The 128,594-nt window shown below is 41.0% G+C and overlaps 2 protein-coding genes across 2 annotated transcripts; both read left to right on the plus strand.

The window, feature by feature from the left end:
• The first annotated feature begins 25,575 nt into the window (after window positions 1-25,575).
• On the plus strand, window positions 25,576-64,570 carry TOPAZ1 (testis and ovary specific TOPAZ 1). The gene is made up of 20 exons (XM_063408518.1): window positions 25,576-26,728; window positions 28,132-30,640; window positions 32,988-33,049; window positions 35,343-35,473; window positions 37,471-37,526; window positions 40,690-40,796; window positions 43,008-43,093; window positions 43,814-43,951; window positions 48,347-48,410; window positions 49,544-49,695; window positions 49,905-49,997; window positions 50,281-50,396; window positions 51,290-51,356; window positions 52,332-52,506; window positions 54,017-54,117; window positions 56,833-56,998; window positions 57,831-57,995; window positions 59,005-59,208; window positions 60,269-60,452; window positions 61,102-64,570. Exons 1-20 carry the CDS (start codon window positions 25,576-25,578, stop codon window positions 61,310-61,312), a joined length of 5,940 nt encoding a protein of 1,979 aa, XP_063264588.1. The 3' UTR covers window positions 61,313-64,570.
• A 2,072-nt stretch (window positions 64,571-66,642) lies between these two features.
• TCAIM (T cell activation inhibitor, mitochondrial) lies at window positions 66,643-86,879 on the plus strand. The gene is made up of 11 exons (XM_063408532.1): window positions 66,643-66,766; window positions 68,730-68,805; window positions 72,047-72,182; window positions 72,690-72,843; window positions 73,733-73,979; window positions 75,560-75,682; window positions 78,286-78,383; window positions 80,015-80,106; window positions 82,133-82,365; window positions 82,889-83,020; window positions 86,327-86,879. The coding sequence occupies exons 2-11, from the start codon at window positions 68,777-68,779 to the stop codon at window positions 86,550-86,552; spliced, it is 1,470 nt and encodes a 489-aa protein (XP_063264602.1). The 5' UTR covers window positions 66,643-66,766; window positions 68,730-68,776; the 3' UTR covers window positions 86,553-86,879.
• Window positions 86,880-128,594: the final 41,715 nt, after the last annotated feature.

Below are 128,594 nucleotides of genomic sequence, written 5' to 3' on the forward strand. Positions count from 1 at the left end.
GAGAGAGACTCCTCTCTCCCTTGCTGAATTGAAGATTAGTTTGGTTTTGAGTAGTGATTATTTGATCTAAAACCCAAAGGTTGGTCTGTGAAGAGTAATGGGTGAAGAAGTAGAAACTGAGAGAAGAAATGTTCTAAGAAGTTTTTATTTCTGTCTCTGTGTGTGTTTAAGAGTATCTCTGTCCCTGTTCTTATGTAATTAATAAAGTTTTGGTGGGTTTTTTTGTTTTCAAAGTTTAAGCCTGCTCTGCTCTGTTCCTGATCACATCCCACAGGAGTTGTTAGAGAAAAAACATATATTCATGAGTGCACTAACATCTAGCCAGTGCTAACCCATGACAGGCTGGTAACCACTCTCAAACTCTCTCCTCTCCTGTCAGATTTAAGAAGTGTCTTGTCAAATTAACATTTGTGTATTTGATCCCTAACGGAGAAAATATGGGGATAGGAAGGAAAAGACATCTCTTAAGTCAGTTTTGATCGACTCCCATGAAGTGCTTGTCAGTGTGTGCTGGTGTAAGTCACAGCAGCACCAGTCCAGGGTGCAAACCAGCTGTGTCCAGGGTCTTCATGGGGCTCTGCCTCTAAACCTGCAAAGCTGTGTTTGGAAGCTCTGTTTTGCAAGACAATTGAGCCTAGATCATAGGACAAGTTGAGCTTGATAAGCCCAATATGCTTGAGCAGGGAAGCTGGACTTGGTGACCTCCAGTGGTTCCTTCAAACCTTACCCATTCTGTGACACTATGATATAAGAATGGTTTGGTGCAAATTATGCACTGTATTCTCCCTGTTTAAACTGGATTTTATCACAATCCCTATTACATAGCTGTCTCCAGCCTAACCAGTGGCCTTTGCTCCCAGGCTGGAGATGTGGTGAAGCAAACTCTGTGCCAGCACAATTTCTAAACTCCTCCTAAGCCTTTCTCTTTGCTCCAGCCACCCAGGAAGCTCCCAGGAGGCAATGTGATCACCTCATTTCTTCAGCAAATTAATAAAAATAGTTATACAGAATATAGCCACATCCCATTGCTGTGAGAGTACAGAGGATCTCCATGGAGAGGACCACTGGAGCTTGGATATATGGGATTGGGTCCATTCACATGTGTGCCATGAAAAGATCAGCTGCATGAACCGTTCTCATCCTTGGTTACATCTACCAGCCCTGTGGATTATGGACTTCACCCAGGGAACCAGAGACCTATCACAAGGTCACAATTTGGAACACTCTCACCAGATGTGCTTGCACAGTCCTCCCCCAAAGTAGTCATGGGGTCCCTAAGATTTTGCAGGGATAGACATAACTTGCTGATACTTAGTTCTGTCATATTTTAATCCCAGTTGGCAACCAAGCACCACCCACCCCCTCACTCCTGTCCTCAGTCCCAGTGGAATGGGGAGAATTGGAAAAAAGTAAAAACTCATGGGTTGAGATAGTAATAATTGAAATGAATAAGAATTGAAACAAAGTAAAATATAATAATAATAGCAGTAATAATAATGGTGCTGGTGCTGCTGATGTTGTTGTTTATTATTATTATTGTTACTATTTAATGAAAGCAGAAAAACAACCACAAGAAAAATCCCAAGTAAAACAAGTCATGCTTGATACACTACAGTTGTTCACCACCCACTGACTGATGTCCAGCCCCTCACTGAGCAGAGATTAGTACCTCTTGGCCAGCTCCCCCCAGTTTATATACTGGGCATGATGTTTTGTGGTATGGAATATCCCTTTGGCCACCTCTGAGCAACAGTCCAGGCTATGCTCTTTCCCAGCTTCTTGTGCACCTCCTCACTGGCAGAGAATGGAAAACTGAAAAGTTCTTGACTTAGTGCATGCACTGCTCAACAACAACCAAAACATCAGCGTGTTATCAACTTTATTCTCATACTGAGTTCAAAACACAGCACTGTACCAGCTGTCAAGCTGGAGATCTTTAAAGTATGTGTCTCTTTACAACAGGTCATAAGTTCAATGGGGAACACAAATCTAAGACTTCTTCAGCTTTGGGACAGACATTTCCTAAAGGCTTAACTGGATGCCTGTACCCCCTGGGTACCCAGCACTCTCCATATTAATATTTGCAAATGATGCCTTGAGGTATTTCAGGTCTTTTAGGGCAGAGGGATTTCTCTGAAAGGCAAACCAAGTAGGCTGTGACACAAACCAAGCAGGCTGTGACACAGTGCTCTGCCTCCTCCCTCAGTAGCTCTCTGTAGAACCTGGATATTGCACTGACAGGCAGCTGGTGAACTGCAGGCTGAAAGAACAGCCAGTTTTAAGTTGCTGATTCTTGTATGCAAAAAGTGGGCACATGGAAACACCTAAGATCTAATACAAGGTTAAAAACAGGTCCTGACCTTGTGCTGGCACACAGCAGAAGCAGATAATTCATGGGTTATTGTCAAGAGGCTTTGCTCCAGTGACACACTTAGAGAGCAGCTGTGAGCAGGTGAATCCTCCTGAGTGCAACACAGCATCAGGGCTGTTCAGGTTTACACTGGACCAGTAGAAACTGCTCAATTTCTGTTACTCTGCCCAACCCACAAACCTAAAATAGACTCTGCAAAAAGCCACAGCCTCGTGACCCCCTCTTGTGCAGACTGAATTAAAGATATAATTGAAGGTGCCCTATTGGCAAAGCTAAATGTCTATACATACTGCGTTTGGACAATGCAAAGAACTCATAAAAGGCACTGAATGGCTTTAAAACTATAGATACATGCCACCTGAAGAAGGAGGCATTCAGCCAGAGCCTGTTCATTCCCCATGACCCAAAAACCAGATGCAGGCTACTGACTGAGCAAACCAAACAGGAGAAGTAGGCAACAAAGAGAATCTGGAGTGACTGAAGATCAGAATGGGTAGAGAGGTCATAAAACAAATAAGGAGATAAGGACCAGACGTGAAACAGAGACGTCACGCAGAGCATCAAAATGAGCAATTGCCAGCGGGCAGCGCATCCATCACAAAGACATCGTACATCGCAGGGATCTCACAGGTGACATGGGAAGCAGAAGAAAGCCCTGCACTGCTACAGCACCTGCTCCAGGCAAGGGGTTGTCACTCCTCCAGCAGAAAACAGGACTATAGGTGAGGAAAACAGGGCCACAGGTGAGTATGAGCAGTCTCAGAGTGTTTCTGAGAGTTCATTTAATGCTGCTCACAGCATCACTGCAGCAAGAATGCAGAATTTCAAGTGTCAAGTAAGTAAATTTGTATTAAAGTAACTGCAATTATACACAGCCTGCACTCACTCCCACGGGAGGCTGTGGCAGGTTTGTGATGGACTTCACTGAGAGCAGAATTAGGATGATAATCAATACAAGCACAGCCATCATTTTGCATTTTCTTGTAGCTGCCAAAGCCTACCACAGTAAAAGCAAAGGGTTTTTTAGATTACAGAGCAAAGGCCTGCAGAGATTTCAGCTAGTCTCTGAATAATGGCATGTGATCAAGTCCTTTTGTGAACAAAAAAAAAAAGAGAATTTCCCAATACGTGAATGTAATTCCAATGCTGTGATAAGTTATTTGTTTCACCGCTAGTTAGATCACTGCACAGTGCTCAGTGGCACAGAAGGTTTTGGTCAATCAATGCATTTTTCATTTCTCACCTCTCATCTAAATACTGGTTTGTGCCTCAACTGTGTTAGCGGCAAATGTATCTCTGGTCTAACAAAAGAAAAACTAATTTTAGTGCTGTGAATAACCCACTGTGCTCAAAAATTAACCACTTCCTTCAATTACACAAAAAAACAGGTACCTGGAAAAGTAATTCAATTTATTACGATTTTGATTGCTTTTTGAGATAAAAAAAAAAAAAAAGGTAATAACAGAGAGAACTCATCCAAATGGCAGGGGACCAAAGGGAATTAATGGGAGGCAACCAGGGCTGCAGGTGGATACCAAAGGTTGCTCCTCTGGTGCATCTGAAGTTGGCTCAGAAGAGAAAGGCTTTCTGAGCACCACAGAAAAGCTGAGGCTGTGAGACTGAAGGTGTGATTACACCGGTGAGCGGCCAGTGCAAAATACAACCACACCCTCCCGGATAACTGCAGTGCATCCCATACTTCTGAAGATCATGCAGAAAATCCCCATCTGACTGCTGTGCCTGACTAACCTGAAGAAATAACAGGTTCTCTAAACAGAATTTATTTTCTAAGAATTTATTACCTTGACCTGCTTCAGGATGAGCCCATGTCTGCCAGGGGGAGCAATACACAGGGCATGCTTTGAATTTCAGGTACTCCAGGAGGAGCTAAAAGACCTGAAGGAGCTTGATATGGAGAAGAGGCTCTATCCAGCAGCACAGCATGCAGAGACCTGGCCCCAGGCAGGGCTGAACTCCCTTTTGCACAGTGGTGGAGTTAGAAAAATATTCACATGCAAAAAGTGTCTCTTGTAGTGCCTGTTGCAGAGATTGGCCAGGAGCAGGTGAAGACAGGGAGAGGACAGTGGCAAAGGAAATCTTTCCCTTAACCTGCCATTTGTAAACTGTTAAAAAAGAAGAGAAGGAAGGTATTGGTGATGACAGGGGACTTTAGGCTGCAGAGTTATATTTTTTACCTCTGCTGTATGTTGAAGATCAAGGGAGCTGCAAATCTGCTCCCTGCTGCCTGTTGGGGGAACATGGGTGAGAAATCAGGGAGTGGACCTTCATGGTGGCTGTTTGTGATGACAGAGGGTGGAAGACAGAAAAGGGTATCCAGCTCCCTAGTTTCTTACTGGTCCCAAGGCAATCACCTTGCCCTGTAACAAGCAAAATCCTTTCAACAAGGGCTCTCAGGATTTCTACAGTTTTCACAGTCTTTGGGTTCCCTCTATAGTCTTGGGGAGATAGTCTCCTCTTTCCTAAACTAACCTCTTCACTGCAAAGCTTCCTTCTCCATGAACTCTAGAGCAAACCAATCTTTTTTCCCCTGCATCCCTAGTTAGAGGGGCTCCTTGGTTACGGGGGGCAGAATGGGATTTGTCCTCCTTTGCTCCTGCACCTTTAGAATTCGTCCCAGGATAACAGAGATGAGCAAAAAGAGCTGTTCATGCTCACTTATTGTCTGACCTTGTGAGGATGCAACACTGAGATTAAGGGCTGAGACACTTCCAAATTGTCCTGGATGTTGCTCTTCTACCAAAAAAAAAGCCAGTGCCTGGAAAGGTGCACTTTTCTCCCCTTCCCATCTGTTTTCCTCCTGCACACAGTCAGGAGGAAGGATATGGCTGAAAAATGGTTGCACAGTTCTCTTGGTAGGAAGTCGTGCTAATATGCAAATTAATGGTTGGAATTAAAAGCGTTTCAACTCCCAGCACTTTGCTCTCTTTTGACAATATGATGTCCTGTTGAATCTACGCTGCAAATCTATTTGCTCTTCACATGGGAGGTGTGATGGGCAGATTTGGTTCTTGCCTTGTGCCCTCAGACAGAGCACAGAGATAAGGGGGGTGATAGCTGATCTCTGCCTCCCACTGGTTGCCCTGGGGTCAGCCAGATTAATGCTTGCATTTTGTTTGATACATTCACCACGCTATAAGGGTAACCCAAGACAACACGGGTGACATTTATTGCGAGCTGGCCCCTCTTTCATTAAGAATTGGCCTAAATCCACACACATTTAATGGTAATTGCTAAGCAGGCAGCACAGAGCAAATACCTTTTATTTCAAATCCAAGACAAGTCAGTGCTGGCTGATAGTTTGTTGGCGCTTTCCTACATTAATTAAGTACCTCTCATCTAATATTACATGCGGTCTTTCTGAAAACCTCTAGTGAAAAGTCTATTTGTTAAAAGTGCCAGTTGAAGTCAAAACAACATCCAATATTGCAAATTAGGATTCCAGAGTCCAGGATGAGATCTATTAGTCTTGTTTAACTAATTAAAAACATGGAGGGACCAAATTTGTTTTGTCATTTTTCCGTCCGTAGGAGTCCTTACAGTAGCTAAGAAAAGAAAACAAAATTCCCTTCATTTATCTTAAGATATCGGCTGGCTTACCCATCTGTGAGCAAAGAATGTTTTTGCTTAGCTTGCTTTACTAAATGAATCTTGGTTCACTTGCTTGCAGCTGAAGACAAATTAGGCTGATTATACACGAAAGGGCATACAGTACATCTAGGAATTAAACTGCGACTGGGTATTTAGGATGAATGAAATGAATAGGCAGCAACAGCTTTGCGTGGCTCTGAACAATCAGCAGTCCCCTTCTCTTGCAATCTTTTTAAAGCACTTTCAAAATAATCCTCGGTGTTATTCTTGTGTGTAAGTCGCTGGTTTGCAAGTATGGATTCTTAAAAAAAAAAAAAATTAAAAAAAAATCCCCATGCAAACTTTCCCCCCTTTGGAAGGGGAAGCATTGCCGAGCTCAGCAGCTTGCTTCGATGCTGCCTTTCCCACTCAGCGGAGGAATTCCTGACATGCCACGCTGCCACGGCTGCTCTGTGCACAGATCGTAGACAGGCAAGCTACAGCATGGCCCCCTCCAGCAGTTTTATTTCCCACATCTCTGACTCCCCGGGCCACTGCAGAATGTGCGCTGTGTCTGCTGCGAGTGCTTGACAGGTGGTATTTCACATTCACCGCTCTCGCTGGTATCGGGAGTGGGCTGAAATACCGAGTTCTTCACGTGTCGGTGGTTTTCAGTAATTAGCATATTTCAGCCCAAATCACAAACATCCTCCCTTGAAAAGAATGATAATTGGTGACAAAATCCATGGCATGCAGTTACATCAAATGCAAATTTGGGCTAGTAAGATGGATGCTGGGCTGCACTAGGAGAATTAAATGCACCACTGTTAGCAAAAGTAATTTTTGCTAACGTTTTGGGCATAACGATTTTTGAGAAGACATTTCTAATTCTAGTGTTTATGTGATACAAGTGGGGATTTAAAATACACAGATGAAAAGTCTTATTGGACTGTTCTTGTGGCATACCACTGACCATCCCCTGTATGACTGCTTCTCAGTATGACCATGAAAGATCAATAAATCTCAAACAAACTGGAGATTTAGATGTCCAGTTCCTCTTTTAAACACACATCCATTATGCATTAATTCCAGTTTGGGGCTGTCTCCCCTCACTGTGCATGTAAAAAGGAGGTTGGAGAGTGTCACTGGTTTTGTGAGCCAGCACGGGCTTAGGTTCAGGTTAGCTCCTCTGCAGTGCTGGTTTTACAGCTCTGTGACCCAGAGCAAGGGTTCAGGAACATGTTTGATCCTGTGATTTGTGTCAACAGGGGAAAGAAAAGCAATCCCCCTAACAAGAAGACATACATTTCTTGAATAGTGGGTGTTGCTCATCTACTGAAATCAGATGAAAACTGAAAGGCAAATATTTGTACCAGATAGGACAAAACTGTCTTTTGAAAGTAGCAGATAGCTCCTGGGAAAAGCAGTAGAGGCTTGAACTGTACAGAACCCCGGCAAGGAAATTCCTTCAAACAAAAAACACTCCTAAGGTGTTTGGAGCTTGCTGACCAGAAGTTTTTCTTAAACCTTGAGGAACCCCTTGGGTGCACATGGGTGATTGAAAGACAGAAATACTGCACTTGTTTTACCCACTACGACACAGGGAGCCGAAGCCAAAGTAAATAGTGAACTCAGGTCCTGGGAGTGTCGCTCACAATTACAGCCAAAGCCAGCTTTTCTTCCCATCTCCTGTTTCCAAAGTGTGACTGTTCTTTCTATTTGTACTTACTTTCCTGAGGCTTGGCCATCCTCTCTCCCTGACCATCCCTGCCTGTTCTGCCATGGCATCTTCCCTCCCAAGCATGCCAGCACTCAGTCACAATGGGTGTGATACCTAAAGCCTCCAACACCTGCTACGTTTCCTACACTCCGTTTTAGCAGCATGGGCAGTCATGGTAGGCTGACTCTCTGTCTCATCTCAGCTCTGGAGATGCAAGAGAGCACTTTCCAGACCACAGGCACAAAAAAATGTCCAAAATTACAGCAGCATCTGCAGACCCAGCCACTCCCTGTCAATGAAAATGTGATTCTCATCTCAGTAAGAAATCAGAACAAAAGTTTTCTTTCAAAGACTTTCTGACTACAAAAACATGGGAAGCAAATATAACAAGTCAAATCCCCAGGGTGAGATAGCATTGTCAACACAAGGCAGGATATGGCATTTGGTGTGAACTAGATGCTATTTTATTAAAAGCTGATAGGTGCTCATGAATATAAGTTAGCAGTTTACTTTTATATAACATGGGGTTTTTTTCCCTCTGAAATGACAGGTTCCTATTTTAGTATATAAACTTGGTTTTGATGTATTGATGTAATATAGAACTTATCAATTGTGGAGAAAACAAGACAAACCATCGTAATATTGGGGGGGTTGTAACACAATTATTGAGCTTTCATGATATAAGCATCATAGCAAAATGATTAACTACATAGAGGAATGCACATCCAGGTTGCTTTTGAAAAATCACATTCCAAACAGACACACACATACACACACACATATATTTCTATAACAGCCATATAAATAGGTATTCAGTCATATCCTAACTTACAAAACATACACACTGGCAATAAGTGTGATAAACCCCTGTCTAACACTGAACAGCTTTGTCTCTTCCTTCGCTACAATTCTCTACCATGCTGAAAACAATTTTGCATGTACTGCTGAATCCAGGCTCTGAAATCTGAAGACTGTTAGATCACCGTGCTGTGCAATCGCTGAATGCCAGATTAAAGTGTACAGAGGCACCATATTACTCCATTGTCAGCAAAGCACAAATACATCTTCTTTCAGATGTTATTTATACAGTTTTAAGAAGCTGAGTTTCTTTCCAGAAAAGAATGTTTGAGAATTTCCATCTCTATAACATAGTAATGTTATGGGTATCTAAAGAAAAAAAAAAAAACAAAACCAAACATAAATGTGGCAATTCATTTTATACATATTTTGTATATAATTATTACCTTTTTAAATTTTAGGATGAAGTTACACCCATTAGATATGTGAACAATTTGTAAAATAATAGTGCTTTCTTGGTGTCATGAAAGACAAAATTTCATTTAAATATTACGTTACTGCTGAAATACATTTAATGTAACAACAAAAAGGAAAATAGCAATGTCAATAACTGGCTTGCTTTAACAGCCATCAGTAAGTGATCCTCACAATGACTTCATGTGGCACTGAAAGCTGCAGTATCCCCAGAAGTCTACATGCAGGGAAATCTTAAAAGGCAGTCACACAGGGAGAGAGAATCTAGGATCAGAACAGAAGTAATCACAGAAGCTCCATTTCTCTTCCAGCCCTAGAGACATGCCAGTCCTCTCATCTTCAGCATCAATGCCATGTCAGTGAGAGCCTGGCAGCCCGGGGAGCTGATGCTCCTGGGGGTCGGCACGTATCAGAAAATTCCTCGTCTTTTCCGCTGGCTGGGCTGCAGTGGCTGTGCTGGCAGTAGGAGCAGCTCAGGGAAGGGAGGAGGGAGATGTGCTGCAGGGGCCTGGGGAGGCAGGAAGCAGCTGGGAATAACCCAAGCCACACTGGCCTTCTGCCTCATAGATGTTTGCAGGAGTTACTGTGGGGAAATCCTATATACGGACAAAACAGGGGGTAGCTATTTTCAGTGACAGCAAAACCAGGCTGCATGGCATACATGTGAAATGAAACCTGCCTACTCACGATGGAACTGCAGTCTCAGTTCAGCTGCATCATTTTCCATTGCTGTAGTATAAAGAATAGCATTTAAACCTGACACCATACAGGGCTTCCCCAGACACATGACTAAACAATTACCCAGGTAAGACATTTAATGAGCACTTTGAAGGCTATATCCATCTAGAAAAGACCCCTATGCACATATATAAGCTTCGGCCAGAATTTTAAGGGATTCTTAAAAGGCTGGTTGTTAATAATCTAAGATTTCTCATATAGGGTCTTCTCCGCTGGAAAACACAGATGCATTTATAAATCAAATATTTTTTTAAAGGTTGAAAATTGTGGAGCTGGCATCACTGAGATGTGCAGATGATCAGCAGGGCAGATCATTGTTATCAGCCAGAAGCGCTGGCTGCATCCACTGCATTCACCACCCTTTCACCACCCTGACCAGTGGGTAACTGGAAAGTTTCCCTGGGAAAACAGCTCATGAGGACACCGGCAGGTTTCTCATGCAATGAGCAGAAGAACAAAGACAGAATTTGGGCTTATTTTGACTAACATTTACCTGCATGTTATGGATTCAGGCATGAAGGGATGCCAAAACCCTCCCAAGCCCAGAGTTTGTGTGTCCCTAAAACCGAGCCCACAACCTTGCTGACGTTTGAGCCACAACTGACAGGCTGTAAAAGCCCACTGCAAGGAACAGCAAGCCCTCCTGAAAACTTTTCCCAGGATAAAACTGTTTTCTACTTTTCTGAAGTGATTTTTGGGTTTGCTCATGCTGCTTGGTATTTCCCAGCTCTGTGTGAAATGAGACATAAACCCTGGGTCTCTTCTGCAGGAATGTGAAAGCACGAACTGCTTACAACACTCATGACCAAATTTGCAGACTCATTCTTTCCCCAAACCATTAAAAATACTGGGTTGATAATTCCAATCTAACTGGAAACCTTCATCCAGGATTTCCTGGGAATGGTCAAGCAGTTTAGGATGTCCAATCCTCTTTTCTAGGAGGTTCAAAAGCTAGGAAAAATAAATAAGTCAAATAAGGATTTTAAAGGAATAACTAACGTGGTAGAAAACATGAGCCCAAAATGTCGGCTGTATCCACTATCCTCTAATATTTTCCCTTTCACACTATCAAAAGATCAAGTTCTTAAGCCTGCTGAACTCGGACGGCTAGGAAAACCAAAGCTCTAACAGAAGCTGCTAATGAGAGGCATTTCCTAAAGCTGCTTTAGCAGGTGTTTCCTGCTGAAATGGGGAGGGTCACGAATGGAAATCTCATTTGGAAAGTTTCTAACCCCGAGGATAATATTCCGTGGTGCTGCACTCTCACTGCCATCTGCACTAGAAAGTGGTTCAGACTGAACTAGATAGCACTTGATCCTACTGAGTGAGCCCAATTGTTTGCATTCTTGCACAAATGTGTGAATGGCAGCCTTCCGGCGAAGCAAATGCTGGGTCTGCTCCCTTCAAAGGCTTTGCCAGTGATCCTTGCCCTGCTGGCTTCATCCTTAATTGGCCTACACGGTGGGGAGCAATTAAAAATAAATGGTAGCTTGCTGTGCTGCTGTAAGGGGAAGTTTGGCGACTCCAGGCATGAGCGCAGCTACCTTAGTGCGTGGCGTATGCCATTCACGGGGAACGGCACAAGGGAAGGGGAGGGACCTGACTATTCCGAGTAAGTGCCAAGGAAAAAAAATTACACTGTAGTCTGCAATAAATCAGCATTAGCTTTACAATTAAAGGTTTGATTGTCTGGGGCCAAAGTATGCTTTCCCTTGTGTGTCTGTGGAATGTGGGAATGGCATTTCCTAGTATGCCTGTCGTCCAGAAATGGGACTTTTCATACCATCTTCAAGAGACGATTTGGCCCCCTTCAATTCAATCTCACCAGAGAGGAAAGAATGGCTTTTATCTGCTTGGAAAAAAATGAGGTTTCTTCAAATGAAGTACCCAGTACCAGAAGCTGTAAAACTAGACTTCAATGAAAGACAACCAATCTCAAAAAGAACAGTGTCCCTCCCATAACTGTGTCATGAGGCTCTCTGAAATAGTAAGGGGGTAATTTTGAACCAGCAATTAACTTGCCACAATCTACAGATCAAGCAATGAAGTTTCTTAGATAATTTCCTACTACTTATTAATGAACGTCTGGTATAAGGATGACTTGAAGAATGTGATCATTTATGGAATTAAAACTTGAATTAAAAATACAGATTTTTGCTGCACAGCAACTCATATTTCCATGACATTTAGAAGTGAATTAAAGAAAAAAAAATAGCTGTGAGTTACTTAATTTACTTGATTTTCCTTTATTCCCTAAAGATATTTGACATTGAAGGTGGTCAGCTTCATCCAGGAACTAACCACGCAACTCATGTCAGGAACAGCCATTTTACAAACGTGACATGTATGCCATTTCATAATGATGGGGTTGCACATCATTTTTTACATCTTGCTGCTTTACTACAAAGCATGTCTGTGCTTCCTGTATCATAAATGTGTGGTACCTTCAAGGATGTCTCTTCATTTCATGGTGGAATAAAAAGGGATGAAGTCTGCTCTAGGAAAATCTCCAGGACATACTTTTCTTTTATCTCTCTTTGTTGATACTAAATAGAGGCTAACAAAAGGCTTTACTCAGCTGATACCCTGAAAAATTTGTGATGCAGTACATATGAGCTTTGCATCTCTGGAAAAAGCTACCACTCTTTTTAAGAAGATTCAGTGAGCATGGAATAGAGCTAGTGTAGGACACATGCTTCTTGTTGCACTCATTTTTATGCCCAGTGTTTAGAAAGAAAATCTGGCCCTACAGCTAAAAATTATTTCTCCCATAGCTAACGTGTGATGTCCCACTGTCTCCAACACACATGTTGGAGTGGGACAGAAAGGTTTAATGGCTATGGCAGGGGCACTAGGACTACATGGCCTTTAAGGTCCATTCCACGCCCTTAACATTCTAAGATTCTATGCACCAGTGCAGTTCAAACTCTGTGATTATACAGATCTCCCCCCTCCCAGAAAAATACCTAGAAGAAGCAGCACAGAAAGATTTTTTTTTCAGTGGATTTCATCCTCAAGGGGGAACAAGTTATATAAATTGGATTTCTGCATAGAGGTATCTTGTGTCTTGTGCTGCAGCGTAGCAAACCATCTGAACTGCACTGACAACATATGATTTACTCAACTGCTGAACTAGGACATTTATCTGCAAGCAGATACATTTGCTATATTGTTTGTAGGCACCTCCAAAATTTACCTTCCCCAAATCTCAAGAATTTCAACAGCAGTGGGATGTTGTGGGGGTGGCAGAGACACTTTTCATGTTCTCTCTGTAGACGGCTGGAGAAGATAACGTAATTTCTAATTCTTCAACAAAGAAATGTCACTCACTCCAAGGCACTTTCCTTTTAGTCCATTAATTCCTGATGCATTTCTTAAAAGAGAAAAAGTTCAAAATTAGGCAAATCTCTCTAAACCAGCTCTGCACAGAAATAGTGAGAGGCCAGTTGCTTAGTGATAATCACAAAGGCAAAGAAGAAAATACTGCAAGCCCTGCTATATCTATGTGGTCAATGTGATGAAAAGGCCATGGCCTTGCAAGGGAAAAAATACTGAATTGGTTTGTTTTGTTGCTTGTGAAGATTTCTTATATGCTCGTTCTACCTGATTACATTCAACATTGACAATCAGTTTTTTTGACTCCAGAATTGATAAAAAATTACTACTAAATAACGCTAGAGGTTCTAATATATTGTTACTATGACCTTTGTTGTAAGGTCTTTAAAAATCAAGCCATATTCCAAAGCACAGGGTAATTCACAGCATTTTGTGCATACTTTTTCTTCCTCTCACATACTTAAAACACAGCATTTAAGCACTATGAAACATATTTAGATGAGGCACAAAAGATGCCAATGATATGAAGGCTGCCCTAAAAAGTTAGTCTGTTCAGACTATTATGCAAAATCTGTGAGAAGACTTTAATATTAAAAAGCTACTTTTGCCAGGGCTGGTCTTATCAGCCATGAGGTCATTTTGAGGTCCCTTCCCCACTGCTCAGGACCTTTGACCCCCTATTAGTCACTACATGGGTCACAGGCAAATGCTCCTCCACATGGCAGGAAGATGTCCCCAGAATAATTTCTGACTGTTGCCAGTCTCTCTCTGTTCCAGAAGCACAAGCCAGAGCTTAGTGAAACTCACCTTTTTTAGTGTTAATTCCCGATTACAGTGCTTGTGGTTACAGTGGCAAAAATGTGATTTTTATAACGCAAACTATAAAAATTGAAGTTTTACTTACCTACCTGTTAAGTGCTTTTCACATCTACAAATCACTCCAAAGCAGAGAGAAGGAAGTGAGACAAAGATTTTTTTTCTTTACCAAAAGAATTTATAATTCTTTAGTCAAGAATGAAAGAGGAGCACTGCCCTAACCCATCTAAGACAACTGAAAAAATGAAGGTGCACATAATTTCTAGCCCTATACAACTAGGAAGTAAGTCGTATATTTATACAAATTATGCAGACCTTGAGGGAATACAATACAAAGCCAATAGAGCAAATGAACTAAAGAGTAACACAAACATAATGAAGCACCATAAGGGGAAATTCGGATTGCGCAGCACCTATGCACATGTGTAAACAGGCCACTTCCACACTGCACAGTGACGACTTCCAGCGTCCTCTAGATCCCTTTCCCTCAATAAACTTTGCATCTCACAAAGGGCTGGAGAAGGGATCGTACTGGAACGAGGAGCTGTCAGTCCTGGACACATCCCTTGCTCGTGGCCACCAGCGCAGCACCATCTGCTGGGAACACAGACACTTTGGACAAATCCTTCCAGCACCGGCGTTTGTCACCACTTGTCCTAAACAAAATGCACACAGAAAATCTCCACCTCCCTGCTTTTTTGCCCTTCTTTTTAGCAAATATGAAGTGATTAACTACCACAGGCTAATCAGACTATTACTTGAGCAACTGGCAGCTCAGAGGTCTTTGCAGAAAGCAATAGGATACTCAGAAAGCTGGCATTTTAAGGTCCTGTTCAAGAAGTCATTTCAATACAGTTACAGGTTAGTGATGCCAAAATGAAGCCAGGAACAGGAGGCAGCGCCCCGTGGACTGAGCAATTTTTTGGGGTGTTCAAACCTTGCAAGGAGACTGGTTTAAGGACATTCAAAATTGAGACAGAAAAGGCAAGGGCTAATTCAGCTAAAGGTGCTCCTAGCTGAGAGATCTAAGCTAGTGAGCGCACCACTTGTTGAGTTATTATGTCAGTGTTAAATCTGAGGAAGAATCAGTCACATTTCCACAGTCAAAACTAAGCTTTGTTATAAAGTAGGACATCGACGTCTTTATTAGCTATGAAAAACACCATGCATCCTCCCTACATCACCAACAAGAGTCAGGTGGAAAATTTTGGCAGGCTTTTATTTTTTCTCTCAGAAAACCATCCAAAAACTAATTCAAAAACTTTTACCCTGAAAGGATACTGCAGGACAGAATTTCTGCAATCTCAGAAGGGCTGGTTAAGAGTATAGGCAACACACTGAGACAACCACACTGCTGCTGTTGTGAGAAATACCTTGACTTGTCCTTCCTCAGGGATCTCCTCATCCCATCCTGTTGAGTGGCACAGGTACGGCCAGAAAGACATGAATGAAAAATGTCCAAACCTTTTGCTTACAGAAGGAAATACAGAGTGATACTCCTGGAGGTTTCTCGGTGGGGTGGGACATTTTTGGCAAAATCTTAATTCTTGGATCTCCTTCAAAAGCAAAACAAAACCTGTGAAAGCTAAGGATCCATTAGTATGATGTAGCTTAGAGTTAGATGAACTAAATTATATTATCTTAGGGTATAAACTTTACTTTGAGTAAAAGAGGAAAAACGTCCAGGAATTCCCCAGGTGGAATGGTAGGCATTATTCAGTATCAGCTAACCAGTTACACATGCTGTAAAGTGGCAAAATATATCAGAGATTTAAAGACCAGGGGCACTTAGGAGAGCCAATTCATGCAGTTTGTTTGAAAAACTCTTCCGCTTCTTTTGGTAACCCCGTGGCTGAGTTAGCACAGACAAGTCTGCTTGTGTGTTCAGACTTTCAGCGAGAATTTACTTTTTATTCACTGAGAATGTTGCCATGGATTAACAATCAAGAAAGGGTCATCCATCATGTTTTTCAAATAAATGCTCCCTGTTTATCAATGAATGAAAATATTACTAGGTTTTCACCACTACCTGGCCACAGCTTTGCAAATTCACTACACCACCGTGTCATTTGCTCCACAATTGAATTTGCAAGCAGGGCAGCCATTCATTCCTGAAAAATCCAATCTACTACCCACAGCTTATATTTCTCCTAAAACATTTTATGATTCTGGAAAACAATTTCTATCATGAGGACTTCATAAAATAGCAGGAACATTGAGTGTATAAATCTATATAAATACCTAACTGTAACAACATCTGGAATTTTAATTCAACATATTTAGTTTCCTTCTCATAAAAACGGTTTCATTTCATAAAGGTACATTTTAACATAGGAATTAATAGAGTTTGGATAATGTGAATTATCCAAATTCACAGTCCTGACAGTCCTGATTAATTCTGTTTTCCAACTATTTTTAGTAACAAAAAAATGAACAGGAGGGAGATTACTGTGACCAGCAGTGTTCTCTGAATCCAGCTGGAAACTGCTCGCAGCAGCTAACTTACAGTTTCAGTAGACAAATCCACAAGTCCCAAATATTTCTCAAGGGCTAAATCAATTAGTCAATATTTAAAGGCCATATATGATAAAATTCTTTGTCCAGTTGCTCCTGCAAATGTTACCACTGTTATCTCACATGTACAGGGCACAGCAGCAACTCCATCAGCTCTCAGTCAGACAAACAACAACACCCAAAATAATTGTCCCTGACCCAAAAGCCTACAGTTCAAATGGCAAGCCTCCCCAAAAGGATGACATGCAGCATCCCTTAGCTGGAAGGGGATAATAAAAATGCATAGGTTGTGAGTCCTAGTGAACACTATTGCAGTGTATATAATTCCTTTTCAGAATGGTACCTTTGCATCTCCATTTGACTAATGAGGCGTGCTGGTTTAGTTTGGTTTTTATAGCAGAAACAGACTATATACTATAGCCTTTTTATAGGCTATGTACTAATTCATATTATATGGCTTGAAGTCTTCATGCATGGTGGAGCAGCAAGTAGACAAGGGAAAAGGAATGGTAGTGTCTTCACAGAGCATGCCAGGATTTCTCTTTCCGTATTCTCCTGCTTCTCCTGTTTCTTTTTCTTTTCCCAAAATGCAGAGGCTTGTACATATGTGAAGCCTGGGTGTGGTGGCAGAGCACACACTCCAGCTCATGGGGCCAGCATGTGCTGGTCAAGCAGGTTTACCTGTCACCCTGAAAGTGAAAAACAGACACAAAACCCAAACTGAGCGTTCAAGCATGGAGAAGGTGAAGGCTATAGCATGGAGAGATTTGTTGTTTGAATACCAGTTCTCATTCACAAAGGAGTGTGCCTTTAGCATCTACTCACACATAAAAGGACAAGACCAAGAAAACCCATCACAGAGCTCTACACAACCCTACATGTGGCCTCTTGGCAGTGCAGTAGGTTCAGCTGCACCAACAAATTCCAAAGTGAATGTAAGGGCTCAGTGCAGCTCCTGAACTATTTACAGTAACTTTCCCACCTCACTCCACAGAAACCATTTATTTAGAGAAAGAGGAGGATGAGGGTATCAGCAAACAGGTCTCTGAAAAAGCAAACGCTGTTATAGTGCCTCACTTTTTTAATGAGGCAGCATTTTGTTAATTCAACTTTCTGTTTTAATAAACACAGCCTATAAAGTAAGGAAACATATTGTATTAACAGAAGCCTGTAACTACTCCAAATAAAAGATGTCAGTTAAAAACATCCAAACAGATTCCTGGTTGGAAATAACTCTTTGTCTTTGGCTATACATACTAATTTCATCAGCAGACAGGAAAAACAAGCTAACAGCCCCCAGGAAGATCACAATGCAGATTTATGTGACAAACCACACCTGAAGATGAAGTGTAAATGTTATGGGTGAGTGGGGAAAAGACAAGGTACTGAGTGTATCCCAGGAAGAGGTTTCAGTTCAGTATCCACCCAGCCCTGATCACCTGAATCCCTGCCAGCATCATTCTTAGCCCACATAAGGCAACTGACTGATTTCAGTTGTCTCTTTTCAGACTGTTGAGCATGCGAAATGAATACAAATACCTGGCTTTTTCACGCTTCAAAACAGAGCAGGAAACTCAAACATAAGCTGCAAAGATAAATAACTATTTGCATGTTTACAAAAGCAACTTACTCTAATGTAAATAAGTATATTGTTTACATTTATTTGAAATTTCACTACACAACATGAACTACTTTTATAAATTATTTTCCTTTAAATTCCCATGGACCAAGGAACAGTCCTGAAAAACATCTTCTTCCTTTCTGTACCCTGTGCTGTGTGAATACACAACCTCATTTTCTCCCTGATCATCACACCATGATTAATGCAAAGCACCCCAGTCTTCATCTTGAGCAACAGGCCAAATATGAATGTGAAACTACAGTTTTAATTATCATTATGAATTAAAGTCTTTAAACCATCCCGATGTACAGTGTCTGCTCAGAAAGTCTTCACATCTTCATGAAACTAGCACTTGAGGTGGCTCATTCAATTGTCCTCAGCTGACTGACCTGGGGACCAGGAATATAACTACTCAAGTAAGAATTCTACCAACTTAATAGTAAAAGTAATATTATGCAGAAAACTTACAGTGGAGTCATGACTCATAACGGGGTTTCAGAACTGTTGTGTTATATTATTAAAGAATGTTTTCTCTGTGCTGTGTCAAAGGAATTTCTCTACAAAGTGGCAAGGCTGAAGGGCAGTCCAGGAATTAATTCCTCCTATAAGAGTGAAACATCTAATTTCTTCAGTAATTACATATTTGTCTACACCAGCAAGCACGGAGATATTCTGATCAGCTCTCCACAGTAACAGAGCAGTTGCTTGTGGGGCAATGACTCCAGAAATCACACTTTCCACAGATACTGATACGCTCAGTCTGACCCATCGAATGACAGCCAAGCCAAAGAGTGGACAGTCTTGCAGTCAGCACAGCAGGGAACCTGGGCCATCACAAACACATCAACAACCCTCATGCTGATTAGAAAAATATTTATCTAGGTGAAGAGGTGAAAAAGAAATCGTCTGCCCTCAAATGCTGGCTGAGCAGTAGGACACACAGGCAAGGAATATTTAGATTTTAAATGAAACTGTCTTCTCATACACAGAATGCAAATAGCTGAGATACCACTCAGAGGTTATGACCCAGCCACTCAGCCCACCAAAGAATGAAGATATGCAAGTGATGTAAATATTAAGCAAATAATTTATGCTGGATGCAACTCCATGCTGAATGGGTGCCTTGGTTTGACTTAGCATCAACAAATTTTACCTCCAACCCTCACTACTGCACCTAGTATGCGCCTGGTTAACCTGAAGATCATTTTCTGTTGTTTTTAAATGGCATAATTAATAACTTGTGGAGAAGTAAGCAGATGAATGCAAATGTAAGTAAATCTCTGATCTACTCTGCTCTTTCCTACACAGCAAGTGGTTCCCATCTTGTATATGTGAACCAATAATGTCAGCTTTCATGCAACTCCTCCATAGATTACCCTGGATATGTCAGTGGGAAAATGTTCAGTGGCAAAGTCAGTATACACTCCAAAATAGTTGCATGCTGCTTTGGTTAGGGGAAGCTATATAATTAGTGCACTGCACAGCAGCATGGTTTCATCAACTGTAGAAGGTACTTCCAATGCTAGAGAGTAATACTGCCTCAAAAAATTATAAATATGTAAGTAGCTGACATTTCCTAGATCTGCAGCTCTAAAAACACAGAGTAACTGCAAATACAATCCTCAGGTTCAAAACTATATGTACAAACTATGTAAGCTACTGGGGGATATGGAGTGACCTGATGCTTATGGATGAATCACCCAAGAAGAAAAGACACAGCAGGTTGTTCTGAGGCTTCACACTCAGTACGTCAGCCACCTTGGCACTACTAAGCAGACAAAGATGTAAGGCCTTAATGGATGACCACGGCACAAGGAACTGAATGTAGGAGCCAGTCACTTTCAATGCCTAACAGCAAGATGAATTAGGTCTCAGACTGGGGTCCCAGTTTGCGATTGATCACTGTCACTATTCAAAGTTCAGGCTCTCTTTACTTTTCCTAGGAGCACTGCTAAAGACAATCCCCCACTGTTTTTTCAGTCAGTCTAAACCACAGGAAAGTTTTCTATTACTGTGGGCTTCACCACTCCTTTCTGGTTTTCAAGAGTGATTTTCTGAAGCCATTTGGGTTTGGGTTTTTAGGGGGGTTTTTTTGTGTGGGTTTTTTGTTGTTGTTGTTTGGTTTTTTGTTTGGTTTTTGGTTTTTTTTTTTTGGTCTGTGTTCTGTCTAGCACTGTTTTCCCTGATTATCTACTGGCTTACTGCATTCTATCTACACCTTACTGCACCCCTACCATTTCTAATCCTGTACTTTTTCTAGCTCTGTTCTAGCTTTAATTTTCTCTTTTCCTTTCTTTTTTAACTTTCTCATCTAGAAATCATATTTTATAATCTTTTTGTGGCAGCAAGATGGAGGTATTGTATTTGCTGGTGTGCAGATGCTTTTCTCCTAACTCCCATCTTTTTCATCCAGCCTCTAGAAGATGTTGATTCCAAAGGCAGACTTAGTGGTAGGTACATGGTATGTATTATCTGTGTGAAAGCAAAGGTATGTTTTATTTAGACCATTTTAAAATAAATTGAGACTGAATGTATAGTCGTCCTCTACTTGACTAGTTAATCCTCTATTGCTTGTGTATCTTTTAAATTTCTAATTCTAGCTAGCAGGCTAGCCAGTTTATTCTTAAACTTCAAAAGATACACGAATGAAAGGGAGTAAAACAGAATACAAACCTTACACAGGAGTTCCCTCGTGGAACCTTAAAACTGATTAGTGCCACTTTTTGTAAGGTTCAGATCAGATGTGATCATCTGGAAAGTCAGTCTTCCAGAATAAATGTCAAGCAGCATAATTACAAAAAAAGGGCAAATTATACAGATGACTTTCAATGCTTGCAAAACCCAGAGTGAGAGATCCTTATTCCTCCTATGACTATCCTTCGACAGAAACAGAATTGCCAGAGGGAAACACTGATTCCATACAATCAATAATTTTGATTTTCATGTTGTCACAATTCAGTAGCAAATTAGGAATCAGAGGATCTACCAAGAAATGCCAGATGGTTCATTACAAAATACAGCAGCTGTCCTTTTTCCTCCAATGACTCATTTAAAACTCATAGAAAATGAAGTTAGTTTAATCTGCCCTGTACAGCTCTATAATAAAAACAGAGATGAAGATAAAGGCTGAGATATCCAGCTACTCACTGGATTCACCTAGTCTGCTATGCAGTGTAATCACTCAGCAGTTTCACAAAACAGATCACGTATTTTCACCGAGGTATCTTTGCTCTCCCCACCCTACTGGCCCTTGTCTAACAGAGTTCACGGTGTCAGGGCAGACAAGGAAATAGCTGTCAGTGTGAACTGGGTCAACACCTACACAGGGGAGCTGCCAAGGACACGAGCTGACCATGAACACTGTACCTCAAGCCCAATACAAGGGCAGTTAGCAGCATTCTCATTAGATGCCATGTCAAAGGTGGCTCCTGACTCAAAAGCCTGGAAGAGAAAAGCAAAAGCAATTTTAGAGGGATATAACATGAAAGCACATGAATGGCTTGAGAGAAAAACTACCTTCTTACTTCAACAGATTAGCAATACACCGATTTCCAAAGCACCCATGTATTTGAACAGAAAGCAGGGGATAAAGAAGTTACTTAAAAAGCATATCAATATTTACTATGTTTGAGTTCTAACTTTGCAAAACCAATAGCTCAGAACTGTCAATAAATCCTTGGGGTTACAAAAGGATATCTTCTTAGACATACTGGACTGAAACTCTTTTCTGTTTCTTTTTAGTTGTATCACTTAAGGGCTTAGTTTGGTGTGTTTTACGAATGTAACACACTAGACATACTCTTCAGAGCTCAGTCTCAGTTATTACAGCACCACCAAACTCTTTTCACCATGGTGTGCTAGAGATAACAAATCCATCCCTCAGCCAAGCATGAAGATGCAAGCAGTGTAAAAAGAAGTGATCCAAGGGGACATTTTTCACATTGCTTCACTTAAAAAAGAGTTCATTTTCAAGTTAATTCTTTCCAGTTCCCTAGCTAAAAAAAAGACAGCTTAATTCCTGTTGCTAGGTGAGTATATTAGCAAAGTCTAAAATACAGCCCAATAAAAAATTTATATGATTTGCTCACCTATGTAGCTGGATTATGTGTTTATAAATTTTGATCTTTCAAAACCTTTTGGAAGATTGCTCAAATGTATCATTGTTAGATCTGCAGCTACAATTTCTCCTCAGCAGCAACGTAAATTACATCAGTTGAGGAGAGAAGTGCACACATTCCTCTAAGAAAAAAAAAAAAAAAGAAAGAATTTTATGGACTTTACATAAATGTAGTCCCACAAGTTCCTTTTTCCCCACTTGAAAATTTCCAGGCATTTCTAAATATACTGGTAATTCTTGGGGAAAAAATATTTGGGGCACCACAATTCCCTTTTTACTTCCTGACACCTGGTACCTCATCTTTCTATTACTGTCTTGAAGTGTCTACAATGAACAAGAATTCAGTGAAACAAAGTAATGGATCAGCAAAAGTTGAATTAGTTCTAAAATTTAGATATGGCATTGAGATAGATAACTATAAAACTCAAGAAGAACAAGCATTTATCTTTATTTCTAAACAAGATAAAATTTAAAAATAAAGTTTAAACATTTCCTTGCAGTATTACTAATTCAAATGTTGTTGGAATGTGAAAATAACTAATTTTTCATCCTTAAGCTGTTTATAAGATTTTTAAACATTTTTTCACTTTAATAACCTACAGTTGTAATAAACACTTGACATAGGATTTCTTTAAATATGCCTAAATATTAAAATTCTCTTATCTTTCAAGTATTTTTAAAAGATGGTTAAATTGATCCACTTTGCAAGACAATGTTTATACTACCTCTTCTTAGCAGTATTGTAAACTGAATGCAATCTGGTTTTTAACATAATCCACAGCTGCTTCAAAATGTCCTTTCTGAAGCTCTAGTGTTTTTTTCAAAGTACTTTAATGAAGAATGCCTTTAATTAGTATTCATTTCAAGTAGATTTGTATTCATTTTATAAAAATCTGGTCTGAGGAGAATTCTCATCATTGCAAATAACTGACTAAATACCAAAATCCTGAAAATTAGAGTTAGCAGTAAGATAATTCATATGCCGTTTTTCCAGATTTCCTTTACTCCTGCTTTTCAGCATATCTTCTTCATTGTGCTATAAAACTTAAAAGACTGTTACACACTGAAGAAGGTTTGAACTGAAAGGTTAAATGGTTAAATTTCACCAGAGCTGAATGTTTTATGTAATACCAGCCTTGCAGAACACTGACTGATAAATATTGTGAAGTTAACTCCCACTTATTGGGTCCTTTCTGTCCCAAGGACCAGAAGCACAATACTGAGCCATGGGAGAAACTGCCTATGAAATCTGCATTTTCTGCTTTGTTTAGCTTTAGTTAGCCATTTGCTGACTTTCTGTACTTAAGCATGTATGTGCAATCTAAAAAGACAACAAGCAAATGAAAGTTAACAGTTTCCCAGCCTCCCTGTTGTTCTTTCTTCATCTATGGAGAGATTTTAGCAAAAATCCAATATTCTCTGTCTTCATTTGGCTTGAAATGTATTCTCTCTACCTCTGGATGGAGAAACAGAGATAAAGTGAGTTACATGGGCTGAAGTCATATAGTGAGGCAATGCCAATTAGTAAAATACACCTCTCCAACTACTCTTTTACATTCACAGTACTACACTTCTAGCAAGTTGTGACATAAAGCACCTTATTTTTTTTTACATGGATCTCAAACCAGGATGTATGAAATGTGAACACCAGAAAGCAGAAAGCCATGGTGAAATGAATTTGAGTAAGGTATTTCATCCCTCAGAGACCACCTGAGGCAAACACAAAGATACTGCTTGTAGGACTGGTCATTTATCAGCCATGTGCAATTTTGCTGATGGCATTATTGGCATCAGAGTACCACCTTACTAAGTTTAATAATTCAGGATTTTCATAACACCTGCCACTTAGATTCAGTCTTTGTACAACATCTTTTTTAAAGCTAACTTCTACATGTTCACGTTATCACTCAGTGGATGGTCCTGAAGCTTTGGTGTTCTCCACCTGTGTTGAAACTATTATCCCATTCAAAGCTCAAACACTAACTTCTGTTGTTTTTCGACTACATAATCTATTTGAGTGATTTTTCTCCCCCTAACTCAAGTTCTGAGAACCTGTGTTATTTGAAATACAAAGTTGATGTCCTCGCCACAAGAGACATGGAGCTCTTAGATCAGGTCCAGTGGAGAGCTTTAAAGCTGATCACGGAACTGCAGCATCTCTCTCACAAGGAAAAGCTGAGGAAGCTGGGCCTGCTCAGCCTCCAGAAGAGATGACTGAGAGGGAACCTCATCAATGTCTGCCAGTATCTAAAGGGGGGTGCCAGTGGAGCCAGGCTCTCCTTGGTGGTGCCCAGCAATAGGGCAAGAAGCAACAGCCAGAAAGTGATGCACAGGAAGCTCCACTGCAATGCAAGGAAGAAATTCTTTACTGTGCAGATAACCACGCACTGGAACACATTGCCCAGATTGTGGAGTCTCCCTCACTGGAGATACTCTGGAACCGCCAGGACACAATCCTGTGCCATGTGCTCTGGGATGGCCCTGCTTGAGCAGGGAGGTTGAAGCAGGTGACCCCACTGTGGTCCCTTCCAACCTGACCCATTCTGGGATTTTTGTGAAACAACCACGTGGGCCCTCCGTGTTGGCAAGCTTCTGAAGCGCTGTGCTCGAAGGAGGGAATACTGCGTCACTGAGGGGGCCGGAACACCTGAGGAAATGGGCGAGCCTGGGTGTTTACCCACGCGACTCCGAGCCGGGGCCCAGCTGCGCGTTTGCTGACAGGCTCTGGCAGTTCCACACCGAAGCCCAGCACCTTGCGGGCCCCATGAGCCCGCGGCTGCGGCTGTGCCGGCGGCCAGGCCCGACAGCTCCGCACGCCTCTCGGGGCACCGTGGGGGCAGCACGACGGCTGCGCAGCGAAACCAAGGCACGCCCGCCTGGGCGGGGGCTGCCGGCACGGGGCCACGGCCGCCCGGAGGCGCCGCGCTCGCCCCGGCAGCGCTGGGCTGTAAGCGCGCAGGCGGCAGCGCCGAGCGCCGAGCGCAGCCAGGCGGGCGTTCCCGCCGCGCCGCGGAGCCGCCCTCACGCCGCCGCTCCACCATCGCCCGCCGGCGCGGCGGCTGCTCGGCTCTCCGGGCGGGCAGGTGGCGCTTGGACGAGGCGTCGAGGGACGGATCGGTAGACGAGGGCAGAGAGTAAAGGAGAGAGGGTGGGCAGGTGGCGCGGGAGGCTGCAGACAGCGGCCTTCTCGAGTCTGCAGGCGTGCGGGGCTGCTTCCTTCGCCCGTCCTGCTCTGTGAGAGGTTGCTCCGGGTGTGTGTGCGGGGGCGGGGGTGTCTGGAAGGGCCTGTCAGTGGCCTGGGCTTCCTTTCTGTCGGTCTGGGGTCCCCCGGGTGTCTCCTGAGGCGGCAGCCTGCGAGGGGTTGTCCCCTGCTCCCGGTCGGGCCTGCACCCATCGTGGCTGCTGGGCTAGCGAGGTTGTAGCAAAAGGTGTAGCAAAGGAGTGGGTTTTGTGGGCTCTACTGCAGTCTCTGCGCCACCGAGATGCCGCAGTTGAGGTCAGGGAAGGTGGTGAGAGCCAGCGAGGTGATGCAGGTTGACCCAGAGGTCAGCAGCCCCGGCTCTTCGGGGGCAGGGTATGAGCCAGGGGAAAATGTGGTAGTCAAGCGGAGTCCTCGCCTGACACCAAAGAGGAAGCTTGAGCAGCCCTTACCTTCCTTTCCACAACCTGCCAGGCTCTCTGGTGCTTCCCTTAAGTGTTTTGCTCTTCCTGTGCCCGTGCAGAAGGAGGAAGGTGAGAACAGACAGAAATTCCCAGGTAAAAAAAACAAGGGAATCCAACATAGGAAGTCTCCCATGAGAAGCAAGGATGTAGTTTCACCAGTTTCAGACGCAGGTGAGTGTGAAGATTGGCAAGCAGCAGCCACGGCTGCAGCAGTGTGCTGGGAAAAGACCCTAAGAGGGACAGGTCAAAGTCAACAGCTGTTTTTCTCAGGAACTACTTTGCAGAATAAGTTCTCAGCAGGGATTGGAAGGAATGAACATTGCTCAGAAGACCTGAACTTCTCAGGTTTCCACAAGGGTTCAAGGAGCTTAGGAAAAGAAGGCAAACATTCCTGTATGGAAATAAAATTACAAGTCCCATCCTTGAAGGATGAAATTAAGAGCACAGAGAGACATGGAATATCCTGTTTTCCAGAACCAGAAGGTCTTCAACCCGAAAAGGTCACATGGAGTACTGAAGTGAAATGCACTGATTCCATAATGATGCAGAATATGCAAATCCCAGATGTTAGGAAGAATTTGGGTGCTCAGGAAGCCATGCCTGAACCAAAACCTCAGGAAGAGGCTGATATACCAGAAAAGTTGAATGGGTGTCCATTAATTGGATCAAGAACACTAGGGACACAGGAAAGAGAAAGGAGGTGCTTTGGCAGGAAAGGCAGGGGATCAGTGGTGAAACCAAAAGCATATGGTCCCAGAGAGAGGGGTAGTTGTGTCTTGCTAGAACAGCATACACAGTGTCCAGAGTCCAGGAAAGGAGCTCTGAGTATGAGGAACAGAAATGCATTGCTGTCACAGCAGCTGCAGGATCTGAGTGGACAAGAGCAGCCAACAACCAGAAGGAAGACACAGAAGCGTTGCATGAAGGAAGAGCAGCAGCGCTTGAGCCCCCTGGACAGCCCAGGGGAAAGTGGTAAGCACTGGTACAGCTCCACTGTAGAAGCACAGGTACAGAATTTGGGCTCCCAAATTGGTCCTGCAGTAAGACCCCTTTAAAAACTGGCTGCTGGCTTAGTTTGAGAAAAGCTAGGATGTGCTTCCCAATACTGTAAACACCACCAGTCTTAGAAGGAGACAGGTTTCCAGAAAGAGGAAAGGCTTTTCTTGAAGGAGTAAAGCAGCTCATTTAACACCAAGAAGAGGAGACCAGTTAGCCTTTCAAGGGGGTAGAGAGAGGGAGGGAGGGGTATGGACAAACAGACAGGCCTGTGGTAGGAAGTGCTGGGAGTTTGTTTCCTTCAAAAGCATTTCCCATTTCTGCAGAGGTGGTCAGCCACAAGCAAGAAAGGGGGTGGTAGTTTCAGCAATGCCAGAATAAAAGACAGTCAATTCCTTATTCATCTGTCTGTTATCTCTTTCTGGTTATGTATGATGCTGTCTTGTTTCAATGTCTGCCTTTATAGGGTGCTGAGGTTTTCTCTCAGAACTTTTTAGTTACTATTTTCTGTAAAATCCCAAAAGATGTAGAAGCAATGATTGTGTTTTGATGTTTTAAGAGAATGTTGAATGAAACTGGAACAATTCTCAAAGAGGAGTCTTAAAAGTCTTTTTTTCATGATGATTGTCTAAAAACATTTTTTTTAACTTTTTAAGTGGATACATTCAAATGACAAATACTAACTGTAGATTATTAATATTTTATGTAAAAAAGTATTCTGAAAAACTGTGGTATTAACATTGTGTTTTACCTTGAAAATGAAGGTCTGAAAAACCCCAACATGATACTAGTATGCTCTTGAGTCCATTCTCTAGTCTAAATTTTCAGATGCACAGTTTTTTACATAATCTCTATCTGCTTTCCAATAAAAAGTAGTAGTCTCTAAAAATACAAGTCCTTCAGTTTTTCTGGATCCTCATGGTCAGTCTGATGCATTTGGCTGGACTGTGTCTCTGAAAGATATTCTTAGGAATAAGTGTTCCTACTACAGAGAATCTGCTGTACAAACGAAAGATTTTAAGGCTGAATGGACTGACAGTATCTGCATTTTCTTGCCAGATTTGCCCTAATTTGTTTTCCACCCGTGTGGAATACACAACAAATACACAACTTCCAGTGCCCTGATGACAGTGTAAGGTTCTGTTGCTCTTTGCATTTGTTTGTGAAGATAATACATTCTTTTTACTCCAAATGTTCCAATAGTGTTTATTAAAAAAAAAAAAAGATAAAACTTCACAGAAATATTTTAGCCTTATACCGTGTCATGTTCTCTAGCAGCCTTGAATGTTTGGGGGGTTTTGTTCTCTTTGTAAAATAGGGTAGTCTTTTTTTCTTAGAGTTTTCTTTAATGACACTTCTTTGTTTTTTTTAATCATCAGAGGAACAATTGAAAGCAATTGAGCAAGACTCTAGTACTTCACAGGGTGTGAAGAAGGTTAAGATGAAGCAAAACAGGGCAGAAGATTCCAAGGAAAAGGAATCTCTCTATTCTAGTTCTCCATTTTCTGCGTCAGGTGACACTGAAAGCAAGAGCTTTCTATGCCGTGCTGTAACAAAAGAGCCTGTTGTGCAGTGTAGGAAAAGGCAACACAGATGTGGTCAAATCAAGCACTTGCAAAGTTTAAATGTGACTGCAGCTGAAAAAGTGATGAACATGCCTGCAAAATGTGAACATCGCAGTGATGTCCTACACCAGTGTGGTGGCTTGCTCTGTGCAACCCAGAAGAATCCATTTGTGGTGTTAGAGGACTGTAGTTACATCAATACATTAGTGAAGCCTTCAGCTAGTGGAACTATCAACAGTTATAAATTAAATGGATTCTTCCATGTAGCCCATGGTACTGGAGACCTGAATGATAGAATTTGCAGCACTAGTAGAATGCAAAATGAGAGATCACTCATAAAAGGTGGTTTGTCATCTAATATAGAAAAGAATGAAAATGAAGAAGGTTATGTTTCATGCTGCCTTAGTGAAAGCAGTGAGTGTTTAAGGGGAAAAAAGTGGAATATTGGCAGAAAGCCTAGAAAAAATACGAAAATCGCAGAGAAATCTGCAGACGTGGCTAGTAAATGCAAGAAGTGTGAGTTACAAACAGAAGCAGCAGTTGCCATGTCAAGCTCATTTGCAGTTCCACGACTAAACCGTACTCTCTCAGCTTCATGTGATCGTACATCAGATTTTGATACAGAAAAATATACTCGTGAAGTACAAACTGTATCAGCCTGGAGAAAGAACAGTACCAAATTACTTGCATTTGAAACTGGCTTTAAGAAGACATCTGAGCTCTCTGTAATAGTAAAAGAAGAAAATTCAAGCAGTGTGGCACGTTATGCAGCTGCGTCAGATAGTCTGGGAGTGTTAGCTCAGATCCATGATGTTTCTGATCATCACAAAAGCAAGACAGGAGGAAATTTGAACAAAGTTAGTAAGAAATTGCAGCAGTTTACCTGTCAAAGAGCAATACCCATGACTGGTAAAAAAGTTTGGCCTGTTGAATCTTGTGCCAGGACTTCTGAATGGTTTCTTAAAAATCGTAAGTCCGTCTCAAAAGGAGAAAGACTTTTAAAGGCTGCTTTTGAGGATTCCTCTGATAAAAGCAGTGTTAAAGCTGTAGGACATAGTGCAGTGACTGAGAATGTGAGACAGCTGGATTTGTATACATCAGTGGCAGAAATTACAAAAGAAATTACACATAAAAAGATTGATTCAAATATTGACTGTCAGGCTTCCCTTGAAACAATGGAATCCTCTTCTGTGGATGTTTATGAGACTTTGACAATGAACAATGAAAATAGGGAATCTCCAGTTAATACAGCTAGAAGTGCCTTGGCTTTTAACAATGATGATGTGCAAGAAGTTAAAGCAACCTTGAATTTTACAGTGAAACAAAAAGATGAAAATGAAGGACATGAAAGACATGAAGGACATGAAAGAAACCTGTCTGTGACAGTCCAGAATGTTACAATAAAACAAAAGGATTACAGTGGAAGAGATGGGACAAATAGAAACCTGTCTGTAACAGTACAGAACGACATAATCAAACAAAAGAATAAAAATGAAGGAGAGGTAACAAACAGAAACCTGTCTGTGACAGTCCAGAATGGTACTTCTACAGGTAACACCAACAGTATAAACTTCAGCCCTAAAGTATTAGTAGTGAATCAGACATTTTCTGATTTAGACCTAATTAAACCATTAACCTCTGGAAACCTGACAATATCTGTCCATTCATTCGAAACCAAAACTTGCAGTCCACTGGAGCTTCTTGAAAGCACTAGTCCAGGAAGGCAGAGGACAGGTGAAGATACTTTCGTGGTAAAATCTGAGCAGTGTCCTCTTCCTGTCATGAGTGATGCTACATCTCCAACTTCCATACAGAAAAAAGCAGATGAGATCGACAGTAAGGACTTCCAGCAGAATGGCTCTGTAAACCTCTCCGACGAGATGTCTGTGCTCCCTGAAAGTTTTTCTGCATATCCACATCCACTTCTTGATGAACAGCCAAAGCCATCTCTGCCTGATTTCTGTGGTACTGAACGTGTGCTGAAATCTAGTTTTCCTGAGCATTCTTGGAATGCAGTCGACCACCTTGTTGGATTAGAAATAAATGGTGATAGAAAATCAAGAGGGATTTTTTCACAACAAAAAAGTCAAAATGTACCAGATATCCTTGAAGCTTACAACCAAGATGTTCTTGTCATTGATGTGATTCAAGATGATCCTGACCTTTTTGGAACTGGTAATGAAGAGGAGCTTGTACCTGCACACTGTGAGGATTGTCCAGTGAAAGCATCCTCTGCAAATTGCATTAAAGACACAAAGGAGTGTATTAAGCCTGAGTCTCCTGTTACCTCAGAAAAGACATATTCAGTAGAGAGTAGTTTTAGGTATGCATATAATTCTTTTTTTTATCACAATATTCCTAAGTACTTTTATCTCACGTCCAGATACTTTGTTTGTAGTGGTCAGGCTTCCTTAGAGAATTTCACTAATCTCTGTTGAAATTATTTATTTGATTTTGAGTGTTTTAAGTTTGAGCTATGACAGTATTCTGAATGCAGATAAATCAATTTTTTCTTCATAAGAACTGGGATAAACTCTTAATTGTAGGACAAGGTAGTCCTGAAGGGCTTATTTAAATGAAGTATGAGAATAGAAAAAAAGACAGTTAAAAATAATATTCTTAATCTGACCTGATTGGAGATACCAGATAGCCTTTGAAGGCAGTTTTCTTAAAAGAAAAAAAAAAGGTGGTATAATACTTAGAAATGTTTTTACTTTTTAGGTGTAGCTTATTCTTCTCTTGAATCTATGAGAGTAAATGGTTGTCTCTACAGTAGTATTCCATTCTGCCATTCTCCTTCCCTCTTTTTCTCCTATTCCCAGACGTGTGAATATTTTTCAGATGTATGATTTGGCTAAGGTGTAGAGGTTTGTGACCCTGCATCTTCATGCAGCAAGTTCCTGGTGTAAATCACTGTTTTACAGGGTTTTGAGATGATAGTAAAAGTGACAGGAGGAGGAAAAGAAATTTAAAGTAGAAACTAGCTTTTGTAAATGTGATCGTAGTTCTTCATGGAGTGGATGAACTCATCTATTGTTTAGTCTGTTTTCTCTCTTAAGCTTTGATACTTGTGGTCAGTAAAAAGGTTTTAAGATTGATTTTTGCATTTTACAAAAAAAAAAGGTTTCGATAGAAATAATGCAGGATTTTCCTCTGAAGATTAGTATTTTATTGGGATGGGTGTTTCAGTTTTCTTTGCATGATCTTTCTAGGTGGCTTTATATTTATGTATTTTAAGTAACTCTCCAGTTATTTTCAGGATTGTACTACCTTATAACTGCTTTCTTTTTTTTTTTTTTACTCACTGCTCTCGTTATCCTCTCCTTTTCATTAAACCCATGTGCAAAAGAGGAAAAAAACCTGCTTTGAGGTGCTGAACGCTTTTTTGAATGAGAATATAGAACTCCCAGATGTTAATAGTATAAAATTTCTGCCAAAACAAGCCTCTAGAGAACAGAGCAAGTCTGTAGTAGGAGCGTCCAAGTTTTTGAGAAGCAGCTAGGCTGCAGCATTTATTGGGAGTATTCATTTCTTTCTAACACCTGTTGAATTTGTTTGCCATTGGCCAAGGAAAATAAAAATGCGTGGTTCCTCTTTCTTAGAATTTCCCCTTGATTTGCTAAAGAAAAAGGCAAAATTCCTTGCTTTTTACCTTCCATAGTTTGATGCAAAGATTATTAGATGGGGATTAACCATAGTTGGTAGCAGTCAGGAACATATTCATGAACTGAACATGAGGATATTGAAATAAGGCAATAGACCTTGCCACAGTTTTATTGGGTAACTTACAATATCACCAGATAATACCAGATCATGGCCAGTTCATACAATTGGGTTTTTTTATTTTGTTGAGTTTTACCAAATACAACTGGGACTTAAACAGGTTATTTCTCTGGTGCTTGCATTTTACATAAAGAAGAGTGCTGGTCACTTCCAGGCACCAGGAGAAGATTCTGTCCTGAAGCCTGAATGGGGCAGTAAAACTAATTTTTCACATGTGCTTTTGTTTGCCATTTTCTGTTGCCTTGACTGGACAGCTTGCTGTCAGTACACTTGGTACTGACATTACACATTCACCAGGTACAGGCTTTTAAAATCTGTGATGATCATCATGATGTTTTATATATTCTGTATGTAACATTTAAATACATATTTGTCCCTCCTGAGCTTTTCTAATGAGAAATACCTATTTTTTCCCAACTTATCTTTGAAATAGGTGAAGTATCTTCCCATGAACAGTTGTTTTTGTTGCTCTCTTTGAGATTCACTGTTATGCGAATAATGTTGAATATAAAATTACTATAAATCACATTTTTTAGAAACTGATGAATTGGCTCATTAGTACAGTATTTTCTTGTTCTGCTATACAGGGAAAATTTCCCTTCCCAGTAGTTTAGGCAAAGATTAAATGAGATCATGAGCTTTAACTGAAAATTTTGGGTTTTGAAATGTATTGGTTTTACTTAACATGTTCAGGCGTATACCTGAAGGGATAAACATAAGAAAGGCAAAAGAGAAAGCTAAAAAGAGTCTTAAAACAGTGTGTTGGATGTAAGGATTCTGTCCATGGCTAAAAGTATTTCTGAGAACTTTTGATTTTATGTAACTGATAGATTATTGTTGCTTTTTTTCAAGATGGAAATCTTAAATACACTTTTTGTTCAAAACAGATGTATGCAAGACTCTGGAATGTCAAGCGACACTGAAAATTCTTGTAATTTGGTGTTAAAAGGTAAGGGTCTCTGGAAATTTTTGGTATATAATCAAAAGAAGAAAGAAACCAAAAAGATGTGAAACTTGTCTGGTTTTGAATGATGTTTTTACTGTAACAGAGCAGTTTGTTTCCTAATGCATACTTAGTCAACATCTTTCAAAATGGCACAAGCCTGAGCCATACAGGGACCATGTACGTCTCTGTAGTACGTGTCTCTTGGTAGTACTGGTGGGTTGGAGTAGGGTTTTTTGTTTGGTTTTGATTCTGGGGTTCTTTTACATTTCTCTGATAGTTTTAGGCAAAGAATTGTTAGTTGTTAACATCATAGTAAGATGCTGAGTCCTGTGATACTGCTTGGGAGTTTAGGTCAGAGTTAGAGGTGGTTTTTCTCTTGTCTTCATCAGCACAAAGAATTTGGTAAAAGGGTTTGTTTCCAGGTTGTCCTTTTTGTTTTTGTGGATGCTATGCCCATTCCACTGAGACGCAGCTTTGTTTTTAAAGGATGTCCTTTTTAATGAAATAAGGTTACTTCCAATTTAGTGGGGGTTTTCTTATTTAAAGCAGAACAGTCCTGCTAGGCAGCACATGAATGTGCTTTGTTTTGTTTTCTACATCTTTTACACCAGACCTACTGTGCAAGGTATACCTCATCTAGAAGTTTCTACTAGATGGGTTGGAGGCACAGGATTTTAACTTTGAGTAGAAGCCTGTTACTGACAGTGGTGCACACAGAGTGCTGAGAGCAGTTTTGAAGGTTCATGGTGTTTCCCTTCTGGTATCAGTTTGTCAGCTTGTTGTTAATCTGACATTTTGACGTTACGTGTTGATTTTGCTTCAGGCTTGAAAGGTGTGACAGTACCTCTTGTGCTGGTTTTCCACATTAATGTGTTATGTTCATGTGGAAAGAGTGGTTTCAGCAGATAGAGCCTCCTGGAAGGGAGTGACTAGAGACTATTAGGGGAAGAGAAGATTTCAGGCTTCAGGTATTAGAAGGCAAAATAAAAGGTAATTAGGTTTTATGAGCTCAGATACCACAAAATAGACACAAGTTCCTTGAGGAGGAGTCAAGAGGAAGTGCACAGTTAGGCTTCTGATCATGTAAATAAATTGGGGCCTGTGCCATGGAATCTGCAGTGTTGAGGTGATTAAAGCCAAAGCTGGCAACAAGTTTTGTACTGTTCAGTAACTTCTGCATTTTCTTAGTTGTTTTACTTCATGTTCTAGTGAAGTCTGAAGCTGAAAGTCTGGTTCTTTTTGTGGTGCTGAAGTCCTTCTCAGATCTGAGAAGCAGGATCCCATCATAATCTTAGATGAATATGCACACAGTAACTTAGGGGTCATACATGACTTTTAAAAAAGACTTGCACAGAACAAAAGAAAGGTGCCTGGTTTTGCTAATTACTGACTATTTATTGAGAAATACATGTTACTGTGTTGGTGTCCTGAGTTACTTAGTGAGGTCATGGCTCCTTGCCTTAGTGGCTTCACCATTTAAGAAAGGGAAAAAGTACTACAGTTAAAATATTCTGGGTAACATAATTCCTCTTCGCCTTTCAAGTGGAAATCTTGTGTATGCTGTCTTCAGCCAGATGTGTCTTGTACTTGGTGATCATAGAGATCAGTGACTATAGGGGAAAAGCCTTTCCAGTACTAATCTGATTCTCTTCCTGTGTCTGGACAACACAGTGCAGTTGAAAGTCATTCGTGTGATCCAGTATGAATTTCTTTTCTATACAGAACTCTTCCATTGTATACAAACAGCCATTTCAGAAAGTTGCAGCCATGGTGTGTTGTTCATTTCCCATGGCACCTGCAGAAGGTGCTGAAATTTCCTGACACTGAATTCCTACTGAGTTTACTATATTACAGGAATTTGGAGTTTCTATATTTACTTCAGGGTTGCATCATGTCAGTATGATTAACTTACGCCCTTTTCTAACAAAGACTCAGTCTTTTTGCTTAGCAAATTACCACACATATCTTTGGCTGTGTTTTAATAAAAAAGCTTAGCTGAATTTATTTGTAAAATACTAATTCAATATTCTGTAAGTAAACCTGTTGTATGTTCTACAGGGACCACTAAAGAACATACAGCTTGGATAGAATTTTAATTGCAGAGTCAGCCTAATATTTATTTAAAATGGTTGCTGCCTTAAGCGTGAAATATTTTTCCATAAAAATTTCACATTTAGGAAGTCCTAGGAGTTCTTAAATGTCATTAGTTCCAAGCCTTTGTAATATTTAGGAAATAAAAGATTTGTTGTCTTGTATCATGGCAAACACATAAAGCAGTGTGTTTATACATTTTCAGCTGAAGATGTGAAAACCCACAACTCCTCCAGAGGAAGCAGTCCTTCAGGAGATGTTAGTGAGGACTTTCTTAAAGATACACAACAGAGCAAACTAGATGAACTTTTGACGAGTTTGGACGTGGATGAAAAGGTACTGAGAAATTATGCTTTCTCTCCTTAAATAGTTCTAGAAATTACAATCCACATAATTGGATAATTTTAATTACTAATGCTGTTTTATCAACAAAATTTTAAATTTCCTGTAATAAAAAGAATATTAGCATTTCATAGATTACTGTGTATTGGCATTGTAATCTTTGCTTGACAGAACTTGATTTTTTTTAATTGTCACCAACAATTAAGCTTCAAATTCGAAGTGAAACAGGATATTGTTATATCAGTTGTTGCAGTAAAGCTGTATTCCCAATGGTATGAAAATTACTGTTCCAGTGTACACCTGTGAGTACTGCTTTGCATCTATGACATTTTTACATGACATACCTAATTTTAAATGTTACTGTTAAATGCCTGTCAGTATCAGAAGGGTGGGGTAGTGTTGGAAAGCTGGGGAGCTGCACAGCCATCATGCATCGAAGAAGAATCATTCTGGGCTTCATTACTTGGGCAAAAGGGCCTTTACAGATTTCTAACTGTTCAGAGGGAACCATTTTCATGCTCACTGACTTTATCTGACCTTTCTCTGTCTTCCCTCCTCTAGATAATAAGTCTAGGTCTTTTAAGATTTGATGAAGTTTTATATTATTTGCTTCTTTGATAATGAATTTACATTTTGTTCTTTTATAATGAATTTACATCTCTCTGCCACTCATACATAGTTGCTGATAATATTTACTGTTTTCCACTACTTCAGGACTGGCTAGTGGTTTTAACTGGATAAGTTAAACTCTAAAATTCACATGGTTAAAAGTTGGTAAGTAATTGAGAAGTTAATCAAACAGTAGAGAATCAGTTTCCCTTTCAAAATCGTTTAAAAGAAGGGAAACATTTCCTTCAGCAAATGGAATTGGGGCTGCTAACAGGCGATTCACAAAGCTTAACAGTACCATTTTGTTTCCTGGTCTTTTGGAGAGACAAAAAGGGTCTGTCAAATTGTAAGGTTTGCTGAAGCTGGGGTACTTGTTGCAGTATTACCAGGTCAGCCCCAGCTGAGTTGTTTCATAGCCTTGTGGCATTATAAAATCCGTGTCCTAGTGCTTGCTGTTCTGTGCTGTGTTGGACAGCAGAAAATATGTACAAATAATCTCACCCAACCCAAACTCAAACCACAAAATGCTTATTAAGCCCTACCTAAACCTGCTCTGTATGTGGATAGAAAATAGCAGTGCACACCTGCAGGGGGAGTGCAATGGCAGAACACTTACTGCAGGTACTCTGGCATTCAGGGAGATTTTCAGATTTAGCTTTTTTGATCATTTTTCCAATTAATAATCTGGTGAGAAAGGCAAAAACTAACCCTGGAGAAAATGCTAAAACTATTCAGGAACTGGTAAAATAAAGTTTGGAAATCTGATGAGAGCATATACATCTCTTAATTCTTTGGCTATAATAAATTTAGTGATGAATATGAAATCCTAAGTTACTTCATTAATAATGGACGAAAGAAAGCCAGGATTCTATTACATCATTCTGTATTAGTCTTTTCAGATTGTCTCCTCCAAATCTGTTTTGTGCTGTCTTTTTCCTCCATGTTGTTGGGGATTTTTTAACTATCCACAGTTGTGTAGAACTGAGCAAAAGGCTTCAATTCCTCCTTGGTGCAGTTTTAAATTTCATTAAACTTGATGGGATAACTTTTGTGGTGTTCCACACATCTCTCAGGCACAGTTAAAATTGGGCAGTGGGCCTAAAAATTGCTCAGATTGTCATGGGAGGAAAGAGAAGACAGTGACATTGTCTTTTTTTGCAACCACTATTTTAAAGAACGGTGTATAAAGGCAATATTTCCATTAACCAAGATATTGTAAGGGTAATCCTGCACGCCGAATTACAGTTTCTACAGTTAAGACTGTCTTATCACACCTTGCAATGATCACTTAAACAGGTTTAAGTCTGTAGAGTAAAGCAGAACAGGCTTAGTAGTGCTTTGCTGTACCTGAAAATAACTTTTAAATATCTTCACATTTCAAGCTTGCAGATGGAATGCCTGATGTTGAAGAAGAGAATAAGAATGAAGCTGAAAAAAGGTACATATAGTGTGTCCTTCACGTAACCTGTGGTATTCCCCAGTTATTGTACAAATTAAACGTGGTGATGTGACCTGAACACCACCAGTATTTAATTCAATTTTCCATGTTACCATAACTATGTGATGAAGAAAATAAATATGTGAAATAATATGACTTTACCAAGTACAGAACAAGTATAGTCATAGCCTGACAGGACAAAAGGGCTTATTTTGTCTTTTGACTGGTGGCAAAATATGTTAACTTCATGACAGCGTCAGACTTTTGCATCTCAATGTGACTGTAGCATAAAATGCATTTCTTGCCACAATAGCACTTAACAGAATTTAACAAAACCAAAAAATAGTAATAAATAAATCATGAAGCTTTCACTTTTCTTTTCTGCTTATGAAAGAATTGAAAGATCTCATTCAAATTCAGGCTGACAAATATTTGTACAGCAGTAGGAGAAGGTGCTTAAAAACATGTCACATGCAGTTAAGGACATGCTTTACTGTTCTTCCAGCTTCAAGCTGTGTTTGCAGTGTTTATTGTACACATTGTTTCTTAGTCTGATTTACAGAACCACAGATTCACCGAGTAAGCTGAAGGGAGGAGATCCATAAGGATCACCAAGTCTTACTCCTGGCCCACCACAGCACTATTCCCAAGAGTAACACCATGTGCCTGAGAGCACTGTCCAAATGCTTCTTGAACTCTGTCAGGCTTGGTGCTGTGACCACGTCCCTGGGGAGCCTGTTCCATTGCCCAACCACCCTCTGGATGAGGAACCTTTTTGTAATATTCAGCCTAAATTTCCCTGACACATCTTCAGGCCATTCCTTTGGGTCTTGTCACCAGAAAAAAAAGATCAATGTTTGCCCCTCCTCTTCCCCTCATGAGGAAATTGGCAGACTGCATTGAGGTGTCCCCGCAGTCTCGTCTTCAGGCTGAACAAACCAAGTGACCTGAGGCACTCCTCACCAGGCTTCCCCTCAAGGCCCTTCACCATTTTCATTCACCCTCCTCTGAACACTCTCTAATAGTTTAATGCCTTTCTTACTTTGTGGCACCCAAAACTGCACAAAATACTCAAGGGGAGGCCACATCAGTGCAGAGCAGTGCGGGACAATCCCATCCCTTGGCCAGTTGGTGATGCTGTCCCTGTTGCCCCCAGGACACAGGGCCCCAGTTGGCCCTCCTGGCTGCTGGGGCACTGCTGACTCACACTGAACTTGCCATGAACCAGGACCCCCAAGTCCCTTTCCACAGCGCTGCTCTCCAGCCTCTCATTCCCCAGTCCGTCTGTACTTCCAGTGTTGCCCCATCTCGGGTGCAGAATGTGTCCGTTTCCCTTGTTGAACTTCATCTGGTGGATGATTGTCCAAGCCTGAATTAGTGTCAGACTTGGAAATTTTCATTCAACAGTCCAGAAATAACAGAGAATTAGTTTTTGTAGGAAAGGTATAGTTAAGATGGAATTTTTAAGTAATTAAAAGAGAAATAACGTATTTTAGGGTGTTGTGGTTTAGGAGCAGAAATCACCAATTATCTACTGCAAACATTAACCCTGTCCTGGCTGGAACTAGGACACAGCAATTTTCAAAATAACCAAGAAACCTTAGCTGACACGAGGAGAGTACTGCTTTTTTTCCAGCACCGCTCACATTTCTGTGACACACTTGAATGTGCCAGAAGTCTGTTAGTGGAGAATACTGCATCTTTTTGTTAATCCACTAGAGAGCTCCAAGCTCTTCCTTCTGCTATAAAATACCCATTTAAATTTGCCTTAGCAACATAAATATTTCCTTATATTGTAGAGTAAGTAGATTGTGCTGAATAAAATATATTTGTGCAATGCAGTACTCCGTGTGGTTAGAGAAGAGGCCTTCATTTGGAATTGAACTATTTTCTCTAGTTCTACTGAAAAATGTTACCATTGCAAAGCTTTTTCTAGAAGAAAACATAGTTGCTGTTCTTATTGAGTAAATGCCACTTCTAGTGATGCTGTTAACTAAAAAAAAATGCTTGCATAGCTATATAGTTTACAGTTCCTGGCAAAATTGTGTGTAGTTCCACATCTAGATTAAAGAAATCTGAAGGGAAACTGCTATGAAAATCCTGTTGTGTCAGAACTGAGGCTGCCATCATGAGGAAGCATAAGAAGATTTCATGTGGTAATTTGAAATTTCTGAGTAACTAAAACTGCAGATATTTTTGTTCCCTCTGGAAACCAACCCAAATGCATTGATGAGAATAAAGATTGATCTTGAAAATTTTGAGTTTGTTACATGGAATTTCTTCCTCTCTACCATAGCATTTTTATTTCAAATTGTATTGAAAACATCCCGAAGTTTAGGAACTATTTGAATTCTCCTGGCTGTGAGAAGTATTAAATATCTTGAATCCCTTATAGGAGGTAGCAACTCTGTTTCTGTCTGCAGAGGAGCAAGCAGGTTAAAATGTCCTTTGCACTAAACCAGGATTCTTAACTGAAAGGGAGAACAAGATCTCATAAAAGAGAATATTTTTCCTGTGGCTTTGTTAACAAATATGGATGAGATTACCAAATATTTTGCTAGCAATATTTTTAGTTATTTTTGAAAAGACTGCATTTTAGTCATTTAATTCTCTGGAATATACATATTCAGAAATAAAAGCAGAACAGTCTTTAATTGGAGTTCCCTTTGAAATCACCTATATCTTCTGTCCAGTAGTCAGTTTTTAGGAAAGAAAATAGTTGACTCTTCAGATGAAATTTGAAAAGCCTTGAGGTTTACTCCTTTGGCAGATGCTACATAACAGACTAATGTAAAGTATGTGATTCTTCAGAGGTGACAGAAATCATCTCAGTCTTCTTGTCAGCATGGGAGGGGAAGTGGTTCACAGCTGCCTTTTCTACTTATTTATTGAATTTCATGTGGTTATGTGTTAGGGCAGAATAATCTCAGCTAAAATCATAATCAGATTGGACCAGACAAATGAGAGGAATGAAAGTAAAACTGTTGGGACTGCTGGCTGTTTAAATTTATGGCAAGTTTTGAAGTGTTGCGTAAAGTGTTGAAGAAATTCTCATCTTTTATACACTTAATCCTTCTTTTTAGGCATGCAGTACATGGAAGAAACCCCTGTTTAATTTGGTTGAACTAATTTTAACAAATTTTTGGGTTTTAATATTCAACAGTGACTGTAAATACAAAGTGAACAGTGAATTGCTATCAGGATCGCCACTGAATGACCGAAAAGTAAATATCTCCAGTGAAGCTACAGAGATGAAATCCTGGACAAATGGTATTGTATGCTGTGTTGGTGAACCTTTCAGAATTTCTTTTTTTCCTTTTTCTTTATTTGCCTGTGAAATCTTAAGGACTGTCTTCAGTTCCCAAAGATGTTGGCTTGAATTTTACTTTGCATATATAAAAGCAAAACTGCAGGCTCATGTATGGTGGGTTAGTGAGAGGTTTGGGGTTGGGTTTTTAGCAGAATTCTATTCAGTAGGGCCAAATAGAAGTAATTCTAGCTGATATTTATGCCTCTCAGATACTTTAATGGTAGAGCAGTGCTTGCATTCTTAGTAGTCTGACACATTGTGTTTGAGATGTGTTGTTAGCATGTAACTTGTTTTCCTTTATTTGTGGTCAGAGAATACGACTGCAGATTTGGTTGGTTGATTGTTCTTTGTAAAACTTGCTAGAGTGGTTTGCCCACCTTGCTGAAGGTCAGAACTTTGTAGTTTATGCCAATTCAAATGTTTTTGAGGCATTCACTAGACTGGATCAAATAATCATAGAGATTTAATAAGTAGCACTTTATGTTGACCCAGTATATTTCACACGTGGGACAGATACCTCCTCAGTGTCTGTGCCACCAGAGAGATCATAATGGAACTGCAGACACTGCACATAACCAATCTGAAGTTTAGCTTTGCATAAATGCATGGTTTATTTGGCATACAAGATAGAGGAAAATGGGAATCAGTTACTTGTGGATAGATACTGCATTCTGTTTCTTTGCAACAGGTGCTTTGGAAATCAATATTTTTAGAATTATTGATTAATATGGTTGTTTATAAACATGGATTTCTTGAATTAAGATCAGTGACAGGGGTTCTTGTTTAGTTTCAATTTATACTGTCAATCTCAGTCTGTAGAACAATTTTATCATCGTGTCATTTAACATTACTTTCAGGTAGTGCAAGAAACACATGATGTAAAAAGCAGTTTTGAATATGTCTTCAGACTCCAGTTCTTTGAAACTGTTCATGTCTTTGGCCTTCAAAGCATATACACCTTCTGAAGAGTTCTTCTACGTCTTCCTTCTTAAAGTCATTTGAGAGTTGCTAAAGCAAGAGTTTCTGTGCTAGGACAAGGCAAAAGCTTTTTACTCCCAGAACTGTGCAGGCAGGATTGGCTATTTCACTTTAGTGCCTGCTTCCCTACAAGTCTGACCTACAGTCAGTCAACGAGGGAGCGTATAAACTCCTGAAAGGACCTGGTGAAAAACTCTGTGCTTGGGGATGGCAAAAATCTGGAGGAAAGATCAAATTCCCAGTGGCATTTTTTTGTAGCTAGTGGTTGGCTGTTTTCTCAATCTTTTTCTCAGTCACTAAATGTATCCAATCCTGAATTTATCGAGTGGCCCACTGTGACTTCACAGGTTTTTGCAGTGTGACAATACATAAGATTAAGTACTCGTTGTTCTATGTAATGCTCTTCCTTCCTATCCTGTGATAGCCCTATCTGTTAGGAAGACATGGAGATTAAGAACCAGGCACCTAGTGCCATTCTCTAGCAGAACATTCCTTATTGGATGCTCTTTCATAACTGTAGTTTGCCAGAAGGGGCTAAGCACCCTGTCTTTTGAACAGTCGGTTCTTTGAAGGGGACAGATGGGAATCCTAGAATGCAGGGCATTCAAAAGCTCTCATTTGTCTTTAGATAGGTAGTTTAAAATTTGAACTTTTATCTTCCATTAACATTATTCGATTTTCAAAGAAAAAAACTGTCTTTCAATAATAATTAAAGTTCTAAAACCAAGTTTCATGGTTAAGAAACCAGTAACTTAAACTTGCTACTTGCACTGCTTAAAACATAAGAGTGTGAAAGTTTTTCTATCAGTTCTGAAAAAATAGCTTAAGTTTAGGGCTAGTGATGTTGGAATGCAAAGATTACTGGTAAAGTGGGTAGGTTTTGAAATTAAAACTTCTGGATATTTTTATTCCTTTTCTTATCTCTGTAAGTTAGAGCAGGAACCTTGGATAAAGTAGTAAAGTTTTTAATTTAAATGTGCTTACTCATGAAGTTTGCATAAAGTCTCTCTTCTAGGATAATTAAGAAAACTGTAATTTAAATTACTGGGTTTAGACTACATTAATCAAATTTTCATTAATCATTGCTGTGACTTGAAGGAACTACAAATATAAAGGAAAATAAGGTAAATGAGAGTGGTTTGAGTATGATTCATTTTTATTATGTGATTTGCTGCCCTCATCCTAATTTTTAGGTTACAAATCTTCAGGAAGAAGTACTTCACTGCAATTGAAGAATTGTCGAGATTTTGAGCCATGGAAGATGGACAAAAATGCAATTGTGAGTTGTTAAATCTTTGATTTCTGATCCTTTGGCACTAAATTTCTGACGGATATTTAGGCAGTTCCCCATGTATCAAGTCAGAAACTGTGAATCTGTACATGTTTATGTTTTTACACCTTTAAAGATGTTATCACTGAGTAAGTATAATTTCTGAGAACAAAATCAGTGATGAGGGGACTGCTATTCACAGTGAAGTTTTCTTCATTTCTGTTTTCAGCTTAAGCAAAATCAAATAACGATTTTTGCTTTATTAGTGTTGGTAGAACTGAAAAGCAGACAAGGTTTCACATGTTTAGGGCAGCCTCCTTTATCCATGATGTAGGGCACTGAAAAAGAGTCAAGGACATTGATGCCCCGGAATTCTCAGATGGTTATTCAGAGCCGCGCAGCAACTTGTCACCTTTTTCCCTCCTCTCTACTCATTGTCCATCTCATGTAGCAGTTCTTGCATTATCCCTATTTGTGGTCCTCAAGACAGGCTTTTGTTGTATTAGACACTAACGTGACATGACAAGGGATTGATCTTTGTGTCGTTTGAAATGCTGCAAGTACCGTGTAGAGATGAGGGTTGTTTCAGAGCCGTAATTATAGATCACATTTTCTGCTTTCGTTTACAGTTTGCAGATGTTTTGAAATTCTAAAAAATCAAAGACCATGTTTGCTTTCAAGAAATATTACTTGGCTTTTCCTGCTTGTTGTAATTTTATTTTATTCCAGGCTTCTCATTCAGTCCAGCAGATCCTTGATGCACTTAAGCTGCCCCGTAAATACTGCAGATATTATTTCATGACTTCACGTGGGTGTGAAAGAACAAAATGTTGGTTCTCTCATGTTCCAGGACAAGGAGATGAAAAGGTAAAAAGATTTATTGAAGTAAGGAAAAGATTGTAAATGTGAACACTTTTTAAAACCAAAACAACATCTCCTTTGTTCATTTATATATGGCAAGTGAGTAATCAATCAGAGATTGATGGATGAAAAAATTGTTCAGAAATTCTTCTTGTCAAGGTTTTCTAAAGTTTTTTTAAATATGGTATCATTTTGAACTAGTAGATGCTTTAAGAGAACATGCATCAACAATTAGGCTGTACAAATACAGAGGAGTAGAATGGCCAGATTCTGAGACATTTCTATCCTGAGCATCAGAGACTTTAGGCAAACCTTTGCAAAGACTTTGTATGTATTGTTAGAGCCAAAAGCCATCTATGGTATATTACCTTTTGCATGTTTTGTGCAATAATGGCTTTGTTTTAAGATGCTGTAATCTCCTTAAATGTAACAACAATTCTCATAATATTTGCAAGCAAGAATAATTTTCCAGTGATGGGCAAAGTAAATGTGTTTTCAAACATTTAAGAGACATTATGAGTTTAATACTTCCAAGAACTGTGCAAGGCAAGCTAATTGTACTGACGTGTAATAAGATTCTGAAATTGACTGTATGAAAGTTTTGTAAGTTAACTGGAAGCAAACAAAAACATCAAAGCAAGTAACCAATAGCAAATGCCTACACATGTCGTAATCAAGTCTTACAAGATTGATTTCTTACCTACCTACCCTCTTACTGCCATGAGTGCAATTTTATCATTGATGTTAGCAAGTAAAAAATTTCAGAATCAAAATGTAAAAAATAACTTGCAGTTAACCTGTTTGACATAATTACTAAAAACAATTATCATATAAGGGAACTTGTCCATCTTCCTGATATCTTAGATGTACTGTGTCAGAATTCTTAAAATACATCAGTGTAATTTGGTTTTATTTTTTCTTAATGTTTTCTCTTTTCCTTTATATATATATCCAAAAAAAGCTGCTTTATATTTTTTAATGCTTTCTAACCCCTTTGAAAATGAATATGACGTCTTAAAAATACTAAAATCTTAAAAATATTCCATACAAAACTGGTCTCAAATCTGAGCTCAAATCTGAGACTAGTTTTGTATGGAACATTTTTCCTTTTTTCTCAAGTGTGATGTATCTTTGGCCATCTGTAGTGAATATTTGTAGTTTTCAGCTAGTTTGTCTGAATTATTGTGGTTTGTAGTGCTTCAGGCACATTAAATATATATTTGCCTAAAACTGTTAAAAACCTATTCCACTTGATTTTACTTGCGGTGCAGCACTCCAGCACACTTCAACTGTTCTACCCACGAAACCTAGCCAAACTTTCCTGGTAGTCTGAAAGTACCAGAGTTTTGTTTGTGTATGTAGTTATGTTTTTAGACCTGTCCATTTCAAAATGATAATAGGCCAAGCACCTCATGGTGGCACCAAAGTACATAAATGAAAAACAGGTAAAGGCATCTAATCTTATACAGGAGGAATAAAGCTCTTCAGGAGAACTGTTATGCAGACTGGTAGTCCACTTGCTTGGAGCTGTGTTCTCAGTGATAATAGTTACCAGAGTTTTTGAACAGAAATACCTTTCCCCATAATGATATTCTTTCTTTTTCATTAAGTAACCGGTTGATGTTTTAAGGCATAACTTCCTATTATTTAACACTTTACAGATGTAGATGATCACACAACAAGCAGTGCTTGAATTCATAAAAACATCATGTGTTTCAAAAATGAGCATACTCTTGAGCAAGTTGTACAAGTTACCAGTTTTGGGTTTTATTTTTTAAATATACCTTTCATTTTCAAACAGTGAAAAATCTGTTTTGTACTAGGTAAAGTAAACTAAAGACTCTTTCAAATACTTGCCAAAGTATTTAAGGGAGGGTGGATCTTAACAGTATGTATCAGTGATGGAGAAGAGGGTAAAGCAGCTGGACTCTGCTCTGTGGTCCTCAGTGAAGGGGCAAGAGACAGTGAGCTTAATACAGTAAATTGTTTTGCTGAAATGACACTTCAGAGTGTAGCACAGACATGGTTAAATGGTGGTTTCATGGTTAAATAAGTGGTTTCAAAACATGTTGTTATGCAAGCTGTATTTCTCTTTGTGATTTTATTTTAGCTATGTGAACCTTACTCATTAATATTTTTTTAACTCCTATCCATTAAAGAAATTTTTACTTTCTGTGACTTCATACTCTCCTTTTCCTTGATCCTATGAACCTCTCAACTGGAAACAAAAAGGATACAGAATAGGAAGATTCTGTCTTCATTGGTGTTGTCTTACAACTTCAGGGCCTTGACTATATGCTTCTGTTGTGGTGGATTTCGGTTTGGTTTTTTTAATGTGGCTTCCTAAAGAAATGCAATTCTACACTGTCCTTTTATTACTGTCTCTAACCATCATTAAATGACCTCTGAACCTTTTGATTAGTTTCGGCCACACTGAATAGGGATTGTGCATCTCAGAGGTTCTCAGTGTACAGAAACTTCCTGTAAGAGGGATCCTGGTTTTGGTCTTACTGAGATAAAGGCTGCAGTATGGGGGTTTCTCCCTTATTAAACAATAGAGTGGCCACTGACTGGGAGATGCTGAAGTATTTAGTGAGCTCCTGTGCTTGTTCTTCTGAATAAGCACCTCTGTGTTATTGTGGTAGGACCATGTTTTTACCCGAAAGTTGGTTGGTTGTGTAAGAAACAGAGGCCTTTATTATGGTTTTTATTAAATTGTCGTGTTAAATGAGCCATGGAATCAACTGATAGATGACAGAATAGTGTGATTGATACTGCCTTTTGAAAATAGGAATAATCTCTTTCATGTACCTTCATTCAAAATCTATTACAGCTAATTCAAAATGTAAAGATTCTCACATTTTTACATAGTCTGTGGGTGCAGTTACACCTTTCAAAATTGGAACAGCTAAATCAACTGAAGCCTTCTAGAAGGCGTAAATGAATAAGACATTTAGTTTCTTTTATTAATGTAATACAGCATGTCCCATGATTGAATACTACTTACAAGTGTTTGTCCAAGCAATTTCACTAATACTTGGAACAGTCAGAGCTCCAGATGCAATCCTGGGTTTTTTTGGGAGTCAGTCCAAAGAAGGAGAAAAACGAATTCCAAAAGAAAGCAATTTCCATACTGTAAGCATGTGCTAAAGTTTATTCTGGAGATGCCTTCAGCCACCTGGGAGTATAGATTTGGATTGAGTTAACCTGTTCCCAGGTGATACTTCATGATATTAATGATCAAAAATTTGACATGATTTTCTGAAAGGTGAATCTTGGAGTATAGTTCAACATTGTGATAATGCTTCCAAATAAAAACAGTAAGCTTGATTAATACCTACACGTACAATTTTTGTATTCTTAGGCTTGATGATCTAAACAGGTTAATGGTTTTAAAACAAGAAAGATGTCTTGGCCATAAACCAGTATCTTCTACATTGATGATAATTCCTTTGCTGTATAATGAACTTCACGAGTGAATCCCGTGTCATTTTAAAGTTACATGTAAAAATAAACCTGATTCAGTTCTGTAATACCGTGACTACTAATTTAGAGCATTTTCTGTCTTTTGATGTTTAACTATTTCACAAAATAGTATTAAATGTGACAAATTTACATTGTTGTGCAGAAAAACTGTAAATGTTCCAGAAATTTCAAGAGAATTTCTAAAAGGGGGTGGGTGGGGGTTTTCCATAAAATGGAATTTAAGATATAATATCAGTTGTCTTTATTTCTTCATATGCAGAAATGGAGCAAAATGTGTAAGTATCAAAACCTGATAAGCTTAAGGTATTAAGACAAGAATGTTCCAATACTAAATAACATTAAAATTCCTTGGTGTGGATTATTTTTTTAGTAGAGTCAGTGATGCAATGGCTCATCACATCAAGTTAGTTCTCAGTTTTTGTTCTGTGTCTTTATGATTGATTCTTTGTAGCAATCAGTGTTACCAGCTTCATTTCTGGATGATTTTTTTGACTTGGTACATTCATGGAATTTTTACTCACCACGTTTCACTTTTCACATTTTTGCTTCCTTTTCTTTGTTTACAGTCTGCCACATTTATACTGATTCTGAAGTAACTGCCATTTCAATTTTTTTTCTATGAGTACGTACACACACATGCAAACATTTGTGGTCCTAGCAGCCTCTTTACCAAATATTTCATCTGCCTGCATTGTTTTTCTGTTTGATTTGCTGGCCTTTTGACAGAGCCTTTGCCTATACACCCCATTATCTTCTTATATCATTTATCAGTACGTATGGCTTAACATGGAAGCAATGTAAAGCTCATTATATAATAGAACCCGTGTTTGTGAGTAGTTCTTTTCTTTGGCATAAGCTGAAGGTTGATTTACTATAATATTTAGAGTAATTTTTTTTCTTTTTTTTTTTTTACAGATTTGCATGGCAATTCTTAGGACATATATTAGTATCAAAGAATCAGGCCTCCTGAAACGTGCAGGTATGGTATAGTAGTAACTGTTGTTGTATCTTTTTTACTTAGGGTATTCAAAGCAAATTAAATAGGCTGTCCAGGGATAAATGGTTGCCACTTGAGCCATGAATAAAAAGTTCTTACTTCAATTAAAAGAATACATTAAATCCCTGCATTTTCATGGTTCATTTTTCCAGTAAGGCTAGAAATTTAGATATGCACCCACCTCAGGAGGTTCTTAGAAATCTTACTTCCACATAAAATGAACTTAACTGGACTGTACCTAGACTTGAGAATAGAATATGTAAATAGGGCAGGGAGGAGGTTTAACAGAACCCAAATTTTATTCAGGTGCTTTTGGTCACCCTGGTCAAACATCAAAAACCCAAAAACTTGGGAATGGAAGGTCTTGAAATTAAGTGTTGCTACTGCATCCACCTCCAACTGCTTTAGTTTAGTCCTTACACTGTATATGCAAACAATTATGATTAACACATTTTAGGGACTGCAGTTCATTCAGATCCATCTGAGCTTTTGAGTTCAGTGAGAAAGGGCTTTTGTTATGTTTTTACTCTGGACAGTGATTCATTTTATACTGGTCAAGAGCAGTCTTTAAGTTTTTGAAAGCTTCTTAGAGTCTAGCAGAATGAGAACAGGGAATTCAGTTGCACCCTGTGCTGCCATGTTCCCGTGCTGAACCAGGAGTGTTTTAGTGAGGGTAACACTGGATACCAGCAGCCACAGTATGTGTTTATCAAGGAAGGGTGGCCCTGGAACAGGGTGTAAGATCATCCACTGTATCACAACACTTCACTTCCTAGAGCTTCCTGTCTGGAAGGGCCTTACTACCTTGATGCATGTACCAAATCTAACCTGGGTTTGTGCATTCTTTTTGTGCTGCACCAAGTCAGCTAAACTTTCTGGGAACTTACAGTGCTCAGTTCAGTGATACAGCATATTTCAGAATAGTCTGTCTGGTTCTGGTAAGGTTAACACTGTTCAAACTGGATCCTTTCACCTGTATTTCTCCAAATCCCTGTCCCATAATATCTTAACAATTAAATGTTGTTATGCTGTGTCTAAAATGGAAGGAAATAACTTGTTTAAATAGTTAGCATCAGTTAACCTCAAAGTGAAATTCTATTTAATTGCTTTTTCAGCCCAAATATTTATGCAGTATTACAAAGAAGTTACTCCTGGTGTGGATTTTGCTTCTGAAGTGCTGAATGATCTTCTTGTTTCATTACTCAAAAACAGTTTGTTGCAGGAAGTATTTCAGATATTGAATGTAATTGTACAAATCAAGACACTGGTAGGTGACTTTGTAATATTTTTTAAATCTTAGTTTCATAATTTCAGTTTTTTGAGTACTGTGCCATTTATAGTAATAGGTTTGTTTTTACTCTGGTACTCAAATCTTGGGTGAGGGGAGTAATTCAGAAAATACCCTATTATAAAATCTCTGAGCTTTCTAATTGAACAGAGTTGCAAAACTGATTGTGCTTTTTTTGTCTATATTAGCCAGCTGTAGATGTTCTTCTGAAAGTTTTTGAGCATGTGGCTTCTTTGAATATAAGAAATGCAGTGCCTACATTAATCAATATCTTCTGTAAGGTACAAGTTTTGTTTGTACTTTTGTTTGCTTGTTGGAATTTCTGAAATACATTGCCTGTTTTAAAACTCAGACATATCAGTTTAAAAAACAGTACTGAAATAACCCTAAAAGTTATTGTGAGTAGCTGAATTTGTGGTATCAGATTTCATTTATTCCCTCGTTTTTGACTGAGATTCACTGTGATGTGTTTTTCCTGCTGTGTTTGCCACTTACCTCTGAAGATGCATTAAGTCATCAGAGCTTTTTGTCTGCTCACTTTTCTTACCTTGTTTGATATTTCAGCTCATTGATGCTGGTATGTTCCTTGAGTTAGAACATTTTGACTACATTATTAAGTTACTTCACCAATTGCAAATTTCCAGTTGGGAAATGACTGCTGTTTCGAACATAAAATCCAGGTATGTCTTCAAGGAGCTATTTTCTAATTATACCTGCCTAGTTCCTTCTTAAGCATCTATTTTTATAAATTTATGCAGAATCTTTTAAAGATATAGATGAAAAGATATTGGATTTAAAAGATATTGGATGAAAATACTATCCCATCATGCCTAATTGTATTTTAAAGTGCTGTCAATCTACTGTGTTTCAAAGATCAAGCACTGTTAAATCAAAACTTAGATTCTGACCACAATTATTAGTTTTTTCCATATCAGTCATCATTGTACAGTCTGCTGCCAGCTGTGATAGAAGGTTATATAGCTAGCCAAATTAGAAACATCACGGTTTAATATATCATTTAGGCCCACATAAGCAAACAGTACTTCTGCAACAAGCAGCCCTTCTAGGATTAGTTATAATCTGAAGTAGTTTTCTAGTTTCCTTTACAGTGTGACTACATAAACATTTGTGCCAACAGTACTAGGGAGGAGGGTCATTTTTTGAGTACAGCTGGGATATGCTGGGCAAAATGTCAAATCTACTGGAAAACTGCTATGCTTCCCCATCTCTTGAACAAGATTGTGATCCATTTTAATTTTTGTATCGTCTGCATCTACACGCACACACAAGTTAAGAAACTAAATTTGTGATTCATACACCTTTGATTCTTAGTGGAAACCAAATATGCAACATCTGTGAAAATATCTCTTCTCAGTTATTTGTTTAATAAATGTACTAACTTCCCTTGGCAAGATCTTAACTGAGCATTTCCAGTGTGCAGTTTGTATAATGTGAAGCAAATATGATCAAAAATTACATCAGTTTAATGTTCTTGTGTGATAATTTGTTGTTCATCTGCTAGTTCAATAGGTTGTGTTAAAATTGAAATATTCTCTTTATTTTCATATGGAAGATTTAAGGAAAAATATTTTGAAAAGGCATGGATTTTTGACTTCAACTTGGCCGTGGCTGAAATTCAGGTACAATACCTGCATTCTTCATGACTTCTTTTAAACCTACATGAAATAGCAATTTCTAGACATTTTTTAATTAGTGGGCTTTATTATTAAGTATAGTGAACTTATGATAAAATAATTTTATACAAAGCTGTGTTGGGGAAGGCTTAAAATGCAAGAGAAAACTGTCTTTGGCCTTTCTGTAATGTCAGTATTTTAATTCACATACTTGCAGTTTTTATCTTGGTTTTGCATCGAATTCAAAGACTTTGTAACTTTAAGCAATTACTTCCTCTGTGTTGCATTTATTGTGCTTGGTAGTGGTACATCATTCCTCACCAAAAATTTATTTAATACATTATTAGGCAGATAGAATTCATATGTAATATAAAAAGACACAATTGTAAAAGCTGGAATTGACAACATTAAGCAATATTTTAAAGAATAAGAAAATATTCTAAAACATTCTGTATTTGGACACTTGTGTCTTTCATATTCAAGATTAGATTACTCATTATGCACAATTATAATATAGTTTACATATTATCACACATCCTGTGCAGATCCTGAGACTGAAATATAAAAAGAGAAAAAAGCAGTACTGATTTTTGTTACTCCTTTAACACCAAAGTCATCAAGTGATCTGGCAAGCGAAATACTAATTCATATAGAAAATAACCATAAATTCAGCATATGTCATGGGAAAAAATGCTGAGTAAATGCCAGTTCCTAAATAGGATTAATAAGTTCTGAGCTTTCTCAGTTGGGGTGATGACATGAAAAAATTAATTTCTTGCAAGATAGAAGTAATTAGCAGTCCATACAAGTTTGGCCACATGTAACTGCCATATGAACATGAAGATTCTTGGCAGTAGCATTTGATCTCCATTTTTTTCTTCTTTAAGTCTATCTCAGGTACATATCTCAAATTTCCGTATATTTTCTGTTTGGTTCTCTGGAAGCAGGTTTCCTTATATTTATCCTTTGCCTTCTTTACAGCATTGCAAGGAAAAAAGGGATTGGATCAAGCTGGGAGCTTTGTATCTTAATGCAAGAACTGGATGTGAACATTTTGATGATCTTCAGAAATTGTTTTTATCTATTGCTGAAGTTCTAGCCAAAGATTCTGAGACAGACGGACCAGGAGTCCCTTTTTGTGATTTTGCTGATGCAGGTAAAATTAAGATGCAAGAAGTGCTCTTTGTAGAGTGTTAAAAGAGATAAAAAATTAATCATATAGTTTTCTGATTTTTCATATAGTTTTCTGATTATTAGTTAATTTTATGTTACAATATTCTGAATTTTTTGGGTTGCAAATACAATTAGCTGTAATGTTCAGTAGAAGCTGTTTTCCAGTAGAAGTAAAATGCATAGTTGCTTACATTTAAAGTCAAGGAAGATTTGGAAGGAGGAAAAGTAGAGTTTTGTGAAATCAAAAAGAGAACCCAGCACCCAGCTTTCAATAAAAATGGCCTATTATCAGGACAATGGCAAATGTATTTAAGTATTGTCATGTGAAGTGTCACACTGTTAATAGCATAAATAAGCTTTAGTGCTGTAAATATATGTAGAGTTGTGTATTTTAAAACACATTGAAGCGGTTATGTCATGTATATAATTTGTACTTTTTTTTTAGTAAGTTGGGTTTTTATAATTATTCTCTGAAGAACCAATGGTTTCTGCAAGGGCTGGATGCTCAAGAATGTTTTAATAGTTCTGGCTGGTTTTCTTGCCTCTTTCTTCCCTATGCCCCTTCATTTGCATATCTGTATCATTCTTCCTAATAAGTTTGCAGATTACTGAGGCTTGGTGAAGTGTCAGTGGCATGTTAAATCATTTTATTAAGGATTACTTAGATATTTTTCAACCTGTGTTATCTACTAAAACATAATGAATATTTATTCCAGATATATGACATATCCTTTCTGACCACAGACTTTCATATTATAAAAAAGCTGTCGGAGCTTCCAGTTGTGACACCAGGAGGAGATTTTGTCAGAGCTTGGAACTTAGTCTGTCTTCCCTAGAGCAGTGGTCTCTCAACTGATAGGCATCTCCATCAGTGAAAAATTTTTGAGCAGTTATCCACAATTTATTTATTTATATATTGTATTCATGTGCTACTACACCAATATTAAATTCACTATAAACCATACACAAAAATAGGAATCACAAATATGAGATAAATATAAAATAAACACTACATTTTGAGGTATTTTATTTATTTTCTAATAGTGCAGAAAATATTTCCTTCCCACAGATGAATGGATTGTTGTGCTCTTACCCTGCTTTGAGACCTCTGCTCTAAAAGTCTGTTACTGCTTCCAAAGAGGTTGTCATTACTCAGTTCTGCAATTACCAAAATTTCTTCGTGGTGTCAGAAAATGTAAAGTTTACTTTACAAATAATGATGTTACTAAATTAGCCATTACATGTCCAAGCATTTTATGGGTGATTTATTTTACTATGAAATACTGTCTGAATAAAGTTTAGCTCTTAACACAGTATCTTGACCAACTTGTGGTGTTAAGACTTAGGAAGTTGCTACTTTAAATGGCAGATATTTCAGAAAATGTATTTAGTATTTTCACAATTACTGTGTTTTTGAAATGTGTAATTTCTTTAAAACTGCATTTACATGTAAAATAAAAAAAAATTAAAAGATTTTTTTCTTTTCTTTCCAGTAATGAAAAATTCACACCATAATAAAGCAGACAGAATTTTCATTGGAAGGACTGGGATAAGTGTAATGTATTCGTATCACAAAGTACTGCAGTGGGGAAAGGTATGCAGAGCTACAGGAACCTGACTGGAAGAAAAAGAGAAAAATAAATAGTAATTTCTCTTCTGGATATTAAACTGTGTTTCTCTAGTGGAATGACTGGGTGTGCCGCCTGCCTCTCTGCCATCTTAGTACTTCCTAACTGTCCAGTTGGACCAAAGCATTTTGTTGTGCCTTTCTGAGCAGTAGTCTTCTATGGAGCCATCATAACTTGGTCTTGCAACCTGGAAACTGATTGCACATGTTCATCTTGAGATTTTTCTGAGCTGAGGTTGAACCTGAACTAAGAGACAGGTCTTCCTGAGGTTCTGGGGTGAGATGCTGATGGGGTTGTTTCCCAGAAACATCACTTTCTTCCTCCTGGCAGTCATGCTGCATTCCGAGACCTCCCAACTCAAGTGGTATTTAGAAAAGTTTGGGCAATTTGCTGCATTGGTGCTTCTGCATCATCCGTTCTCAAATGGAATGGATAAGGCCAGGAAGACAGAAAAGCAGCGTAGCGAGGCTGCACTTGGTGAGCTGCCTGTTCCCCAGAACACTGCTGGAAGTGCTTTTCTTCTACTGAATCTAAGTTCTGTGAATCTTGCAAAACTCAGACATCACAAAGGAATATCTTTAAAATTACCTTCACTGTCAAATGTTACATGGAGCCAGGGCTAAAAGACTAGACTTTTGACTGGATGTTTTACTTAGGCCTCAGGCAGCATTGGTCATAATTTCACAGCAGGAAGATCCATTTCAATTTCAAATTTGTCTTTTTCATCCTGGAAGGAACCAGTGCATACCAAACCTGATCTCTTATAGAAAGCACCATGAAAAGTGATAGCATAAGAAGTAATATAAACCCCCAGTGATTTTAGAGTGAGTTTTGGTCAGTGATCACATTCTGAACGTGGGCCCGATCCTTTCAGCTAATAATTACGCTGTACGTGGATGTTCCTCATCCCATAGAGGGTGATTTCGAGCATGCACTTTTATGAACAAAAGCAAATGCTCTCATCCCCTTTTGTCTCTTGAGGTTTTGGTTTGGCTGTTCTTGCAAATTATCATCAGGGAACCCTTTCTGGTTCACATCAAGGAATTAAATTGTCTTTTGTGCAATAGTCTCTAGGGGATGACCTGACCTTCAGGAATTCTGTTGTGTTAAAATCCTGTGCACTACTCAGTCTGTGTCCAGGGTCAAGGCGGTCCCCAGGAGATACTTGATAGAGGTGCTTAGTCCGATCTTAAGGCATCAGTCTAGAGGCAGGATACCTGTTCTGAAGAATCATTCGTTTTGCAGCATCGGCTCCTTGAGTTGAATGGTCTTCAGCAGGTCCCTAGCAAGCTGCAGCACGGTGTGGTACTGCTTAAGAGTAAAGGGAAGGAGAGAGGGTCTTTGCATTAGCACAGACTAATACTGCACTAGAATTTTCCAGCATTTTTGTCCCACAAAACTTAGCAATTAGAACAGTTAGGATATCTGACCACAAAAGAGAGAATCTAATCTTGGCATTGAGGAGTGGTAGTGCTCACGTGCTCACTGAGGAGTTTAGTTTGGCTTGGGTTTTGGCTATCTTCTTCAGCCTATAAAGTTTGTGTGTCTTCACACATTTTAGCTATTTTCCAGATCCATCTTAAGGGAGCCTGATCTTGGATTCCACAACCCCTGATATTTCAAGGAGATTCATCTTCATGTCCTAAATTCAGAGGTGCAAGGTGTGAAAAGCATATGTAGTGTTATTCTTGTACAACATGAGTCACTAGAAGTAGATGCTTCTTACAATACTATGATTTCTTTCATGTCTAGAGTAAAATATCTTTGTTTCTTTGAGAGTGTTGTGTTAGGTATCAAACCTGCTTGTCAAGAGATTGCTGACCAAGATCCTCAAACAGCTTTGTAGACAACCTGTGCTGGCCATATCAGAGTGTGAATGAGGATCTGCTCTGAATGATTTTTATTGGAACTTATTTGGGATATTGGCAGATCCCAAATTTATCTCTGCTTCAGGAAGCTGTCAATCTTACCTCTCTCTACCAGTTTCACCACATTATATGTATCAGATAAATGCCTAATCCTGTGGACCTACTTGATAGCATGTCTTTCTTGTCCAAAAGGTAGTCCAGAAAGTAAGGTAGTAGTAGATTTGCTCCAGTCTAAATTCACATCTGGAATCCGATTATACAGTTGTTGGTTGTTGCAGTGTTGGCCAGATAGGCCCAACTTCTCCCAGTTTATTGTCTTGCTGTATATAATCTTCAGTGTTTTCTTTGACTTATGCTGGAGTACAAATTGCAGTTTAACAATTACGTCTCTGCTGCGAAATGAAAACTCTCTGTATGATATTTCAGAATTTTGTAGATTGTGTAGTACTGAATGGAATCACAATTAAAAATACTAATAAACAAAGTAAGCAAATACAAATAAATTACAAAGTGTATTAAAAATACTGTATTGGACATCATAAAGTGCAAATAACGTTAATGGTAATAGTGTGTTGGGAGCACTTCAACAATAGGTTGGTAGAGTTTTTTTGCCTACATAGTCAAAAAAACCCTAAACTCTTCATTAGAAATTTTATTATACTTCACCCCGACTCAGTTTGGGTAACTGCATCAATACCTAAAAATCTGTGGCACTAACTTAAATCTGTTCTATTTTATGTAAATATAGACTGTGTTCCCTGATAGCGTTGCTTTTTCTGACCTTATACCTTTCCCTTCTCCCTCTTACACTAGGGAAGCAAGGTTTTGGATAAACTGCATGAGCTACAGATACATTTTATACACTTGAAAGGGCTTGTAGGTGCAGGGAGGTCAGCATCCAGATGTCAGATTGTTAATAAAGCTGCAGAAATCTTTCTTCATTCTGGAAATTTGGATGGAGCAACAAGGGTATTGAGAGGTAAGCCTGTCTTACAGTTTGGACTTAAATTTGAACAGTTTGCTTCTATGACAGATTTCAGATGAAAGTTACAAGCTGTCTGTGTTACTAAATACAGTTAGTAATACTGGGGCAACAAAGGAAATATGATCCATCTTACTGGTTAGTATTCTTCTTGATATGTATAAGAAATATTACAGCTAATGCCTTTTTTTTTTCAGAAGTTTTCACAGTATTCTGCTATCAACACCATTCTACCCAAAAAGCTGCTGTAGTGAGGGAGGAGTGCAGCTTGGAAAATGATGCTGTCCCATGTAGTTTTCCTTTGAACCAGGGGACATTTAAGTGTCAAATTTCCAGCTTGGGTCAATGCAGTGTTCCTTTGAGCCTCACAGTATCCCCATGTAATATAATTGCTTTAGAACATATTTCTGCAGTTATTACTTACGGCTTTTTGGAATTCTGATCTGCTGAAAAGAGGAGAAATTCAGAAGTATAAAGAATAGAATGTATGCTGTAAAATGGTATTGAGGATGTAAATTTGCTGGTTTTATTATAGAGTTTTAGAGTTTTATAGCTCTACATAGATACATACACATATCTATATATGCCACTGACAGTCCATTTTACTGCAGTGATAGTTTACAAAAGAGTGATCTGCAATATAAAGGTTCAGAGAATCTGTCTAAGGAGTATTGGTTATAGAGAACGAATCATTAGTAAGTCGAGCTGCACTTTCTGTGCAGTTCTACAGTTTGTGTCATGGTACAGTTTACAGTACATTTTTAATGGCCCAAAGTCTCATCCAGAAGTTCCAGTTCTAGAAATAACACTGCACTGTTGTTTGCCACAGAGTCAGAGTGGATCACAGATACACCATTGTGGCCCTGTGATAAAATGGACATCCTCAATCGACATAATCTGTTATGTGCAATAGTGCATAAATACTTGAGGAAGAATTTGTACAGGCAGGCATTTGAAGTTGTGCAGAACTTACCAGGTTTGCAGAAACATTCTGGTAAGTAAAGAAAAAGATACTGTGTTAAGAGCTAAACATTTAACAGATGATTCTATGTTTTTTTTCTAGCTGAACGTTGTTGAAGAAGTAAGATGGATTTATACAAGCCTGTTTCTGTTTTCCAAAGAGTATAGTGTCAGTTAAAATGTGTTGTACTCTGCAACTCTTGCTGCACTTGTGCACACACACTTGGATGTGCACACACACCTGTCCTCTTTTGCTGACTTACACAGGGCCAATTAAAAGACCAATTAAAAGACCAATTAAATTTTTAAGGATCATACAGGCTATACAGTGAGATAAAATAGAGATATTTTAATTTTATTTTATCTTAATTTCGTATTATTGAGGTGGGATTTTTTTCTTTACCTGAGCTAGCTAACCTAAGCATCTCTTGCATACCCTGTTAAGAACCAAGTGCTCTTTCAGGTTCAGTTTATCTGACAGATTTTGGGTGAGTAAGTCAAAGTGAGATACATAGTTACTTAGGCTCTACTGAGGAAACCTCAGCTGATTCCTGAGTGTAGGTCTCAGTCTACTGCCACTGTATGCTTTTAGGTATGTTAGGAGAGATTGGTTGAAAAACCAGCTACTTTAGAGAGTACTGAAAGGATCTACTTACAAGTTTGCTCAGTCCTGCTGAGAGGAGACAGTTCAGAGCAAGAGTCGAAGCATAAAACCAGGGAGATCTTTATTGCTGGAAATGTTAAATCTGAGAGATCAAGTGAAGATTGTATTTATAAGCTTGAGCAAGTGAATGTATTTTTATCTAATTCTGTTGGTTTTGGCAGCAAATTATTACTTGAACCTTAACACTTCTCCTTCACAATGTGAGTGAACTAGTGTATGAAAAGATTTTTGATGAATTAAGTATTCATATTGTCCCAACCTTAGTCCATCTTTCTGATGGAGGCAAGAGTTCTGATTTGGGTACTAATTGAGAAATGATCCTTCAGTTAGATTTACATTTTAATTAATTCAGTAGTTAATATTCTTAATTTCATTTCAGATACTGTAGATGCTTCTCAATACAGCTGCCTTTTTAACAAGCTGATAAATGCATGTTTTGAGAACAAGAACCTTGGGGTGTCATCTTCTGCAGTAGACTTCATGCTTTCCAAAAAAATTGCTATTGATTTTGTTTTACTTAGAGGATTAATCACAGCTTTGGGAAGAAGTTCTTTATGGTCCAAAGCTAGGACCTATTACAAAAGTAAGTTACTTCTTAAACAATACCCTCCCGTTACATTCTTTGGGTAATGTGCTTGTAACATTTCAATATGAGTAAGAAGAAAAACAGTATTTTCTGTGTCACTCTCAGGAATTTATTTGTAACCAAAATATTTATTAGGAAATGGTGAGTTGAAAATAAGAATCAGTGCGTACTACCTGGCATGACATAAATGTAATTGTGATAAAACTAATTCTGTACGTTTAGTTTCAGAATTTCAGATATGTGAGCTCTGACATGGTTGAAAACTGCATCATGTTCACATTTTTGTCTAGGCAAATGAGATTTCCTGATGCTTCTCTCTAGAAGTGTACCACCATCTCTGTGGTGGTAAAATTATTAATACTTAAGATTTGAGAAGTCTGGCTAATTAGTTTATCCTAACTATAAGAAAATTCCTTTCAACTAAAAGCTGATAGTCTGTAATTGTTTGTAACTGTCCATTTCTGAGCTAAGATAATACTGGGTGTGCCACTCTGCTTAGAGTCTCTTTGTATTGTCACATTATTTACGGTTCCATTCTGTCTTAGAACTGTTGAGGTTAGCAGACTGCTTTAAGAGTCCATCCTTTCTGGGATGGGTACTTGGTTTTGTTAACATTGAAATGATTGGTTTTCCTCATTTTTTTCCCCTTGAAATGCTGTATATGTTGGGTTGCTGGGATCACTTGACAGAAGACAGGACCAAAGTGGGAGATGCTGTTCAAATGTTCTCTCACTTTTACCATGATTTAATCTTCTGTCTGACGTGCCTAAATTGTACTTATGTTACCACACACTTGGTGTCCCCAGACTTCTGACAGAGCTTTTTAATCATAGCTGATAAAACTCATTTTAAAAATGTTCAAGCATTTTACAACTGTGAATATTACAGGTGAACGCTGTGTGCTGTGTTCTCAAATCAGGCCATTTAGTAGGTGAAATAGTAAAATCCATTAAAGGTTGGGGGTTGGGGTTTCTCCACATTTAGTCACACAGAAGAAAACAGATCTATTTTTAGTATTGGTAATCCTAATTCCTCATGTTTCTGCATTTACTCTCAGATGCTTTATCGCTGGGTTGCTACCCAGAGCTGCAGGGAAATTTGTGTCACAGACTTCTGAACATTCCATCTTACTTGTCTGAAGTTGAGATGCTGTTGACCATTGAAATATTTCTTGTTTCAAATGCCAGTGATATTCAAAGTCCAAGGACTACTAGTCTGAGACTTCAAATAATACTGAAAAGGTGTGTTTGCCAGATATGTACCACTTTGACTGTATTTGTTCATGTGATCATGTAAGTAATAGATCTTGTTTTCCTTACCCTTACCAAAGAATACACCTCTTCATTTTGTTCCTTGGATAAGTGAGAAGTTTTTTACCACGTTACCATGTGTGTGCTACTGTATATCTGTTTGTTTTCTTAAAGAGTAAGTTCTGCTCTTGCAAAAAATGTGGGCATGTCACTTAGGCACAGCCTTGTTCCAAAAGTGATTATGTGCCAAAACTGAGTAAATCTTATGGATTCAAGCATGTACATGAATTCTTGCTGTATCCAGTTCATCAAATGGTTTGCATCCCTTTATTGAATTTTCTAGCCCAGAGACATTTTTTTGTGAAATGTGCTGTGAAGAATATTGCAGAGCTACTTTGCAGTGGCATTAAAGCCTATTACTTTTCATTACCACTAAACATGTTAAAAATACACTTTTTGTAACTTCTTAATTCTTCAGAACAATAATATAATCTGTCTTGAAATTAGCATAATATTTGTCAGTGAAAATACAAGGCTTATTTTAATGTTTTTGTAATTTTCCTGCCAGTATAAAGTGTTAGGCAAGTGACACCGGGCCTGTATGGTACCTAATTTTACATTTGTTAAAATTCCCTTGCAGATCTGAAGATACAGTTCAGAATAACAGTGCCTATCACGGGGCAGTGGAGAGGCTGATCCAAGCGGCTCGTTTATCTGATCCAAAGCTCTTTCTTAAGCATATGACAATGAATGTTAACATGGAAGAAGTTTACAGCCTGGAGCATTCCTCTGCTCTGAAGTGGCTTCAGGAGAATATGAAATGGGCTGAGAAGGTGTGGCTGTTTCCGTAGTTACTAAACAGTTTCCACTGTGTTCGAAATGTGCCTTTCTGATTTACAGCAAGGTTTCGAACTCAAGTTGTGGTTTTAAATACTATATTGATGATAATGCAGATAGTAGCACAGAAAGAGTAATTTTTTTCCTAACTGTATAAACTGTGACACTGGCTTGCATAGATATTTTGCAATGGCATCCCCAGATAATGAGAAGCTGCAGTCTCATTCTCTGTTCTTACAAATTGGCATGTATCTTATTCTTACAAAGAATTGGCATGTAGGTAATGATATAAGTGTAGTATAAGCATAGATAAAAGTGTAGGTAAGTGCATTGGTTGAGTGCATCTACTGTTCTTGAGTGAGACATTTTCCACATTCATTCATGGTCTGTAGAAGTAATAACTGTTTTCTTTGTCTGCCTCACAGTAACTTGTGAGGTCACTGTCCCAGCTGTTTGCACCTTAGATCTTAATTTCTTTGCTCCAAAAGCCCAAGAAAAAGCACTATGAATAAAATAACTTCAAAAGCACTTGAGACATGCCTGACTTAGGATACCTTTCCTTACAGAACTGAGTCTACAGATGTTGCTCACAGCTGAAGGTTTAGTTGATAATTTTATTATTTATTTGATATAGACAATAATAGCTTGTGTATGGTTTCACATTTGTATATATGATTACTTTCACTGAAAAGGAAAACTTGCTTTCTCCCTTGATTGTGCTCTTAGAGAGAGGTGGGTTTGCCCATCTTCTAGATTCTGCCAACTGCACGATAAGATGAAGACTTCTAGCAAGCTTCTTCCATCATTCCTGCTTCAGGATTTCTGCTTTTTTTCCACCTGAAAAATCAATCAATTCAAAGCATGAGTTGGTTAAGTCACACTCTATAGCCTGAGTAAGAAGAACCAAACATTTAATAAAATGTTAATTAAAACATTTTTAATAAACCAGAAAGCCTCTCATGGCAAAACAATACTGTCAAAGTAATTTGCATCTGCCAAAGTTGATACTTACTGAGCTCACCACTTTTGTAGTGTTGTTAGTTTAAATCTCCAGCACCGACCTTTATGAACTTGCCAGTAATACAGTTCTTTTGGTCCTGCTCTCCATTGCTTTTAAAGCCTTTGTTTTGAACACTTAAGCTCTTTCGGGTATAGAAGTTTATGGGTTTTTTAGGCTGTTCCATCATAAGTGAGATTAAGATGGTGGCACAGAACCTTAGTGTTTGAAAAATGTCTCTGCTTTGGGATAGCATGTGTCTCTTCCCAGTTCCTGCAGCATTATTGCAGGTGTCCTTTGCAGCTGTAAGCCTTGAAAGCCGTCATGACCTTAGTACTGGATGGTTGTGTGGACGGTTTTGGTGTTAGGGGCTTTTCTCTTCGGGGGAGATTGCCACTCCAGTCTTGTGGTTTATGCCATTAATCTGATGTCATGAATCTGATCATCAGTTGTTGGATTCCTGACCTCCTCAGGGCCAGGTCCTGGTCACTACCACTTCTCATCCAGTCCGTGAGGGAGTTGCTGCTGGTAGAGAGAGGGTTGAATCTGATGACCACCAGGATCACCACTTTGCTCCTGTGCCACCTGTACAGAAAAATGCTAGGATAGAGAGAGGGTCTTGTCTTTTCACTGGGTATCATTCTTCTGTAGGGATCATCTGCCTGCCTTGTAAAAATTGGTAGATCCAGTACAAATGGTGCCAGATGACATTTGAGTTGGAGACGTTCACCTCAGTCTTAGAGTACAGTTAGCACTGTCCAAACAAACTTTGGGTGCCATCCCTTCACATTCACGAAGATGGTTCTGTCATTTATAAGGGTATCCTCATCAAATCCAACTGGATTCTGCTGCTTTTGCTTCCCAGTAGCTGAAAGGCTGGGTAAGTAATCAGGTTTCAGGTAAGGGATGGAAACTGGTGCTCCTGGAGCCACTCCAGCATTAGTGAAAGCGATTTTGGAAGGTTCCAACAAACTAAAACTGGTAGTAAGGGATGAAGTAATTTTTGGTAATTACTTCTTACAAGATCTTTTGCGGCTTAACCTCCCTTGGAATTAGACAAAGGCTATGTGACCCTCAGCTAAATCCCACATTTCTGTAAGTGGTACCCGATGTGGCTAATACTGTGTTTGACAGGCACAAAAGGACATAATTCTCTTTGTAATCTGTATGGCTTCAAAACTTGGGATGTTCTAGAGACAGCAGAATTTTTTCCTCTTTAAGCAACCTTGAATTTTCACTTAGATCATCCCCAGAACAAAACTCCAAATGTTGCTTTATTTTTCAGACAGAGATTAATCAATTGACCTTCAAACTTAACTTGGAACTGTGTAAAATTTTTGCAGTGTTTTGGCTCCATCTCCTGAGTGTCATCTTCAGCTGATAGGATGTAATCTCAGTCATGTTTCATATTAACAAGCAAAGCGAGCTCCCCACATCATTGCTCAGAAGTTTTGTTACAACTGAGGCTTCTGGTGTTTGTGTCAGTATAGTGTTTCTCCCTGTATCACCGTGATAAACCAGTAGGCAACTGAAACAACTTTGTTGTTAAGTCCGGTATTTCATGGTTTTGTTCTGTCTGGGTCCCCGTGAAATACAATGCAAATCTCATCGTTTTGATGTGTATCACAAGGCCAGAAAGGTTTCTTGAGTAACATTCTTGGTATTTTGGTAACAGAAATTCCATGTGCCAAACAGGACAAAACTCGACTGTCGAATGGAAACAAGCCTGGAAAGATGGAAAAAATATCCTGAAGAATAAAATTAAGTACAACAGAGACAATGCAGTTTTGCAGAGCTGGCCACTCAGTAGACCATATTTTTGCTTTCTCCCAGTATAAGTTAAGCTGAAAGAACTTCTATGTTTGACATTAAACAACTTACTTGGTATCATTTTTCATCTAGGAAATAAGATATATATTTACGTGTTCGCAGAGAGAGACGGAAAAGCGTGCAAATAAAAACTTCCCTGTGCTGTGCTCAGTAGCGTGGAGTAGACAGTGCTGTGCTCCTTCAGTATGTTGTTAGATGCGTGGGAAATTCCCTCTGTGAAAATCTTTCCTCAGTTTTCACTGATTACAGTGTCTTGGAAAGATTATTTTTGTTGAGTGTGGACAGTTTCTTGTAACAGTAACAGGATAAGGTGGTTTGGAAGACTTACCACAATTTCATTTCAAAATATTGATAATTTTGAGGGTTTCAAAATGTGGGACAGAGGTGAGAGCAATGAGGGAGGGAGGGAGAGCCTTTTGGAGGAGTTAAGTTGTTAATAAATGTTTTTTTAATATTTATATAAAGCATTCAAAATGTCTGAGTCTGTATTGTCATTAAATTATTTCATTCTATTCATATTCCTGTGATGAACACTTAGATATGCAGCAAGATCGGCAAGCAGCAAAGGTAGATGTGGAGAGCTTAATATCTTGTAACCACTAGAGAATGATACGCCGCTTGAGGAGGTTAAGAAAGTGTGAAATCAGTCAGACTCTGCAGTTCTTCACACCAGAGCACACAGTGTAGCAAATGCTCATGAATAAATTGGGCTGAAACTCCCAGCTGTGGAGATGGCCGGCTTCCAGCTTTAACTGGAAGTGCAGGCTACAGCCAGGGTTATGGGCTGTGCGCAGGTCACTGAAGAATTCAAATGCATGTTAGTGAGAGTTTCTGTTGAGGAGAAATAATAAAATTAAATTAGCTTAGTAAAATTTAGCCACAGTAAAAGCAGTTATTCATATTTCTTGTCCTTACACGTTCTCCAGATGCATCTTGCGTCTTTGTGGTTTTATTGGAGGGGTTTTTTTGCAAATCCAGCTTTATATTTTTCAGTCTTAACTCCTGTATAACTTTTTTTTGGTTTTAATTACTAGAATGATGTGTAGTATCAGAATGATACTGACACGATTGTTTCAGAGTTCTGGACCATTGCATGGGATGGGATGGGAGAAACTGATGCTATCTTTTGACCTTTTACAGACCAAGGAGCAGGACAGAAACAAACAAGCAAGGACAAAACAGTTCCAATTGCCACTTGCAGCAACTTAGAGTCAGGAAGCAAGAATGTTTAAAATTCTCTGTTAGGGCTCAAGATCTCAAAATACAAACATTTTCAGATAATTTTATCTGGTATAAAACAAACTTTCCATTTGGAAATCTGGAGGTCTTGCTGAGCCAGTGGGATGTGTCCTGAGTATGGATAGGGAATATTGTGACCAGATAAAGCCACAGTAGTACTCCCATGAGCACAATAAATGTTGAGACTTAGCTAAAAAGCAGGAATTCATTCTTGCACTAGGGCAGGGTGGGAGTGTTCTGTTTGAAGGAGCTGGTATCTGCCACTGGCACTTGCTGATGACCTCTCCCAATTTATTTTATTCCTCAACGAGTTAAAATAAATTCCAGGTGAAACAAACAGCACGCTTTTCTGTTGAATCAATTAAATTTATTTTTTCATTTGCATAATTGTCCTGTCAATTGGCTTACATAACTGATTGGCTTCTATTGGGAAGAGAAAAACACACTGCGCATTAAGGAAATTACGAAAATCCCCCACGGGCTATGGGATTGTTAACTTGATTTAAGGCTTCACTTGAACTACAGACAGTTCCTAAACCTTGACGGTTCTCTTTTTAACCTTTTCTGGCTGGAAATGCAATAGATTACATGCAAATAACTCCAATCCGTAACAGTTCATCTCCCTTTGTTCTTCAACATTGGCAGCAATAGACATTTTTGCTCCGAGGTTCCATGTCCCTCTATCGGCTGCATTTTGACACCAGCTACCTTGGAAGAAAAATAGATGTGTAAATGTATGTGGACATCGAGCATTACTAATATAAGGCATAGTCTTAAGCTGTGCCGGGGAGGTCTGGGTTGGACAATTGGAGGAGTTTCTTCACAGAAAAGGTGATTAGACACTGGAATGGGCTGCCCAAGGAGGTGGTGGAGTCACCGTCCCTGGAGGAGTTTAAGGAAAGACTGGACGTGACACTCAGTGCCGTGGTCTTATGGCCTGGTGACAGGTTGGGCTCGATGACCTCAGAGATCTTTTCCAACCTGATTCTGTGTTGTGCAGGAAAGCAGCTCTTGCACTCCCCATGAGACTGCAGAGCCCACGCCTGGTTCTTCGCCTGCTTGGTGTTTTCTTTCTGCAGAACAAAAGGCGACGCGAAGCGCACGCAAGCATTTGACTAAATTGCTCCCATCCCCTCAGCAAAAGGTCAGGCATTCTTCTGTCGGGGTTTCCCCCTTCTGTATCCGTGAGGAGCTGCTGCGGGCGCAGCAGCCTCTGGAGCGGGAAGGGCTCGCTCCCCTCAGGCGCCCCTGGGGGGCGGGACCTGCGGGGCGCGCGCCGGGGGCGGGAGCGCAGGCGTGCGTCGGCCCCGCCCCCGGCGGGAATCCCCCGGGCCCGCCCCCTCCGGGGCCGTCGGCGGGGGCGATGGGGCCGAGCCCCGGCGGGCGCCGTCCGGCCGCGGCGGTAAGCGGGGCCGGGCAGGGTCCTCCGCGCCTCTCTCCCCGAGGGGAGGGCATGAGGGGAGGCAGCGCAGCCCACCGCCCACCTGCGCGGGGGGTCTGCTCGGACGGCGGCTGGAGGACGGTGCGAGGCCGAGCCCGGGCGGTGTGTGGGGGAGTCTGCTTTGAAACCGGGCCGGGCGCGTCGCTCGGAGCCCGCCGGCGGGGCGGGGACCGGGGGCTGCCCGTGCGCTGGCAGGCGCCTGGCGGTACGTGCGCGCGGGCACGCGCGGCCCCGGGTCTCGGCTCGGCTCGGCTCGGCTCGGCCCGGCCCGGCCCGGCCTCGGCGGCTCCTTATCCACCGCCGCGTTCCTGAGGGTGCGAAAGGCCTGTGATCGGATCGCGGTCAGCTCTGCCGCCCTCTGGGAGGACCTTGCCTTTAGTGGATCTTAAAGCGAATTCTACCGGGGCTCTGTTTTCAGTAGTTAATACCATTAGTGATCGGACCGTTGCAGCTGATTGCCTTTCAAGCAGTGAGCGAGTCACGTTCACCCGAGCTTATTTTCTGAGCGCTGTCATCTTGTTGATTTTCTCGCTGTTTTCTCCGTGCTGCCTCAAGTGTAGGTGAACACCTGGGGCAGACGAGAGCGGGCTGAGCGGGGGGTGCCAGCCATGTGAGACGTCCTGGTGCCAAAGGCTCCTGCGACATAATTCATATTTTATGTTTCAGCGGGTTTGTCTTTGAGGTGGGGTGCAGGTGAAACTTAGTCAAACCCAGGGGGTTTTGTTTTTCAGCTAAGCAGTGTACCAATTTCCAAGCAGTTAATAGAGCATTTAAAGAAGAAACAATTATGCTTTTGTCTGGTTATATAAAGCGTCACCGCGGATTAACTGAGATTGAGTTTTTTCCATCCTCTCCCCAAATGCCTGAAGCTAAAATGACAGTGAGGGAAAACTGTTTTATGACCAGCGAGCTTGCTAATGTGTTTAACTTAATTTATGATTAAGACTGTTGTTACAGACAGTGAAAACGACACGGTTACTGTTTTGCCCACCTATCTGAAAATCAGAAGACAAAAATTATCAAATGTTTTGGGGATATTTTAGCTCAGTATTTTTTTTTCGTCCCAATATGAGTCTCTAGTAAAAATTCAGGTTCTTACTTAATTGTATTTGTGTTAGTAATGTGCACTTCTGAAACTTCATGTGTTTTGCAAAGTAGGTATAGGAAGTGTCATGCTGTATCGGAACCTGGATGATGTTTCTCTGATAGCTGTTCATCTTGGGTTCTTTAAAACAGCATATGTTGCAGGCATGATATTTTGATAAGTGCAAAGTGTATTAAAAAATGCTTGAAAACATGGCCAGCTTACCTCATAATCCCTAATAATTAGGTATATATTTGCACTCTGACATGCTAAGTGGTTTGTCTCCTGTTGGCAAACTCTAGCCTACAGTTGCTTAGTGCAGAAGTTACTGGTAAGAATTGCTAATTCATTTTTATGAATATCAGCAAACCTTCGACAAAGATTCACGGGCATTGTTGTATGACTGTGACTTTCCCTCTGGTTTTATATTAACCTCCTGTAAAGTAGTTGGCACATGTGTTTTAAAGTATTAATATTTGTTTGAGTGTAGGACATAGTAAAAGTTTACATGAAATTCCATGTGTTACTGCTTCTATTTGTTTGCTTTTTAAATTCTTGGGAAATCTTTTTCCCTAACTGAAATACCTTTAAATGTTCATTCTCAAATCAAGATCTTAATAACTCTTATCAAGATCTTAAGAACTCTTAATATTGGCAAGACTCACTGTTAGCAGAGGAAACTGAAAGCATTCTTACACAAAGCTTTAGGTTTTAGGTGTGGTTGTTCAATTTTAAGTTACTGTTGTGACTTTAAAAGTTATCACCCAAGGTTTAGAAAATGCGCTGGGGAAAATATCCATGTCCATTTCTAAAAAAGATTTTTTTTTCCTTTTTTTAAAGTGAGTTAGCGGATGGCTGAAATTTGGCTCAACTATTAAGTTGTTGAAATGTTTTGCTGCTTGAGAACCGTGAGAAGGTATGGCATGTTACTGACCTAATTTACCTTTAGCATATGTTTCAGTGTTTGCTTATGACTTGCATTTTTGTGAAACTGGTTTCATGTTTTTGTTCCATGCTTATTTCTTTGACATTCTCATCTTTACAGCTTGAAGCTTTCAGCAGAGCACCCACAGTTGAAAATTCTCCAAAGCCATATGCCTGTCCTCAAGTGAGACATTAAAATGGCTCTCAACAAAACAAGGGGTTTAAAATGGCTTAATTATGAGAAATATGAATATGATATCCAATATATTACTGCATTATTGAGTTATTAAAGTTTAGTGCTTCAAAATGTGTGAATACGTCTGTAACTATGAACTTAATTTAACAGAGCTTTTCCGTGCCAAAGCTATGCGCCAAAAAGTCGAACTTCGGAGAGATGTGAACGAAAAGGAAGTTGAAAGGAATTATTTAACCAATAAATTAAATCAGTTTTGGAGTATGATTGCATAATGTGTTCTAGTAGAGATTGTATTTCATGTCATGAAGTGGAGACGCTGTCCTCAAAGTGGTTGTGACCTTGATTTTAATACGAAGCCTTTCCCTGCTCTTCAGATCTAAATGAAGTTCTTGGAACAATCTTTGCTCCTTGTGAGTGAAGCCATAAACATCTTTCGTGCATTTTCTCCCTCTAAATCCATTTTAATTCTCTTACTTTGTCACTTCAGTTCAAAGATGCCTCAGAGTTCTGTCTTTCACCTTCAGTGAATGAATTCTTCCTTCTGTCACGCAGACTAATTTTGGCCTTTGAGCATTTCTCTTTCAAGCAAGTTCAAAATAGACTTTTGGCTGGAATCCTGGGCCTTCCTTCTAGCATGACAGTGTTGTTTAGATACAAAACAAGGGAACTAAAGTTAGCTGTACTTGGCCATTTCTCATGTAGAATAACAGATGGAATTTTATGATTAGTGGTGTGTTGAACATTTTTTCTGAACTACTGGAAACATTATGCAGTGTAGCTTGAGAGTGGATGTGGGAAATGGTGTACAAAAAAGGTGAACAGAGAACTGAGATCCTCTTCCTCCTAGCAGCTTGGTCTAGGAGGATGGGAATTTCTTACATGGCAGTCAACTGCAATCAGAAGGATAACTGGTTAGTATACTTTTTTCCTTTGCTTTTTTTTTTTTTTTTTTTTTTTTTTTTTTTTTTTTTTTGTATTACTGTTTTGTGTCCACTTGCTATCTGAAAAAAGAGAAAAATTTCCTGGTTTTTTTCTCAGCAAGACAATTATTTTGGTGCTTCCAGATCCAAAATGGTAAAGCCTGTGACCAAGTGGACTTCTGTCCAGGGTGCTTTGCTTCCTGTCTTGCCTAGTCTAATAGAGGTGTTTTTCCTGCATCACTGGGCAGCTGTACCAAGATTTTGTCATTAAGAGCTTTCACTCTCCCTAATAGCATTATATTGCTGTGGTCCTTCACCATCTCCTGCTGGTTTGAGTTGAATCATGGGCTGTAGTGATGATGAGTCTTAGTCTTAGAATCTCTGAGATGCAGCCCACAAGGAGGTAGAAGTGTTTGCCAGTAGTATATTTTAGCTTCTTTTTCCTTTTTTTTTCTTTTTTTTTTTCTTTTTTTTTTTATCTTACACTTCATCTACATGCATGAAATTTGTTTTTAAGTCATAACGGATTTGGAATTCCATCGGCCTTCTTACATCATGAGGTTTTTCTCCCACTTTTCTACAATAACTTTTATTTTCAGCAAGCTGACTGTTAAGATTTGCTAATTAAATATTTGTCCACCTCTTAGGCAGAAAAAAATTAGTCTTCATTGCTTTCATGTTTCTAATTGAAGAACTGGAAAGGTTGACAGAAAAAAGGTAAAGTAAGGGTCACTGCTTCTACTTGACAGCTCAAATGTTGTCATTTATCATTTGCCAAAATAGAACATTCTGCTTATTGTCTGAGCACAAATTTTGGAATTTTTTTGGATTTTCTTTTTTAATTAATGTGAGCAGTTGAGAAAGTCTCATGTTTCTGTGTCCAGGATGATTATTTGGTCTAGGATGCTGGACAAATAGCTCTTTGTAAAACAGTCCTGCTAACAATTATTAATAAAGTTATTAGTTTTATGTGAGTTGAAAGCAGCTTTGTCTAATCTGCCCTGTATTTTCCTCTTTGGGGGTTGCAGTTTGAATGATACTGTGAGGAGTGAAACTGCATTGTATGGCTTAACAGAGCAGAGTCCCTGCCCTTCTAATTTGCAAACTAAAGTGAATGTTAGTACTGAAATTGGCCTGTTGAATTTGTTAGCTTGTGAAATCAGCTGGAGAAACCTGTTGTATATCTCCTAATTCAATTTTCTTGCTGTTTTTATATATGCTCTCTTGCTACTTAGTTTGCTAAACCTGAATATTACCTTTGGGCTATGGCAGGATATTTTCGTGGTTTTTAGTGCAGAACTTAGTTTTTTCTTTCCATTTCAGTCTTCTGTTACACAAGTATTCTTGTTACAGAACTGTTCTTTAATTTCTACATAATTGCAGGCGTTCAATAATTTGAACTTTCTGAACTTCCTACAACTTCTTCAACCTGACTTTTCCTTCTGACCTTACGTAAAACAATCTTGTCCTACCATTAAATTTCTTTTAGTGCTGTTTTCTTGTAATTCAGTGAAGATGAAAGGGCAAAAAGTGTTGTCTTTTTACTTGATATTTTCTATAAAACAGTATGGTCAGGAAAGTTGAATTTTTTTTTAACGGATACAATTATGGAGCTCAGAAACTAATGCAGAACTTTTTCACCAATTTGTGATTATTACTCCTGGGTAAAATTTAATATTCTTTTGGCACTGCTTGAAAAGTACTGGGTGTGGCTTTTTAACTTGGAGGTTCAGAGGTATATAGGGGTTTAAGAGCAGCTTCAGCAATGTCTACAAACAATACCACTAAAGCCAATGTTTGCAATTTGAACTGCTTGACTGGGGAATTTTTATTTGAAGCATATTTGAGAAAGTAGAAGTTCTTGTACTTATTTACATGTCTTATTCAACCATTAGCATCCACCATTCCTCAAACCTGTTGGATTGGCACTGTCAAAACACAGCTTTGTTAATCCCAGGGGGAAAGATCCAGAATTCAGACTCCTGATTTAAATTCTGTTTTAAATTATTGTACTTGCAACTATGAATGTTTACTCCATTCTGTCACATATTAATGTAATTATATCAGTTTGTCACTTAATGGTAGCATCATACATAAACATTTTACTGCTTTGTTAGGTTATGTCTGGACAAGATATTGCTGCAATGCGTTCTTCAGTCAAGAACTTTGTCAGGCGCTGATGCCATCAATGCTCTCAGACCTTTCTATTTTGCTGTACATCCAGATTTCTTTGGCCAGCATCCCAAAGAGAGGGTAAAAATACTTTAGTATGCTTTCTTTGTAAATATTTCATATAACAGGGATAGAAATTTTCTAGTTTTCCTGCTATCCTGCTATTACAAAAGTAATGTTAGATGCACTTCCTTAATTTTTAGCAAGGATAGATCCCTTAAAAGTCCCTTATTTGTTAATCGTATTTTCTCATTATTATAAAGAAAATACTGAATCCTTCGAGGCTAATTTGTAATACATTTTACTTTATCCCTTTGAAATGCTGTGTGTTATATCTGAATCCATGAATTTCTTTAAGTTTGAAAGCCAGTGGGTTTTGGAATGTACATAAATGTACAAGTGTGTACACCATACAAATTTATTCATGCAAGGTAATTATAAATGCTGAGAATATGAACCCTGTTACTAGTTGTTAAAAGCAGCTGACATTTTGTGAAACCTAATTCTGCATGTAAGATTAAGTTTTAGATGAAAAATGGCCAAATTCATCATCTGTAATTTTTGTTTGTTTGTTTTTGTTTAAAACAGGAAGTAAATGAAAACTCTCTGAAGAGGCTAAATGGCTACTTGGAGAATCTACAGAAACCAGGATTTCGTTCCTTTAAGCCAACTCAGCTTACTTTCTATGTAAGAGAAAGAGAACCAAACTCTTCTAATGTTCAGGAATCCTTCAGTGCTTCAGGTGCTTTTATATTGTGTAGAATGTATCTTCCTGTATTTAAATTCCTTTAGACCATTGTTTTGCCTTGTGCAGTCATAACGACTTTTCAACTGAATAAAATCCTGTCAAACCGTGAAAATCTCTGTTAGATGAGGCAGGTGGGACCATCCCAAGCAATTAAACATCTTAAGCTTTAAAAAGCCTTGAAAGAATTAGACATTACAGCCCTGAGGTCAGGTTACAGTATAAGGAAGTAAAAAAGGTGGATGTAAATGAGAATATTTCTGCTTTTAATACTATTGCCATCTTTAACTGGAGCAACAGTTGGGTCCTTGTATAGTACACAATGTCAGGGTACTTGTAGAATCAGTAGGAACTTAGCTCTTAGCAGAAGCTGTATAATATCTTAAGTTTCTATTTACTTCATTGTCTCTTCTCTTTGAGACTACAGAAAATATTGCCAAATTTGGAATGTTGCTTTTGATTGACTTTATTTTACATATTTGTCTCCAGTACCAATATGCCTTACCTGACAGAAGAGTTTTACGTTCTATGTCCTGACAGTCAAAACACTAGAGCAAATTGAGAGGGACCCTCATGCTAGAAAATAAAATCATGCTGTTTTTCAAGAAAATGGTAGTGTTATGTCTGGTTTCCTTAACTTAACATTTGAACTGGAAGTTGTCTTCTGCTCTTGAGCCAAAAGCTCACTTTCTAATTAGGGAAATTAGGCCCAGTAACTAAGTGATGGGATATAGTCAAACAGCATGTGAATTTGTGCAGTGAGTATTGAAATAACAGTATCATCATATTTTCCAACTATCTGTGCCTTGTCTAGCTTCTTGTGTAAGAGGAAAGAAATGAGAATGCATTTTAAATCATTTTAATTAAATAACCCTTGTTTTTACAGGGTTTCGAGCAGTCAGTTTTACGTTACATACTAGAGATCTCCTGAGCACGGTATTAGATATTCTCAACTCCTGCAGTTTATCTACAGAGCATGTTCAGAGTTTGAATGTGAACTCTCAACCCCAGAAGGAAGCAAAAAGCACAGTGAACAGACCTATCAAATGGGATAAGACTTACTATTCATTTACTGGATTCAAGGATCCTGAGGAGGAACTAGAGCAAGCCCAGAGAGTGGAAACAACTTTACTGTATGTAATGCTTTCATTGAACTGAAATTTTAAAACCTAAATTAGTCTTATTCTAATGCTGAGTTTTTTAGAGGTAGACAATAAACACTGAAAGACACAAAACTTTATTGTTCAACATGTAATTTTGCCATACTTTTTATAATTAGAGTTCAGATGAGCTCCTGGAACACCTACAATGCCAGCAAAGCTGAAGCATTCCTGTATCTTTGCCCAGCAGTCATGTTTGGTCAGTCTAGTTTTGGTTGATCTAGTTTTTCAGATTTGGGGAATATTGGTGGCAATTCAAAAGGAGACAAGGGCTCCACTTGCTCCAAATCGCTTGCAGGACTTCTGTAGCACAAACCTGGCTGTTATCTTTATTGTACCTATTTCAAAACATTCTGTTAAGGGTGCGAGATAACAGATGAAAACTAAGGTTAAAAGGTTTTAATATGCATGGTATCTTAGTGTTGTGCTTCTCATGTGTAGTTCAGCGGGAAAACCTTAATATTTAAGTCAATGTAGTTATAAATGCTGAACTTGCATTACATATAGCAGGTTTGTAGTAAAATTGGTGGTTTGAAAAAATTTGTATGTGCTCATTTTGGGACATAAGCATCTTGGGGCCTTGAAAAACTTTTTGTAACAATGAGATTTAGGTGCCATTTGAAATGAGTGCATAACTGTCCTGGAAGAACCTTCAGAGCAAAGTATGTCCCTTGTCCTGCATACCACCTCACAAATAAAACTACTGTAATGCACACAATTGTAAAACGCTTCACTGGGATTTAACATGCTAGAGAATATTTTTACACATTTACAAGGTTATACAGTTATGTATTAACAGTCTCATTTTAATACACAGACAGCTGGCACCAGGCCTCCTTTTTTACTTGAGTTTGAATTTTTTTGCTTCAAATACAAATGAGAATGGAGTATGTAGTTTTATACCATCAACAAGGGCTAAATCTCTTGAATGGTAACCTTTTCCTAGAAACAGAATTACTTATCGAAAGTTTAGGTGTACTCAAAGAGTCATGTTTGTCTGGTTGTGATTATTGGCAAAAAAAGGATAAAACTTTGACCTGTTTAATCTGTGTCTATGTCAGCTCTGTAAGGGTTACCTAACTTAGCCCTTTAGTACCACCTCCCCTATTTGATAGTCTACTATGATCACTTTGTTTGGGGATTTTTTGTTAAGTTTTGCTGTGTTTTGGTTTGTTTGGGTTTTTTTAAAGGCACATGTGTGGAAACTCCTTAAATTAAATCACAGAGTTCTGAAGATCTCCCCTGAAGTCACACTGATCTGCTGTTTTATGCCTTTTACACACAGATCTAAGTCTTACAGTTTTAACACTGTCATTGCTTTCAGTTGTTTGATTTCTTAGTCCCCTCCGAAGACATTAACTGCCAGGGTTTCCTCTGTAGATAATTTAAGGTGAAGCATTTAGCAATTTCATCTTCTATCCTCTATTTTTTAAAAATCCCTTTACCTGATAATTTGACTTGAAATATATTAGCAGTAAGAACTGAGTTACCTCTACTGCCTACATGATTCAGCAGCATGTTTCTACTGTTGAGTATTTTGCCTCCTTTTTCAGGTCGTGGCTGGATGATAATGAAGCAAGTGCAGAAAAAAAGCTGAAAAAGAGTTTGCCACTTAGAAAAGAATTAGAACGTTTAAAAATTGAACTTTCTCATGAACTCCAGCTCTCAGATATCAGGTAATTAATTAGATCAGTTGAATTTGGATTAAGACAGTCAAAGCAAGGAACTGTTGTCTAATACTACGCCATGAACTTTAAAAGCTTATTTCAGCAAAACAGCTATATTTCGTATGTGAAGAAGTGTTACTGGACTGGTATTTTTCTAGAAGTATTCTACTGGGATGAGCTTCCTGTTGTAATCTGCTCCGAGAGACCTCCTTTCAGTTTGTAACTGAAAACACAGACTCTAGTTGAGGCAAACACAGAAATAGAACTGTTGTGTATGTATCAGTTTGGATGTTTTGCTGTTTAAAATTGCATTTCCTGAATTCAAGTTAATATCTACAAAGGTAACTAGACCAGCAGTGAAATCCAACTTTGCACATGGTACATAAGGACATCCTGTGAATGCTTAATAAAAATGTTCTTTCTTCTAGTGTTTAGTTTCTCACACTCCAGAGGAGATTTGTTTGTTTGAAAGATCTGAGTGCAGTTGGAGATCTTGATTCTTCTGAATATTTTCCAGAAAATAATTTGCAGCCCTTTTTAATTTTTGTGCCTTAGAGTGAGGATGTTGTGGAGTAAGGTATTCAGGGTGGGAAAGTGGCAGCGAAGGTATTTACAAGTGGAAGAATAAACTTTTGGGGGATTATTTCAAGGACTAGTCTGTTAGGCTCTTTTTTTTTTAACCAGGAAAGAGAGAGTTGGAGCTTCGAAAATCATGCTTTTGTCCTTTCACCCTGCAAAAGACCTTGGTTTCCTTTAAGCTGAAGCCAGGTTTTTGGAACACAATTTCTAATGCTCTGTAACTGTGCTGTGGTGAGGGTTTTTAACATTCTCAATCAGTCTTCAGTATTAAACCCATCAGTTTGATTTTATTCATGGCTTATATTAATTTTCTTAAATAGTTTGTGCTTCTAAAATACATTCAAATTATTGTGTTCCATGAAGAGTTATTAATCTTCCATGACTTACATTGTTATAACGCAGAAAATAACGTGAGTGTTGGAAATCTGACAAAGCAGTATCTTAATAGGACACTATTACTTGTGATTCTGGAGCCTTGTGCTAATGTTCACAGAGATCTGAACAATAACTGGGTCACTGGCTTTATTCCATGTGTAAGTTTAGGACAGATGAAGAAATGGCCACCTTTTCCTGCTCCTGTCTGGTGCTGCTGAAAGCAAAGTGATATTGCTAGGTAACAGTAAATAATTATTTGAATTGCTCCTATTTGATTAAATTGCCTGACAAGTGCTGTGGCATAGTGCCATTCTCTGCATCCCAAGGAGTGAGGTTTTGCCAGTTCTGGTTCCCTAAATGAGATGATGTGGGTGACCCCACCCAGCAGCTGAGTACCCACACAGCCACTTGCTTATACAGTGGAATGGGAGGAAGAGAATAGGAAGAGCACACGCAAGAAAATTTATGGATTAAGGTAGAAGTTTAATAGCTGAAGTGAGCAAAACAAAAGGAGAAATTAATTCTGTGTTCCTCATTGATCGGCAGGTGTTTAGCCACCTCTGGGAATTTGGGTCTCAGCATGTGTAATGCTTGCTTTTGGAAACAAACACCATAACCCTGAGGGTTCCCCTTCCTTCTCCTTTCCCTCAGCATTTATTGTTGAATATGACATATGGTCTGGAATATCCCTTTGGTTAGTAGGAGTCACCCAGCCTGGCTGTGTCCCCTCCCAGCATCTTGTCCACCCCAGCCTACTTGCTGATGGCGGGGGGCAGAGGGGGAAGAAAAAGTGAAGACCTGGACATTGTGCCAGCACTGCACAATAGCCAAAACACTGATGTGTTATGATCACTGTTAATAAAATATAACATATGGGTGTTATGAAGAAAATTAACTCAGTTCCAGACAGACACAGTAAAAAAAAGGAATGGGAATTTTCCACTTTGAGATGGTTTTATATCAACTAGAAGTCTGTAAAAAGGTGTATTTTTCCAATACACTGGAACAGCTTCACAATTTAGATACTTTTTGAAATTGACTTAGCAATCAGTCTGATCAGTCTGTGATGGAAAAGATGTCAAAACTACGTGTATTAAAGCCAGCAAGGTAACACCTGGATCCTGTATGGTTTAACAGAAATTACTCCACTGTAAAATATGAATAATGCATAGCAACTTTCCATTGGAATCATAGTAATGCTTTGGGCAGGGATCAAAAAAAAAAGGAAAATAAGACAGTGTCCTTACATACTGTATTTGCTCCTCTGGACAAACATTACACAGTGTCCAAACAAACTGCGTGTGCCATGACCAAACCAAATACTGGATTGTCTGGTGCTGTTCTCTTACTAACCCCCTTCTTATTGGGGGAGAGATTTACAAGTTCTGTCTACCTGGTTTTACATCTGTTTTTGCTGGTGTTGGTTTTCTTTGTTTGTTTTTGGGGAGTCACTTTAAGAAACACTGCAATTTTATTTAGGCTTTTTATCAGATCAAATAGCATATGACATGGACAGCTTTTGAGTAGCCTTTGCTTTTATTACTGTTCAGCTGCTATTTTGCTTGTGTTATAAGGCTTTGAGCTGCATCTCAGCTTCTGTGATTTCTTTTTTTAAATAATATTGAGGATTAAATGCTTCCAATTACATTTTTATTTAGGTGGCAGAGAAGCTGGGGCATTGCTCACCGCTGTAGCCAGCTACACAGTCTGGGTCGCTTGGTCCAGCAGCGACCTGAAGTTTTAGAGAATGTTAAAGGTATTTCTGTTGGTTGTTTCATGTATCCTAATATAGTGTTGATTCAGAAATGAGCACGGGTCTTCTGTGACAAGGGAGCTGTAGTTCTTTTTACAAATTCTTTTGAAAACTGCAAAAACAAACTTGTCAGTCTTACTGAAAACCTGGTGAGAACTTACATTTAAAGCTACTGGGTATTTTTTAAAGTGACCTTTCCTTAGTGTTTATTCACTGCACTCAGCTTCTAGTTTACTTCTTAATAAATGCAAGTGGAGTCTGTTGAAGCCACCAGACTTAATATTAGCAATGAAAGTAAAAAAATCTAAACTGAACCTCTCAGAGGGTGGTGGAAGCAATAGATTGTTGCCCATAGTAGATTCAAGACAAAAATGTACCTAGGTCTCTAACCTAGCAAGTATTTACTAGAATACCTTTAAAATGCTACTGCTGTCTTTTCTCATGTGTGTTCCATAGAATAACTATATGAAAGTCAGCATTTTCTCAGGAAAAACTAAAATATTCTGTAAGCCTGACCTATCATTCTTCTCATACAGCTGTTTGACCTGTGGCAGTAGCTGTTTCCTCTAATTGTAGTTACACATTTTATGCCTCTCTGCAGATACTCAGTTTTGAGTGGCTTTCATTTGAGGGTTCACCTAATCCTTTGCCAAAAGACAGAATGGGAAGGACAGTGAATAGTAGTTTTAAATTGTATCAGATTTCAAATTACTTTCTTTTCCTGAGCATGCTAAAGATTGAAAGTGTTAGAGAAGTCTGTCTTGTGAATCTGTTGTAGTCTCTATCTTTGAAGATATTTAATAATGCACTGGGTAAATACCTGCCAGTAATTATACAAGTACAGTTGATGTTGCCTTAGGGTACAAAGATGGACTAAATGCCTTGAAGTCAGTGTTGCTCTTTCTTTGGGATTTTGGAAAACTCATTTCTGAGAGCAAGAGCTTCTACTTAAGCCTTGTCTTGTAAATTATTGCATCACACACTGAAGATTTTTGAGGAAGCTTATTTTGATAAATAGTTCCCTGTGCTTTTACCCTAAAGAATTCTTGAGGGTCTTTGTACTCATCTTAAAAAAACATACACTCAAAACTGATTTATCCCTCTAAAAGTCCACCTAGAATTAGCCTTTTATGTTGTCTCTATTTTAAAAAAGAACAAAAACATAATGTTCAAGTGTTTCTTACAGTTTGCATGTTGCTGAGAGTTCTGAAATAGAGTTGAGTGGCCTTATTAGTAGTTATTTGACCAACTTTTACTTTGTATATGCTTCAAGCATAAACCGTGTGTTTCCTGCTTTATGCATGACTTGTACAGATTCTTTGAATATCCTCTCTGATGAGATTTTTTTCATATTTTAGAAGAAGGCATAAGAAAAAATCACCAATAAATAAAAATCTATCAAGTTCAAACAAAGAGAAGGCAAATGCTGGGTCAGGTTTATATGAAAAAAATTCTTAAACTGGACTTTTCAGGAATCTTTCAAAATCTTGAGAGTAACAGAAGTACCTGCTCACATACATTTGTGCTGCAGATGTACCTTGCTTGTGACATGTTAGCAGCCTAGTTAAGTCTTCAGTAATTGTAGGAATGATTGCAGTAACCCAGAGTGGTAAAGAGCTTTGTTCGGTCTCTAGGACGCACGGTGGTATTCACAGACCGCTCGGGTATGAGTGCAGCAGGGCACATCATGCTGGGGACCATGGATGTTCATCATCACTGGACCAAAGTAAGATTTCAAACTAATTAAAACACCCCTTGTTGTGCCATCCTTTTGTAAACTGTAACAAAAATATTAATGGGTGCAGGTAACCGATGAGTGATTTAAGGCAAACACTTAGCTAATGTGATTAGCATAATGGTGTACACTGCATTCGAAATGTATTCCTGTGTGTGCTGTTACTAACAACAGTCTTTGCTAGATCTTGGCTTTCATTAGTAAGTCAGTACTACTTCTGATTAGATGTAAAGAAAACTAATTTGTTATGCACTGTTCCAGTCTGTGCAGTGAGTCTTGTCATAATACTTAGTGATCCATAAAGAGCTCATTCCCATGATTGGATTTTATTCCAATCTTTTGTAAATATGAGATTTAAAGGGAGTTGTGAACTGATTATTTCAGTCAAGGGCTGCTAACCAACCCTGTCACTCCATTTTGTTCTTTTAGGCAGCTAATGTGGATGTTGCAGAATTTTATCTTTAGTGACTATGTCAACTCTGCTGCTGCTTGTGTAAAGTTCAGAGTTGATAAGCTTTCTGACATCCTCAATGATAACGTTGTATGCAAAGGACCAAAAACTAAATATGTAGCAATATCAACATGTCACTTGAGGATTTTTTCTTTGATCTTGCTTACTGAAACATTACTGATGATTCTGTCAAAAAATATTTCTTTGTAAAGGGGATTATTGGTGGAATTTCATAGTTGGGAATCTCACCCTGCTAGAATATCAGAATATTCTATTTGTGTATTCCATTCAGTGAATAACATGAAAAGTTAACACCTGATCTTCTGTTTTTGGTGGTGCTTTGAATTTTTGCCTATATATGTTTCACTGAGGGGGGAAAGCAAACCATGGCTTGTTAGTGTGAACAATTTACTAAGAATTTAAACTGAGAAATTAGAATTTAATAGAAAACTTTGAGATTTGAGACTGTTGATAGTCATTGCAATAAAAATGTTCTGATTATCCTAAAATAAACACTGACTTTCTTGAAAAGATAAATGCTTCATCTTTCTTACCTTTGCTGTGGGTTTTTCCAAAGGCGTCATAAAGCCACACAAAATGCCATGCAGGAGTAATATGTGTAGTTAGTTGTAGTGATGCTATTTGCTTGGGAAGACAAAAGACTGTTATATATTTGAACCTGAAATCAAAGGCTTTTTATTTAGAAATGCACTGAATATCATGAGAAATGTTACATAGACACTCAGTGAAAATCTTGATGAGGTTGGTGAGTTGGCTTCTAGAGAGTGAATTTGTCCAATTCTCCCTCATTTTAGAAAGCAGTCCTAAGTGCTATTACTTTTTGTTACTAATTATTAGAAGAAGGAAGCAGTAGAGTACTGTCCAAGTCAGTCTGTAGAATATTTGATCAGAGCTACAATATTTAAAGGATTTTTGCTCTTTTTCTCTGTAACAAATGCAAATGCTGAATCAAATTTTATTGTGCCAAAAGCTGTTCTGATTCTACTATCAGAACTGTCTACTCTCTATTCTGCTGTTCTCCTGAGTTTCTAAAGATATAGTTCTGAAATCACCTGACCTGTTGCAGCAGCAGCTTTTTTTTTTTTTTATATGAAAAACTACTTTAAAATAGTATCAACAGGTAGATGGTAGGTAGTGACTACTGTATCAGGAACAGCTCTACCACAATAACTGTGGTGATAAATGCTTTATATGGGCACCAGGTTATGTATATTTTTTTTTAATCTGAGACTAATAATTTGTGAATATATAGAGGATATCCATCCATGTTTTTATGTCCTTTTGGTACCTTTATGTTGTAAATATAGAAAATACTTAAAAGCTTGTTAGATTATATCTTGTCCCAAAACGTATATACTTGCCATTTTTCACCTATGGTATTCTTTGTTAAGAATATACCAAGAGTACCATTAATTTTTTTTTCCACTTGGGATCCATGTTTGCATTGTTAAGTGTCTCTTTTATAGTTTCTTGTCATTTTTTAATTTATTAGAAGTAACTTTTAAGCTCTGTACCATAGAAATGTTTGTTCATGTGTATGCACAGATTTTTGAGAGACTGCCAAATTATTACAAGCTTCAAAAAAGACTGCTGCTCTTGGAAGATCGGATAAGCCAACTCCTGGGAGGCATCCAAGTAATATATATTGAAGAACTGCAACCTCTGTTGACTCTAGAAGAGTACTTTGAGACTCTGAACTCTTTCTATAACAAACTACGTGACAGCAGACTTCCTTTTCATCCTCGCAGTCTGCGAGGCTTGCAAATGATTCTGGAAAGGTGGGTATTGGCGGGGAACGTTAATTTCTTGTAGAGCTTTTACTTTTCTTCTTTTTGTTACACACACTGGTTATTGCTGTCACAAAGAAGAAAAGTGTTATAGTCTCTGTTTTTCATTATGTCAGTCTTTTTGTTTCTGAAAGTTTTAAGTGCATTTTTATGGATTATGAAGGAATCAGACTGAAGAAAATTCTGCTTAATTTCATTCCACTTGAATGCAAAGTTATGTCTGTTTTACAGTGTTGTGCTGGGTTAAATCAGAAGTTCTGTGTTGTTCTGCTGGTGTTTATATTTTTGAGTATTCTTGCCAGTTGCTTTTGAAATGGAATTTTAAAAAAGCATTACCTACTATATTTCTGTGGTCTCATGAACCAAACTTGATAATTTTTTACCAATTATTCTGATTGTGATAAATTTATATTATTTGTATTTAATTTTTTTTCTGAAAGTAATTTATATAAATAGATAAATAGTTGCATTACAAAATTATACCTTATTCTTTACTTCCATCCTGTTTCATTAGTGACAGATATGCACCAAGCTTACATGAATTTGGACACTTCATGATCCCAACAGTCTGTGATCCAGCAGCTCTTCAATGGTTTATTTTTTCTAAAGCACAGGAAGCAAGAGAGAATTTGAAAAGAAAGGAGGAGTAAGTGTTCATGTGACTTGATACATTTAACTCTTTAAAATCTTTACATGTTTTGTTTTTTTATTTGGAGAAGGAGGAGAATTTTAAAGAATGTATTCATATTCATTTGGTGGGAAAACCCCTTTTGTTTCTAAAATAGAACTTTAGCCATCAGCTTTACTAAGTAAAGAATTCCAGCAATAGCAAAGGCAAACAGTTATTAGAAAATAACTCTCTTTCACCTTGTGAAGACAATTATACTTCATTCAGAAGTAAAATACCTTTGCTAACAAGACAAAATAGCATATTTTTTTTTACAATTACTTCCCCAACTAAGAGGTGGAAAACACCTTCTCAATGAATAAGAAAAGCAAGAATTTTTATTAGTATTAATTCAAATGTGACAGAAAAGCAGTGAAATCTAAACTAAAAATAATTGAGACCAATGAGAGAATCATTATTTCTAGTTGTTGGTCAGTTAGTCGAGAAAAATATCAATTAGTACCTAACAAGGCAAAGAAAAAAAAATTGGGGAAGAATGATGAAGCAGCTTGAGGGTACTTTCTCACAGGTGTGAGTGAGATGAGAGATAAGGATAGGGAGTCACAGCACCATACTTAATATTAGTATTAATAAATGTCATGCTCTGTAATATCCATCAGAACTGTAAATTTAGTTCTTGACCTTGTATACTGTGTCCTTGAGGATGAAGTAGAGATACTGGGGGTTTTTTTAATAAAATACTGTTACAGGTAAGTGGATGGTACTTGTCTTTTCAGAGGTCATTACTACAACTTTATTTTTCTGCTTTGGAAAGCTTTTAATGAGTTGTTGAACTATCACAGTGTCCTAAGTGTATGCGTGATACATAAATCCAGATATGTTTCTGTGAAGGTATTTTTGGCATGAGTGTTGCTGAAGGCACTATGGTTAAGACCTCATTACTTGGAAAGATATGTTTTGCAGGTGGGCTTCAGTAAACATGATTTTTTGGAATTTTTCCACAACCCTAGTCCATCCTGGAAATTAGTTTTTTGCCATGTAAATTGTAACTACTGAATAGTTCTCTGTGTAGCTGTCCACATGTCACAGCTGGGAATGTATTGTCTATAGATTTTGGGAGGGATGTTGTAGCAAATATATGCATTTGCATCTGGGTAACTCACTCTCCAAAAAACCTCACACTACCACACTTCATAAAGACACTAATCCAGGAAAACTGTGCCCTCAGAGCACAAGCAGCTGTGTTACAAGAATGTAAGAGCCAAGATGCATATCTTGTGTGCTGGATAATTGCTGGTTTGTGTGAAACAGTAAACAACTATACTGATTCACAATGTCTGTCCCCATCATCCATTAGGTTATGGAGGGGCTTTATGCTTGGGGCAAAAGATGGGGTGGGTTTTTTACTCCATACTCCTTCCCAGTTTCTGTCTGACTGCACTTGAGAAAATAGTTGAAGCTGGAAATATTATCTCATGTTAATAGCAATGAATAGACTTTTTATTTTCCCCGCTCTTAACGGTCATATTATTTTCTGAGCCACTTTGCATTTTGTGGCTCCAAATATCCAGTGGCAGCAAATTGCATATTTGAATCACATATAGCATGTGTATATGAAAAAGGGAGGAGGTGTTCTGTGTTTATAGACCCACAGCCTGATAATTTGTCATTCTTGTGTGACAGGAAATAGAAAGTAGTCATTCTGTATCACTTCTGCTTTTGTTTTTTAGCTGTGTTGTATTTCCTCTTTTATCATAACTGTGAACTCCTTTTCCATTTAATGCTTCCTTGGACTCATTCATGTCCTTCTGATTTTTCTTAGCCTCGTGTGGTGGTTAAAAAGGCCCTAAGATAAAGGAAAATACTTTGAGATGTACTTTGCACGTGGACTTGAATGTTTTACATGCAGTAAACAGCATAGAGTGGCTGTAGTTCTGAATTACAAGGATATGAATGCACAAGGAAATCCAAATGCTGCTGCTCTAGAAAGTTCTGTTATCCGTGTGGATAATGTCAGTCTTCTAGTGATTCAGGATTCTCCTTTCCATGCTTCTGTAAAGTATCAGGTGTGTGAGATGATAAAGATGTAAGCCTCCCTGTGGAAGTGACAGAAAACAAACCTGCAGTTCTCCAGCTAACTGGAATCCTTCAAGGGAGCCCAGGATTTGACAGAACTGGAAAGCTCAGTGCCTGGGTGTTTGGGAATGCACGCAGGAAGGTGGCATGGAAATGTTCATAGAGAGGACAGGCTTGCTCTAGGTTAACTCACTGGCTCAGCTCATCACTGACTGCCAGAGTGGGCTGGGCTCTTGTGCAGAGCTCAGTGCCGTGCAAGTACACAGAGGTCCCATCCTGAGCTCTGGAGAGTAGTGGCAAGGCCCTACAGTAGCGTTTTCATGTGTGGCAAAGTGTCTCAGTAGCCATGTCTGTGCTTAGCTTGGGCTGATTCACATCCCAGTGGTGCTGCTGCTGTGTAGCTCCTCCCCTGTCTAGCACAGGGTCTGTGCTGTAGGGCAGCAGTGGTGCTGTGTCTGCAGCCAGGCTGGCTTGGAAGTGCAGCTGTGTTCCTGTGGCACAGCGCCCGAGCTGGTGGGGCTGGCTGAACCTGAACTGTGTCTTCATCAGTTGATCAGTCACAGCTCCAGTGACTTAATTAAATCTACACATTAACTTGCTTTCTGAGTAGTTTGATTTTGCCACATGGTGTCTTATTTCTCTGGGGTGAAGGAAAAAATCATCTGCAAGCTTTGGATTCAAAATTCATTTAGGTTCAAAAAGACCTTTAAGATCATTGTGTCCAAACACGTCAAAAAAGTTCTACATTTGGGAACTTACTAACACACTTACTGTGCATCAGTTTACTGTACCTATCAGTTGTTGGTTGTGGTGACATACAGAGTACTGATTTAATTAAGACAGAATAATTATAAACGTGATTTTATGCCCAAAACCTAAATTTTCAAGGTTATTTAAGTATTTTTGTTCCTTACATTAAAAATGGAGCCTCGTAGGATTTTTATTTTTGTGTTTTTCCCAGTAACTTAGTGAGCAAAAAGGTGTCATAGCATGGGCTTTGAAATGTGAGTCCATGGGCGTGCGGTGCCCATAGGCATGGAAGAGTGTTCACTCTGACTTCTGAGATGTACAGCCACCACAGCTGTACATGAATTGACACTTTCATTTGCATGTTTACATATAATCTACTTATTTCAGTATTTCTTGTTTTAATGCATGTTCAATATATATTGAAATGCATATTTCCGAGCAGGGGGTTTAAGAGATGAAGTTGTAATTTTGTCTCTGTGTGTTGTCTCCTTTTGCTAGGATGATGATTACAGAGAAGGAGCTAATCAATACTTCCACAGAAAGATTTTCTTTGGATCGGCTGTATAAGGAACCCAGTGTTTCCAGTGCACAGATGATAGATTGTTGTAAGAGGCTGCTGGAGGAATCCTTGCCCTACCTACAAGGCATGCACCTTTGTATTTCGCATTTCTACTCTGTGCTGCAGGATGGAGACCTGTGTATACCTTGGAACTGGAAAAACTGAGGGATGTATCTGATAATCAGATGAATTGTTTTATTTTCTGTAAGAGGTTATAAATATGAATGTTTTTAAGAGTAAATTATTCAAATCTGTATTTTGATATCAGTATTCAGCTCACAAATTTTCTTCCAACTGCTGCTGCTGAAGGATTGCAGTCCTAGACGATTTGCACAATGCACAGTATTGGTAGTCCTGGGAAAGACATCTGTACATTATCCGTACTACTGTAGGAGTCTCAGTGTATAGTTACAGTTGTGAAACTGCATTTTTGTAGTGAATTCTGAAAATACATTAAATTGCAAGTCTGCAAAAATGTGCATGTGTATTTTTAATAGACATGAATATCGCCAGATAGATCATCTTCAGTAAAGGGTGTGCTACTCCAGCCATGGAGTAGACATGCTGTCTAAGGGGTTTGTTGAATGCAGAAGGACAGAAGTTACCTGGTAGCAGTGATGGCATTTTGTATTGCTGCCTATCACTGAATAAAAAAAAAACAAGGGGAAAAAATCAGAATATTTCTCCTGTGCAGAAGAAAGCAGACATTAACTTGGAGTCTACTGCAGAATTTCACATGCTGGTCCAACATTGTTGCCTTAGAATTCCAAAATATGCCAGTTATACTGTCTGTGATTACTTTAAAGCAGGTGTCATTCTCGTCTTGTTTTCCGGCATGTGCACCATAAATACCGACAATCTTCTTTACTTACACTTTAACAGATTGCAAATCCCATACACAACACTTAAACCCTGAGTAGTTTAATGTAACATCTAAGGGAAGGAAGCACTGATTTGTGTGGGATTGTCTGCAAGAGTAAGAACAACTCAGTAAGAACAAGGAGTTTGCAGTATGGCAAATGCGTGGATCCTTACTGGTATTTTATTCCTTGAAGAAGGAATGAAATAAAGTGTGAATGCATGTCAACACTTTTTCATTGTAATATGTGCCAAGATGCAGTTTGGTATTTGAATTACTACTTTGCAAAATATCATTTGAGAAAGACCAACTGCTTAACATTTCTGGATTTGAATTTGCCATAACTGGCCAAAAGAAAAGGAATTGTCGAATGCTTAGTTGTCATGTATATTTATTTGTATTGAGCAGGGGAATTGGCGTGCTTCTCTGTTTTCTCCTGTTAGAAGGCTCAGTATCAAGTTGTTTATTAAGATGTCAAAGCAAAAGCCCCCACTGTGATCTCAAAAATGTCTGTTCTAAAACATCAGGACAGAAGCTGTGACTTCATCAGGCCTTCAGTCCAGAGGCTTTACTGGCAATGCCAGGAGAGGTTTTGAAGATCAATTGACAGTTTCTTTTAAGTAGTTGACTCCCATGGCACATGACATCTCTCAGTCCATCCACTGCTGCCACTGTGTCCCACCTGTGCTGAGCAAGTGAGCCAGTCCCAGCAGCTGAAGCCCAGCAATATTCCTTCCTTCAGCTCTTTGGAAGCAGGGCGTCCTTGGGAATAAAAAGACTCTACTAGTGGGGGGGTGTCTTGCTTGAGTTGAATGACCTCTTACAGAGGCAGCTCTACAGTTTGACTGTAGAGGAGATTTTGAAAGGTCTAAGGGAAGGTGAGTGGATGCAAATAAGAGACTGAGGCAATCCTGTGAGGACTGACCTGAATATCACTGAAAGCAGTGACTGCACCTTCTCTCTGCAGCACAGAACGGACAGCTGGAACTGGCTGGAGAAGAAGGCATAAAGAGCCTTTATGAAATAGAGCACAGCATGTTTACACAAGTAACAGACCCTGATGTGGAATGGAGGTTGGAGAAGGCAAAGCTTGACAAGGGGGAATGGGACTGAGCTTAAGTGTAGAAGCCATGAAGCAGTTGCTGTAAAACCTTTCCAGTCTGGGATGCACCTGAAGATTCTCACCATTCCTTCTAGGGGAAAATAGCCAAAATCCTCTAGCAGAATGTGTCAGCCCTCAAAGGGTAGCATGGCAGCGTCCTTTCCTGATGGTTCCTCCAGGCTAGGATCTGGGGTCTGCAATAAGCCAGAGTTCCAGGTTGGTTTTTTTTCCCCCTGAGTTCTAATGGAGGTACATTATGATATCTCTAAAACTGCTCAGAATTTAAGCAATATAAAAACGAAGGTTGAGTAGAGGTCAGTAATTCACCAGTGTGAGGTCTGGGTCCTAACAATGTTTTTTTATAGTGCGCTTTCTGTAAGTTGGTTTTCCTGCTGAATGATCAAATTGCCTTTACAAACATATGGGCCTCTTTACATTCTTCAACATAAAAAAACAGTGGGGAAAAAAGGTGCATGTTGTAGGTGTTTATTTGGTCATGTTTGATTTCTTTTGAAGACTGTCACCAAAGCAACAGAATTATCCATTTAGGTAAATGTATATGGGTTCAATCTGTCAGAATTACATTTTTATTTCTAGCATTTTATGTATGACAGGAGAAAAAAAGGGGTTAGAACTCTGAAAATCTTTTGTCACTATGGCAGGGTGGAGAACATGATGAATTGAAACTGTTGTGTTTTTAAATAGTGCAGAACACCTCAAATTCTGTTCCACAGACAGTGCTGTCACCTCATTGTGGAAATATATGTGAATGAGTACCAACATCTACTGTAGTTCTATCCAGTACAACACTCCTGCTTGCTCTGTGACCAACAACTGAAAATATTTGGTATGAAGTTTCAAGAAGCAACCCCTTTAAAAACAATTCCTAATATTAAATTAGGTGGAGTTGATGTCTTGCTGTTTTAATCTTTATTGTTTGACTTAGATATGAGTTTTTATACTGTTCAGAAATTTGCAGCATACATTTGAAAGGTAAGTAAGAAACCCTACCACTGATCAAAGAATTGAAATGCTTGTTGGTTACCCGTCATGAGTCAATAAACCGTGATGCCCAGATCGTGTCATTCTGCCTCTGAGAGTGGTTTAGTATTTTAGTGCAGCTGCCAGAAGGTAATTCAATGCTAAAATAAAAGAGATGGAGGCTTAAGGCAAAATTTATCACCTTAACAAGTTATTTTGATGCTGTTTAATATTGTGACCTTGAGATGCAGATGCTGGCAAACAACATTCTCCATTTTGTCAGGTGTTGGTGTAACATTTTACAATATCAGTTCTTTGTGAATTCCAGTGTTACAGAACTCCTGCCTGTGTTTTAACAGCTGTGTATGAAAATTGCATGAAATTGCATGCAATAGTGCCCGTTGTCATTGTTCTTACAGCTATTAACAGCTGGCATACAGTCTCTAGCACTAGTAGGCTTGTATTCATGTTTTGTAAGACGTTCAAAAGGTTGATAATGAATCTTTACAAAGACGAATCTTTACGAAAAAGGGAAAGTATTCCCTTTTTAAGGGAAAGAAGATTCGCTGATGTATCAAAGCATATCCAAAATTCATAAAAACTCTTTTTTTATAAAAAGGTAGCCGAACTGAGAAAGAGAAAACATAGCTGTAAACAGAGTAAAAATGTTCATTTTAAAAGCTGAGAGAGAAAGACGATCCTTTTCGGCTGCATATAAATAGTAGAGTAATTTGACTTTAAAATACACGATTAAAAGCTGGGATCTCAATTCTGTGCATGGAAGAAATGTCTAGGTATTTCCCTGGAAAAGCTCTGTTAAAACCACAGTATGTATAGATGTAACAGGGAAATAATCTTGTTTTGCAGTTCGTCCTTTTCAGCTACATATTCTTTACACAATCGCTTAAATGCTGAATAATTTAGTACTTCATTTTTGCTAAATCCTCCGATGGGGTGCTATGTCTAAGTAGCCAGACTGATTGATTATGAGCTCAGCAATGCCTTTAAGACAAAAAACCTTTAGAAGATATTTTATTTAGTAGAGCTGAAATTTAATATTTCCTTGCCAGCTTTTATATGCTGAAAGTGTCTTTTCTGTGATCTTCTGTTTCCATAGCTTTTGGCTATTGTGTTGCTCCATATTTTAGTGACTTTAAATGATTTTTAACCCTTTTGCTTTTCCTAATGTATTTACCAAAAAAGCACAAAATTAAATGGCTATGCTGTGAACTGTGCTAACTACAGACTCCCCCAACATGCCTGAAATTGAGCTGCTTATCCTCTTTGTAAAGTTCTCTTGGATTTTAACAGGGAATAAGATTTCAGGAAACTGAGAGTAGCCCAGATATGTGCCAAATGTGATGGCTGCATGCAATGGCAGCATGAATGGTTCTTTACATCAAGATTAAATAAAAGGAGCAAGGTTAATTTTTTTCTTATTTAGTACCAACATCCCTACCTAGCTACTCAGGACAACACAAGGCAATTTACTGTAGGTTAAGATACCAGTTTATTTTAATTTCTTTTTGATTGTTTCCCTTTCATCATCTCCTTTGTCATTTGGTTTTTATATGTTGCAGGGACATAGTTGAGTGGCCAGCTAATGCCTGTGGTAGCTGTGTGCACCTTCTCTCTGTAATGGGATATTCTGGGACCGTTTAGTAAAAGCAGCAATCAGATGGGAACCTGATGTCCTCCCTCAAGACTGCTCTGTGATCTGGCAGCCACAGTTCAAGATCAAGGCACTTCCTTGACGGTGCTTTGTCCAGCCCACATGTTATTTTACCCATTGGTTTGTCATGCTCCTGGGAACTTCTCATTCAGAGCTGGGTTTTTTTAATGGGATGTTTCAAGTTCATTGAGTAGTGGGTTGTAGTTGTAGACTGAGTTTTTGAATCCTGCTTGTGTTATCATCCAAGGGCGTGGGTAACTTCCATTTTCAGCTTGCACTGATTTCAGACAGTCCATTGGGACAGAGCTGCAACTTTTACAGAGTGCTGAAAAAAAAAAGACTAAATGCAAATCCTTCAAGTTCATGCAATTGGAAGTGCTATAATGTACCTAACAAAGAGCACTGGGTGTGACTTTAATTGGATCTCTCTCACCAATTGCAGCTGGGGCACAGCTGTGCATACACTGTATGATTTGGGGCTCACCCTGCTGGCAGGGTGCTGTGGAGGTGATGTCTCAGAGAAGCTGAGCTACCACGGGTGAGCCAATGCTGTCTTCATCAGGACTGCCCATGCAGCCCCAGGGGAGGACATCTGATCACAGCAACCTCCTGGGTGAAGTGAACTAAGGAGCCCTGCTTGTCTGAAAAAATGATTTATAAATAAGTAAAATAAAAATAACCACAGAAACAAAAGTGAGGAATGGCCTTTCTTAAATTACTGACTGAGTTTGTAGCAGGGCTGACAGAATTAACAGCTTATGGTGTTTTGAGTCAATTCTCTGATTCAAATTTGCGTAATTCAAATAAAGAAAGATTCCTGGAGGATGATGTTGCTGTCTTCGAAATACACAATACCTCCAGCCAGGTGATATTTAAACACAGGGCCATAAGTGTATTGTATGATCAGATGCACATTCCTCTCTGTTTAATCTTTGAGCTTGTGAGACCTTTCTCTAAAAGGTCACAAAGTGTTAATCTACATGTGACTAACCAGTTCACAAAGGTTTTAGTAACAGGGAAGCTCGTCTTGGTCAGTATTTGTATGATTCCTGGAATAGCTCAGTCTCTTGCACTCTGTATTACCACAAACAAAAAAAATCGAATTAATTAATAAGAATTTAAAAGCCCATGTGGCTGCAAATGTTTCTTCACTGCTCAAATCTTTGTTGGCCTGGCATGACAGACTTTGGAGGGAAAATAAGCTGTGCTGTAAATTGAGGGATGTATGTGCATTCTGGTCTTAGCCAGATATCCATGCTTCATTTTGAGATGGTGACAAGTGAGTGGGACAACAGACCCTGCAGGTCTAAACCCCGTAAAAAAAAATATTACATATCCTCTCTGGTTCTTTCCCTCTTTACTGGGTCTAGAAACCATAACTGTAATCTTCTGGCAGGAGCCACATTTCATCTACAGTTTATCCTCTGGCCTGAAAATGAGGAAAAGGAACAACCAAGTTTAGGATTGCTTTAGCTTGGCACTTATGAGTTTTTACCCACCTCCTTCCTAGTGCAGTTGAGATTCTGATTACAATTTAGTAGCGTATCCCTAACTAGATGGCAGGGGAAAGCCATAGAGACCTTACTGCATTTGCGGGTATCTTCAGATGTCTTCAAGGAGTCCTAAAGGACCTTCTCAGTTCATAGATCTCTCTTAAAAGCCTTGAAATTTATTCATGCCTTTATTTGAAAAATCTCTTGAAGATACTCTCTCAAATGCCAAAATGAAAATACATTTTCTTATCCGAGAGAGAGAACGCTATGTAAGCTGTAAGTCTGTAAAGCTATGTATAGGGAGCATGGTATATCTGCATACAAGAAATTGCAAACCAGGGGTTCCAAAACTGCTTTCTGCTTCTGACAAAACAAAAGCTTTGCTGGGCACAGGCACAGTGTCCTAAACTTTCATGCTCCATCAGAGCCCCACAAAATGTAATTTACCCGCCTTCAAATAAGTTCTTGCATGCTGCTCATCTTGGTGATAAACTGTAGAAGTTGTGTACAAATACTGAGTCATCCATGGCACGGGATACTTGGTAACCCCTCAGTTCTTTTTTGGTGTAAAGTTTGTGCTGATTTTGTCATTCCCTCATTGTTCCCTTGTTTTATTATGTTCATTTATTCCAAGGATAAACCAGCCTTTCTTGAGGACAGAGTTAATATTAGGTGACACCCAATTATGCAGCGATTAATGGAGGCCTAGGTGCAGTTAGCAATTACTTAAAATGGGCTGGATTTCCTAATGATTACATTGTTCTCTACAAATTTATTTTTCAGACAACTTATAGTGAATTTTTCTTGGATAATAAATTTGTGAAACATTTGCAGCATCACCCGGAGGCACTAACAGAAACTGCCTCCTCACTGATAAATCATTTAGATGAGTAAGATCTTGTGCAGACCCCGTACACTCAAAAGGCCTCATCAGTTCCCAGCTTCTGGAGGGAAAAGGTGACCACAAAAGCAAGGAGAACTGCCCTGGAAAATTCGAGCATTCACACCATGGTGCACTGGTAAAGTCATGGAATATGTAGGTAAGAGGCACAAACAGACAATATCTGAAAAGTAACTTGGAGTAGCTGTAAACTGTGCTAATGTTTCCCTTTCTGCTCTCTTAGTCATAACCTTGGGATTATTCTTTATATGATGAGTGTATTTAGAGTGAATATTTGTCTCCTATAACTTTAACCATAGCACAGGTTATTAAAAATTAATTTAATGGTCCTCTAGGATCCAACTCTGGAGGTAGCAAGCAAGAGTCTCAGTTATATATTGTCTTCAATTATTCATTAAGAACTATGGGGAGATTTTCTAGAACATATCTCTAGCAAAGCTCAGAGCTGTGCTAATGCCAATGACAAAGCTCTGCTACTTCGTTTAACAAAAATGGACATGATTTCCCTGTTGGATTTCTCTGTTTGAGCTGTGTAATATTTTATCACATTTAATAAAGTTTATTACAAACGTGACTTGGTACAACAAAAATCCTCATGGTGAGGCTAAAGCATCATTTAATTTTGAATGGACATTTTGCCAACAAGAATTTTAATATATCACCATGTGTGAGCATAATAAATAGGAAGCTGTGAGGAAACACAAAACTTGAGTGCAAATTATTTTCTTGTACACTGGAGCCATTTTCTCAGCAGTTTGCACTCCCAGTTGCTTTTATTCTATCCTCAGTCTTATTCTGGTTTGGACTTTGTAATTGTTGCTAATTCTTTTTTGGTAAAGCAAAGCGATTTTCCTCAAATACTGCCAGTGCTGCATTCTCGCTGTGGGAAAGGGTCTCATTCCACTTTGTGCACCAGATGTACAGGTGCATAAATATACAAGGATCTATGGGAAGAGTGTATCCAGAAAAATGTCAGCATTTTGAGAGCCAGAGTTGAATTCAAGATGCTAAAATACTCTCATCTGAGTATTTGTTCCCATATTTTGTTTTCTTTTTGGCTGTTCTATTTTCTTAAACTTTTGAAAGTTCGTTAACTTGCAGAAGTGGATTTCCAGTGGAGAATTGCACCAGGGTTACTGCAAGCTAAATGTACACTTAAAATGCTGTCAGTTTTGTGATGACAAGCCCCTGTGTGGCTTCAGTGAAGTTTTTTTCTCATTTACATGACAGCCAGCTGATGTGTTCTATATTTCCCCTTTCCTGAAGGATTGCATAGGATTTCTGTAATCCTTATTGGATGCTTCACATCCAGAAATTACTGTTGAAACAATAGTGCACCAAGTGTCCAGGAATCCTTTGTAGATTTTTAATTCCTGCTATGAACAGATGAAATGCACAGATTTTGTGAAAAGTATTTTTTCCCTTAATATTCCATTTTGAAGGGAAGAACTTGCTTTGCCCTGTAATTTTATTGTCCTAAAGGAGGGCACAACATGAAGGAGAAGATAGATTGGTACGTTCCTCAGCACAATTATAACTGAACTTTCAACAAAAGCAAAGTGACAATTCTGTCCCACTGCAAGAAGGTTCTGAAGAGAGCCATACCACGAACTTCATACTGACAAATTCACTTGACTGCATTTTCATCATGCAGGGATGTGACTTTCCTGTAGGATGCCTCTTGGAAAAAGGTTCTGCACATGTGCATTCCCAATGATGTGCTGCTTCCATCAAGTTACACTTAAGGGAACAACTAGGCCAGTCCTCTTCTATAGCCTGCCTATGTTTCATTTCCAGACATTCTGTTTTATAAAAAGCTGTATCCTCTGCTAAGTTTCCAGCAAACAAAAGATGAGTGATGTTATTACGTGATCCAGCAGCTCAGAGCAATTGAGCAGGCTCCAGCCTGGAGGGGAGGGCTGTGAGCACATGAGCTGTGCTGGAACCATGGGGACTCCCAGTTCTCCTTCCCTAGCATGACCTCCACTCATGCTGCAAGAGGAACATTCTGGTGTCTGGTGCTTGTGAGAGGAGATCCATGCATATTACTGGGTGTCGGAGTCTAGAACATCCCTCTGGCCACCCTGGAGGGTTTGGAGACCGGACAGGGGGGTCTGGGATCTGTACAAGGGGGTCACCCAGCCTCACACAGAGCCCAGGAGGACACTGCCTCTGATCCCTGGCCATGGGAGTGAATGCCCACATTATATGAAGAATCACAAGCTGAGAGAATTCCAAATAAGTAGTATTTAGTTTATCATAGAATGTAAATGTAGAATCTAGGATTTTTAGTATATGGGCTTGAAGAGACAAGATGGAGGAATTGGGGAGTGGCCCCTGTGCTCCTTGTTCTTGTTCTCATCCCCCATCTTTTGCTGAGTTGGATTTTAGAGATTTGCTGAGTTGGTTTAGAGTAGAAACAACATGTTAGCATAGGTAGTAGGCATTGGTAAAATTTTGTAAATAAAAAGTACGTTTTGGTCGGTGGTTGGGTCAGGGGTACTGTACATAAGGTCCAGGACCCTCTGATCCGCCCAGTCCGCCGCGTGTCCTGCTCTGCTGGGGATGCCTTGCAGAGCAGAGAAAGAACTAAGATAAGGTACCCTGCCAGGGAGGCCTGGCAGAGCTGAGAAAGAACTGAGATAATGAAGAATAAACAACCTTGGAAACATGCACTGGCCGGCTCAGCTTGTCGTCTCTACCTTCGGTGTGAAACACTTAGGGCAAAGAGAAAAAGAGAAACCTTATTACCTCTGGGAACAGCAACCCCGAGGAGAATCTCAGGGAAAAGCACCCTGAGACTGGGTTTCTACATCCACGTCATCTCTGCCATCTCCAGAATCAGCATAAACAAATGTTTGAAGAACCTGTTGGTTCACACAGAAAGATCAAGAAAGCAAAGGAACTGCCAGCAGTTTCTGACCATCCTTCAGGTTATGAGATCTGGGGAGAAACAGCACTTGGTCCTCTGATGTGCCTACAGTGGAGGCCAGGTAAGGATCAGGGTCTGCCTGTGGGACTTGTGAAGACCTGAGTGAAAGGAGAGCACTTCAGTCCTCCCTGCAACAGGCTGTTTGCAGGTCCCTTCAGACAGGCTGGGATGTCATAAGGGACATGAGGGACAGCGCTGTGTTCTTGTCACATTTGTTATCATCTGAAGTTGCATCTGCTGCTGCTGTGGGTCACAGGCCAGCAATGCCTGGGGAGTGCAGGGACCCACACTGGACAGCAATATCTTGGTGAGGGGCTGGATGGTGTGAAGCCAAGAGCCAGGACTGCCCACATGAGGGAAAATGTGTCATCCTCTGTGGGGAGCCCAGCCAGGAGAGCTGGAGGCTACCTGGAGATTGGGCAAGGTACACCATGGGCAGGGAGAACATGGCTGTGGGCAAGAGTGGTGCAGGCAGCAGATTTTGCACCACGCTGTGTGAGCACACGAGCTGTGCCGAGGCTGAGGGCTGCACCAGGGATGTTGATTCTTTCTAAAGTGATCCAGGACATGTGGGGTGGTTGGGCTACTCCTGCTCACCTGCTTGTAAAAAATGTGTCAGTCTCCTGGAAATGCTTCTTTATTATGGAAATGCCTAGGTTTGCTACAGGGTAACTGTGAGAACTGTAGTCATCCCGGTATGGAGGGGTCACATCTAAAAAGACCATACAATCCCCGCCCCAAGCTTTAAGAATAGGCCTGCTTGTAGGGCAGAGGTGGATGAAGAGGCTTCTCCCATTTGCTCACATTTTATCTCCAGAGGTTTGCCTTATCTCCAGGCCTTACAGATTGCTTTTCCTTCCTGAGCACAGGCAGTGATAGACAGCAAGCCGCATCCCTAAGTTGCTGCCAGTGGAGAACAAGAGTGTTCCAGAGGAAGTGCACTGTTACAGCAAAGCTGGCCATGAGACCCCACCACACCCCACCCACTGCCTGTCAGGCACCTCTCAGGGTGGGCTGCATACCTGCCTCTCCATCATCACCACGGGCTGCCCTCCTCAACACAAGGCAGCAGTTCCTCAGCGCTCACTAAGGCACAACACTCTGTTCCCAACCCATTCATGCTCCGCCACTGCCATTGCCCCCAGGGACACAGCCAGGCCCCTCAGCTCCAGCCCCTTGAGTCGCAGTGCAGGACATGCTGTTTAGGGCTCCAATGGTCAGTAAAATTAATTATGTTCTTTTTTTTTTATAGCATCTTCAAAGACAGATGTATCCGGGTTATTTGTGTGTCTTGAGGGTTGTGTTCAGTCTCTCTGTCCAGGTGAACCCTTTGGGGCTTGTTTTTCACACAAAAAAGAAAAATTCTAATTTTAACTTAGCTATTTAAATGATAAATCTACAATGAGGTGTGGTTTAATGCAGAATTAATTTCTCAAATGTTTTGACAAAGGAGAGTAGAGCATGTGGGACCTGGAGTTCTGTCCTGCCAGAGAAGCAGCCTCGCCAGCGTGATGAAAGATATTCCACTGCAGGATTTCTGACACATGCTGCCCCTACATTTCTGGTATTTATTATAGAGGGAAGGGAAGACAAAAGCTCAAGGGAAAACAAAAATCTAGGTCTGCCTCAGGTTATTATAAACTGAGAATTGATAGGCAGGCTCAATTGCCTGTTGCTAAGCAGCCAAGAGAATTGGTTGACCATACCCTGGGCCTTTTAAAGAAAAAACACAAAGCGGAAAGCTTTGTATGTGTGTGTGTGTGTGTTTGGTATGTGAAATAACATGTAAATATCATATTGGAAAAGAGACACACAATTTTGTTGTTGTTGTTGAATGTTTGTAAGATGCTGCTACATGGGTGACGTGAAATAAGTCAGGCCTTGGGTGGGCAGGATTACCTTTGCTTTAAAATAAAGAGAGAGAGAGGGATTCTGCCATACAGAAAGACCAAGCAGGACTTTCTCTTCCCCAGGGAAGACTCCCTTTAGGGCATGATCTCCCATCCCCCTGGAAAGCTGAAAGCTGATGATGACAGGAACTGCTTCCTGGGGAGCCAAGTCCACCCCTCTCCCAGCCACTATCACCAAAGTGGCCTTCAACATTATTTTTTTCCAAACAGCAATGTGTAACACAAAACAAGGAAGTGGGGAGCCCCCAGCCCTTATTCTCACCACTGCTGTTCCCAGCTCGCTTTTGGGCAGAGCTGTGGGAAAGGCAGGATGGAAAACTCATACTGGGTGAAGTAACACCAGGTCCCAGGGAGAGAAGGGAAAGCCCAGCTCCACCTGAGGACACCCATTACACTGCCGGCTTTCCAGCTCCAGGCTTTCCCCCTTTGTGCTCCTGGAAGTCAGGCAGCTGAAATGGGAGAAAAACTGCCTGCCTGGCAAAACAGTCTGCCAGAATGTTATGGGGGATTTTTGTTATTTTTCTTATTGCTCAGACAAGCTAAAATGGGAAAATAAAATAGATATTATACTTGATGAAGACAACGTTGTCTTGGGAACCAGCTTTCCTCTCACCACCCATGATTATTTCACACCCTTTTCCTTCTTGCTTCAAGTGTGATTTGGCCTTCCTTAAAGCTTAAACCCAAAGCCTAACTTGGTTTGCAATAATCAGTCTCAAAGTTGGCAATTTCTGTGTTCCGACTCTGACACCCCCAAGTCCCTCCTCCACTCCAGTACCTTCCCAGCAGCCCCTCACTCACCAGCAGCACCCATAGGTCAGAACAGGTGTGCAGCAATCTCACTCCTTTGCACCAAACCATGTCTTCCCCCACCATCCAGAGCGAATTCCCCTGGAAGCTGCTCGCTATAGAGCACTCCTCCCTGTCCAAACCAGCTGTACACGTGCTCCTGCTCCTCACACATGCCAAGAGGACCTCAGTCTGAAGGGGTTTTGGGTGGTGAAAGCACCCTGGTACCATTCCTGCTCACTCAGTGACTGGGAGTGTGCGTGGGCACAAGGGGCCATCCCTGCAATGCACAGGCAGGGGCAGGCACAGGGAAGGAACACAGCAGAGCTGCGCCATCAGGCAGGGTCAGCCCACCCCTGCTCCCCCTCCTTCCCCGAGCACGGGCCTAAAAATAGATGTAATCAGGTTTCAAAAAGGAAAAGAAATGGAAAGGTCAAGTGTCATGACCTTAGGCATGCTCTGAGGCTGCTTTTCTCCTGGCGTAGCTGGCCCTCGCTGGGCCCCCCGATGGCGTTTCCGGACCAGAAGCAGCCGGGGCGCGCACCCTGTGCACGGCCATCAGCTGTGGCCTCTGGTCAGGGGGTTCTTCCTTTTTATCCCTCCCCATCCGCCTTCCTGCTGCCCACAACCAGCTCCTTCCTTGTCTGGGGAAAAGCACCAGTGGGCCCCCAGGGCTCCATCCCTGTCTCCTTGCTGCAGTCACCTCACAGGGCCACCCCCCTCCACCGGGGCACCTGCCAGAGCCGCTCTGACTTTGGGATGCTTGAGCTCCATTCTGTACCAGGTGGGTGCAGGGAGGCACCCAGAGTTTTCCTTTCATGAGCCCACAAGTGTTGGCTTTCCATGGCTGGCCCATATGGCTGCATTGCTCTGTTTGATTTTATCCCCATCATAACAGAATAAAGCAGCACATTTCATGCTGGCAACTCCAGACCTGGCTTGGGGAAGGTAGAGGATATTCCATCTTTGCAATTACATTTTCATTTTTCGTGGCTGGTGAGAAATCCCTCCATCCTCCTTTGCTTTTTCCCTGCTCAAATAACATCTGAAGAACTTTGGTAATTTTTTGTGCGTATGTGCTCAGTGCAAGTATGAATCAGGACTCACATTCTGCCTTCTCTTTCCATTTAGTGCAGTGAGGAGCGCACAGTCCACCCTCTGGATCCCACCAAAGATCCACAGAGACTATTCTCTGCCTCTGCCAGCCCTAAGTCTGCCCTGGCACTCTGCTTTTATGAATGTTGAAAAGTCACTATATTTCATTGTTCATCAGTGCATATGGGGCTGGCATGGCAACAAAAGCTTTTCCTGTGCTTTCCATTTGCAGATTTGTGTGTTTCCTGCTGGGAGTATTTTACTCAATGGTTTAATTTTTCTTGCAGGAGGAAAATGTAACAGTGCAGCAAAACCAATCCTGATGCTGTCAGCTGAGCACATCCTAGGGGCAGACAAAATCTGTATCGTGTCCTGACCTGCAGATGCAGGAGCTGGCAAAGCACAAATAGTGTAAGCAAAGCTCCCACAACACATTTATTCTGCAGAAGGCAGAGGGGCCAGGATTTGGGTTTCTGGGGATGCCATGCAGCTGCTCCCTCCTCTTCAGGTCTGGGGGCAAAAGGGCAAAAAATGACATATTAAATAAACCACGGCATTTCTGAGGTGTGAATGGTTATTCTAACTGACTGAAATATTCAACAATGTAGCACTCTGTCTTCAGCATTTCACTTGTCTCCTCAGTTTGTCCTTGTCCCTTGCTTTTATCCTCTAAAGCTCCCACCTCTGTGTTCTCAGTGCTACCTTCTGCCTTGCCTGTGTCTCAGCCCGCATCCTGCATCCCTGGGATCCTTCCTTATAAAGCACAGCGGAGGATTTCAAAGCCGGTTGTCTCTATACCAGTCCACCCAACCTTGCCCAAAATAACTGTGGCACACAGAGAGATGGTGGCTGTCACACAGAAAGCAAGTGAAGTAAGTGTTCTCCAGGAGCCACCAGTAGCTGTGTGCACACAATTTGCACAAGCTGTCCTGCCATTAGGACGGATGCATGGGGATCTATAGCAGCTACTTTTTAAAAATCCAAACTATTGATACTAGAAAGTCACTTTGAAATGGGGATATTCAGAATAATACTCCCTTTTCTTTAATTAAGAAGATTTATCTATTAAACAGGCATATTCTCTGCTTTAAAAATTCATTACTTCTGTAGATTTCTGCTTCTCTATGTCATAAATCTTTTCTAGGCACTTGGCTTCCTCCATAATGATGTGTGGAAAACCTGGTGCATGTCATGTTATTTACTACTGGTTATTTGCTTCATCTGCAAAACCAGGATCTGCCATCTGAAGTGGGATTTGCCTCAGGATCCTTAAAAACTTTAGCTCAGAATATAAATCAAAGAGCTACTTAAAAAAAAAAAAGTTAAAATCAAGCCCTTCTAGTAGGAAGTTTCCTTGATCCAATGAAAACTCATGCCAGCTGATGAAAAAATTTTGTGGGAGACTGGCTCAGCTTGGCTAGTGGTGCCAAGTGGTACCCGAAGACATCAGTGTTGCATGAGCCCTTGGCACTCCTGACTGAGCACAGGGAAGTTCATGGCCATTGGTATCTTCAAACCTGTAAGGTGTCCCCACTCAGCAGGGACCTCTGCTCACCATCCAAAAGGATGTGAGCAGAGGTCACCATCTCCAAAACATCCTACGTGACCCACTGGAGGAAAGGCAAGGCAGTGTTGTGAGATCCCAGATTTAATGCATTTGTGCCCCTCTGACCTGCATTTTGTAAAATGGGATCCATTGATCAATTTTTTTGTTCTTCATACTGGTCAATTCTTGCTACAACTATAGACGCCAACACACCTCCCCCTTGCTCTGCTGGATCCACCTCTGGGGTATCAGAATTAAAAGAACTCAGTGCCAGACCACACAGAGCCCCAGGGAAGGATGTGAGAGCTCAGGGGGTGCTGCTCCCATGGGGCTCACACAGGCTGTGCCTCAGCTGACAGGGACATTGTCATCAAGGTGCCTGTGGGCTCCCAGGACCTGCCAGGGACAGCAGTGCCCCAAAGGCTTTGACAACTGATTTTACAGACTTGAGCACTGTGTGTCCTGGCTTAGAACACCCTGGTACAGCAGCCCCACGCTGCTGGTGAGTATGGAATTCTATTTTGGGGATTGAAACCTTGCTGTTACCAAGCTGTGGGGGCTGTCAAGGCTTGCTCTTCCCACTGGAGTTGTGAAGGCTTGTCCACCAAACTGTGTCTTGTTGGCCACATAACTGCTGAAATGCGTGGGGCTGTGTTGGTGCTGGAAGTCACAGGACTACCTCGTGTCAGGCCAAAAAAAAATCTGTGAGTTTTTATTAGCACAGATTGCAACTTCTCCTGAAATTTGATGTAAACTTTTCCCAGAAACTAACTTGCTTGTGCAAGGAAAACTTGCCCCTGTATCCTCCCAAGCTGAGTATCTTCAGCCACTTGAACAGGGTCACCAGGCTGAGCAGAGAAGGCAGGACTCAAACCTTATGATGTGCAGTGTGACCTCTCTAAGTAGACAAAAGTTGTGCTGGTGAGCTGAGCTCTGGATGTTTTTCTTGAGGTTTTTCCCAAAGCTTTGGCTGACATTGGCCATTTACCCACAGCAGCAGCATTGCAGAGCACATGGCAGGGGAACAAGAACATGGGCAGTGTGCAAGGAATTGGGCTCTGGTACACAAAGCACATGCCCATGGCAAAATTTGATGCAAAATCTGTGCCAGGGCCTCTGACACATTCAACAGAAGCCAAACATACTTGTGCCCCATCTCCTTTGGGGTTCTGCTCTGAGTGGCACAATTACACACAGCCAGGGTCTGTGGCCTGAGCTATGAGTTGTCTCTGTACCCTGCAGCTCAGCTCAGGGTCTGTACCAAGAGATAGTCCCACCTCCTCTGACTCGTCCTATGAAGAAAAATGTGTGTTGGAAGGGAAACCTTCCTGAAGCCTAGTTTAGACAAAACTGAAAATACTGAGAGATAATCACGCTGACTAAAGGAGAACTATGCTTACTTTAAATCATTTCGTGTGAAAAACACTCATTCCTCATGGCATTTTTGCATGAACTTCTAAAGCTTCACCAGCTTCCCGAAGAGCAAATTTTGCTTCAGCTGTCCTTGAGGAACTTCACATGCCAGCAGCCAAGTGGCGCTGAACAGAGCATGGCTCTTGTTGTGGCAGATGGAATTCAATTACCTAATGTTGCACAGCCATGATTTTCAGTCTCCTGCTGCCTCACATCTCGGCCAAGAGGAGGGTAAGGAGTCATCAGCCTGATGCAGTTTCTCTACTCTGTTTGCACTTGTAGAGCAGAAAATGAAAAGCAAATCTCCAGGGCCAGAGATTTCTCCAAGGCTGTGTCTCCACAAAAAGCAGTTGGATTCCTCCTGACTTGTCAATCCTGCTGCTAATCCTTCGATGAGAGGACAGCACAGGTTACCTGAAACCACACAGGAGTGAAGGAACCTGCTCTTTTGAGATTCATTTCCTAGGGCTTGACACCTTTGCTAGATCTGGGAGCCACAGCAGGGTCATCGTGCTCTGGCTTTTTGACACGGATATATTTGTAACAAACTCCTGCCTCCAAGGTGTGTTCAATTCAGCAGGCAGACCTGACAGAGGTAAACAAAACCTTTTTAATTACCTTTTGGGAAATATTGATGAATTATCAGGAGGAAACTCAGATGTGCAGTTCTCAGAAGGTGAGGAGCAGCTCCCAAGGACGGTGGCAGATAACCCTTGCTGAGTTGTTCTAAGTCAACTGGGGTTAAAAAGTGAATACCACATAGCAGAAAGTAAAAGAATTATGACAGTGGGTCAGATCTGGTGTGTCTCCTCATCCCAAACCTCCCTCTAGCAACAACAAGTAGCAGATATTTGAGGAAAGATGAGAAACGGAGTAAAAGTGATATCCTTGTATATTCTCCTGGTTTTTGGCACACAGTGGTTTTCACAAATCTCAGGGATAAGTCCCAGGGATAAACCATATATAAAATCTTTAATAATTCTTATTTCTGTGATGTATGACTATGGGATTTTTGTCCCAAATCCACAGGAGCTCATTCAGCCACTGAACAGGCTTTACAGAAATACGGCATTATCGCAATATCCTGATCTTCTCTGCAGCTTTCCAGATGACTGCTGTGGAAGGGCAGCCTGCTGGGCTGTCTATATCCAGCCAAGAAGCCTATACCAGCTACCACTCAACAATTCATCAGCTCCAGTTTCCCAGTAGTTACATTAATGGTTGCAGGTCTGACCACAGCGTGACTGGCTTGTCTCCCTCCGTGGAGCAAGAGCAAGGGCACAGCATGGTCATGCTCAATCCTCTGGGCCTTAAGAGCCATTAAAGTCTGCCAGGACAGCTGCAGATTTCTCTGCAGATTGGTGGGATATCCCAAAGGTTTCATGGAGAAAGGGAATGCCTAAAAACACAGGGGAGAAAATTTTTAAAAGGTACTGCAGGGGGCTCTACCCATGTTCAGGTGGATAGGTTTTGAAAAACACAGAGTGAAGATGCAAAAGCCTTTTTTCTTTGCAAAACACTCCATTTCATCTCCAGACATTAAACAGCAGAGGACAGGGTTGGGTTGTAAGCTGTAGCCTCAAGCAGCTCCCATCCCTGTGCCCTTGGGGTGCCCTGGGGCACACCCCCAGGCATCAGCCACCTCAAGATGCCTGATGGAGAGGCAGAGGGGCTGTGGGTCAAGGAGAGGATGTGGCCACTCCGAGAGGCAGTCCCAGGCTGTAACCCACACCGGAGACCGCCTGCTTCCACAGGCTGAGCTGGTGGTAGGAGAAAAAGGGAAAACTTGGGGCAGCCTAATCCAGCATTAAAGTCCTCACTAATTCTCTCCTTCCTGAGGACACCTGAGCTGCAGGGCTGGTGCGTGGGGGCCGGCGGCTGCCGTCCCAGTTGGCTTGAGCAGCTGCAGCCATCTCCAACAAGGTACAGTCTCTGCAGGATGGAGCCCCAGGGCTGGATTTCTCCTTTTCAGGAGTCGTTCCAGTCATGGGGAGAGAGGGATGCAGCTTCTGGACTAAAGAAGAGGGAATATGTTGCAGAAAAAACACTGTTTCCAGGTGGGAGATGCTAAACCCCTGTGTCTCTCTGGTAGTGATGCTTGGGAGGAGGGAGAAGTGGTTGCCTGGAGCAGAGCTCTCCCCTTTACCCCGGTAGTCTGAGCTGCTGGGAGCCAGGACACTGGTGGAAACTCTGCAAAGGGCAGGCAGAGAGAAGGCAGGGAAGTCCTATCCCCCAGGGTGAATAGGGCAGGTCCTGCTGTAAACAGTTCACGTGCAGATTTTATCCTCAGTTGCAGCCAAGGATAAGGGAAATTGCCAGGTCTGTGAAAAGGTGAGATAAGGCAGCAACTTTTTGTGAATTTGTGGCTTTGCAGCTTTACATCTTTACAATGTGGTGATGGACACACTCAGGTCCAACAGTAATATGAACTGACCTGAAAAAAATCAGATTGATGCAAAACCCAAAAAGGAGAAACGATACAAGGACAACACACTTCACATTTTTCTGTCCTCTTGGATTTCTAGACCCATTGAGGCTGAAGCAACTTTCAAAATGCATAAACAAAACAAAGAACTAAAAATAACACCAGATTATTAACTCCCACAGCTGTATATTCATAAATGGTGCTTACTTTTAAAATAAAAGGATTGGATTTTTAAAATACTTGCTATGTTATTGAAAAACACCATAGGCTGTGTTGAGTATACAAATCTGTATCCTTCATCAGCTTTGCTTTCTACCTCACACACTGATTTTTTTCTCTTTATTTTCTACTGCTTGGAGAATGAAATCAGTCCAATGACCAGAGGGGCTTGCTTGCTCCCTCAAAGCAGCTGGGCAATGCATGAACATCCATCTAAGGGCTGTCATCAGCCCAAGGGGCAGAGATCCAGCCTGGAGGATGCTGGTGTAGGGCAAGGAAGGTGAGAAGGGCATGGGAGTGATTCTCACAAGTTACAGCTCAACTGCAAGATCGCTGAGTGCTCTCAGGGGAGGCCTCAGGCCAAGTCTTGGGCCACAGTCCCACATCTGTAAAATTGGGATAATGTTTTCAAAGCTTACATGGCATTCAGGAAGGTTGTGACTATGAATGATCATGAAAAGCTCCACCATGGCAGACTTGTGGTCCTTATAAGGGATGCTGTCTCTCATTTGAGAGAAAAAGCTTAATTCAAATCAGCTGTCCCCACTGGTATTAAAATTGTTATCACTATTCCTCTTTTGGCTGTCTTAGTGCAATTGTCCTAGAACTCAAACTGCATTTTAAAAATTTGAACGGCAGCTTGACCTCCACAGCTCAGCCAGATTCCTTGAAAATAAAGGTTGGAACTTGTTCTGAACAGTCCTGGCCAAGACTGGGCTTGAGAATATAAATACCAGTTATCAGCATTCAAACAAAAATGACTCAGAGGAAAAATAGTGCCATTATTTGGAAGCCACAGCACAAACTGCTGGCTACCCTCCTTAAAAGCAATAAAACACGGATAGTTACAGTGAAGAAGCAAAATTAGTGCCTGAGTTTCCTACCCCTGACTGCTATTCCAGACTGCAGTTTAATTCAGCTGTTTATGTGAAGATGCCCTATTGGGATAAGGCAGTGAATCTATCCAATGTTGCAGAGATGAATGCCCTTATTCTTCCTGAAATAAAAATGGTGTCACGGGATCTCTCATGCCTCCCCACAGACAGAAGCTTGATTTAAAATGCTGTCTGAGGGATCACATCACTAGAAGCACATATTACTTCCTAGCTCAGTGCTGGAGTGTTGACAGAAAGCAATAAAGTGTCCTCAGCCATGACATGCAGTGAGATGTGTTCCCAAGCATGGTTCAGCACCCAGGCACCTGTGCTGTGGCAAGGGACAACCAGGCTCTTCAGTCCCTGGACCATGATGGCAGATTTGCACCCCTTCTCTGGAGATACTTTTCTATCCAAATCAGTATAAGCGTGGCTTTGTAAAGAGCTAATGAACTTGAAACATGCCCACTGCAGCATTTACTCAGCTCGGCTTTTGACAGTGTAATTTATATTTCCCTGTCCACACCACTATTTTCAGACATGGTTAGTACAAATATTTCAAGTGTAAAGATCCTTGCTAAGCAGAAACTTCCCCATAATTTAGCTATTATTTGAACCATCTCTTGACATGTGTTTGCTTAATGGTGTCAGCAACCCCCAGCAGACATCACCGGACATCACGGACACCCACCACACCCCTGAGGAGGGCTTGGAACCTGGGCCACTGGAAAACACATCTGGGAAATATGCCTGCCATCAGCTGGGAAAGATGCAACAGCAAGCACCACCTGCCACTGCGGGACTGTCCTGACCCAAAAAGGAGCTGCAAAATCCCCAGGGGTCAGTTGTTTTTGCCCTGCTCCCCACAAGAGTTTCCCAGTGTGGAGAGAGAAGTGTTCTGTGGTTAAGGAGGATGTAATAGTGGGAGTGTGCAGAGGAGCAAGGCTATGCTGGATGGAGAGAGACTGAACTGAGGAGAACGGGTCTGTGCCCAGAGGTGGAGAACAGCCCAGATGTGGCCCACTTGGAGCAGTACTGTGAGATGAAAAGCGCTCTGTTAGCAGTTTGTGACAGCCCAGCTTTTTGAAAACAGCCAGCCTGGGGGAATGGAGTGTGTTGTGTAACCAGTAATACTTGCAGGAGAAGTGACATTTTCACTGAAGTTCCCAAAACAGTATTTTTCAGCCTGGCTTGATGTCCTGCCCCTCCCACTGCCCAGTGTGTTTAGGAGAGGCAGGCAACAGGCAAGCAGGGCATTGCTTTAACAAACACTTGGCCATGAGGAAAAAATTACTTGGAACATGGAAATCTCACTGCACTGAAGTCACTACCAGGAGTAAGGCTGTCTTACCACCAACATGCTTGGCTTTCTTCCCTGAGGGCTCTTGTCCTTTGGAATAAACCCTCTCTCTGCTCCTGCATTCATTCTCAGTCTCTTTGTGGGAATTTGCTGTGTTGAACACCAGCCTTGGGGCTAACTTTCTGGCACAGCACTTCAGCTCTGCTCAGTGACAGCTTGCTCAGGTCTCCTCCAGTGATGTTTTCAAGACAGTAAGTGAGCTGAATAGACAAATTGTCCTAAAAAAAAAAAAGTATTGTTCAGTGATTTGCCATCTTTACAACAAAGGCAAGAAGTAAATAAAATAAATAAATAGGCATACTTGTGAAGTCATTGATGGAGAGGGAAGAAGCTGAAGCTGATGAGGGAATGATGACTCAAAAAGTATTTATGATGCAAAAGATTTTAATGGCATGGCACTAGTTCCTCAGCAAAATCTGGTTCAATTCCTGCTCTGCCCAAATCCCTGTGTTGGTGGGCACAGCCTGCATCACTGCTGATCATTCCTGCAAGCAGGGAAAACTGCTGGGCAACAAACTCCTGGGTTTGTCTGCAGCCAGGCTAAGGGATATCTTTTGTGCCCCTGTGCAGCATTGCTTGGGCCACCAGAAGGAAAGGGCAGCTTTTCCTCCAGGTGTGTCCTATGGACAGCTTCTGAGCCCAATCCCAGAAACAACCCAGTGCGAGGCATGCTGGCAGAGGCCGAGGTGGCAGACTCCCCTCTTGCACTCCTACAACTGCTGCTGCTGAAACATAACCCTGGTTTTAAATCAGTTGCAGTGAAACAGAAGGCTTTGAGAAAACAAACTCCTTCCAAACATATCCTTAACTTCATTTCCTCTAGTTGCCCTCCTTCTTTCTAGGCTAGGTTTCATGGGTCACTTTGTATTTTAGGTTTTTTTTCTTCTTCTAATTTTAATTCTTGTCCCACCAGGGGTTGTTCTTTCACAGGATCCCAACCACAAATTCTCAGATGGCAATGAGAGCTAAGACAGGGACTTGCCTGTGTTCTCTCTCTGCTTTTTTTCTTTCCTCTTTTTTTACTAGGTTTTAAGCTGAGCTTTTAACATATCCCATATTTTATTCATTTAAGAGGATTCTTTTACACCACATGAAAAGTAGATTGTCTGCCCAGTCTGCAATCATGCTAAAAAGATTTAAACCAATAATAAATACAGGGGTTTTTTCTAAAATTTTTTCCACCAAACACCACTTCTATTGAAATGCAGCCATTTGAGCACTATTTATTTATTTATCTATCATGTTTCCAAACCCACAGCTGGATCATCCTTATCAACAGTCTCTTCTTACAAAGACAGCAATGTTCAACACCTTAAACAGGGGTAGGATTAAGATTCACTTGCCTCAGGAGTTCAGCTGAAGCAAAACTTGGCAGAAGTGGCACAGTTTCTGGATCAGACCTAGAGGAGGAAGGTGAGGGATGGGCTGTGGGCTTTGTGGCTGGTTCACACAAGCATGCAGACCATTCTAGACGTGATTAATGTGGTGTTTGTTACTGTAAGGCAGTGGATTAAGGTGTTTTTTGCCAAAAAATATGTTCTTAAGTGCAATACTCCCAGCCCACAGTAGCTCCACTGAAATGTCACTGTTATGGTTTACAGATTACAGTTAAGTCTGACAAATTTTCATCTCCTCTTCCATTTCTCCTGATGGAAGAGAAAGGTCAGGTTTGCCTCATGCAATCCAGCTTTGAAGCACCTCTGGCTCCCTCTTGATAGGGTTCCTTCAGGACAAAGCTGGCAGGTAGAGAAACCATGCTCCCTGATATTTGTAACAGCAGGAAAAAGGTCCCAAAGCCTGTAGCTCCCTTCCTCTTCCTGCCCCCAGCACAGCAGCAAGCCCAGACCTTCCCTCTGGCTTCCTCTGCCACTCCTCCACGTGTGTGATTTTTATTAAAACAAAAACAAAAGCAGAAAACCACACCAGTTTCCAAGGCTTTCCCAGGGCTAGGAGTCATAGAACAATAGACTCACTGAAACACAGACTCATAGTAAGATAGAATCATAAATACATCCAGTGGCTTGGGTTAGAAGGGACCTTTAAAGGTCATCTAATTCCAAACCCCCTGAAATGATCAGGGACATCTTTAACTAGATCAGGTTGTTCAGACCCCCATCCAACCCTGACCATGAATGTTTCCAGAGATGGGGCATCCATCGCCTCTCTGGGCCACCTGTGCCAGTATCTCGCCACCCTCACTGTAAAAACCCTTACCCCTTCCTTACATCCAATCCAAGCCGACGGTTTGCACCCATCACGCTGTGTTATCGCGACAGGCGCTGCTAAATAGGTGCCCCAGTCCCTCCGGCACGCCCGGTGTCACAGCCCTCGGCGCTGTCCCTGTCCCCTGTCCCTTGTCCCGGTCCCGCCGGGTGCCGCTGGGTGCCGCTCTCGCCCCGCCGAACCCGCCGAGCCCGGGCCGGGCCCCGCCGCCGCTCCGCCGGCAGCCGCGCCGCGTTGGGACCCCTCGGCCCCGCTGCCCTCGGCCCCGCTGCCCTCGGCCCCGCTGCCTTCGGCCCCGCTGCCCTCGGCCCCGCTCCCCTCGGCCCGGCTCCCCTCATCCTCTCTCCCCTCGGCCCCGCTCCCCTCGGCCCCACTCCCCTCAGCCTCAGTCCCCTCGGCCCCGCTCCCTTCAGCCCCGCTCCCCTCAGCCTCAGTCCCCTCGGCCCCGCTCCCCTCGGCCCCGCTCCCCTCGGCCCCGCTCCTCTCAGCCCCGCTCCCTTCAGTCCCGCTCCCTTCAGTCCCGCTCCCTTCAGCCTCGCTCCCCTCAGCCCCGCTCCCCTCGGCCCCGCTCCTCTCAGCCCCGCTCCCCTCAGCCTCAGTCCCCTCGGCCCCGCTCCCCTCGGCCTCGCTCCCCTCAGCCTCGCTCCCCTCGGCACGGAGCGCCCAGGGCCGCCGGCAGAGCGGGGACGAGGCCCGGCGGGAGCGGCGCTGTCCGGGAGCATCGCCGGGAACACGCCGTGTGCTCCGGTTCCTGCCTCCGGAGAGAGCCAGAGCTCTCCGCAATCGCCTGTTCCGTGGCGGGGGTCGCGATCAGCCAGCCCCACCACCGGGGAGGCAGGCGGGGGGCTCTACCCAAGGACCTGCAGCGCGGGTCCCCGGTTTCCCATGGTTTCCCATGGTTTCCCATGGTTTCCCATGGTTTCCCATGGTTTCCCATGGTTTCCCATGGTTTCCCATGGTTTCCCATGGTTTCCCATGGTTTCCCATGGTTTCCCATCGTTTCGTTTCCCATCGTTTCCCATCTGAAGCGCAGGCTACTGCACATGCCGAAGCTCCATCAGGGCTGCGCACAGCGCAAGGCTGGAGACCCTCAGAGCAAAGCTTTGCGGTAGCACCCAGGCGCTTCACTCCCGCTGTACTTAACGAGGAGTCCGACACTCAAACCACCTCGTGGACGTGGTGTTAGAAGGCGAAAGATCAGGGGAAGTAATCACCGAGAGTTTTGGAGCTTTTCGTTTGGCAACTACATTTTACGGCATGTTTTCATAAAGTGAGTTCAGCTTGCCCCTCTGGTAACACAAGCTACTGCATTTTTTGGTGTTTTTTAATTGAACAGAATGAACTTTTAGACGGAAAACACTGGACCGTGTAGCGTGAGGATAATACTCTAAATTAACATCTTTTCATTTTAGTTGTGGATGTTTATTTTTAAGCTGGCAAAGAGCAGATGGGCAACTATCAACAAGCACAGGATAGTGGCAAGAGCAGCTGGACAATGCATTAGCTCATCTCTATTTAAAAGTACCTAATTAGGACTTCAATATGAGAAGTCACTTAAAAATGGAAAACAAGTTCTGACTACAAACATAAAACAAACTTCCCTGTGTTCATCACTGGTGAAGTTCAGCAGCTAGCTTTACTTATGGACTTTTTGGTCTATTTAGAATATTTATACTGACAGTTTCCAAAGAAAAGAAGAAACAGGACATAGGACCAACTCAGTAAACACAGAATTCACATACAACATTACTGAAAAATTCATTAAGTACCTACCTATCTGTTTGACCCCAGGCCTATTAATCCCGGAGTGAAAGGTCTGACAACCCAAGAGGGTGTGGGCTTTCACAGAGGTCTTTCTTCTTGGTCCACATGATTTCCTCACAAAGGAAGCCCCCGTCCCACACATGCACAGCAGCAAAGTCCCTGTGTGACTTTTACATCCACTGGAGATTGATGGACCTAGATATCCACTGACTTGTGGCCATTAAGCTGAGATACCTTTCTGTGAGGCTGCCAACTATGCTCAGTCAGAAGAATTCCTCCTGGAAATGTGTACACTGAGGGAGTGTGGATTGCATGGGATTTTAGTTGCTATAGGATTAACCTTTACTCAGCCTGTAGGCTGGGGAGAAGGATTTAAGTGATGTGCTGGAAAATGTCCCCTGGAGATACTAATCTTTTCCCCTTCTTTCGTATTTCACTTTAAGCCTTCTTCAGGAAATTGCTTGTGGTTTAGAACTGAGATCTCTGATGTACCTGCAAATACATCTCCCAGGGGCCCAAATCTGCATTTCACACACAAAACCCACTTTAGCTAGCTCAGGTGTCTGTCAAAGCACAATGTGTAAACCAAGGCAAAGAAAAGATGCAGAGGATGGAGAAACATGCTCCTGGTGCTGTGGCACATGAAAGAGTCCATCTCTAGAACTCAGCACGAGCTCTGAAAACCAGGATAATGCACAACAGAAACTATTTGAACAGCCAGGGAAAAACAACAATTTACCTGAATGAAAAATTGTTGAAGGTTAGGTATGTCTTTTCTTGAACAAGCTCTGCAAAGGTTGGGTGTATGACTTGGTATTGTTTGGATGGCTTAAATTTCTAAAGACCAGGCTTCCAATATAGTCCAAATACAGCCCGAGTGGGAGTTTGGCCATTTATCACCCTGGGAATATAAATCAGACCATGAACTATGCCCAAACTGCACATTCTTGTAGGGTAATCATGAACATGAAAAAGGCTTACGTGCTTCAAAACTGAGCAGCCAGTTTTGAGCTAGCATGGCAGGCCAAAGAGCATTTGGTATCCCAAATCCTGCAGCAAGCTGTAAAGGTTTCAGTTGTATCCAAAACATATCATTAGGCCCTTTCATGATTTTTGGTATTCAGAATCTTCCCAAATATCTCTGAGCATTTTCATTACTTTGTAATTTTTCCCCAAATAGTTTAGACAAATTATTTTCAGCAGATGGCTTGTTATGAATAGCTTGTGAATTTTTCACTTTGACATCTGTACTGTGTTTACTGGGTGGTTTAATCAGTTCCTGGGCTGAATGACTGAAATGTTTGCAAGGGAGGAAAAATGAGCACAGGATACTAAATAAGAAACAGTGCATTTCAAGGAGAAACATATTCAGCTGACTGTTTTCACAAACACTTTGAGAGATTTCCAGCAATCACTGGCTACCATGTGGATTCTGAATGCTGTGATATATCTATGCCTGCAAGCCAAACTCATCTCACAGCCCAAAGGGTAACTGTGAGCCTCTTCTCAATTCTGAGCAGCCATGTTATTTGGTAAGAACCCACCAGCAGAATTTTTGCTCCAAGTAGTTGTATTTTAACCACTGCCCAATCCTGACAGTCTCAACTCTGATGTGGAGGCAGTCTAACATTGTTAGGCAAAGCTGCATGTCCAAACTATGCTTATCTCCTTGCTTTGTCTTCCTCAAAATAACACTGGAAGATAAGGTACACTCTTTCTCTGATCACTAACCTCCAACTCGTGAATGTTGACCACAAAGGATAAGTATGCATTGAACAGAAGTCCTAATGATCAGCACGTGGTTACAGTTTCAGGGAATGGGAAAATTAAAACAAAAAGAAAAAAAAAGGAAAAACAAAAAAGACAGGCAAAAACCCAGAAACAAAACAAAACACACACCCACACTCCCCCAAAAGAACATACACCCAAACAAACATGAGGGAGGCTGAAAAGGAGGGGAAAATAAGGCCAGTATAAAAAATTTCCAATATCTTCAACAGAGCAAGACCATAAACAAACATTTACTGATGAGAATTAGCATACTCTTGCTTTGTAGTGTCCTCTCCTACCTAAAGGTAGTTTATACGAAAATTGCAGTAAAGGGGAGAAAACCACCAGGACAAGGATTGTCTCTGTTGCAAGTGACATGGCATGTGGTATAAAGGGGTTCTAGCACGGCCATCACGCAAACATTAAACCAAAGTAGCAGTGGGAGGAGTGGCACGAGGTTGCGAGACTGCAGCACCAGTGGCAAAGCCATCTGCAGCAGCACAGGCTGCAGCACACTCCAGGCTCCAGCCGTGCCTTTTCTCACACCAGATGCTGCTGCGCCCACCACCTCGGCTCACCCCCGAGTCCCCGGCATGTCTGGCACGCAAAGACGGGCCTCAGGTTCCTTGAAAGGCTTGTGATTTTCTGCCCTGAGTTGCCATCCAAATGGTAAGTAATAAACACTTTAATAATTCATAACCAGTCAGTAATATATTAAATAATTTAACAAACAATTTGTCATCTTTCCTTGTGATAGAAGATGCTGGCTGGAAAAAGGCTGAGCAAGGTTTTGTGTCCACCTCAGCCCTTCCCAGGGGTGAGCTTTGCCCCTGCCTGAGCTCAGCCAGGTGGGTGCAGCCTGCAGGGGAGCAATGGGAGCCCACCCTGACCTCAGGGAAGGGGGTGAGCACTGACCCCCTGGTCAGAGGGACAGGGAGAGCCACACTCTCCATAGTCATCTATACTCAGAGCTGTATTTGTGGAGCTGCTTTCCTTCCCACTGCCCTTGGTGCTGAGACACTCAATTCCCATCTCAGGTATCCCTGCTTTCTTTCAGTTAAGCATCCAGCTTCTCTGCACACCAGTGCAGACCCTGGCAGTCCCAGCTCCTGCTGTGTTGCCCAGGCTGTTAAAGGATCACAGCAAGCCTAAGGCAGCTGGGAAGTTAAATGGCCCTTCATTCCCACACGGTTTAATCAGCAAGCCCCAACAAGGCGGATGTTATCTTCCAAAAGCATGGAGAAGACCTTGGAGCTATGCTTAGTCCAGAGAACAACTTCAGAAGATAAAATCCCAAGAGAAATAAGAGACAAAACATACTTAAGTCAAAACCAGTAGTTTTACCTGTTTAGACTATAGCCCACACTGCAGCATAACCCTGACATCAGGCTAAGCAGAAGCAGCATCCTGTGAAGCAAGCCAAGGTCTCCAGGTGCTTGAAAATGTACAAGTGCTTGAGAGTGTAATTGAGAAAAGCACATAAGAAACACAAGTGGTGTCAGCCTGAGCATAATGAATCTCTAATAAATCAGAATCATTCTTTTTTATTATGTTTCAAAAGGAGTCTGTGCTCTCACTCGCAAGCAGTTCCAATCCTGATAACGGATGTGATCCCCTGTACACAGGCTTTATTGGAAAAGATGCTGCATTGACTCCATTGAAGTTATGCTGGCAGAAATTGTGGTTCCCCAAAAATTAGCTGTTCCCCAAAAGCTAAAGCATTTGCTGTGTCTAAGTATATATTTTCATTTAAGAATAGCAGGCCACCCCACTATTAAAAGTGTTTACGATAACCCCAGCTTTGCAGTAAGCATCTAGCTAGAGCAAACAGGCAGCCAGCCCTGTAGAGCACTGGAAGAAGGAAGGCAAGAGGAGCAGAACAGAGCATCAAAGGGCAGCACATCCCAAAAATCCTCACCAGAAGGAAGTGCAGCCCATTCCTGCCATCCATGAGGGTGAGAGCTCAGACATTTTGCAGAGCTTTCTCCCAGGAAATGGTCTAGCTGAAAAAAGCAGGGGGATCTCCAGTAGCACCCTTCTTACCCTGAAAACACCTCTGCAGCTAATTGGCATGGCACATCTTTAAAAGCACCAAAGCAGAGCTTAGGAGCTTTACCCCTCCCCAAACAAGTATAAACTTCTAAACATTAAATCACTTTAAAAATTCCCTCTGGGAATTTAAAGTCACTTTTGTGACTCATGACATAGGCTGCTGTTTCTGAACCTTTTTAATGGCAGCTCCAGGATAAGGAAGAGCAGAGGGAGACAAGCCTTTCCTTGCTGGAAGGGTTCTTGTCCACTGTAGGGGGTTCCCTCACCAGGAGATGATTTTGCCCTGACCCAGCTGATCCTGGGCATCCTGGAAACAGCCCCAGCTCAGCAGGAAACATCTGTAGATGGCAGGCAGCTAGTCTGGAGCAGTCCTAGGGATTTCTTTGAACCAAAGGACTTGGACTTTACCCTGTAATATCTTTTCCATACTGAGTGTCATGTAAATTTGCTCTCTTATTGGGTAGTAGGAGTGTCAGCACTGGCATTTGCCAGCAAAGAGAGCTTCTTTGGGCATTTCTAAATGACCTTACAAACGTGTGTCCTCACTTACTGTGTCTGCTTACCCACAAACACTAACGCAGCTCTAATTGACACCTTGGAAGTTCTCTCCCAGTCCTCAGTTCCCCCTGTCTTTCTCCAGCCCTGCTATTTCTTCTTTGATAGATTTTATTGTGCTCAAGGGAATTCTAATGTTGCAGCTACTGTGTATCCCAAAAGTCACACCCATTTGATGGTTGCAATAGTTTTTGACTTTTTTTTTTTGAAGCAATCTTTCCTTTGCCTTACAGGTTTCCCCCCTCAATAACCCCAGAACTCTTTTCGAAAATACACAAACTGACATGGTTGGTGGATGTCAGGAAAACTGTCAGTTACTGTATGGGCAGAAATCAGCCTTCTGGGAGATGCAATACATTATTCATCATCTTCCAAAGATCATCTAGAGGTCAGGTTATTTCAGCCTCAAGGTGGCCAAGATATGCACTCAGCTTTGCGGGCTGGCCACGCTCCCTGTACCTGGAAGCCTGGGGTGTTACGCAAGGTGCTTGCATCAGAAACCTGAAAAGCAGAAAGGGCTTCATAGCTTTGCAGATCACTGCTGGCAGGATCAGATAGCTCTTCTCTGGCTTTTGGAGACACCCTCAGGTCTGAGAGAGTCAGCACCTCAGGCTTTGCAGAAAGTAAAACTTTGCTGTTTTGGCAGTGGGGAACTACAGTTTTAGCAGTTTTTCACATGATTTTGGGATCTGCACAATCAGAGAATAAAAGCTCAAAACTTCATCCTAAAAGACAAATTTTTGCTTCCAGTTTAGAGCAGCTACCTGCCAGGGACAGCATGGCAGGGTGCCCAAGGGCAATCAAGGCAGTGCAGATGCTGCCTCAACCCTCAGCTCCTGCTGTCAAGCACCCTAAGATACCCAGTTTCCTAGTGATGTTCTGGAAGTTTTGTTTTGACAGTCATGGAGTCAATCATCCCCATGCCATGCCTTTGGTCAATATTCAAAGTATCTTTGGAAGCTGTTTAACACTGTGGGAAGTTTAAAACATTTCTCTCTTGAAAAGAAAATGTAATTAGCAAGTTAGGTGAAAGCTTTTAGGGTGCTGTATTCAGCTACATCAAGGAAAGATATAAAATCAGTTTAAAAAATAAAGAGTTTTCATGTCTGGGATTTAAAAAAAAATTAGTGAAAAGTGATCCAGCATTACCAAGTAAAAGCACTGTTTGCATCCAGGAAATACAAAGAATTCCCTCACACCTGCAGAAATGGCACAGTATTCCCCACCTGCTCTGATACTGCCTTTGTTTTCACTATTGAAATAGCCACATCAGAAAGGCTTGAACTGGACCTGATTCTCATATCCAAATTTGTGCCTCTCATTCAACTCTGCAATATGCATGCAATTGGAATGATTAACAAGTACCAACAGAAAGGGAAACTCTTCAGGGGGCTAACCGTACTTCTTCAACTTGAGGAACCCAATATAGTGAATTTTTCAATTGTAACACTATGGATTATTTACTGGTCAAACTGGAAAAGTTCTGCAATTTTAATTGCAGTTACTAACTGTGACTGTTCTGTGCTGTCCCCCACAAGGAGCATTTGGGCTGCATTTTCCAGGCTTCACAATGCTTGCTGAGGTGCTAAGCTTGGTGCCTTCTGCAGCAGCTCTCACTCTGTACAGAGATCTTCACTTGCTGCTTTTATCATACTTGAAGGCTGCTTTGTACATCCATCAGCTTCAGCCAGATCTGTGCTTGATCTGCCAATTGATCAATGTAAAATCTGCCTTAAAAAAAAAAAAAACCACAAAACAAACAAACAAACAAAGAAAAACCCCAAAAAACCCAAACAAACAAACAAACAAAAAAAAAAAAAAAAAAAAAACCAAAACCAAAACACCACCAAAAAAAACCCACCAAAAAAAAAAAAAAAAAAACCCAACAACAACAACAAAAAAAAAGGCAGAAAGAAGAATCTGGCAAAAGACCAGATGGTCAGACTCAATTCAGTGCCTGGGAAAATTATGAAGCGAGTCCTGAGGGATTCTATGTCCACCTCATGAAGGACAGGAGAGTGACTGAATAGTCAGCATGGGTTCTCCAAGGGTAAAGCGTGCCTGACCAGCCTGCCTGCCTTGTTGATTGAATGCGTGCCCTGCTCTGCAGTGCTGAGGAGGGCAGTGGAGCTCTCTTTCCTTGGCTTTAGCAAGGCTTCCACCATGGTCTCCCATAGCATCCTTGTAGCCGAATTAAGGTGATGTGGCCTGCATGGATGGACTAGAAAGCAAGTGAAAAACCGGATGCTTAGGTTCTGGAGGGAGTGGTCACAGATTCAGAGTCCATCAGGCAGTCCATAAGTGAGCTTTGGGGTCAATACTGAGGCCATAATTGGTTTCCACCAATGTCTCCCACAACCTGCACACTCAGGGATAACACCTCCTCAACAAGCTGAGAGAGAACGTCAAAACAGGAGGAGGTCAATACTGGGAAAGGAGGCCTGCTGTTCAGGACCTGGACAAGATGGAGAAATGGGGTGATGAGGACATCATGAAGTTCAGCATGGGCAGATGTGAAGTCCTGCTTCTCATCTAGAATAACTCCCTACATTAGAGGGACCCACTGGGGACCTAGGCAGCAGCTCTGCAGAAAAGGACCTGAGGGTCCCTGTGAGCAATGGCCTGAATGTGAGACAGCAGAGTGAAGGCTGATTCCAGACTGGGTTGCATCAGCAAGTGCATAACCAGCAGGAGAAGAAAAGTGATCCTTTCCATGTTTTCAGCAGCTGTGAAATTGCACCTGTGCTACTGTGTCCTGTTTGGGCTTCCCCAGTGCAAGAGAGTTACAAATACAATGCAGGAAGTGCAGCAGAAGAGCACTAAGATGGTTGGAAGACTGGGGTGTGATGTGTAAAGGAAAGCTAAGAGAACTGGGTTAATTTAACCTGAGAAGACTGGGAGGACAAGAGGCAGCAGTCAGGAATTGTAGCAAGGCAAATCTCACCTGGATGAAAAGAAAAACCCTAGTTGTGATGGGTGGGTCAGACAGGGGAGCAGGGTCACAGAGAGGCTGGGGAACCTCCACCCCTGAACCTGGTAGCACTTTCTGTGCCTGCTACCAATGCAACAGTCACTCTCACAGGGCCTACAAGAAATAAACATCTTTACTTGACTTATTTTTAAATTCCAACCAGAAGAGTGACAAAAAGTACCATTTACTCAGTGAAGACTTGAATGTCTTTTAGGAACAGAGATGCTGTGACTGGCCCATGGGCAGTGTAAGGGCAGGAAGGTGAGTGCCTGGGGCTGTGGCAGCACTTGGTCTCATCACCTTGGTATGGGACTCCATGAAATGATTGAGAAAGCTTCTATGGCCACAGTTTAGTTGGAATTTGGCCTGGAGTGAAGTAAACAAGAAAGAAAAAAGCCTCTAACATCAAAGCTTTCCTTTCAGGGTCAATTTACACCCTCAAATTGTCTGTTGTCTGAGTCAATCTAACAGCTGGCTGCTGAACAGAGGTTTACTTACCTCCAAGGACCCCCGAGCCCCTCGTGCTTCAGCTCCCCATCCCATCACCTCCTCTGCTCAAGCACTCATCAGACCCTGCTGTCAGCTGCCTGGGGTGTCCACAGATGAGCAGCAAACAGCAAGAGCTGGAGGGAAAAGCAGGACTTGCCCCTTTCTGATGTGTTGAGCTGTTAGATTGGCTCAGCCACCTCCTGTCACCTCCTGCCACCTCCTGCCAAAGGACTGGGCGGGAGGGAGAAGGAGCTGACGGAGCTGTCTGGCTGCAAAAGAAAATGCTACCGCTAGAAATGCACAAGACCAAATTTCTCTAACCTAGTGCTGGCAAGGTCACTTGAACAGGCTCATTGTGAAAGAGATCGCCTGGGATGTAGTGACAGCAGACAGAGCAGTGGTCCTCTCTGAGTGCCACTGGCAATGGCAGGACAGGCACTGGCTGCTCTGCTTGGTTTGTACACAGGGAATTGCAGCATGCATTTACCACTCCCACAGATGGGAGATCACTGACTCTATACCCTCAAGTGCCCACAAGGTGAAAACAATTCCCAGCTGGATGCTTTTTCTTCATCTACCCAAGGCCAAGGAAGCAGCCTATCTAATACTGCCTGCCATAGGGTCTGGCAAGAGGAGATTACTGACTAACCACTCATTTTTACATAGAAGAAGCTACTAACATGCATGGGTCAGATTGTCTTTCTGCTTCATGCATCACAACCTAGAAGACTGTTCCCTACCACTGCTGCAAATCAACCAGCCAAAAGTTTCCTGGCTTGGTCTCCAAATGACTTATCTTTGATTATTTCTAGTTCCACTGTATAGTCCTCTCGTCCACTCGTGTCTTGAGGCCACAGGACAAAAGCCAGGAGTCCTACAGTGCAACAGCTCTCTTAATTCCTTGGGTGTCTTCCCTGCTGATACATAGCAGAGATTGGCAACTAATCTATATATAGTACAGGACTGCAGCTGAGACACAATGCCTGCATTCAGCGTGCATACATGATGATGTCAGCAATGGCTGTTTAATTGCATCATGGGAAGTGAAGGGAGAAAAGAACTGGGGAAAAGGAAAAAAAAAGAAAGGGGGCCCCTGGCCCCTCCACTTTACACAATTTCCTTCACCGCCAGATGGGAATGCATGGGAATGCCGGCCCTGCATCTCAGTAGCTCCCTCCCCAAAGCCTGGCATTGCCACATCTGTTTCCCTGATTTCCTACTCTTCTGATCTTCTTCACCTGCCCTGCACCCCACCACCTTGGGCGAGCTTCCTGAGATGCTGCTACCGCCATTTGATTTGGCTTCCTGAGGCTCGCTCCCTCCTTCCTTATTTTCACTTCTCCAGCGTGCAGTAGCATCCAAAGGCCTGTAGTTGTGAAACACCCTGGAAGGTAGGATCTGCATGCAGAGACCATATAAGCCCCCTGGCTTCTTTTATTTACATAAAGGAGCATCTGTACTGCCAGGCAGTGGTTCACAAAAGGGGCTGTCAGGCTCAGCACAACTCCACTGCTCTGCAGCTAGCAGAGAACAGAAGATACACAAACTTCTCTTCCCAGCAGACATCCATCACTGTAAATGTACGTGAGTTTGATTAGAGAGGAGAGACAACATCCTCTCTGCTTTAGTACAGCAAAAAAAGGGAAAAGATCCTCAGAGTGACAGTGTTACCCTCTCTAAGACCTACAGCGTCAGCTAAATCAACAGCTTTAAAACTTCCCTGAATGCCTATAAAGTTCCTGCTCCTGCAAGCAGGACCTGTGGTATCATCCATTTTAAGAAAGCTTCCCTTTGTCTTATCCTCCAGCCTATTTATAGCTGCTGTGGTGGAGGTATACAGGGAAGGCTTTACACCGGCAGGCACAGGACCCGTCCATGCACAGCGAGGAGGCACGTGCAAAGGGACATTTAATAGCCTCCAAGAAACATGCGGCTCCTTGGGGTTCATTTTCTGGGAGGAGACTCTCACCCAAAGGCTTTTAGCTGCCTTTTTCCCAGTGGCATGCGACAGGGGCTTTGGGCTGTGATGTGACTCATCGGCTGGTTTTGTATGTCCACTTTTACAAAGGACTGTACGGATGCCATTGGGGTCTCATGTAGGAGAGGAGGCAGCTGCCTTCTCCCACAGCCACAGAGAGCTGGCCAGGCCAAGAACTTCTCCCTTCTAGGCTCCCTGCCGGACCAGCGAGGAGGGGAAAGACCTCTTCATAGGTCACTCCTTGCTCCCAGAGTCTTTGCAGAGAAGCCAGGATAGGAGACTCCAGCCAAGACAGGAGACTCCAACCTCTGGCATGTCTGTAAGTACACAAAATCCTCAACCTGTAACCTGAGCCTGGAGGAATAGCATGCTGCAAGGTAGCAGAGGCTTCCCCTGAGTTCATCTTACAGCTTTCCCTGCAGAAAACACAATTATAACCACAATAAATACTCACATGAACCAGAAAGTTTGATTAGCACCCTGCCTGGCTGCTTGCTCGTTCATTCACTCTCATAAAGAAGCACATTACCTTTATATGTACTGTCCCTGAGCAGTGTTGGTTTTAACATATAAAACCTTAAACATTTCAGGTCCAAATTAGCTCCAAGCATGCTTACTGCTAAGGACAATGCAGAAATAGCACTGCTTTTCCCTCTCAGTATTCAATTTATACCTTTGGAACCGACCTGTCTTGATCAGAGCAGCTGCAGGAGAGAGCAGCATCGGAATGTGGGTCAGGATTAGTGCTGTGTGTTACATGAAATCATCTGAGGGAGCCTGCCACAGCCTGAGGGTCACAGTTCGCCAGTGCTCAGGGAATCACACTGCATGGCCCTGAGAGAAGCGATCTGTCCACACTCCCCAGGGAGTAACAATGAGGAGGCAGAAGGGGAGAGGCAGTGCTTTGATACAGGCAGTCTTAAGATGTAGAAAGATGCAGGTGACCTTCGCAATCCAAAAGGATGGGAGAGACTATTGTCCCTCGGAATGTACTGCACAAGCACTTCACCATTCCCGGCACAAGGTCAGCCCCGGCAGCGCTGCAGTGTGTTAGGGGACACTCACACGCCCCAGCTTGGGGGCTGGTAATGAATAGCTGAGGGTGCCAGGCTTCCCAGCTCCCGCCGCCAGATCTGCAGGGGAACAGCTGCCTGCGCCCAGAGTTTACACAGCTGTGGGGAAGCATTAGCAGCTGACAAGCCGCTCTCCCTTAAGCGTCAGCATGCACCACTGCTCGCTGTTAGAGGCACTCCCCCAGCCGAGCAAAAGGGTCTTGCAGATGTGAACAAGAGTGAAGGTAGAGGAGAACTTCTGAGTTACAGCCGAGTTAATTGTGTGGAGAGGATAAACGCAGAGTGATGTATCACCGGAGAAGCAGTGTCAGGAAACAGGAGACTAATAACAAAACTTTTGCAGTTATTAGCCCATAATGTTGGCACCTGATTTCTACCTCCAACTGCTCAGAGCTTGCATTCCTTGATCCGCAGAGCATGTTTGCAAGGTATCTCTATTTTGCCAAGCTTTTCCTGAAAGGGAAAAGTGATCTGATGGGACATTTTGTTGAAGGTGAGTTTGAGAGAACCTTCAAGACTACTCCAGCCTCAGTTTTCACTCCCAGTCAATGAAGTCACTTCTTGTGACGGACACATGGATTTAGACCATTCTTAATGGTAGGCATAGCATTTGAAAGCTGTTTAGAACAGAAACAGGGTGAGAATAACCAGACATTTGCATCTTCTGGCCTTGAGCCCATCCTTGGGGGGCAATAGTTGAGCTGTCATCATCAAAGATTAAAGCCAACACAGGTACTTAGCCTAACAAGAAATCTGATTGAACAGATGGTAAATAGAGAGAGATTTGAGAAGTCTGGAAGAGGAAACTGGTTTTAAAAACACAGTCATTGGGAGGTAAAGGTGTTAAAAGTCCTTGTGATGCTAAATCCCACTACATGGTTAGAAATGGATGATATTCAGTCAGAATTTCTGAAAAGAAGGAGAAATTTATCAGAATGCACAGGAAAAAAAAGGTCGTTTAGTTTTGTCTCAAATGCATACTGTGCAGTAGGAAAGCTAGAGCAAGGCCTAAACGTAAAGGTGCTCTTGGAGATATTATAATAAAAGTGAAAAAACCCAAAACTTTCTACCTCAAAAATGACATCTTTGCATTGGTTGCCTGCAGAGTGCAGTGCTGTAAAGCAAGACTGCAGGTGATTGCTTCTTTCTGGGAATAGAGGATTGATGCCTAAACCTGGTAGTGTCTCTGGGGTTAAAAGTAATGTCAGCTGCTTGAGTGCAAGATCCCTGCTTCCCAAAGCCAGCCCTTGAAGACAGTACAGATGCAAAGATGCACACCAATAAGATCTATAGATTTCACTTGCACATGTGCACAGTGGAGGCTTTCTCTCTTCCTCTCTGGATCCCATCACACCCTAACAAGCACATCTTTAAACTCAAGGTGACCCTGTTGTAGGGGAGATGGATGGGTGGAGGAGGGGGTGTCAAGAGCTTGAATTAATATGCTGAGCATGCCAGTTTCCAATGATTTATACCATGGGGACAACACTTACTGCTTCTTTGCTCCCCAACCCTCCACCCTGCTCAAGATCCAGCATACCCTACAGGAAGCTCAGCAACACATGCAGAAAGCTGAGCTTACTACTGTACTTACTAATGGATCTAGTGACAGATATATGGTTGAGCGAGAGTCAGTGTGCAGGAGCAGGCATGGCAAATTTGGAATCTGAAGCAAATTTAGAAGTTTGTGCTCGCAAGAGGAAAAATGAGAAAAGGAGACAAAAACCAGCACAAATCAGAGCTAAAGTGGCTGAACTTAAGTGGCACAGTTGTCCATGGAGCACAGTTGTGGTGAAAACAAAATAAAAGACAGATATTCCTCTGAGTGTAATGAATAAGTCACTAACAGTGAGCTAAAAACCAACAACAAAAGCTTCCTCTTTCATTTGGCACTATTTGACAAATGCGAAATCTCTGAAGGCTACAGCAGCATCAAGATCTTGCTAAAGACTTTCCTTGTGAGCGGACCAGTTGGAAGCGATGTTTTTGTACATTGATTTACTAGATGAATTCTTGAGCAGGAGAGCCAGATCCAAGCAGGTTGTAGTGCTATGTCTCTTGTCTCTTCGTTAACAGATAAACAAGGATGGGGATTCTCAGGGGCAACAGGACCGGGAGAGTCTTAGATCCTGGTAATCCCTAGGAAAGACTGTGCAGAATTTGAAGCGATGAACCACTGTATTGGCTTTTTATGGCTGTGGTATGGCTATATTGGAGTTGCAAATATTTTCTGGGTCCTTAGGTGCAAAACAGCAACAATAACAACAGGAGTTCAGACTTCTCTGTTTATCATTACTTGTGCACATTCAGGGACTTGCAGCAGCTCCTCAGCTACTCCTGCTCACAAGACCTGCTGAGCTCTGAGCTCACAACACTGCCTTGGCGCTCAGCACAGCAGGGCAAACCGCATCAGGCTGCTGGACCACTTCACACAGGTGGCATAGGGGAGAGCCCTTTCTGTGAATGTTTGCCTCTAAAATTACAGTAAAATATCCCCAAACTTGCAATTACTCTACCTGGTTCTATTTAACAAAGCTTTTAACCTCCAGACCCCTGGCTTTTCCAGCTGTATTGCTTTTGGCAGGAACACCGTTCTGTTTGTCCTGTAGTGCTGCTGGCGGAAAGCAGATGCTTTCCTTCAAGAAAACAGAGCTTCCAAGTGGAAAGCACATCCCGGTATTCTAAGCTGATGCCAGAGAATGACTCAGGTGCAGTCTTCTGCCTAATGTCCTATTTTCCACTAAAATTTAAGGGGGAAAATAAAAAGAAGAAAAAACCCAACACATTTTTAATGCATCCTTTAGCTGCAGTGGCTGGGCAGTTAGTCAAGGACAGACAAATGTTGCCAAATAGAGATTTTTCAACTAGGTAGAAGCTGTCCCAGATCTTCAGAGATATTTTGATTCTTGTTAAGTGTCTCTGAAAATCTGACTAGTCATGCCCAGGTTTTAGCATTGTTAGAATGTTTTAATGGTTAATGTTTTAACACAGTTCTGACATAATCATGACACAGTTATGATTTCAACACAGTTTAAAAGATGAGTTTGCCTTTAGTACAAACCACATTGTTTCAAATTCAGACCAGCAACAGCACATGAATGGAAGACAAAAGAAAGATGAGAGAAATGGGTTGAAAAAGACTGGAAAAGGGGGCATAGAATGTGAGAAACCTCAGCAGAGCCACACAAAGGAGAACCAGCAGAATGCAGAGAAATGTCTCAGACGCTCACGTAAGCAGGGAGATTTCATTTATTTGGCACAGAGGGACAATAGCCCTGCTAACCAGGATAGCCATTGTTCTTTTGTTTTTAAGAAACAAAAAGGGAAAATGCGAAGCACTAGCTTCCCAGGGAAAAATCATAAAAATAAGTTCTCATTCTGCTGTCCAACAAGGAATGAGAAGCCTCCTGCATTTCACCTATCGCCCCCACGCTGTTACTCACTCACATGTTTGTCAGCTTAGAAAACAAATGAAACATATTAAGGCCTCACTCTAAGGAGAGCTGAGGGTGTTTTTACAGCAGAGCAATTTAATTGAATCAAAAACCATCGAGTCAATGCATTAAGCAGAAGAATGCATGGTGCTATCTGCTGTGTAGTTGAGTGCACAAGTGCTCCAGCAGCCAGTGTTTCAGAAGGATTATAATTCTGGTGTGTTCCCTTTAGCTTTTTTTCAGCATTTTTCATAGTAAAGACAGAAAGCCATCCATAATTGGAGGAAGCCTTGAAATTTTGCATTCCTTCAGTGGTGGAAGTGGAGAGAGAAGAAAAGGAGGACTTTGATTCAGCAAGACAGAGGTGCTCCAATACGAGGGTGACAGCTGGAGAATAAGGACCCTCTGTTCAGGGACAGTGAATAGCTTATAGCCTTTTACAAGCTCAGGGAGAGTGTAAGATGTAAACAAGCTTCAGGAGCTTTGGCACAAACACAGTGGATCCTGTCAGCAAAAAGGACCTTCCACAGCAAGTAGGTAGCATCTGAGTCCTTTAAGGACCATTTGAAGCATCAACGCTCTGAATTGCCCCCTTCAGCCGGTTTGCTGGAAAGCAAGCAGCTGTCACCAAGGGAGGCAGGGGTGTCAGATATGCCTGGAGACACACATGTGGGAATTTCTGCCCAATTAAAATATTTCTGAACACAAAAGATGACAGTCTCCATTGAGAGAGCTGGTGCAAAGCGTTATCTGGGAAACCCAAATAGATCAACCGTGTTCTTGTTGTTCGGGGAGTTCCCGCTCTTCACAACTCCCTTCATCAGGGAAAGGACAAGCTCTGTAGCATCATAACTCGCTGTGGCAACCATAGGACAAATAAGCAGAGTTGTGGCAAAGCTCAATGATTTTTTAACCTCTAGATAGTCAAAGCTGTGGTGGATTTCACCTGCATGCTCAAATGTGAACATAGGGATCTGCAATATAAAGAACACAGCTCCAGAGCCAAATCCTTTAGTGATACATGAGGCAAGTTCTCAGCAGAATATACTACTGAGAGGCATAATAAATATTGATGCTTGTTTACAACTTAATGCTCGTGTGTTGCCCCATGGACTTCACCAACGATTCCCATTGCTTCATCTTGCATAAGGGTGTTAGCACTCCTGAGTTTCTCAGTTCTTTGAAGGGCATTTGGAGATCCCTACAGGCATGGCTTGAGCTGTGTTTAGTGCCTGTCAGCAGAAGACAAAAGGCATTTTTAAGCAGAAAATTTAAGTTAGCATTATTTGTGTGTCTAAGGCCTAAATAGCATTAGTTGTTTGTACATCTAAGGGCTAAACAAAGGAGAAACATAGTTGAATTTATTTTAATAACCAGTTTTCCTATTCTGTGGTGGATTTGAGAATTTATTATCATTAGTGAACAGTAATTAGTTTTCGGTTTATTTTGCTTATTTACAGATGCTTCCATTCACTAATCTGTATATTTTACCATTTTTATTCCTTTTCTTTTTTTTTTTTCTTTTTTTTTTTCCCCCCCCCACTTTCCAATCCCTGAGCCAGTTCCACGTTTTAAAATTTCTCAGATTTCCAGATTCCTTGTTAAGGGTACAACGCCATGGGTTCTCTCTTGCTACCGCAAGCCCCACTAACCAAGAAGGTGGCCACCCGGTCATGCTGCGGGGCTGAAATTTCCCCCCACACGTTGCTAGTGGAGGAGCATTTCATTAGAACCAAAATAATTGTTGCGGATTTTTATTAAAGTGAGGTCTCGCAGCAGCGCAAATGGCATCCCCGCTGATTTTTGCTAACTTCATCGCGTCACTTTGAAGGAGAGGAAGCGCCTGCCCCTGCCCAGCAGCAACCCCCTCCGGGCCGGCCCGCCCGGGCACGGCAGACCCGGCGGCAACCGCAGGAGCGTGGAGAGGAGCCCGTCACGCCTAGACTGGGCGTCACAAAACAATTACTGGAGAGACTTCATGTTTAAAGCTGCACAAACGCCTCGGTGCTTTCAAAGAACGGCCGTGAAGCCCCGCTCGCATCCCAAACCCAAAAAGGGCGCGAGGGTCTGGCGACCGCCCGAGCCGCGGCGCGTCAGAGGCACGGTGGGAGGGGGGTCCCGGGCGCTGAAACCTGCGGAATTAAAAAAATGGGGGGTGGGCGAAGGGGGCTGGATGCGGGCGGATGGGGGCAGGTCGGGCCGGAGGAGGGCGAATGTTTCCTGCCCGCCGCCGCCGCCCCCCGGCCGCCCCCCGCAGCCGGGCGGAAGTCAGCCCGCGCCGTCGGAGCTTAAAAGGCTCCCGCACGCCGCGCCGCCCCAGTGCCGG

This window comes from Prinia subflava, chromosome 1 (assembly GCF_021018805.1).
Source record: "Prinia subflava isolate CZ2003 ecotype Zambia chromosome 1, Cam_Psub_1.2, whole genome shotgun sequence".
In the NCBI taxonomy this organism is placed as follows: domain Eukaryota; kingdom Metazoa; phylum Chordata; class Aves; order Passeriformes; family Cisticolidae; genus Prinia; species Prinia subflava.

Coding starts and splice junctions, on each gene's coding strand:
- TOPAZ1 (XM_063408518.1), top strand. CDS start 25,576: ATGCCGCAGTTGAGGTCAGGGAAGGTGGTGAGAGCCAGCGAGGTGATG. Junction 43,094..43,813: donor AGATGGACAAAAATGCAATT/GTGAGTTGTTAA, acceptor ATTTTATTCCAG/GCTTCTCATTCAGTCCAGCA. Junction 60,453..61,101: donor CTTCAAATAATACTGAAAAG/GTGTGTTTGCCA, acceptor ATTCCCTTGCAG/ATCTGAAGATACAGTTCAGA.
- TCAIM (XM_063408532.1), top strand. CDS start 68,777: ATGTTTTGCTGCTTGAGAACCGTGAGAAG. Junction 72,183..72,689: donor GCCAGCATCCCAAAGAGAGG/GTAAAAATACTT, acceptor TGTTTAAAACAG/GAAGTAAATGAAAACTCTCT. Junction 78,384..80,014: donor AGTTTTAGAGAATGTTAAAG/GTATTTCTGTTG, acceptor TTCGGTCTCTAG/GACGCACGGTGGTATTCACA.